This window comes from Petaurus breviceps, unplaced genomic scaffold, assembly GCF_028583685.1.
Source record: "Petaurus breviceps papuanus isolate PSGF00001 unplaced genomic scaffold, PetGlider_PUasm1.0 164, whole genome shotgun sequence".
Lineage (NCBI taxonomy): Eukaryota > Metazoa > Chordata > Mammalia > Diprotodontia > Petauridae > Petaurus > Petaurus breviceps.
This window is the reverse complement of record NW_027185735.1, coordinates 12,093,636-12,237,814: the sequence shown is the minus strand read 5'-3', so window position 1 is coordinate 12,237,814 and position 144,179 is coordinate 12,093,636. Positions and strand designations below refer to the sequence as shown.

Here is a 144,179-nt window from a genome sequence, read left to right as displayed (position 1 = left end):
CTATGTCCTCTATCACTTCTGCCCTATTTGGCACACTCTCTCCCAGAAGCTTCGTATCCTTCATAGTTCTGGGATGGAACCCAGTGATGAAACAAAAAAGAAGAGATGGGTGTAGTGCCAATGCAATATTTACAGCACCCACAATCACGATAAACACCATGACTGTAAGTATCGCAAGATGTTCAATCTCAAAATATACCAGATTCTCCAGGTAAGGAATAGAACTGAAACATTTATTTAAACACCAGAAAACCGAATCCCAAAACCAGTAAGTTGATTCCATCATAATACCAAAGATATTCAGAAGCCATAATAATGCTAAGAGCCACAACATTCTTCAGCCTTCCCACAAACCAATACAAGATCAGTATTTTACTCACAAAACCCTCTCTCTTTGCCTGAGCTCCTCTGTCCCCCACAGTCTGTCTAGCTCTGAACCAACTTCCTGTGAGCTTTGTTTCCCTTCAACAAAACTCATCCACCACAGGCTCCATGTGACTACACTCAGCCTATTAGGGGGCAGAGTTTATCTTCACAGCAGGGAAGCTTCCTGTGGGCTCTGCTGCACCCTTCAGCAAATTCCCCCCATCACAGGCTCCACGTGATTACATGCAGCCTATTAGGGGGCAGAGTTTACTTTCAAAGCAGGGGAGGTCTTCAAACTCCTCCCTAGGTCTATTAAGGGGCAGGGAAGATCTTTAAATTCCCATTCCCATCACAATGGGTTGCACAAGTAATATTATGTACTTACCAGGATTGTTGTGAAAAAAGTACTTAAGACACTTTAGACCAGAGGTTGGCAAACTACAGACTTTGGGGCCAAATCTAAAACAGTGCCTGTATTATAAAGCCCACAAGCTAGGAATGGCTTTATATATTTAAATAACAAATTTAAGAATACATAAGATGCATCTTAAGACATATTTTTTAATAATGGAAAAATTATTCTTAGCTTCTTGGCTATACAAAAAAACAAGTAGCCTATAGCTTGCTGAACCCTCATTAGACATTTCAATTATTGTTTGTTGTTTTGGGGGGGGGGTTGTTGTTGTTTTTGCTTTTTGGAGGGCAGTTGGGGTTAAGTGACTTGCCCAAAGTCACATGGCTAGTTTTTGTGTTAAGTGTCTGAGACCAGATTTGAACTCAGGTCCTCCTGACTCCAGGGCCGGTGCTCTATTCACTGCACCACCTAACCACCCCCCAATTATTGTTTTAAATATTGTTATTTTAATGATTATTGTTAAGTGTTATTTTAAGAAACTGCTCCAGACTCAAAATTAGTGGGGGGAGGATGGGAGGCATGGAAGCCAACTGAAAAGGTTGACTGATCTCAAGTTTGAGGTCAGTGAGATATCAGATTTCATAAACCAAAAGCAATGCCCAAGTATTCATAATTTCTATCCTTTGTCTTTAATCTTTTTTCCAGTTATGTCGGAAAGTTATCACTTATCAACTCATCGGCTTGACAGTTTCCATCCCACAGTCCCAAATGCATGAAAAGAAAACGTTATTTTAAATTATAATGACTAAGTGTTTCTGAGGCTCCAATATAGCATTTTTTAACACAAGTTACTGATGTAATCTCAAGGAATTTTCATCTAATTCACCCTGAAATGTTTTCCTTTGTACCCCTTAAAACAGAGGACAAGACAAGGTTTCGGTGGGTTATTCATACTTACATTTTTCTTATTCTTTTTTTGCTTTTTTTTCAGAAGGGGTAAGGCAAGGCAATTGGGGTTAAGTGACTTGCCCAAGGTCACATAGCTAGTAAATGTTAATTGTCTGAGGCCGGATTTGAACTCTGGTCCTCCTGACTCCAGTGCTGGTGCTCTATTTTCTGTGCCACCTAGCCACCCCTATTTTTCTTATTCTTAAGTGATTTTCATTTTCAGGACTAAAGATGTGGTCCCCCTACAAGTGCAAGTTGGCACTTAATCTTGTAATAGAGCTGCTTCTCAATCAATCAATCAATATTTATTAAACCTTTATTATATGCCAGGTACTGTGCTAAGCACTGGGGTTACAAAGAGAGGCAAAAGACTGCCCTAGACCTCAGGGTGCTTACAACCTAATGGGGGAGACAACATACAAATATATACAAAGCAAGGGATATACAGGATTAACGGGAAATAATTAACAGAGAGGTTGGAGAATATTTCTTATAGAAGGAGGAGCATTTTAGTTGGGACTCACAGGAAGCTAGGGAGATCAGTAGAGGAACCCAGATGGTAGAATGTTCCAGGCTTGGGGACAGCCAAAGAGAATCCCCAGAGAAGAGAGATGGAATCTTGTTCATAGAATGGCTGGGAGTCCAGTGTCCCTGGGTTAGAGAGCAAGTGTTAGGGATTAAGGTGTAAGAAGCCTGGAAAAGTGGGATGGGAATAGGTTATGATGGGCTTTGAATGCTAAACAGAGCATTTTGGAGGTGATAGAGCCACTGGAGTTTATTGAGTGGGGGTAGGGGGTTGACATGATAGAACCTGTCCTTAGGAAAATCACTTTAGTTCCTGGGACTCTAAGAGGTTAGGCGACTTAGCCAGGACCCTACAGCTAGCATGAGCCAGGAATAGGACTTATACTGAGGGCTTCCTGACTCTCAGGCTGCTATTTTTAAGAGAATACATCTTTCAAAATATCTATAAGGTTATTGCCTAATTTTATATCCTAAGTCAGAGCTCTAACCACATCACTATCCTGCCTAAAACCTTGCAGTACCTCCATATTATTTATAGGATAAAGTAAAAATTATTCAGTCTGGCATTTAAGTTCTCCGCAATCTGTGTCCAACCTATTTTTCCTATTTTATTTAATACTCAAGAAAGGAAAGAAGACAAGAAGGAAGGATTTATTAATTACTTTCCTATTATGTGCTCAATTGTTTGCAAATATTGGGGTAGTATGCTAAATACTTTATAAATATTACCTCATTTGATCCTGACAACAAACCTGGGAGATAGGTGCTATTATTATCCCTACGTCACAGATGAGGAAACCGAGGCAAACAGGTTAAGTGATTTGCCCAAGATCATACAACTATTTAGAATGTGAGACTTAAATAGAACTCAGGTCTTAGTGACTCTAGGTCTGGCCCTCTATCCATTGCACCCCCTAGATGCTTAAAACAAGCACTTATTAATTGCTCACTATGTACCAGGCACTGCACCAAGTGCTGAAGATATAAAGGCATCCCCAGGACCTTACATAGAAAGGACTCCTAATAAATTTTTGCATAACTAAATTTAGTCAAGGAACATATCTGGAGCTGGAAACTATGCTTTCAAAGACTATTTGTTCTTATTTTAATGTACTCCTCAAAAAATAAACAAACAAAAATCTTATTGGTTTTGGGGGTTTTTTGATGGAGGGTAACACTAGGAATGCCTATGACTTTAAGATGATTTCATAGAATCATAAAATTTAGAGGTGGAAAGGACCTTAAAGATAATCTAATCCAAACATCTTGATTTATAGATGGAGAAACTTGAGTCCCAAAGAGACTAAGTGATGGCCTAAGGTCACTTAGGTAATACCTAGTAAAACTGAGTTTTTATCTCCGGTCTCCTGACTCTAAATTCCTTCTACATCACATTGCCTTCCATTTCCTGAGTTTCCTCCATCTGCAATTCCATTTTTGTGTTTTAGAAGAGAAACATCTCTGCAAACAGAAAAATTTCAATAAAGCAAAAATGTTGGTCAACAAGACAGGTTACATTACCTCAAAATGGAAGATCCAGCAAGAGCTCACCAATCACAGATAGGTAATACAGTGGTTGTGTCTGGAATCAGGAAGGCCTGAGTTCAAATCCAGTCTCAGACTCTTAGTAGTTGCATGACCCTGGGCAAGTCATTTACCCTCTGTTTGCCTCAGTTTCCTCAACTATAAAATGAGGATAATTACTACCTACCTAGCAGGGTTGATGTGAGGATCAAATAAGATTACATGTATCAAATAAGATGAATGCTTGAAAGTCCTCTTTTCCACTGAATGACCATATTATTTTTAAGCATTCTTGATGAAAAAAAAAACAGAGCTGAACAGAAATTTTGACTTTCAAATACAAGAAGCAAGAGAAGCATGAGAAGGTAAACAGGAAAAAGAAATCATAAGGAACTTATCAAAGTTGAACTATTTACATTCCTACATGGAAAAATGATAATTGTAATTCACAAGACTTTTCTCAGTATGAGGATAGTTGAAGGGAAAAAAATATATATGTATACATACATATATATGTATAGGAGGGTGTATGTGTGTATAAATATATATGTGTGTGCATATGTACATACATGTATACATAGACAGAGGGCATAGGATGAGTTGAATATGAAGGGATTTATTTTTATCTAAAAAATAAAATTAAGAGATGAGAGGAATTCATTGGGAGAAGGAAAAAGGGAGAGATAGATTAGGGTAAATTATCTCATATAAAAGAGGCAAGAGAAAACTGTTACAATGGAGGGGAAGGACAGGAAGGTGAAAGAGAATGGGACAACCTTACTCTCATTGAATTTGGCTTAAGGAGGGAATAACACACACACTTAATTGGCTATCTTACCCTACAGGAAAATAGGGGGGAAAGGGATAAGAGGGGAGTTGATAGAAGGGAAGGCAGATTGAAGGAGAGGGTAGCTAAAAGCAAACACTTTTGAAAAGGGACAGGGTCAAAGGAGAAAATAGAATAAGTGGGGGGGCGGGATAGGATGGAGGGAAATATAGTTAGTTTTTCACAATATAATTACTATGGAAACGTTTTGTGTAACTACACATGTACAACCTATATTGAATTGCTTATCTTCCTTGTGGGGGTGGGTGAGGAGGGAAGAAGAGAAAAAATCTGGAACTCAAAGTTTTAAAAACAAATGTTTAAAAAAATTGTTAGTTTTTCTTTTACATGCAACTGGGAAATAAGATATACAGGCACTGGGGTATAGAAATCCATCTTGCCCTACTAGAAAGTTCAGGAGGAATGGGGGAGGATATAAGAGAGAGAAGATTGGGTGAAGGGATATTCAGTAGGCTCACTATTTTGGGGTAGGGGTAGGGGAAAGATGGGGAGAAAAATTTGTAATTCAAAATCTTATGGAAATGAATATTGAAAACTAAAAATAAATTGGAAAAAAAATTTAATTTATTATTTTGTTGTTCAGTCATTTTTAGTAATGTCCAACCCTCTGTCACCCTATTTGGGGTTTTCTTGGCAGAAATACTGGAATGGTTTGCCATTTCTTTCTCCAACTAATTTTACAGATGAGGAAACTGAGGCTGAATTATTTGGCTTACCCAAGGTCACTCAGCTAGTAAGTGTCTGAGGTGAGTCTTTCTGACTCCACTGCCTAGCTGTCATCATCAGGAGTCTTGAAGCCAGTGGGACACCAGTCTATGAATGGAACAGATCTCTTGGTCTGGATTGTGGCAATAGTGGTGTTGACATCCTTGGGTACCACAACACCTTGGTACAGCATATAGCAGTCCATGTATTTTCCATGACACTTTGCCATCTGGTTGGAGGGGTCAAAGCAAGCATTAGTGATCTCTGCTACAGAAAGCTGCTCATAATAGGCCTTTTCAGCAGAGACAATGGGTAAGCTGGTGATGAGGAGAAAGCAGATTTGGGAATAAGGTACCAGGTTGGTCTGGAATTCTGTGAAGTCTACATTAAGAGCAAAATAGAAGTGTAGGGAGGCAGCTTTTATTCTTTTTTTTTTTTTTGGAGGGGGAAGGTAGGGCAATTGGGGTTAAGTGACTTGCCCAAGATCAGACAGCTAGTTTTATGTTAAGTGTCTGAGACCGGATTTGAACTCAAGCCCTCCTGACTCCAGGGCTGGTGATCTATTCACTGCACCACCTAGCTGCCCCTATCCTTTTTATTCTTATTCTTTATTTTGAATTAGAATAGCCCCCCTGAAATGACTTTTCCACATACATACAAAGAAGAAAAGAGAAAATTACATATGAAAAAATAAATCTTTTGTATTATTTATTTTAAAGTTTTTTAAATAAATTCTATACTTTTTTTCTTTCTTTTACTAATTATTGTCTATATCTTTTTTAAATTCAGTTTATTTTTCCTGAATTTTGATGCTCCAGCATTTGGAGCATTTAAGTTTGATACTGATATTGGTTTGCTGTTTATGGTTCCTTTTCAGCATAATATCATCTACAATGTAAATTTTAATTTTTCCTTTTTCTAATAACATGACTGCAACAATCATTTTTTGGATTCATCTTATTCATAGTAAATTTTTAATTTTGTTGTGTTGTTTAATCCATTCACATTAAAGTTATGAAATGTACATTTCTATTTTCCTCCATTTGTGTGCCTAATATTGCTTTTTTTAATAGGATTTTTTTCTGCCGCTGACTCTTTGTCACCTATTTGCTATTTTAGCTTAATCTATCTCACAGAAACTCTATTCCCATAGGTTCTTTTCCCCTCATCTTTAACATCCCTTCTCCCACTTGCCACCTCTTTCCCTAGTTTTGGAGTTTTGCTTATTGATCATTTTTTATTACTTACTTTTATTTGTCTAATTCTTTCCTTCCATTTAACAAAGAATCATCAAAACTGATCAATACATCAAAACAAAATCCTGGGGGCATTAATTAGTGCAGTTAATAGAGCATTGGCCCTGGAGTCAGGAGAACCTGAGTTCAAATCCAGACTCAGATACTTAATGCACTAGATGTGTGACCTTAGGCAAGTCATTTAACCCCAATCGCCCTGCCCTCCCACCTCCAAAAAAGGTGCAAAAAAAAAATCCTAAAATATGTACAATATTCCACACCTGTTGACCCCTAATCTCTGAAAAGAATAAAAGATGTCATCTCATGTCTCTTCTTTGAGGCCATACTTGTTCATAATTTTGTAAACCTTTTTTATTATGGTTTTGTGGTGATGGCTCCTTCCATTTTCATTGTTACAGTCATTGTGCCTATTGTTTTCCTGCATTTGCTTACTTTACTTTTGAAACAATTCATTTAAGCTTTGCTATGTTTCTCTGCATTCATCATATTCATCATTTCTAACAGCACAGTAATAATCCATCACATTCATGCACCACGATTTGTTCAACCATTCCCCAATTGATACCCATCTATTGTTTCCAATTCTTTGCTGCCATAAATATCAAAAGAATTTATTTCACTTGTTTTCCTCATAAGTTCCCTACTCTTTCTGCCTGTTCTAAACTTTTATTCTTTGATTCATGGTCTCTGTTTATTGATTCCTTCTTTAATCACTGTGTTCCTCATAAAATTAAAGCTTCTAAAGTAACAAGTTTGAATTCCTTCTTCTAAACAATTTCATTCTTAAAAGTATCAATTCCTGTAAAAGGTAGTTAATATAGAAATATTGCACATGGTAATTACTTTGTGTGTCCCCAATCATGTCCCCATTCTATCTCCTGCCCTCCCTATGATGATGTCTTTCCATTTTCTATGCATCTCCAATCTGGATCCATACTATCTCACCGTTCTGGATACTAGTTGACCCAGTAGTTCTGATTTTACTTTTCCTTAGGCAGGATAAGCTTTTGCCAGTGTTATTGGTCTCCCTGAAAACCAAATCTCTGCAGGCCCTCATCTCCCATTAGAGAATATCTCTCCCCTTTGAACTGTTCATCAGTCTCTGCTTTGGACTGTTCTTTTACCACCAAATTGAGATCTCCTTTCTCCCTATTTCATTCCCTTCTTTTACAATTTTACCCACTTTTTGATATCCCTCCTTTCTGAGTTACTACAGGAGTTATTTTCCCTTTATTGTTTACCACCACTGACTTGATTAGGGTGCATCACTCCTTACTCTCTATTTTATATTTCTTAAATGTATCCTTCATTCTTTAATTTAGAACTGCAAAATTCACTTGTGGTGGTTCAGGAGAGGGTGTTCTAGGTCAGACCTGACTCAGACCATTGAAATAAAATGAGACACTTGTAGGTCATTCAGCAGTTTAAGTGGAAAAAAAAGAAAGAAAGGAGATTACTTAGCCATAGCAGGAGAAGATTATTCAACTAGACTTGGCATTGAGACCCCTAAAGTTGATTAAGTTTAGCAAAAATAAGCCACTAGCCAAGCATCTGAGACTCTCCTCAGAGCCAATCCCCATCTTCATGGATGTTTTGTACTCAAATAATGAGGAAAGGATGTCAACAAAAGGAATCTCCTGAGTCAACCAAAACTTAACAAATAATACTTCAATATCTTTTAGGGAAAAACTAGCTTAATATACAGAGAAAAGGGCTCCTACAATGGAAGTCACGATATTTTGTCCATGGTGTTTAATTTCTGTTCCTCCACTGTTATTTCTATTTTGGAAATCTTTACTTTTGGGGGCAGAGCCAAGATGGTGGTGTAGAAGCAGGAAAACTCCATATGTCCCCCCATAACCACCTTGAATGCCTATAAAAAGTGACTCTAAACAAACTTTAGGTCTACAGAACCCACAAAGTGATAGAAAGAAACAAATCTCCCACTAAAGGCAGCCTGGCAGGCCAGCAGGAACGGTCCAGCACAGCACTGTGGGAGCCGAGGCTCGCCACACATGAGCCCATGGTTTTAGCCTCAGGGAAGTCACGTGCTGGAGGGACTTTGGGAGAGTGGATCACCAGCAACTGTGGTGGTTTTTCAGAATTATCAACCGATAAATACCAAAGACAAAGTGAGAAGTCAATGTGGACTTTGGGAAAAGGAGGTCTGGGAGTGTGGTCTGGCCTCTGCCCCCAAGGTGAGAAGTGGATGAAGTGTGGCAGCCATGCAGCCACATGGCTGCTTCAGAGCTCCTGGTCTGCAGATTGTAGGGGGACCAAGCGACCATTCTGAGGGGTAATTGCTTTTGCTTTAACCTGCTTGGATATGGATTGCTATCTAGGGTAGAGGCCCTGGAGTGTGTGACAGGTGCCAGAGCAGGTGGAGGCTTCAGAGAGGGCAGCCAACTAATAGCTCTGGAAACTGAGAAAGCCCCAGTGATTTGGGACAAAGCTCTCCTCTCCAGAAGCAGAGTTCTACTGTGGCAAAAAGCTCAGAAGTCAAGAAATTGAGTGGCAACATGAGCAAGCAAAGGAAGCAAAGCAAGCACAACAATATGACTTTAGAGTCTTATTTTGGGGACAAAAAGGATCAAAGAATGAAACAGGAGGAAGACAAAGAAGTCAGAACTCCTGTACCAAAAGCTTCCAAGAAAAATTTAAATTGGTTACAAGCCATAGAGGAGCTTAAGAAAGATTATGAAAACCAAATAAGAGAAGTGGAGGAAAAATTGGGAAGAGAAATGAGAATGATGCAAGAAAATCATGAAAAAGAGTCAACAACTTGATTGAAGAAAATAATGCCTTAAAAAATAGACTAACTCAAATGGCAAAAGAGGCCCAAAAAGCCAATGAGGAGAAGAATGCCTTAAAAAGCCAAATTTGCCAGGTGGGAAAAGAATTTCAAAAGCTCATTGAAGAGAATAATTCCTTCAGAATTAGATTGGAACAAATGGAAGCTAGTGACTTTATGAGAATCAAGATACTATTAAACAGATCCAAACAAATGAAAAACTAGAAGGCAATGTGAAATATCTCATTGGAAAAAACACTGACCTGGAAAATGGAACCAGGAGAGATAATTTTAAAATTATTGGACTATCTGAAAGTGATGATCAAAAAAAGAACCTAGAAATCATCCTTCAAGAAATTCTCAAGGAAAATTGCCTTTATATTTTAGAACCAGAGGGCAAAATAAAGGTTGAAAGAATCCACCTCTTGAAAAAGATCCCAAAAAGAAAAGTCCTAGGAATATTATAGCCAGGTTCCAGAGTTCCCAGATCAAGGAGAAAATATTACAAGCAGCCAAAAAGAAACAATTTGAATATTGTGGAAACATAATCAGGATAACACAGGATCTGGCAGCTTCTACATTGAGGGATCGAAGGACTTGGAATATGATATTCCAGAGGGCAAAGGAGCTGGGATTAAAACCAAGAATCACCTACCCAGCAAAACTGAGTATCATGTTTCAGGGGAAAATATGGTCATTCAATGAAATAGAAGACTTTCAAGCATTCTTGATGAAAAAACCAGAGTTGAATAGAAAATTTGACATTCAGATACAAGAAGCAAGAGAAGCATGAGAAGATAAACAGGAAAAAGAAATCATAAGAAATTTATCAAAGTTGAACTATTTACCTTCCTACATGGAAAAATGATAATTGTAACTTATGAGACTTTTCTCAGTATGAGAGTAGTTGAAGGGAATATAAATGTGTGTGTGTGTGTGTGTGTATAGGAGGGTATGTGATCATATGGATACATATGTGTGTGTATATATGTGTACAGGTATACATAGACAGAGGGCACAGGACCAATTGAATAGGAAGGGATGATACTTAAAAGGTGAAATTGAGAGGTGAAAGAGGAATATAATAAGAGGAGATGGGGAGAGACAGAATGGGGTAAATTATCTCATATAGAAGAGGCAAGGGGAAACTGTTACAATGAAGGGGAAGAACAGGAAGGCAAAAGGGAATGGGTCAGCCTTACTCTCATTGAATTTGGCTTAGGGAGGGAATAACATACATACTAAATAGGGTATATCATCCTACAGGAGAGTAGGGGGGAAGGGGATGAGAGGGGAATTGAAGGAGGGGAGGGCAATTTGGGGAGGGAGGGAAGTTGGAAGCACACACTTTTGAAAAGGGACAGGGTCAAAGTAGAGAATATAACAAGTGGGGGGGTGGGATAGGATGGAGGGAAATATAGTCAGTCTTTCACAATATATCCATTATGGATATGTTTTGCATAGCTACACATGTACAACCTATATGGAATTGGCTACCTTCCCAGTAAGGGTGGGTGATGGAAAAGGAAGGGAAAGAATCTGGAATTCAAAGTTTTAAAATAAAATATTTAAAAATATATTATTATTATTTTTACATACAACTGGAAATAAGACATACAGGCACTGGGGTATAGAGATTCATCTTGCCCTACTGGAAAGTTGGAGGGGGGATGGGAGAGGATATAAGAGAGAGCAGATTGGGGGAGGGAGTATACAGTGGGATCACTGTTTTGGAGTGGTGGGTAGGGGAAAGATGGGGAGAAAATTTGTAACTCAAAATCTTATGTAAATGAATGATGTAAACTAAAAATAAACAAAATTTAATTGAAAAAGAAAAAGAAAATCTATACTTTCACCTTCATATATTTTTAGATACAAGACCACAATGGTTCTTCTTTTGTTGTTTCTTTTTTTCTTTTTAATATCACATGTGTCTTTCAATTTTTTTTTCTGTTTGATAGTCTATAGAAATGGGAGAATTCATTTCATTACTTGTGTTTTCCTCAATAGCTGTATTTAATTACCTTTCTTCTGTTTCTGTCGTTTGGGGTGTTTACAAATCCAATAATATGCTCACATAGTTTTGTCTCATTTTGTTTTGAAGAATGCTTCCAATGTTTCTTTTTTATTGAAGTGCATTTTTTTTTCATTCACAATAAAGTTCAGGTTTGCTGGGTACATCATTTTCAGCCTCTTGAACTTCTTTGCTTTTCAGAATATATTGTTTCATTCTCTTTTAATTGTTTCTGATGAGTGCAGGATTGTCTTATGTTACTTGAATTTCTTTTCTTTTACATCTGTGATAGTAATGGCAATTAAAGATTCTCCTGTATTGGCTTGGTTTTCAAATTGATTGTGTTAAAACCCAGAGCTTGTTAATCCCACCTGTGGGATGGGCTTGTTGATGTGAAAAGAAAGTCCTGAACTGGGAGGAGCTGGTGACATAGATTTGGAGAGACAAGAGAGAGGCAGAAGATCTTTTTGGAAGCAGCACCTCTTGGAGAGAGAGAGAGACTAAGAGAATTGCTGGTGGCTGCTTTGAATTGCCCTGGACTTTTGAGACCTGCCCCCTGAGCTGCCAAGGACTGAGGAGACATGGCTGTTTTGCTGGTACTTTGTCTGTCTGTTTTGATGTTGTTTTGCCAGATTTGTCCACTGGTGAAAGACAGTCCTGTTGTTGAAGAAGTCCTGGAACCTGGCTTTTGGCTAAGAAGCCCTGAGACTGTCCTGCAGACAGAGAGTGAATACTGTCCACTGGTGAAGGACAGGGCTGTTGTTGCAGGGGTCTGGAGACTGTCCTGCAGACAGAATGAATACTGTCCACTGGTGAAGGACAATGCTGTTGTTGCAGGGGTCTGGAGACTGTCCTGCAGACAGAGTGAATACTGTCCACTGGTGAAGGACAGTGCTGTTGTTGCAGGGGTCTGGGAACCTTTCTGTTGGTTCAGAAGCCCTGAAGAAGGATTTTCTTGTTGTATGCTTACAGAAATCCTGGGAGAGGGTTTTGCTAATGTTTTCAGGGGTTCTAGGACTGTTCTACAGACAGAGGATGAATTGATGAAGGGACTGGCAATGTATCTTGTGGCCTTGCTAAGCCTTGTCTCCCCAGGAACTAAGATTTTGCTGAGAACTTGCCTCGTGTCAAGATGAAGAAAAGACCTCCATTTGGGTATTAAGTGCTGTGTTTAAACTTGATGTAACTCTGGGGTAGATTCAATTGTGATCCAGGGGTGGGGAACTTTTGACCTTATTGTGCTCTGTGATTGACAAATGAAGGTACTTTACTTATGTTTGGAAACTAATCTCCATTTGAGAAGAGGGGTTTTGTGGTGGACCAAATGAAGGTATAGCCTAGGGGTGGAGAAGTATTTAGAACAGGGACTTTGTAATTGATTGAATGATTGGAAGGTCCTGGGGTGGGGTAGTACTTGGAGATTATTTAATCACACTTAGTAAATGCTGTATTTTGAATGATGTCATGTTTTGATCTTCTCTGTTCTTGGTTGGTCACTGAATAAAATGGAGAGCACCTATGCTGGTATTCTGAACCTTGGGAAATTGCCTTTCCTTGGCATTACATTACAACATCAAAAGTCTTTTTTTCTGGTCGTTTGCAAAATTTGTTGTTTGTTATTAGAATTGTTAAATATAGCCACTATGTGTCTTGGAATCTAAAGTACTATATGATACTTTGTTTTCTATTTCCATAAATTCTAGGTGTTTTCTTATATTATCCCCAATATTCTAGTTTTCAGGTTTTTTTATCTGTCATGCCATTCTAGGAAGTCTTTGATTCTTAAGTTGCCTCTGTACATACTCCATTCAAGATCAATGTGTTTTGCTTATATAGAGAATATGAGTTCTTTTAGCAATGTTGCTTTTTGTTTTTTTTTTCTTCCAGATTGTCCTTCATTCTGTTCTCTCTTCTCTGTCCCCAACTCCCACATGTCCTTGAATGGTGTACCCCCTTCACCACCATATGGTTCCCTTCCTGCCCTTCTCTTTTCCCACCTCCCTCCCTTCCCCAGTCAGCAGGCAAATTTGTATTAGGAAAAATTGCTTTATATAAAAGTCTGTGGAATGCTTTACTTACATAGAGTGGGAACTATCTTATTAAAAGATTTTTGTAGGCATTTAAATTTATTGGTAGTCATCTTCCATTCTTTTCAGTATCTTCCTCATTGATTTCTCTCCTTATGCTCTATGATTTTAACTGAATTTTCTTCCTCCTGAGCTCTTTGGTGGTTCTAGCCCTTTCTTTTGTCCTGATATTTTTTTCATTAATTTTCTGACTGTCCTTTAACACCCTGAGGCAGAGTGGACCTCAAAACTTTTTCAGTTTCCTCCCATATAGGGATATTAGCTTTTTAACCAGCTTTTTAATTCAGCCTCAGTCTTTGACCCAAGTGACTTCTGGGGAGACAAGATTGGTCTCAGCTGGACACGAGTCCTCTTTCCTTTAGTCTGGGTATAACCTGGTTCTTTAGCTTCTTAGCACCAGCTTTTTAGTTCTCTGGTTGAACACAGATAATACAGGTGTATTGTTGATGCTGTCCTCTTGTACTTTCCCCTCCTGCTGCTATGTGATACAGTGGAAAGAACACTGGGCCTGGAGTCAGAAAGACCTGAATTCAAATCTGGCCTCAGTTACTTAATAGCTTCATTATTCTGAACTAATCACTTATCTTTCATTTGCTTTAGCTTCCTCAACTATAAAATGGGGATAGTAGGAGCACCTATATTGCAGGATTGTTGTGAGGAATGAATGAGATATACCGTGTTTCCCCGATAATAAGACACTGTCTTATTAAATTTTTTGGACAGAAAAACACCAGAGGGCTTATTTTCAGGGGAGGGCTTATTTTAATGAACATTGACAGCAATTTTAATAAACAGGTAAATGTGAACAAAAAAATGTACCTTTATTCAATAAGCAAATCACTGGGGAAGAACAGGATGACGCGCTCACTGCTGTAGCTCTGATTGGATGCAGCTCGGAGCGCGGCGTGCTTTTCAGGGGGGGGGAACGGTGCATACAGAGGGTACCGTAATGTAGCATGTAGCGCAGGGGATCACCTTCACTACAGTAGCAATCTCAATAGAGCTTATTATCAGGGAAACAAGGTAGCAGAGTGTGTGGAACATATTCAGTGCTTAATAATTGCTTGTTTTTTTTTTCCTTTCTCCTCCATAAGTGCTGGACAGAGTTGAGATCTCCTATTACCACAGAATGGTAGAATGAGGGTGGAGGCAGAGTTTACCAGTACAGATTACAGCAGCAGAGACACAAGCTGGTGGGTTGAGTTCTGTCAGAATGAGGAGGCTGGTGGAGGAATGGGTATTGAGTAAACAGATTAAAGATTGGCATTCTTAGCTGTTAATTCATAAACCTATAGCCTTTTTCTCTTTGTTTATTTGGTGTCTTGACCTATTTAGATAACTGTAATTACTCTGTCTCCAGTGCATAATTTTTCTTTTTGAGGAATTAAAAAAAGTTTCAATGACTATTTGTGTGTGTGTCAGTATTGCCTATTGCGAGCCTCTTTACCCAATGAAATAAATAGAAGGTGGGGTGAACTTTTGAAATAAATAAGCAAAATCAAACAAACTGAGTACACACAGCTGCTGACTACAAAAACATATCACTTCCTGAGCCTTGGGACAATCACCTTTTGGTCAGTAGGTAGATAACATGTTTCATCACTGTGTGATCAATTAATCATTATTTTATTCATTAACAGGGTGTCTTCAGAGCACTAGACCTTCAGGACCCTGTGTTAGGACAGAATGCTAGATGCCAAAGAGCCCCAGGAACCTTGAATTGTCTGAACCTCATTGTAGTTATACAACCAGTTTGGGGTTTTACAAAGGAGTCTTCATACTTGTTCCATCCAGACAGAAAAGTCCTTTTCTCATCATGTTGAGAGGCTATGGTCTTCTTTTCCCAGGCTACCGATGAACTTGCACACACCCTTTTTTATTGCCTATGGGATGATGGCTGACTTTTTTGCAATTCTCAAGTGGAAGAAGTTCCTGACCGTAATTTTCATTCAATTTCTTGGCCATTATTATCTGTTGTAAACTCTAAGCTTCTGTTGGAGTAAGTATTAGGGAGCTGAGCAGCTCCTCAACCAAAGGTTATTCTTACTCATTTTGGTTTGAAAACTACCTGTTCTGTCCATTGTCCATTTAGCTATTGTAAAATAGCTTCTGTCCTTATAAATTCTAATGATTTCTTTAATAAATATTGGACAAACCTTTATCAAAGAAAATTGCTACAAAGATTTCCCCCAATTAACTATTTCCCTTCTGATTTAAACAAAAATTTCCATTTTTTTCTTCCATGTTCTTGCCTATTTATTATTTGTTGATGGATTTTCCTCCTATTCAGTTATAAAAGGTATTTCCTTCCTTGTTCTGCTAAGTTTTTTATGTGACCTTTTATACCTATTTGGAACTTATCTTTGCATGTAGCACATGGTATCAATATCAACCTACCTTCTGCTAGACTCATTTTCTTAGCAATTTTTGTTAAATAGCAAGTCATAGACCCCAATAGTTGGAATCTTTATGTTCCTATGGGAGTACAGAGATACTCCTTGGCACTTCATGGAGTATGGGTCTCAGAAACTGGGAATAAATTAGTTAGCTTTGACAGTCGTAGGACAGATTATTGTTGTGGGATGAGGTATCTCTTTGTGCTGGCCTAAAAATGGATTTTCAAATAAACATCATCAAAAATATGTAAAATACTACATTTAAAAAATCAGATTTATTCATTTATTTTCAGTTTTCAACATTTACTTTTATAATATTTTGAGTCATAAGTTTTTCCTCCTCCCTCTCCTTCCCCATCCCCAAGATGACATGTCACACGGCTAGTGTGTGTGTGTGTGTGTGTGTGTGTGTGTGTGTGTGTGTGTGTGCAAGTGTCTGAGGCTGGATCCGAACTCAGGTCCTCCTGACTCCAGGGCCAACGCTCTACTCACTGTGCCACCTAGCCGCCCCATGTTCATCATTTCTTATGAACAATACAACAGCATGGTACAGTGGAAAGAGAACTAAGAAAAAAATAATATCCACAATTAATATACAATGTTGTAAGTGAAAAGTACAGGGAAAAGTAACTGAATACTATATACATCTAATGACCAAACTTGGACCCAGAGAAAATGCCCCAACTTGGCAGAGATGGGAGATCATGGATTTGGAACATCATAAATAATTTGTCAGACCCAGTTAATGTGTTGGTTAGTTCTATTGGATTCATTTTCTCTCTTTTTTTCTTCATTTTTGTTAAAAGAGATGTCTTACCATGTAGGAAAGGGGGGAAGGAGATACTAAAAAATGATGGAAATGTAAAATCTAAAGATATTAATTAGAGGGCGGCCAGGTGGTGCAGTGAGTAAAAGCACCAGCCCCAGAGTCAGGATGACCTGGGATTTATACTTAGCGCCACACCCAGAAATATACTGGTCCTGTAACCTTGAGCAAGTTACTTAACCCCAATTGCTTTAAAAAAAAAAAAAAAAAAGATATTAATTAGAACATTTTTTTTTTGTTTGGGAGATTTTTTGGAGAGGGGAAGACAAGGCAACTGGAGTTAAGTGACTTGGCCAAGGTCACACAGCTAGTGTGTCATGTCAGAACTTGTGTTTGAACTCAGGTCCTCCTGACTCCAGGGCTGGTGCTCTATTTACTATGCCACCTAGCTACCCCATTTAGAACATTTTTAAAAAGAAACTTAAGACTACTTGTAGAGTTACATGATACGGAGGGGGAGCTACACACACACACACACACACACACCTGGAATTATAGTCCCAAGATTAAAGTCTAAATTATGTTTAGCCCTTTTTATAACAAAAATAATACATTAGAATGTCTGAGGGAAGAAGTAAATATAGTCCCAAGTTATGTACAAAAAATAGCAATGCTCAATTGGATATGTGACTGCTTCATAGAAAGTTTTTGTCACAAATTTCTAGATACTCCTTCAGAGATTTAACAGAGAGATTTCTTAAGGCTTCAGGAGTATATGTGTGTATACATATATACACATGTGTTTATACACATTTGTGTATATATGTGCACATATACATATATACCTATACACACATATGTGCCTGTGTGTGTGCATGAGTGTGCGTGTGTGTGTGCATGAGTGTGTGTGTGTGTGTGTGTGTGTGCTCTACGGCTACTTTTCCAACCCCCACCAGAACCAGTGGGACAGATTCACAAAATTTGGCTTCTTCTCCCCCTTAAGTAAATTGGGTAATCCCAATTGTTTGGGGAGACTTTTCTAATGCTATTAGCCTGAATCTCAATTACTCCAATATCATTTGTCCATTATCATCTGTAGATATCATCTAATCAGTGCTTACAACCCCAATGTAATTTTGACCAGTTGATCATCTCTTTGATATCATTGATAACCAATTGATACTAATAGCTTTGCAAACTGACATTTACTGGGAAAGAGTACCAAGTACAAAAACTTCTTCCTGAACTAGGGCACATGCTCCTCTACCACTTCAGTCCTTCGGAAGAATAAGCTCAAAATTAAAGTGGAAACTACAAAGGATTCCCCCTCTGAATTCCCTTCTGAGTACAGTATAGCCAATGAATCACTGCACTGTTGAAAAAACTGCTGCTAGGTCTATCTATTACTGGGCTGGATCAAGCAGATCACTTAGGGACTATGCTAGTCCCCTACATGGGTCAGCTGCAAGGTTGGTTCATGATTGAGTCTAGTCAAGAAGGTTGCTCCTCAGGGATGGCTCCTAGGCCTGTCTGTAGTAGCTATAAGTTTTGGTTGCTCTGACAACCTGTGAAGGCTCTCCCAACACTTCAAAGGTCACATGGTCATAACTTAGTAACACACCAATGATAGAAGAAATAGCAGTACCATGTACTCAATGGCCACTCTTCACCAAGGAAGAAATGGGACAAGTTGCTCCATTGAACTCTTTTGAATGTACACTTAGTTCTGCCTCAGCAGTTAATTAACATAAAAGGCCTTTTCTTCCCATGCAGCAAGTGGATTGAAAGCAGTCACAGAATACCTATGCATGCTCTGAATCAGGGACAAGGTCCCCACCATTATGGGTCATGATGGATTTCCAAAAGCATGCTTCCTGAAGTATCCATATGGATTCGCTCTAAGTAGAAAAGATTTCACATCCATGTTCAAAGGATTAGACCCTACTATACTTCCAGACAAACCATATTTCATTGCTCTTGGTACAGGAAGTTCCAGGATTTCCAAAATATAGGTCAATAACTCAAGCCAAACAGGATAATATAAAAGTGGGAAAACCTAGAGAACTGAAGATTGCATAATGCAATTGCTGTGAGTCATTATAAGACATGGCAGCGATTTCATTTGCATATAGATATAAGACATTAAGCAGTAATATGATTTGCATATAGATGTGCATACAGTCAGGAAAAAGGAATGCCTAAATGCAAAATTAGGTGTGAACCTTTCACATTGCCCCTAGGTAAGTAGCTCTTTCTTATTTTCTCTTAACTGATGAAGTCTGAAGTGCCTTTCCACTTAGATTCTATGATTCCATGTTTCACTAAGAAATCCATAGTCATCATTTTTTGTACTCATTGCATACATGGAACTATTTTAAGCTCTACACAAAACTTACCAAGAAGTATGCCCACTAGGATGTTATAATTCAGCAGTACTAAAAAATAATTTAAAATTTTTTAAAAAAGAATTAAAGTGATTATATATGGATGGATAAAGCAGATAGTGATCAATCGAGTCAGGAAGACTTTTGTGACCATGGACAAGTTACTTAAAATTGCCTAAGGCTTAATGAAGCTAGGTTAGAGACTATAAGTTGACATTTGCCTCTGTGAAGGGAGTTTCTACATTAGAAGTTTTTAGATAAAAAAAAGTTTTTACATATTATACTTAAATGAAAATACAAAATACATTTAAAAGAGTTTGTTTTGTTTATGGAAAGGCTTGGGTTGTTTCTGATTTAATATTTCAACATAAGAATTGGACTGATTCAATAATCTTTAACAGATTATTCTTCTCTATCTACCCAAATTTCACTTTTTCAAATTACTTTTCTCCCTCAAACCTTAATAACCAATAAGTCTTACAAACCTATCATGAACCACTAAGCAAATATAGTCTAATCAATTCAGATGTCCAAATTCAAAATGACAATTTAATTTAGTCTATGAAAGATGAGATACTGCTTTTCTAAACTTTATAGCGATTTATTCTATTTAACGAAAATGAAAAGCATTTTCCTGTAAACCCTAATGAGTTGCACACACAAAAAAAATTCTCTGTTACACAAATGTGGTTGAGGTAGACCTGAGAATTTCATATGGAGCTAGACATGCAATCTAGTTCTTTTCTGTAGGGCATGCACTCTGGTCTCTTGCTAAAGGACATGTGTGAAACATTAACTCTTGATTGGTTCCTGTGACTGGGGTCAAAGACAATTTGCAACTGAGTCAGGAAAAGTCACCTACTTGGTACACTATAGAAGAAACAAGGAGAAATGCTCTAATTTCTATTTTATACACATTGTTCTCGAACTCTGTCACATCTCTTGGACTTCCACAGAAAGGAAGAGGATTTCCCTCCCACCCTGTTCCTAAGAGTGATAGCAGCATGCAGCTCAAGCACATGACAGTGAGAACACATGCTTGCCAACTGGGCCTGAGTCCATGACTGCATTCTTTAGCCTTTGTGTTTCTTTCTTGAGCACAGGTCTTCAACCAGCAATAAGTGATCCAGAGAGATGCTGTTTTCAGTCTAGCACAGACTTGGGCTGGGCCTCATAGGACACAATAACCTATACCACTCCTTATCCTATATCCTGCTATTGTGGTTTGCCCTGGGTTCACTGCTGGTGGACATTGACCTGGAATGAGAAGTAGTCTCCTCATTTCTTGTACCTGTGGGCTCATTAAACTCCCACCCTGACACCCTGGGGATAATTTGTCTATAGCTCTCAACTAGTGTCCCTTAAAAAAAAAGACAGGAGTCATAAAAAATAGTCAGGATACAATATGAATCAGATATGGAACAGGAAGTTGATTTCTGCATGGAAACAATAATAGACATAAAAAGAAGCACAGCATAAATCAACAGAACAATAGAAATAGGGAGTAAGCTATATAAGTATACGACTGGTACAGTCTGCTGGTTTTGTAAGGCTATTAAAATGGGCATTTTCCATTTCACTTTAGCACTGGGCAATGTGCACTTACATAGCCAACCTTAGAAATCTTTCTAGTGGCCTCTGTCTAATGCAGATACTTCTACTGTCAGCCACTACCACTCTAGGGACACCAAAGCCAGTGGCACTCACAGGTCTCCCAGGATCTTCAAACCTTTCAGAACTCACAAGCACTCGCATGCTTTGAGGCTGCAACTTGGTAAACTTCCGTGACAGAAACACATTAGACAGGTGTGATGCCATTCCAGGTCCAGGCTTTGCTAGTCCAGGCATATGTTTATGGCCATATAGATCCAGGTGCAGGAATGAAGCCAGCTGTCCTGCCTCACCCATAAATTGGAAAGACGCCCAAAGCAGCCGTCACATTTCAAAGCCAAAAGGAAGAGGGTGGTTAGAGGGGTGGGATGCCCCTTTTGTATATCTGTTGATTTGGGGAAGTCTTTATCACATACCCCCTAAGTCACAAATGGCTGGATGTAGACTCTTTCCTTTCTTCCATGAATACCAGGAATGGCAAATGAGCATTCTCTTAAGGGGAACAAGCAACTACTGCACAGTCCTTGAGCCTACCTCATTAGGACAAGAACTTCTGGGTTCTTGAGTCAATGGCAGTTGCCCACTATGATACCACTTCTTGGAAGAGAACTTTGTTAGGACAGACAGTGCTGGTCTGAAGTGAAAGTGATAGAATTATTCAGCAGTGCCACAAAGTGTTTTTGCCTTTTGGGAGATTGTCATAATGATAATGGGTTATTGTTTTATATTTTCAATATTTATTAATACGTACGTGGTCATGAGTCTTCTGTGTTCTTTAGAGGTAGATAGGTGGTACAGTGAATAGTGTAGGATTTGGAGACCTGAGTTCACACCTGTTCTCAAACACTTCCTGGCTGTGTGACCCTCAGCAAGTGAGACCCTGAAGTCTCACAGACTCAGTATCTCATGGTAAAAATGAGGATAAGAAGTACACCTATTTCATAAGATTGTTGTGAGGATCAAATGAATATGTAAGTAGGTTTGCAAATCTTAAAAGTTTGTACATAAGTTCTGCCTATTATTATTACAATGAGGAAATAAAGGCCTGCTTTGACTTTCTGGAAAGGTATTTCTTAATCCCTTTTTGGGAGACCCTAGACATGAGAACAAGAAAAACCTGACACCGTTTTGAGATCATATCTTCAGAATAAATATGAGTTCCATGTAAGTGAAGATCAAAGGTCTTTTGTGTGAGGTAGCTTCCTGAACCATAGGAAACACAAATCATCAGATATCCAGGTAAGCCACGCCTCGAGCTTCCTTCTCATTCGAGTTCATCCTCCACTCAGCTGTCGAACTGATCTTATTAAAGGGAGAGGTCTAAACATGTCACATGCTACCCCCTATTCCATAAACTCCCATAGCTCCCCATTACCTCCAGGACCAAATAAGTCTCCCTTTTGGCTTTTAAGGCCTTTCATAACCTGGCCCCTTCTTGTCTTACATTTTACTCCCTCAGTAACACTGGCTTCCATAATAGACTCCATGCTTCATGCATTTTCACTGTCTGTCCCCCAATCCTGTAATTGTCTCTCTTTTCTCTGTTTCCTGGCTTCCCTGACTTCCTTCAGACCCCATTTTATACAACATCCCTTTCCCAATTCCCCTTAATGCTAGTGTGCTGTCATGGACTCTTCAGTCTAGTGACACTGGCCTCCTTGTTCTACAAACAAGAAGCTACATCTCTCTATTCCTGGCAGTTTCTATGGCGATGTCCTGCCTCCGCTCTGACTCCAGACTTCCCGGTACACTCCCTATACTCTGTCCACTATACCGCCTCCCTTCCTTTTAAGTCCCAACTAAAATCCCGCCTTCTACAGGAAGCATTCTCTAACTCCTCTTAATTCCAGTGCTTTCCCTCTTTTACTTACGTCCAACTTAGCTTACTTTGTTTGCATGTTGTCTGGGAGACATTAGATTGTAAGTTCCTCAAGAGCAGGAGTTGTCTTTTGTCTCTTTTTGAACACTCAGCACTTAGCACACTCCTGGCGTATGTAGGAGCTTAATAAATGTTTACTGAATAAGGGAATGTGTATCTCCAAGTTATCTTACACATGGCTTGTTTGTACCTATTTGTTTGAATATGGTCTTTCCCATTAGACCATGAGCTTAGTGTATGGTGAACCCCCAAAGGAGAGGTGGGGGACAACCCACAAGGTTTTCTAAGGATCAGCAAACCTACCAGAAAAAACCTGTTTTCATGTGGGATCAAGTCATAAATAGCCACTGCACTTTCAGTTTGGGCTAGATGGAGAGACCTAGTTTCATTAAAAAAAAAAAATCACTCTTTTGCAATTTGCTTATTCACCGAGGAATCCTTTGTACAAGTGGTGGTACTGAGAGGTCCCAGAACTTTACTACTTAGCTATTTCCACCACTGCTTCACTACATTTACAAAAGCACCCAAGCAACAAGTGGGTATTAATACTTTAATGTTTTAAATAGAACCAACTTTAAATAGATACAACATATACACAAATACATAAAATTTAAACAAGCATCATTTGAATCAAATCAAATACGTAGTATAACAAGTGCATCAAATTCTAAAAATCCTAACAATAAACACAATCTAAGGCCAAGGGAAAGTAAGAGGTATATTCGAAAGACAGCTCATGGGGAAAAACCAAACAGGTAGCAGGCTAATCATTTTGACTTTACTACAGAGAGACAGGAATAGCCTATGGCTTTTTTTTCTTGCAATAGCCCTGCAGGAAATCTCTCTAAGAGAGGACATAAACAAAATGGAAAATGGAGTTCAAATGGTTACAGAAAGATGAATTTTACAGCTAAAGATTCCTTCTGTCCTCCAGTTCATATCAGTGTTTGCTTTAAAATAATACCAAACAACTCAGACTTGGTTTTTGAGGCTTTAAAATTCTACTTTTTTAAAGGTTAGGTCAAAATGCTGAGTGAGAGAAACAACTGAGAAATAACTGTATGAGATTGGAAAGGGGTACAGTGGCACTAGCAGTTAAGACAAGACTGATTTGGGGTTTTTTGGTTTTTATTTTGTTTGCAATTTTTTTAGCTGCTGAAAGTCAGGTAAAAGATATTATTACTAGGGACTGTTTTCTAAAAAGTCTTTCATTTTACCTTCTAAAAAGCAAAATGGATCCGAAACAGAATAATATAGCTATGTAATGATACACTAGTTCAATATATAACTAAACACGTGCTTTTAAATTGATTCTTAGATCATGAGAACTTAATCCTTTTTCTTAGCAATGGGATATATTTGAAGAACAAATATTTAAGCTTCAGAAAGAAGATGCAAACCTATCATTTTTAAACCTGCAATCCAATAATGATTCATTGGCAATAAGAAAATCTTTTTTAGTTTGCGCCTCTTTTCCCCAGTGATATCAAATTCAAGTTTTCCATTAATAAAGGAAAACTTTCCTCCTAAGCTGAAATAACCTCCACCAACCAGTGATTCAAAGTTTGCTTGGCCCATCTTAGCCACACTGAAGACAACCTATTATTACCACATACCACTGACAGAAGCTTTCATTAGAATATTGGTCATGGATTAAAAACACATATAGTTGAATGACTCAGCTATAAGTCCTGGGTCCATGGAGTCTGTGATTCTATAGACTTGGAAAAAATGAGAAGAGTTCAAGTTTCCTGGAAATATTTATAAAAATATTTTGTGAAACTAATGATCTGTAGTTAAATAAAAGTTTTGAGTCTCCTACATGCAACATACAAGTTAAATCCTAATTAGTTTCAAAAGATAAATCAATGTAGACTATTATCTGGAGCCTCAATAACACTATATCCCTTTCTAAAAAATATTTAAAAATCAATATTACTACAATCTAAATAATGTGATATTCTCATCAAGGCACAGAGAGTTAAATGTATAAATCCCTGCATGTTGACATGAGAATATATCCGTAAACAATTCTAGGAAATAATTCCCAGCAGTTGAATAAATGAATAGTGTTTTTATAACTAATTCATAATAAAATCCAAAGTATGGATCTTTTAACAATTCATGACCAAAGGCACAACTTGGTCAAAAATAAGTAAACATAGGAAAAAATTTTTAAAATTATTATAAATGATAGGTTTAATTGACACAATAAAGTGAGCATTGCTGAATTGTCAATCAGCACAGCAATGCCACAGCATATTTGGATTTTTTTTAAGCACTTAAGAGAACTGGCACCATTTTAACTTACTATGATCGATATAATTTCCCCCAATATTCCTTCCCTGATCGCTCACATTTACTGTATCATAAGTAATCAGGCTATTGTGATCAAATAAATTCCCATTCTGAGTCCTAGTATCCTCAGTTTATATGGGTGAGTTTTATGAATTTTAAACTTTAAGGGGCAACTTTCTTTCCCATTACTGCTAAAAAGGTGGCAAGGATAAACCACAGGGCTTCTCTATTATTTTTATTTCCTACAAATAATTTTCAGGGACAGTTAATGACAAAAAAGATCTCACTACTGCAACACTTTTAAATATAATGTACAGACAATGCCACTAGCAGTACAATCTTCAGATCATATTTCATATGCCTCCAATTCAGTTCTTAATGAGTGTTAAGAATTCTTCCCGGGTCTTTGGGTCTTCCCGGAATACACCCAACATGGTGCTGGTGACCGTTTTGCTGTTCATTTTCTGTACCCCTCGCATTACCATACACATGTGTCTAAAAAACAAGACAACAAAAAACGTTTATGTGAAAAGGTAATAGTTTGTCTTTAAAATAAAGAGTATGACAAAATACAAAAGACTAGATAATGTTATTTGCGTATTTCCTTCTTGTGAAAATTCTGCCTGAAAAGGTGATTTTTAAAAACTTTATATTTATTTTGCCTATTCTAGATTTTCACAAGATAGAAAGAAAAAACTTAAATCATTATCAGGACACATTTTGTTAGAAGGGGGAAAAATATTTTTTTTTACTAAAAGTATTATAAATGATCTATGGACTAACACATACAACTTAGCAATAAAGCCAGATTTCTCAGAGAGATTTGAGTACTGACTCTGGGGTCAAAGGATCTAGGTTCAAATCCTACCCCTGAATCTTAAAATCCTTCGTGACCTTGGAAAAATCACTTATCTTTTGTAAGTCTTGCTTTCTTAATCTGTAAAATGAGATTATGGAACCAAAACTGTATGGTTCCTTCCAATTCCAAATCTATGTCTCTGAGAATTTTACTTCCAAGGCACAGGTAATGTCATATATTCTTGAATGCTTATATTATTTAATAGTGTGTTTGTGTTTTCGGAAGTGCATCATAATCACAATCAAACAGAAGTAGAAGATGGTTAAATATGAATCATTAGAGTATCTGAGGATCAGAGATAACATATATCAAGCATATTATTATTTGTTATTATGATCTAGATACATTATCCATGCTGACTGGGATATATGCTTATAGGATATTCTGAAACCATATTGGTTAAATCCTAAACTCAACTCTAACTTGTAAAGAAAATGTATAAATGGCAGCTAAAGAATGCAAAAAACAAAAAAAAAAACAGTAGTAGTGTATTTAATTTTAGATCTTAAAATAATGTGTGAGACGGAATAATATGCTCACCATGGTGTAACTAAGAGCTAGCCTCGGGAAAACACTGTCCCTTGAGAACATGGGTTATTCTCCCTTGTTACAAAGAAGTAAGCAAATCATTTGACAGTTTATGTACTTCTGCATACACTTCTAAAAACGGGATTACTTCTACCTGATCTTGGTATCACAGACAAAATTATTAGTAAGATTAAGGATTAAGGAAGATTAAGTTTTGTGCCTTTTATACATAAATACAACTATATGTGTATAAGTATTAAAAATGATATTATCAATGTGTGCTGGGCATACACTAGCTGCTCAGAAGAGGAGTCGGCATTAAATACAAAGCTGATACTGCTGTAGCCAAGGCAACAATCTTTTAGCACACTGTGACATCACAAAAGAACAGATATTAACTTACGTTGCTTCAACAACCACTCCAACTCCAGCTGGCTGCAGGGCTTCTGTGACCGCTACCGCAATTTGTTTCGTGAGTCTCTCTTGAACTGTGAACGTGATAGGGAATTCAATTTAGGGGGTGGATACGAACATTTTAGTCCTTGCTACATTTGATTCATAAATGTTCTGGGTGGGAACAATGCAGATAATTTTCTGATCTTAAACACACACCAGATATCTGTTAAAATTTATTTGTTTTGGGTGTTTTACCAAGATGCACAGCAGTTTTTTGAAGCTTTTTTTTTTTTCCATTTGTAAGTTGGAGGTAACTACACAAAAAAGTAATACTGCACTAATGAAGGTTTTGGAAGTGTCTGTTCAAAGTACATGTTGGGTTTGCATAAAGGACTTGGTACTTTTATCTACACTGGCTTTCCTCATCTTTGGAGCATTTATTTGTAAAACCTTAAATTACCTCGAGTTTGCTGAGGTAAACTTACCATGGCAAAATACAAAGTCCATGGGACTTAGTAAAGTAATTTCAGTTTAGAAACAGATTTGGAACTTCTGGAGTCATTAAAGTCAAAAGTCAGTGTCCCTCGGTTTATTTAGAGATTAGAACACTCTTCCCAGTGGCACCGATACACTTTCTTAGTCATGGTGCCATGGGGAACTTGTGGAAGCATGCCACAAACTCTTACACCCTCACTGTACCAGGGCACTGACTGCTGCGTAGCAATCTCCTTAGATCACATGCAACTAAGGCACTGTGGGCAATCAATCATTAAACGTTTATTTAAATGCTGCAGAGGTGGCAACAGCATTAAGATAACATATCATGGGTTCTGTTCCTCCATCTCTCATATGCTGGGCTACTTTGGGTATCCGAGGTTGTTTCTGCTTTCTACCCCTAAAGCGATTAGGTGAACATTCTTTCTCAGGAGTGATCTTCAGCACTCAAACCAAATGCCAACTGTAGAATTAACAGGTATCTGTATTAAGAGGCTCTAGAAACAATCTGGAGTCTTTTCTATATGGCTCACAGGTGATGGAGTTAGATTAGCCATGACAGGTTAGGACTTAATACATATCAGTCTTTTTTTTTTTCCTCTTTCTTCCCTCCTATTTTCTTTTTTTTTCTTTTCAAATGCTTTATTAACTTCTAATTTATATCATTCATTTCCGTAAGATTTTGAGTTACAAATTTTCTCCCTATTTTTCCCCCTACCCCAAATATAGCGATCCTACTGGATATCCTCTCCTCCAATCTGTTCTCTCCCATACCCCCTCTGACTTTCCAGTAAGGCATGGTGGGATACATATGTGTCTTAAAGAGACCCATGTAACCATCAAGACCAATAGGCAGACAGAACTAGAAAGGGCCACTTCCACAAGACAGTACATAAGAAGGAAAAAAATTAACTCAAGGAATGGTGCTTCAAAAGGACCTGAAATAACTGACACAATAAACAACAAATCTTTATTAAGCACCTACAATGATCAAAGCTAGAGATAAATAGTGAAAGCAAAATAATCCCTGCCATCAAGGAACTTCAATTATACTGTAGGTATAATAATAGAATCTTTGTCATAAAGTGTCTCACTAAATTACCCATGTCAACACTAAGATATCTATATAAATAAGGTTAACCAAACAGTTGAAGCAGTGTCTGTTTTTCTTCCTATTCACTTACATGCCTAGAAGTTTCCAAAAATATACTTAGACAATTATATACAAATATGCATGCATGTACATGTATTCATTTTATATGCAGATATTTCTATACATGTAGGTATGCATAAATAGAAATATATAGAGATATATGTAAACACAGGTATAGAAATATTCTTATGTAAATATATTTATAGGAATACATATATGTGCACATATTTGTATAAATATATGTATATTAATATATACATAATCTACATGTAGATGTGTATAGCTATAGCTATACATATATCTATATATGGATATGTGAATGCATATATAAACACATACATGTAGACATACATACACATATTGTATGTCTACGCACATGTTTGCATATTGTTACATACACATGCATATGTATATTATATATTTGGACATTTTCTAGATATGGAAGTAAATAGTATATGCACATATACATACATTCATGTGTATATGCTGTGTTTAGATATAGATATGCAAGAATTGAGACCATAGGCAGAAAAGAAAGACTCTTACTAGAGGGCTCAACTATAAGTCCCCCACGATCTCATCATAAATATAGGGACTCAAGAGTGTACTTAATATATTTTAGAAACATCAAGCATTATAATGCTCATACTATAGACTGAAAAATTTTTCATAACATAAACCTACTGCCTATTATTCAGTTACCCCAATGTTATTGAAAAAAGCAATTGTGAGTATATAACAAAATGACTGTCTAGTATCTTTCTCAAAGTCATTAATGAAAATTTGTGATGTAAAAATAGAAAACTCTGACATAATTCATTCAGGTAATTAGTTAATATTTCAATTCATATAAAGAAGAAAACATTTGGACAGTTTACCTTGTAATCTCCGACTATAGATTTCCACAATCCTAGAAAATAAAGATTCATTTTGATGATTCTCAAAGTTTGAATGAAAATTTGCTATTATAAGAGTTCTCTTTATATTGTAAAACTCTCTACGACACTGAACATGGAACACAGTACCATAGCAAAATGTAATCCTTAGGGTTTACAATGTCACTGAAATCATAGGTAGACTAGAGAAGGTTAGTTAAATGAATAAAATCTTATTTATTAGGGGCGGCTAGGTGGCACAGGGAATAGAGCACCGGCCCTGGAGTCAGGAGGACCTGAGTTCAAATCCAGACTCAGACACTTGACACAATTAATAGCCATGTGACTTTGGGCAAGTCACTTAACCCCAATTGCCCTCCAAAAAGAAAAAAAAAATATTATTTATTTTATCCATTAGGTACAAGTCTACTCACTTATTTCAATTTTTTTCTTTCTTTTTGGAGGGGCAATTGGGGTTAAGTGACTTGCCCAATGTCACATGGCTAGTTAAGTGTTAAGTGTCTGAGCTCACATTTGAACTCAGGTCCTCCTGACTCCAGGGCCGGTGCTCTATTCATTGTGCCACTTAGCCGCCCCTCAATTTTTTTCCAAAGAAAAGTCACTGATGGTAAAAATTAGCATCCAGTAATAAAAGCTGTGTTTAACCAAAAGTGGAAGTTTCCCAGTAAGCTCAAAAGGAAGAATCAAGCATTATAATTAATCATAATATTTAACAGTTCCAACTACAAATTAAAAACAGAGATGATCTGTTTAATAATTAATAGCAGTCCATCCTCAAGTACACCAAATAAGCCTATTAGTATAATCAGATTTGAGCCAATTATACCCCCCCTTTGATATATCTTTATAAGAAAGGTCTACACAAACACCTTTGATGTTCTATAAGCTTTATAACACTGAATTATGTCATGAATTCCTCAAAGGAACTCTGAAAATGCAAAAAAAAAAAAAAAAACCACAATGAAAGTTCTATAGAAGAAAGGTCAAGGCATGCATACATCTTCCTTCACAGTGGAGAGGTGAGAGACCAGTATGATAAAATACTGTATAGCAAATAAGAAAAAGTTTTTATGTTGGTTTTTTTCCTTAATTGTTTTTCTTTGTCCCAATCAGGATCAGGAGGACAAAACATAGAAAAGGCATCACTAAAACATTTTGAAAAAGATAAATTATCAGAGAAGAGAGATTTAGGGAAGGTTGAGGTCTTAGGTTCATGATAACATTTGAAATATCAAGGGCATATCTGGGAGTCCTTATATTACCTACTAGTAAATTATTAGCTAAAATAGCCATTCTTAATCTTTTTTTGTGTGTCACAGACTCTTTTGGTAGTCTGATGAAAAATCTATGAACACTTTTGCATAATATTTTCAAAAGCATAACAAAATCCATAGAATAGGAAAACAATGATACTAAAATAGTTGTCAAAATCTTTTTTAAAAAACAAGTTTATAGGAGCGGCTAGGTGGTACAGTGAACAGATCACCAGCCCTAAAGTCAGGAGGACCTGAGTTCAAATCTGGCCTCAGACACTTAATACTTACTAGCCATGTAACCTTGGGCAAGTCACTTAACCCCAACTGCCCTCCAAAAAATGAGAACAAACAAAACCAAGTTTATAGCCTACCAGGCTAAGAATCTCTAGCCTAAAGTCTTTAAAAATCTAAAAGGATATATCTATATTTGCTTTGAAAATACAGAAAGTGAAATATTACAAGGGTGAGTTGGAAGTTAGGAGTGAAGATTGGAGGCAACAATAAAAACTTTTTCTAAAACAAATACATACTTTTTACCTCTCTCCAAAGTTACACTGATGACATTTCAGCTAGAAAGTATCTTCAAATTACAGAAATGATAGTGTTATTCTTAAGAATAGTATGACCATTCATTAACCACTCCTCAGTTTACAAAGGTCCTTAATTCGATATATTTTGTTTTATCCTCATTTCCTTGAAGGTACACAACAAAATAAAATGATAATAATTTAGCTTAATATAACAACACTACTTTCAAATGTGTTTTCTTCGTTCTGTAAATCCTTATACATGGAAAGTTCTATCCCATAAGAATTGTTATTTCTTCTAAAAGTTGGTTAGGTGGGCAGGGCAGGTTGCACAGTGAATAGAGCACCAGCCCTGGAGTCAGGTGGACCTGAGTTCAAATCTGGATTCAGACACTTAATGTGTACTAGCCGTGTGACCTTGGGCAAGTCACTTAACTCCAATTGCCCTGCCCTCCCCCCTTCCAAAAAAAGCAAAAATATAAATAAATTAATTAAATTAAAAATAAAAGTTGGCTACAACCTACCTTTCAAGCTTTATTTACCACAACTTTCCCATATTAATGCCCTCTTCCAGCCAAATTGTTCAACTCATTCACTGCTCCCTGTCCAAAACACTTCCAGCTCTTTGCTACTTCCAAGTCTTCGTTTTCAAAATGCCCTTTTCATTTGTTGTCTTTGAAATCATCCCAGTCTAGAGCTTTCCCTCATACTAACTCTGGGAGGAGCTATTACTTATTTGGTACTTTCTTACTGCCTTTTATTTTTAATTATCATATCCATTTTCAATCAGATTGTGAACTCCTTGGGGTTGAGAACCATTTTCTAATTCTCTAAACAATCCCCTCCTGTCTCCAAAAGCCTTGCCACATAATGCTCAAACAGCAGTGAATAATGCTAAAGTGGGGCCTTACCATATTCTGAATCAAAGGAAGGGTCAGTTAAATTATACTTATGAAGACAAAAAATACGCCACCCCAAATTCACATTTACTTGGCAAAGTTTATTCATAAAGCTTTATTCACAACCACCTTTGTGGTTGGTATTGCAAATATAATTGTTCCCTTTTTACAGATAAAGTAGCTAAGATTCAATGACTGGAATGAATACACAGTTAATCCAACTGCCCCTGAACCCAGTTTTCTATTCTAGTCTAGGATTCTTTTCCACTACCACTACACTGATTCTCTATTAAAGAAGTTGAACATATTATTTCACATTTCTGTTCATCTAATAATCTCCTTCCTTCAAATCTGCAAGTACCAGGACCAGATTCATTTGGCATTAAGCACTACTTTAAAAAAAAAAATACTTTAGAAAATGCTTTCTATTACTGGGAATATAAACTGCTGTGTTGGTCAGCTTCTTATTTAATCTTTTAAAAGCTTTTCTTTGAAATCCAATCCCTCCCCTAGATAACAAAGTGGATTATCCCCTTAATCCAAAGTTAATATTATTATTTACTCCTTGATGGAACACAGAGTTTTCTAAAACTCCCTATCTAGAAATTTTCCCCAGTAGATATTCTACCTATAATTTAACAGGGTTTTTTTTTTTTTAGAGAATGCTACATTAATCAAGGGAAAGCTATAAATATTTATTGTATCCTGTTTTATGGAATCTGAAATTTATTCATAAGAACTCTTCTCAGTCAACAAGCATTTATTATTCCGTGCCTACCAGGTCCCAGGCATAAAGCAGAGACTCTTCTGCAGGGCACTGTTAAATTAGGTTGTTTTCTTTTGTTTTCAAGAGTCTTGATTTGCTAAAGAGAATGCAATTCTTGTACTGTCTAACTTCAATGTCAATATACAGAATACTATGAAACTACATTGACCTGCATGACTAAACAGGGGTCTTTTGAAGTTAAGGATGGGGAAAGGTACTGAAATGATTCTCTCTTCCTCCCTAATTCACTTTCCTCTACTTCTATAGACAAATAAAAGTAAAATAGAGGTAGCTACAGGGAATGGTCAAGAATAGTTTCCACCCCCATTCAGAAGAGCTAGAATTAAATTACATTATCTTCTTTAAAAGGACCAATCCAATTTGGATTGATTTTTAGCAACAAGGATTTACTTTCTGGTTTCTCTTTGAAATCCAATTAACCAAAAGACCCCTGTCTCCTGAATATTCTGAGTAAAAGAACACCATTCCTCTTCAGTACCCCTCTTCAAAATCTATTATTAACAAATGGAAAGGTTTTGCTGACTAAGTCTCACTGCATAGAATCTGTACTGCCCTACCTAGATGGCACAGTGGATAGGGCTCTGGGCATGGAGCCAGGAAAAACTGAGTTCAAATCCAGCATTGGACAGTTACTAGCTGGGTAACCAGACTCTCTCTCTCTCTATGTCTCCATTTCCTCAACTATAAAATGATGGCAATAACCGCACTTACAACTCAGGACTGATGTGAGAATTAAATGAGATATTTGTAAAGCACTTAGTACTAGCACTTAGGACTTAATAGATTCCTTCTGAACTCTAGCAAAGAAAGGCTGCCAATTCTGATTCTGTCACTTTTGCTTGGTGACCTCTATGACCTCTTGATGGCATATTTTTCATTTGAGAAATGGGGAAATCATGCAATTAGTCATAAGACATCTCTTTCTCACCATGCTTCTTTATTGGGTCATAAAAATAGGAAGCAGTGTTACGTGATGAATAAAAGACCTTGAAAACCTGTGCTCACATTTACCTTTTGACACTTACTGGCTGTGTGAAATCACCCAAGCCATTTAGCCTCTGGGCACGCTAAGCAATTCTCTGACTATACTTAATAAAAAAAGTACTGACCACACTGATAGAAGTTTCTTCTAAAAGAACTGGACTATATCAATGAAATTGGGCCCAGACCCTGTTATAATTCTCCTTCTTGAATTTTTCCTAAAAATATGTAATCTGTTTTATTCACTTTAATAAATATATAATAGTAAATTGAGATCTAACCCTAAATTAAAAGCTTAATGTGATTACAATTACAAAAATAATACTATTCCAATATGACTCACCAGATGGTAATCATTAAAAGGCAAAAGTCCTATAAATCCATTTCATTGATGAGCATCACTTCCAAATAGTACTTACCTAGCAAGCTTGCTGAGGCCAAGGAGTTGTTTATTAGGAAGATAACCTATATGAACCTGTTGAATAGAAAACCATTAATTAAATCAAAATATTATACTATGCAAATGACAAACCAGTTATTATGAAATATATATAAATACATGAGGACACTTAAAACTAAAATATATCTAAAAATCTAGATTACCTAGGAAGCCATGCATTTTTACAAATACCAAAAAGATTTGAGACTGGGCTGGAACAAAAAGGATGAGAAATAAATATAGGAGGATTTAGGTCTCTTATTCATCAAATATGATGATTCTATTTTTGCTTTGATAAGTTAGACTTATGGGACATTTTTCAAAGACTACTCTATATCCATAAAACTAATATTCTTATGTACATAGGAAAAATATAAGTAACAACAGTAAGTCCCTTCCATTTAAAGATTATAAATATATCCATAACAGAGTAATCTGTGACCATACAAAGCCATTCTTGCACTGAGTACTACCAGATAATGTAAATGAGAAATTTGATCCACATTTTCCCATCTTACTTGGTACAGTCACAAGATATAGTCACCATTTTAATATTATTCTTTTACAAAAAAAAAAGGAACACCTCTTTCCTAGTGAGAGGCTAGCAAAAGCACTGAGCAAACAACAAAACTGGCCACAGCATTGTAGGGGGCTTTAAAGAGGTAAGCCATGGAGTCAGTTTGGCCAGTCAAGTTAGTCAAAATATAGCTAGCTGTCAAGGAAGAATCTAATCACCTATCACCTCTGGGCAGGGAAGATGGGATTTTCTTTCATCCCTCCCTCTCTATGGGTCACAATATCTACTTTCCCAGAAAGAGAGAGACACCTTACCTAGAAGTTATAAAATCAGTTCTAAGTTTGAGGCACAATAGAGGAAGCAGAGACAGTCATCCCAGACTAGAAGCAGCTTCAAAGAGTGGGACCTCTGGGGGCAGAAAAGGGAGCTGCCTATAGACTTCAGAGCATCCTATCCCTAGCAATCAAAAATGTCACTCTTTAGAGAGGAAGAGACTGAGAGCCCAAATGAGTCATTTGCCCACCAGAAATATTTCTAGCAGGGAGAGGGTCATCAGGACTCCAAAAAGAGACAAAGAAGTGGTGAGCAGCCTTTTCCACACGTTTCCTACCACTGCAAATATGGTTCACTACCATTGTTGTCTATTAATCAATCAATAAACACTTGCTCAGTGCTTTTGATGTTCAGCATACTAGGCTTAAGCCCTGTGTCAGTCAGAATATAGAAACAGCCTCTGCTCTCAAGAAACCAACATACACATGAAAGATGCAGAGTAGATGAAAGGTGAGCTTAGAGGATAACACTAAAGTGACTAGGGGAGTAGGGAAGGATTCGTGAAAATGGGGGCACTTAAGCTGTGTCTTGAAAAAAGCCAGAGATGTCCAGAGCCAGAGGTGAGGAGGGAAAGCATTCCAGGCATGGAGAACAGTCAGTACAAAGGCAGAAAGATGAGAATTGAGTGTCATGCAAAAGAACAAGTTGGCTGATGTAGCTGGCTTGTAGTGTGCACAGAGGGCATTTAATGTGAGAAGATGGAATGGGAAAAAGGGACCTGGTTATGAGGAGCCTTAAATACCACAAAGGGGATTTTATACTTGATTTTGGAAGTAATAGGGAGCCACTGAGGTTTACTGAGTGGGGTGGGAGGTGGTGACATGGTTAGATTTCCAACCTTAGAAAATCCACTTTGACAGATGAGTGAAGTATATGCTGGGGTAGGGAAAGACTTGATTCAGGGTGACAAATGAAAAAGTAATTGTGATAGTGCAGAGGAGAAGTGATGGGAGCTTGCAATATGGTTGAGTGGAGAGAAGGGGACATATATGAGGGATATTTTGAAGATTAAAAAGATAAGATTTGGCATGGATTGGCAATGTGGGGATAGGATAGTGGTGGCCTCAACAGTAACAGGGAAGTCTGGAGGCGGGGGGAAATATGAGTTCTGTTTTGGACATGCTCAGTAAGAAATGCCAGTGGGACATCAATTTGGAACTGTCCATTTGGAGGTGTAGAATTAGAGATCAGAAGAGAGACTATGGCCAGATTTGTAGATCTGTGAATCATCTGCATAAAAATAAAAATTGATCACATGGAAACTGATGAGACTACAAAAGGTGATAGAATAGGGGGAAAAGGAACACTCACTATTATGTTATCCTGGGCAAGTCATTTTGCCTTTTCTGGGCTTTAGTTTCCTTATCTGTAAAATGAGGGAGTTAGACATCATGACTTTTAAGTCCCTTCTAGCTCTAAAACTTTGATTTTGTGATCTTATGAGAAAAGGATCCAGGACAGAATCATAGGAAAAGGAAAAGAACCAAGAGAGAGCAGTGTCATGAAAACACAGAGGAGAAAGTGACCCATATAAGAAGGTGATCAACAGTGTCAAATGTATGTGCTCACTTCTCCCTCTATGGGTATACTGTGGGTACTGTGGGTACCCCAAGTTTATGGTTTTATAGCTACTGTTTTATGGTTACTGTTCTTCCCATGCCTTCTTAGTAAACTTCTTTGCTAAGAGCTGACTGCATCTACAAGCCATTAACGGGAAGGACAACAGTGGAGGTTTGTGAGTGATTAGTTTTAGAAGTGGGCACCCAAAGGGTTCCCTATAAACTGACAGTAGTAGCCACAGTTATAGTTAAGTTTTATTTGCAGCTAACAGCTTCCATCTTCTGAACTAAGGAAACAAGATGAACCTTCAACTACTCTTCATGAATACAAGTCCTATCCCAGTTAAGTCTTCACAGGGAGGAAGTGTAGTGTACTAGTTAATGTGCTCGCCTTGGAGTCAGGAAGACTTTGGTTCTGTCTCTGCCACATACTGGCTAAATAACCCTGGGAGAACCACTAAATCTGCAAGAGCCCTAGGCATTGACATCTAAAATGCTAACAGAACATATTTAATTATGTACCTCATAAAATTAATTTTTTATGCTTGATATTAAAACAAGCCAGTTAGATCAGGATCCTTTTATTTGGTAGAAGAGAGAAAGAGGGAGAGAAATTTATAGATAAGGATAGCTAGAGAGACCAAATATCCATAAGTATAGCCCCTGACTCCAATTCTGACAACCCCCATACTTAGCATTATCCACTTAATTTAAGACTAGAACACTTTCAAAAGGTATATATATATATACATATATATATAGTGCTAGCTGCACAAGCACTTGGTATAGAATCCCAGGGACCTCTAACACAGAGGGTTCATTCAGATCGAGTAATTTGGCTAGAAAGGGCTAATCCTAGGATTCAGCTACCTTTATAGATTACTTCACTTCTCACATACCAGGTCAAAGCAGGAATCCCAGTTATTGCAATGTGGTAGAGAAATGTTCACATCTTATAACCTCTTTGTAAGAGAGAATATAATATAACCATTAAATCAGTGTGTATATCATCAGTAACCCTTCTGGTTAGATCAATGGCATGTGGCTTTGTCTATATTCTTTACAGTCTTGAACCTAACAATAATGAGTATAAAGCATAGCACTTCTCTGAATGATCCCTCTCATGGGGTTAAAGAAAATGCCAATTTGCTGTTCATGTAAAGGATAATTAGTTGACCCAAGAGCTTAACTGAGTTTAAGAGCACAGCACTTTATCCCACAGATGTGGTCACAGGAATAATGGATATATATGGTACTAGTGCTGCAAGGTACCTTAGAGACCTTGTCCTTAGTTCAACTTCCTCAATTTACAGTTGCAGAAAATAAGGACCACAGAGGTTAAATGGCTTCCTTGGTCAAGGACACACAGACAGTTATTAACAAAGATAACATTCAAAACCAGATCATGGGGCGGCTAGGTGGCACAGTGAATAGAGCACGGGCCCTGGAGTCAGGAGGACCTGAGTTCAAATCTGGCCTCAGACACTTGACACACTGGCCATGTGACTTTGGGCAAGTCACTTAACCCCAATTGCCCTCCAAAAAAAAAGGCAAAAAAAAAACAAAACCCCAGATCGTTTAATAGCCAATTAACTGCTCTCTTCACTCCGCCATTTTGCCTTCCAATATAAAGGTACTCAGAGACAGATTGGGATCCATTCGTTTAGCCAATACTTTATGGTGCAATTTAGGTCTAGTCTACTTTGATCTCTATTCGATTTCTATAGTGTTAGAAATGTACCTAGCTAAACACTCATTCTTATTATCTGTTATTCAAGCAACCAATCAGCTGATAGGTAAAAAAAATAATAATAATAAATTACTAAGAAAAACAGAAAGCACCAGAGTTGTTGTTCATCCTTTGTTTTTGAAGAAGACCAATGATATCACAATTCTGGAGTCACCGTGTGGTGTTTGGCCATGGCTGATCAGACTAAAATGAGTTTGGAAGGCACTACCACATATTGGACACAAGTGGTCCATTAGAACAGTTAGAGTGGAAGCAGGTCTGGATGTGTACAACTCACATTTCCTTTGTTCTTCTCTGATTCTGCTTTTCTCATGGAGTACAATGTGTTCTTTGATATGAGAACGCCATGCTGGATGGTCCTGTGCCAGCGCCTCCTATGTCTCACATTCAATTTTAAAGTTCTTCAGAGAATTCTCGAGAATGTCCTTATTACTACTGCTTCTTCTGACCACCATGTATGAGCACTTACTTTGTGCAAGTTATGTAAAATAGTCTTGTGGGTAAGCCTGCATTTGGCACTTGAACTATGTTGCCAGCCCACTGGATTCACACTCTTTGCAACAGAGTTTGAATGCTTGGCAGTTCAGCTCAAGAGAGGAGCTCAGTGTCCAGTACCTAATTTTGCCAGGTGAGCTTCAGGATCTTCCTGAGACAACTCAAGTGGGCAGTTCAGTCTTCTGGTATGCCACTGATAACCTGTCCGGGCTTCACAGGTATACAACAGTGCAGCCAGCACTCTGTAGAACCATATTTTCAATTTGGTATGCAGCCTGATACTTCTCTCCCACACTTTCTTTTGGAGCCTCTCAAACATTGAGTTAGCTCTGGCAACACATGCCTCAACCTCATTATCTATGTGGACAGGTCTGGGGAGTATACTGCCAAGGTAAGTGAACTTATCCACAGCATTGAAAACTTCTCCCATTATGACCAATGGTTCCACATATGGATGGTGTAGTGCTGGCTGGTGGATGATCCCTGTTTTCTTGGTGTTGCTTGCCAGGTCAAAATTAGTATAGGCAGCAGAGAATCAATCCATACTCTGTTGCATCTGGGTCTCAGAGGCTGCACTGAGTACACAATCATCTGCCAACAAAGTCATGTACCAACTCTCTCTCTAATTGGGCCTGGTCTTGGCTTGTAAGCCTTTTCAATTTAAGAATTTACCATCAGTGCAGAAGCCAATATTGATGCCATTTTTGTCCTCACTGAAGGCATATGACAACATCATAGAAAACATCATGCTAAAGAGCATGGAAGGAAGCATGCAACCCTGCTTCACCCCATTGATGACTGGGAAAGCATTACAGCATTGTCCTTCATCCAGAACCTGTGTGCATGCCGTCACAAAACTGGCATACAATGCTCACAAACTTCTCTGGACAACCCAATTTTGCCATGATCTTCCATAGGCCCTCATGACTGACAGTATCAAATGCCTTGGTCAGGTTGATAGGCATGGTATACAGACCTCTGTTCTGCTTCTGGCATTTTTCCTGGAGTTGTCAGGCAACAAACATCATGGTGACTGTTCCATGGCCCTTTCTGAAGCCACTCTGGCTCGCAGGTAGATGACAATCTTCCAGATGATTAATCAGCCAATTAAGGAGAACTGTGGCAAGGATACTGCTGTCAATGATTAGAATAGAGATCACCCTGTGGTTGTCACAGGACAGCCTATTTCCTTTTCTTTTACAGAGATGAATAATCGGGTCCATCCTTAAGCTTTGGGGAGATAACTTCCTCTTGCCATACAACATGGAAGATTTCAGTCAGCTTCTGTATAAACAATGAACTCCCTGCCCTAGAGATCTCTGCTGAGATGGAATCAGCACCAGATGCTTTGCCGCACAAGAGGAGCCTGATGGCATTCATTATCTCTTCTTCAATTGGAGGTTCAGTTAAAGAAGAAATTATTACAACCTAAGGCATAAGATCTATAGCTTCAGAATTGGTTGATGACAATCTGTTGAGGGCACTATGGAAGTGTTCTGCCCATGTCTCCAGGATAATGTTCTTGTTCTTGATTAGCGTGGCTCCATAAGCACTAAGTAGTTGAGATCCACCAGAGGTCATGGCTCATAGTCTTCATGGCATCATAGAAGCATTTGGGATTATTGTTGTCAACATAGACTTCAATCTCATCTGACTTCTCACTGAGGCAAGAATCCCACATCTAAGTTTCACTAGCACTTTGTTTTTGATCAACTTAAATGCTGCCAAGCTATCCTGCTGATAAACTCTGTGAACTTTTTGTTTTTCATTTCTCATTTAGCAGCTTCTGAATTTCCCCATAATTTTCATCGAAGCAATCCTGATGTTTATAGATGTTCTGATCCAGATGAGCAAATGCAGTGCTGTGCACCAAGTCTCTGAAAGCTGCCCACTTCTCTTCCTTTTCTTTCTTGTTCCACCATTGCTGACTCTATGCTGATTCAGCTTTCCCTCCAAGTCAGCATTTAACATTTTTTTTTTTTGCTTTTTCAGGGCGGGAGGGGAGGGGAAGGCAGGGAAATTGGGGTTAAGTGACTTGCCCATGGTCACACGGCTAGTAAGCGTTAAGTGTCTGAGGCCAAATTTGAACTCAGGTCCTCTTGACTCCAGAGCCAGTGCTCTATTCACTGTGCCACCTAGACACCCCAGCATTTAATTTTTCACTCACAGAGAAATATTCTAATTTGTTATCATTGAGTCTCCTAACAGTTGTCTTCTACTGGGGCTTCTGTTCTTACTGAATGCAAATGTTTAGCTTAGAGAAGATGAGTCTGTGATTGGTCCAGTACTCTGTACCACATATCACCTTCATCCTTCTCACATCCTGCCTGTCTCTTTTGACAATGATGTAATTAAGATGTAAGGGGTGTTCAGGGAGTACCAGTACCTCTGATGAGAGAATTTGCCAAGTCCTTTCAGGGCTCCTCATCCACCTCTGATGTCCACCTGTCACCTAACTCTCACCTGTATCTCTAAGAAGCTATACCATGCGCAGCAGCCACACCCTCGTAAAACCATCTAGGCCATGGGCCAAAATAGGTCGAGGGTAACCAACTGGCCTCAAACCTCTCTGTGAGTTAGGGGTATGTCCGTCCACCCAGGCATGTGGAGACTTCTCCCTGAGGAATGGGCAGACAAGAATAATGTTGTTCCAATGGCCATGAAGGCAGCTGAAGCAGGCACTGTGGAGCACTTAGAGTTTGGTCAGATATAGAAGACACCATGGTCATCCACTGCATCCCAGGAAATCACCAGTCATCACCATTCTTGCCACTGGACACCAATGACATTGTAAGACAGAGTGAGCCTCAAGACTGTGCAACTCTGCCTCACTTAAATCAAATCCATGCACAAGTACTTCATCCATCTTGAAGTACTGTGGAAACAGGTGAGTGATGAAGCAGCAGGTGTAGATACACTGAAAACTGTAGCCACAACCCTGCATGTAGGTGACCCAGGCCATAGAGTTGTCTTCTGGCTAAACCAAAGCAACAGAGGAATTCAGCAACCTCTTGGGGGTCTGGCCAGTTCTTTTAAGAACCGCACTGCTCACCTAATTGTGAGAAGAAGGAGCTAGAAAAGGTGTCCTAAAAAATCATCTGCTTCATCTAAACTTTGGCCTGTTTACCTCAGCAGGTGGGGATCTCACCCTGCAGTTGAAACAAAAACCAAGAAAACTTTTGCGAAGATGATTCCACTCACCACTGGTACATGGAATGCGTACACACTTATGAACAACATGAAATCTAGTAGAACTGAGAAACAAACAGCTCTTGTTGCTAGAGAACTCATTGAGTATTATATTCAGTTAGCAGCCCTGAGTGAAACAAGGCTGGCAAATGAAGACCAGCTTACTGAAGTCATAGTTAGATACATATTTTTCTGGAGTGGCCATTGTGGTGAAGAACACTGTGAAGCAGGTGTTGGTTTTACAATCAGATCCAGTCTAGCCAGCAAGATTTCATGCCTCCCAAAAGAAGTGAATGATAGGCTCATGACAATGCAATCACCATTTGCAGGAAAGCATCAAGCTATCAGTGCATATGCCCCTACCATGATGAATTCTGATGAGGTAAAAAAAAAAAATTGCATTAAGACTTGGAGAGTCTCATCATCAATGTGGCAAAGGAGGACAAGCTTATAATTCTGAGAGACTTTAATGTCAGAGTAGGCACAGGCTATCAGACATGGCAGGGAGTCCTTGGGAGGAATGGAGTCAGAAACAGAAATAGCAATGGCCACTTATTACTGAAGACTTGTGCATCCCATGACTTCTCATCACCAATGCTGTCTTCTTCCTACCTAATCACAATAAAACATCATGGATGCATCCTTGAAATACCAGTGTGATGGGGGCCTAATCACCTAACATGGAGATACCCATCCAAATCTTGTCCTTTCTACCTTTGTAACTTATGATATGTGACCCCTTCTTTCCATCCCAATAGTCACTGCCCTAGTAAAGTCTCTCATTACCTGACTTTTATAATAGCCTTCTAATTGGTCTCCCTGACTCAAATTCCCCACTCCAATCCATCTTTTATGGATTTTCCTAAAGTACAGGTCTGACCATCTCTGCTTGCCTAATAATAATCACCTATGGCTTCCTATCATGTGCAAATCAAATATAAAAATCCTCTGGCATTTAAGACTTCACAACCTGGACCTTTCCTAATTTTCTAGTGTTCTTACACTTGACTTCCCTCTATGCACTTCATAGTCTAATGTTAGTCTATTTGCTTGTCCTTACACTTAATACTCCATCTCATCTCTGTAGCTGTGCATTGGAAATACTCCATGCTTGAAATGTTCTCCTTCCTCACCTGGCTCCTGATATCTCTGCCTTTTTTCTGGACTCAGCTCAAATCCCACCTAGTGTAAGAGATCTTTCCTTATCCCACACATAGCTAGTGTCTTCCCTCTGAGGTTACCTTCTATTTATACTGTATGTCTATATCTTCTAGGTACCTAGTTGTTTTCAAGTTATCTTCTAAATTAGAATATCAATTCTTTTAGGGTGCTTCCTTAACTTTCTTGGAGAATTTTTTTTAAATTTTATATCCCGAGTATTTAGCAATAACCCTAGCACATAGCAGACACTGAATGCTTGTTGACTGACTTATTGACAAACAATGAAAACAATATCCTCAAGGAGCTTATATTATACTGGGCGGGGGGGGGAATTTGTAGACAAAACTCCAATTCATTTTTCCACTTATTTGATTTTATGAGACATATTCCTTTGTTAAATGAATGCTAAATCATTGTTGATTATTTCATAGATTCATTTTAATGAGAAGTGGTTGAAAAGAGATATATTTAGGCTTGATTTCAAGAAAAACTTCCTAAATATTAGAGCTATCCACTCCCGCAGGGGTGGTGGTCTCCTCATCTTGAAGATTTTCAAGGAGAGTCTGGATAACCACTTGTATGAGTTGGACAAATGGTCCCCACAAACTCTCAAATTCTGTAGTTTGGTAATGCAATATTATCTATATGATTATTTCAAACATCATATCTTAGCTATATGATATATTAACTGCACAAAATCAGTATACACATAATAGTGAAATGTAGATAAAATTTAAATTAAGCAATATAGTATAGCGGAAAGTACACTGAGCCGAGTCAAGAGATGGGCTCAGATACTGACTCTGCCATGAACTTCCTGTATGATCTCAAACAAGTTCTTCAGTTTCCTTGTCTGTATAAGGAAGAGGACAGAATAAGTGATCTTTCATGTCCCTTTCAATTCAAAAAATTCTATAATCATAATAATTCTATAACAAAATAATAACAATTTTCATTTCTCAAGTTAAACATATTTGGGATATGGAATTCAAAGAAGGCTTTATGTCTCAACTGATCACTGAAGTTGCATTAGATTCAGTTATGTTTGTATTAGATCAGAACATCGTACCTGTTTCCTTATGAGAAATCATAACATAAATGTGTTGTGAACAATTCTAGCTATAATATGAAATTCTAGTTATAAATATGAAAATCTGTTTCAAGTCTGATGCTGTGTGTGAAGTTAACATTTCTCTCACCATTGACCATGGAGTGCAGTATTAAATATTCACCTGGATCACTCATTGCTTGAAAGAGAATTAGAATAAAGATCAGAGATTCACAGTCACTGCAGTCACCTTGATTAAAATCCCAATGTAGCTTTTTCAAATCTTTATTGTAACCCACAACATGGCAAGACGCTCTGATTTAATACCAAATGTCTGCCCTGGAGGGTTTTTTACTATTCCATGAAGTGCTTTTAAATAAAATGCCAGAAACTATTAGATTCATCAGTTGATAAAGGAAAAAGACGTAGGTTTACTTCTAAATGTCATATGTGTGTGTGCGCACACTGGATACACACACACACACACACTCGAGTGCACACACACACAAAGAACTTTTATTCTACAAAAAGAGACTTGAATTTTTAAAAATCGATTAAAAAATTACTAACTCCAGAGGTAAAAAAAGATAATAAAAGCACAGTCTCCTTTGAGTAAGAATCAACATTACCTTTCCAACAAATGGCACTAAGTGATGTTCACACATTGAAAACATGTCTATGTCCTTTACAATCACCATCTCATCATGGTCTTCATCAAATATAGCGTCATTCAGGATATCTGAAATTAAATGTTTGTTTTAGTAATATACCTTCCAACTTTGCAAAAAGAAAACTGGTAGCAAAACATTGACAACTTCAGTTTTTCATATTTTAATCTGCATTGTTATGACAGAGACAGAGGCTTATTATTAACCCCTCCAAGCACCTGTTTATCTAAGGACATTTAAGGATGTTATGTCATTCTTCAGACCTTCATTCTAACCAAGAGTCAAATTTTCCCTTGAACACAGTAATACCTTGTTTCAAAGGACTCTGCTGAAAACTGGGTTGGACTATCTCTATCCAGAAGTCCAGACACATTGCCAAGATGCCTGGTCCCTAGTTAGAGAAGCCATTTCAGAGATGGGTAGGAGTACAGTGGAACCAGTTCTACCCAGTTTGCAAACTAGTCATTAAATTATCAGTGTGAGCATTTACATTTCAGAATATAAGTAATTGCTATAAATCAAGGCTTGATCTGGTGTTTTGTTGATTGTATAGACTTGAGAAAATGTAAATAATGTACATATTCCCTTTCCCATCCCAGTTGTTAAATGTTTACCAGCATATGCTTTTCTTCCTCTATAAACATTACTTGAGCTCATCAGGAGCTCTGTAGAAGGCTTCAATCCCTGAAATTAAGTTATTACCAGACTGGATGACTGTGTGATGAAGATGATGATGATGATGATGAGCATTTATATAGCACTTCAAGGTTAACAAAGGGCTTTACATTCATTATCTCATTTGAGGTAGAGTAGAAGATGGGAGTACTTATCCTCTTGCAGAAAAGAAAGGATATTTGATGAGTCACCAGGAATATGATCCTCTTAAGTCAAGTTCCCCAATGGCACTGAATAAGAATTTAAGTCTAGATTATCATCCCTAAAGCCACATTTAAATATGTGGTAGAAATTCGTTAGAATGATTGTCAGGATAATTAAAGTTGAAGGGTTAGACTTCTTACTAAAAACTAGAAAGGGAAAACTGAATAAAACTTTCCTTTCAAATTTCCTTTTCTATGGAATTAGTTTTTCCATTCTAAGCACTCTACCATAATCATTTCTCATTTTTTTTGAGGCTAGAGAGAAACAGTCTCCCTGTGCTCCAAAACATATTCTGGGTTTTGTCATTTTTAAGATAATCATGGCCAAATAAAAATTTCAATCATATTTGAGAATGTCCTGGTTATGGAAATAAAAGAACAATTTCTTAAAATTAAGAATAAGGAGAAAAGGTGCTGTCAAATGGAATAAAGGCTACAAAAAGTTTTAATTTTATCTTCTCAGGACCAGAACATCTCCTTCAGTTCAGGCAGCAATTCCAGTCTTTTAATTAGGAAGAAGTCTCAGCAAGTAACATAAACAATGGGCATTACTGATACACTCTGCATGGGAAATATTCAGATAATCAATCAACCATACCATTTACTATGTGCCTACTCTATGCCAGGCATTGCCCTAAAAGCTGAGGACACAAAGACATAAAATAAACAGTCACTACTCTCAAGAAACTTACATCATATCAGGAAGGACTATACGCACAGAAACATATATACACACATACTATGTGTATATATACATATGTACACACATTATATATACACATACATATGCATGCATGTATACATAAATATATGTATATACACATGTGTGTATATGAGATATACTTATCTCCAAAAATAAACAAAAGGGGCACTGGGAAAAGACACTAGGGAGATGGCATAAGGCTTCATGTAAAAACTGGTACTTGAGCAGACTTTTGAAGGAAACAAGTAATTCTAAGATGTGGAGGTGAAGAGGAAATTCATTTCAGGTTTAGAAGACATTCCATACAAAGATGGGAGGTGAAATGTTGAGTATGAAGAACAGCCAGAAATTCATTTGTTTGAACCAAAGAGTAAATGAAGGAGCATAATCTATAAGACAGGTGGGAAGGGAGATTGGTGCCAGGTTGTGAAAGGCTTTAAATGTTAAACACAAAAAGTTTCTATTTGATCCTGTAGGCAATGGGGAGTCACTGGAGTTTACTGAGCAGGGTCATAATATGACCTGCATTCTAGGAAAATGTCTTTGTGGAGGCTGGATTGGAGGGGGGAAAGACTTGAAGAAGGGAGACCAATTAGGTCTCCCCTAATTGGAGGCTATTGAAATAGCCTAAGGTTAGTGTGATGAAGGCCTGAATTAGAGTGGTGGCTATGTGAGTAGAAAGAAGGGGAAATTTTTATGTGAGAGATGCTGTAGAGGTAGAAATTGGAAGATTTAGCACCTGATTGGATACATATGGAGACCGTGGGTGAGAAGTCAAAGATAATACCAAAGTTGCAAAACCTGGGTAATTGGTAGGATGCAGATAATTACCCTCAACAGAAATAGTTTCCTGTTTCTCAGAAGGAGGGTAGTTTTCTGGGGAAACACAATGAACTTTATTTTGGAAATGCTGAATTTGAGATGCCTATGGAACAACACGTTTGAAATATCCAACAGACAGTTGGTAATGTGGGACTGGAGTTCAGGAGAGAAAACAGGGTTAAATGTGTAAATCTGAGAATCACCAGAAAAGAGATGATATTTAAGCTCATGGGAATGGATGGGGTCACTAAGTAAGAGAATTCGTTACTCACAATATATCAAAGCCACTTGTATAGAACACAGCAATGATCTGGCAACCAGCTCAATATTAACTGTGTCCCAATTTTTTCATTAAGATGCCTAATTAGCTTTATTTATTCAAGTTATTATTCTTCTTCAGTGAAGTTTTTCCACACTGTATTTACTTATATTTTACTCTAACATGTATATATCTGAAAGCTCCTATCTGTAACTAATAAAAACAAAACAAGATCACAGATTGTTTTAATTTCCTGCCTGCTATCAGCATTGAGTAGGTAACCCTGGAAACCAGGATTTGAGACATCATTTCTTATTATTGATTATAACCAACAAAGGCCACAGAGAAGTCATCCAGAGCACTCTCTAAGTTAAGGGTTTGTTCAAAATAACCTAAATACGTCAGCTCCAGGCTGTATAGTTTTAATTGTCATTTGCTGTCATTTTATTGTCATTCTGAAGGATGAAAACAACCAAAAATCCATAATATATTTTGCTCTCTCTTTTAGGTGCTTCATTTTTAAAGTCTCCTTTTGAAAATATAGTACAAATCAAGGGGTCCATAAGGACCTTGAACTATAAAGTTGTAATCATCAAAATTCATTTGGTAATGGTTAGAAAAAATTAACAGGAAAGGAAATCAGTGCAGTAGTCTAGGTAAGCAAGAAAGAAGAACAATAGAAAACAGCAATTCAGTATTTTATAAAGACAGTCATATAAATTACCAAGAGAAATACTCTTTTTTAATGAGAATTACTCTAAAAACTAGAAGGCAGTCTTGCAGAAATTAGGTTTAAAATAACATCTTACTTGTTATACCATAATAAGTTCAAGTGTATATACCACATATGTCCTGAATACAAAGGATCATACCATTAAAAAATAAATAAATAAAAGTGAGATTGGGTACCTTTCACAAGTGTTGGCCTTCCTAATCTTGACTCTATACTCAACCACTTCAAAATTTTAATTGTCCTTTATTCATGAATCCCTTGCCCAACCCCAACTCTGGATTATTCACATCATCTATCTCCTCTGCTCCCACTGACAAAGTGCACAATGGTGCTAGAGGAAGTCAGGCAACCATGACACCTGGATCAAATACAAATTTTACATCTAATCTCAACTGGTCCCTCAGTGCATCAAGACAAATTTTTCTTGCTCCCTCTTACCAAACTGATTTTCTATGGTTGTTCCTAATCTTCCTTAGTCTCTTCTCAGGACTCACCCACAACCCTCCTCTCTACAGAGAGGACCTTTTCAACAGAGGACCTCATACTGAGAAAAATAGAATTCATTCCCTATGAGTGCCCTTTTCTCCCCATCTCTACATCTCCAAAGCCCTTGACTGATGATCCTATAATCTTTCTACCTTTAGTCTAGTTTCTTTTTTTTATGATAAGTGGGCTTTAATATAAACAAGTGCTGGAATTAATCAACGTCAATTTCAAGAAGTTTCTTCTCAGAATCTGGGGAGGTGCTTGGATCTATATTATATTCTTTTTGCTTTTTTTTTTTTGGAAGGCAATTGGGGTTAAGTGACTTGCCCAAGGTCACACAGCTAGTAAGTGTGTCAAGTGTCTGGGGCCAGATTTGAACTCAGGTCCTCCTAACTCCAGGGCCAGTGCTCTATTCACTACGCCACCTAGATGCCCCAATCTATATTCTTTTCAAGTAGACTGAGCCCCTCCATGGCTATCATCCTGTCCTTCCACTGGTCCATTCTGTTCCACATATTCATCATCTTAACTTTATTAAGACCAACTCCTACACATGTTGATTCCATACCCTCCCAACTTTTTCAACAGATTACCCCCACAATCATCCCTTCTCTTTCTCTAATCTTTAAATTCTCTCTTCCTACTGTCTCCTTCCCTATCTTACAAAGTACCCAGGTCTCTTTCATCCTTAAAAACTTTCACTTGACCCTACCGTCTTCTCAAGCTTTTTGCCTATAGTTCTCTTCTCCTTCCAAGCCACTCATGCAGAAAAAGCTGTCTGCTCTTATTGCCTCCACTCTCACTCTTGGAAGTTATCAATGATCTCTTTGTTGTCAAATCCAATAACCTAATTTTAATCTTCATCGGTCTTGAGCTGTGTAACATATGACAATGTTGTCTAATCTCGTCTCTTAAATATTTTGTCTTCTCTGTGATTTCATAACACTGCTCTCCCTTGGTTCATTTCCAAGCCATCTTATTGACTGCTCCTCAGTCTCCTTTGCTGTAACATCACCCATGTCTCACCTCTTCACTGTGGGTGTGCCCCAAGACTCTGTCCTGGGCCCTTTTTTTCTCTATACTTTCTGTTTTGGTGACCTCAGCAATTTCCATGGATTCAATTATCAGTTCTATGTAAATACTTCACAGATCTCTATATCAAATTTTTTTCCTAAGCCTCAATCCCATATCACTAGTAGATTAAGCATTTTGAATTTGATGTCTCATTTGCATCTCAAACTCAATATTTCTAGAGCAACTGCCCCCCCCCCCAAACCTAGCCTTCTTCCTAACTTAGGTATCTTTTTTTTTTTTTTAAAGCAATTGGGGTTAAGTAACTTGCCCAAGGTTACACGGCCAGTTATTTTGTGTGGGTGTTAAATATCTGAGGCCGGAACTGATCCTGGGTCCTCCTGACTCCAGGGCCAGCACTCTTACTGCGCCACCCAGCCGCCCTCTAACTTAGTTATTTCTGATATGGTCATGGCCAGTCTTCTAGGTACCCAGTTTCACAACTTTGGAATCAACTTCAACTCTTCTCTCTCCTTACCCCACATTACTCATTTGGTAATAGTTAAAAAAAAGGAAAGAAAATGGGTGGTAAGCAAAAAACAAGAACAATGCAAAACAATAATTCAGTATTTTACAAAGACAATCACATAAATTACCAAACTACTCTTTTATAATGAAAATAACTTCAAAAACTAGAAGACAGTCTTGTAGAAATTAGGTTTAAAAAAACATCTTACTTGTTATACCATAATAAATTCAACTGTATACCATATATGTCCTGAATACAAAGAATCATACCATAAAAAAAAAGAGATGGTTAGCTTTCACAATTATTGGCCTTCCTAATCTTGACTCTATATCAACTAGTTCAAAATTTTAATTGTCTTATACTCATGAATCCCTTGCCCAAACCCCAACTCTGGATTATTCACATAAACTTCTACAAGATCTCTCCCATCTAGTCCTTCTTTCACACATCTTCCCCTTCTCCCCACTCACATAGCCACCATCCTAGTTCAAGCATTTATTACCACTGGCCTTAGATTACTGACTTTACTGGTCCTTGACTTAAATCTTTTCTCCACTCCATCCTCCACTTAGTTACAAAAATGGCCATGTCATCCTGTTGATCAACAAATGCCAATCACTCTCCATAATCTTTAGTATCAAATACAAACTCTTCTGTTTCACATTTCAATCCCCTTACAATCTAACATGACCCACATTTCCAGGATTATTACACACTTTATAGCTCAGCCAAATTGGTTGTCTTGTTATTCCTGACTAGTGAAATTCCTTCTCATATATACAGTGACTACAGTTTAAATGAAGTCATTAAAAGCAAGCAGAATTTTGAATAATGGAAAAACTAATAAAGGTCCTACAGAGCAGCTGATAAAAATTTCCCTTTCCTTCATGGCAGAGCCCTGGAGAATAGTAAAACAGAATATTACACACATCATCAAATATAATCAATAAAATGGAAATTTATGGTTATTTTTTTTTCTTTTTAACAAAGGAGTTTTCAGTCTGTAGATGAGTGGGAAATATCTATGAGGTAAAAAGACAAAAGGAGCCAATAAATTTTTTTAAAGAAAATATAGTACAACAGGACATTCTAGTGTTCCACTAATGGCCCATCTGCAGTAATGGAATATAAACATTCTATTAAGCATACATACTATTCTGGGCTGAAAAAGAAAAACAGTACATGGTATTTATCTTCCTTTAAAAAACTCGAATGTTAAAGGATAACATATATAGACATTAATGTAAAAAAGGAAAGAGTATTGAACAAGTACTCTGAGAAGAAATTAGGTGAATGGAACCAAATATATGTTTCAATGGGAGAAGAAAGAAGAAAGAACTCTCAAAAGATACTAACTGTTTTGGGTATGTGATTGCAGGAATAATATTGCTGCTCAATGCTAATTTCCAAAATAGAGACCCAAGAGGAAGCTAATCACCTGCCTTTGTGTGTCATCTCCTTCAGAGGTCAGTAGATAGACTGACAGCTAAAAGAGAACACAGAGCACACAACATTATGTTGCTGCCTTATGATGCAAACTGGTTTCAAAACAGCTCTGCTCACAAGTATATGGACTATAATAATCATTCACAGGTTATCTGTTTCAATGACTCATCGAACAGATTACTGAAATCCTCTTTGAGCACCTGACTTCAGACACTGCTTCTAGGTGTCAACTTCAGTTCAGTGTCTGTCATGGAGCTACTCATACATACATCACAAAGTTCCTCTTATCATTGTAATTTAATGATGTGAGATATTTAAATCACTCCAATTTCTTGGAAAATACTTTACAACACACAAGCCCATCACTCCCTTTTTGAGTATGCTCTAAGATAATTTTAACACTGATGCATTTCCTGGTAACAGACTTTTTCCTGCAGGCTTCATCTATGCAATCATAGAACCAGAGAATTTGACAACTGGGAGGGACCATAGAGGCCATCAAAACACACTCATTCCAAAACGGAATCTCTACTCACATACCCACCCCATAACATAAGGGACAAATGATATAGACCAGCTTCTGATTAAAAACTTTCAAGGAGGAAGAACTCACCACCTCACTTTCAGACTACTAACTGTTTGGAAGTGTCTTATGACATTCACCCTAAATTTGTCTATTTGCCACTTTGGTTTGCTCTCAGAGGCCACATGACAGTCCTTCAAATACTGAAACAGGACTACCATTCTCTCTTCTTATCCCTCTTCTTATCTCCATACTAAATATACCCAATTCCTTCCATCAGACTTCATTATCAAAGCCCTTCACCATCCTGATTGCCTTTCTTTGGACATTCAATAATGTATTAATGTTTTTCTTAACCATGCTACTTAATTCCAGAAGAGATCTGACAAAGCAAAGTATATAGTGAGACTAATGAGGCCCCTGTCTGTCAGTAAGTCAGTTAATAATTAGGGCAAGTATGTAGTACAGTGGGCCTGGAGTCTGGAAAACCTGTGTTCAAATTTAGCCTCAGACATTTATTAACTATGTGATCCTGGACAAGCCATTTAAATCTCTTTTTACCTCAGTTGCCTCATTTGTAAAATGGGATAATGATAGCACCTATCTTCCTGGGCAGTTGTAGGGATCAAATTAGATAATAATTGTAAAGGGTTTAGTCTGGCACATATTGAATGATATATAAATGTTATCTATTATTATTAAGAAGAATGTTTTAATTTATGGAATAAAGCAAGCATTTCTGTAACATAGTAAAATAAAATGATGATTGTACATGAAACTGCAAATCTATGAACAACTTGCTATTTCTTTCAAATATACAACAAAATTATCCATATCTGGGAAAAGTTGTAAAAAAAAATGGGGGAAGGGAGCCAAAACTTAGCCTGAGTACTACTTTCTAAATGAGGCCTTTCCTAATGCCTCCCAACCCACCCAATTGTTTGTTCCTTCTTCCCTTCTCCCAAATTGCTTTTTAAATTTATGATTTATATATTTTGTACTGACTTATACATGTTGTTTCTCCAACAAGGGCTATTTTGTTATTGTCTTTATATGCCAATCACCTAGCATAATGACTGGCACATTAATAAATATTTGTTGGGATAGCTAGGTGGCTCAGTGGATAAACTAAAAGGCCTAGAGTCAGGAAAACTCATCTTCCAAGTTCAAATCTGGCTTCAGACAGCTACTAGCTGTGTGACCCTGGGCAAGTCACTTAATCCTGTTTGCTTCAATATGTAAAATGAGTTGGAAAAGGAAATAGCAAACCACTCCTATATCTTTGCCAAGAAAACCCCAATTGGGGTCAAGAAGAATAAGTCATGACTAAAACACAATAACAAACAACGAAAATTGTTGTTGGCTTCTTGCACCCTGCTGGATGAGAGGGCAGGTGGGAAAGACAGTACTGACTGTAACCAAGAAGTCTCCTGTGCCCCTACCCAATTGTCACTCCCTTGGTCCCAACCCCTTGGACTTGGCTATCCCTGCCCCAATAGGGAACCCTGATGTCCAAATCACAATACCAGCTGTCAGGTCATACGCTCCCCCATCCTCAAAGATTCAGGAATCTCGAAATTATCAAGTCCCCTTACTTACCCTCCTGTTAGCTGTACATAAAACACTTAACAGCTCTAACCACATGTTGGGAAAAGATTGCTGGATCTGTGTTGAACCCCAGCCTCCTTACTATGTAGGGGTGGCACTATATGCCTCAGTCACCCCTACTTCCAACACAGAGAATTGTGAGTGGGTGTAATAAGAATGTAAATTTTAAAGATCTTCCCTGCCCCTAGGCTAATGTGCACCTGAAGCCTGGGGTGGGGGAAAGCTTGTTTTTCAGTAGATACTTCTTGATTGGCCAGTGAGTCAACAAGGTTGTTACATTCTCTGAGCCAGGAGAAGGCTATATAAGCCCTGATGTGTAGCTTTGTTTTGGGACTCACTTTGAGAAGTGTTCTGTGATTTGATCTGAATTCTGGGAAGCCGTTGTTGAGAGTCCCCCAGCTTTGAAAAACCCAGAATGTGGAAACCCAGATGTTGACTGGGTATGGATGTAATGGTTGGACAGTTTGGAAAGCTGTCTACTTGATGTTTCTGTCTTGATAATTATGCCTGTATACTTTGAGGTTCAGGGTGCTGACCTTTTTCCCCTGAACAAGGTAAACGATATATGTCTGACTGATTAAAGTAAGCTTGTTAACCCATTTTGAGTTGCTTTCCTTTATCAAAGCAGATCCAAGAACCTGTATGGGCAGCAAACCCTGAGGACGTGCTTGGGGTGCTTGCTGCTACAGTGGGACCACCCAAGGCTCACCCTCAGGGATGTACAGGGAACAGGTTTCTGCCTCATATCATCCAGCACTCCTTTATCCAACTCTCAGTATAGCTCAATTTGTGGATAAATCCACAAGATTCAGGCCTCTAGCTCAGACTTCTACCCCGCCCCTCTAGGAGCCTGGTGGCCATGCCACAATGGCTTTACCCAAGTGTGTCTCTGCTACAGTGTTCCTCAGAAAACAATAACACACTGAGGGCCCCCTGTGCATCCTAGGGGCCATAATTCCCCAGGTCACCCTTCTCCCAGATGAACAAGGTTGGCATTACTTTTCCCCAGAAAGGCAACTGAGCCACCACTGAAGGCGGGCTGTATCACTCTTCATTCCCATATCAGTGGGCTTGGGCCTTGTGGGTTCTGCAGCGATCGGGATGGCAGCCTTGATTAAGGGGGAGGCCAACTATCGGGCCTTAAGTACACAGGTAAATATCAACCTCTCCCACATGGAGCAGTCCATCTCAGCCCTGGAAAGACAGGTGGACTCTCTGGCAGAGGTGGTTCTCCAGAACCACCGAGGCCTTGACCTTCTTTTTCTTAAATAAGGTGGCCTGTGTGCAGCCAATGGTGAGGCTTGTTGCTTCTCTGCAAACAATTCTGTAGTGGTGCAGGAGAGTCTGAAGTTGGTACGCCAGAATATTGCTAACAGACAAAGGGAGCTGGAAAAGTCTGAGAATTGGTATCAGTCCCTGTTCTGGACAATCCCCTGGCTCACTACATTGGTATCAGCCTTGGTTGGTCCTTTCCTCTTCCACATAGCCCTGATTGTAGGACCCTGTCTCATTAATCGATTTCTACAATTTGTCAAGTCCCGTGTCAACTCTGTTAAAATGTTAATTGTCTGGGGCGGCCAGGTAGCACAGCAAGTAAGAGCACCGGCTCCAGTGTTGAGAAGACCTGGAGATCGAATCCCGGGCTCAGACACTTAGCACCCACCCAGAAACACCTGGCCGTGTAACCTTGAGCAAGTTACTTAACCCCAATTGCTTAAGGGCAGCCAGGTGGCTCATCGAGTAAGAGCACCGGTTCCAGTGTCGGGATGACCTGGAGCAAATCCGGGCTCAGATACTCAGCACCACACCCAGAAATAATAACTGGCCGTGTAACCTTGAGCAAGTTACTTAACCCCAATTGCTTAAAAAAAAAAATGTTAATTGTCAGGGACCCAGGCTACCATCCTTTAGGAACAGAATTGGATAACCTGGATGATGTGGCCCCAGCCATGTCAAAGGTTTGACATACCTACAAAGAAAAGTAGGGAATGTTGAACACAACTCCACCTTCCCTTCCCCTAATGGATCTGTGAGCAGGAATTTCAGCACAACTCTACCCTTCCCTCCCCTAATTGATCCATGGGTGGGAGTTTCAGCCTAAGGTAAAATCCCTGCTACATTCTTCCCTGTCCCCTGCTCCCCACCCCCACCCCTGCCAGTGTTCTCCATCTCCACCCGTTCTGGGTTCCCTGTCCCTCAGCCTATGAAAAAACTTCTCGAGGGGGAGGGAAAATTCAAATATACACTGACCAATCACTGATTGTAGTTTCAGTTTACATAACCTGACTATTGTAATCTCTTTAAAAACCAGCATATTGCTCATGCCAACTCACTGTCTGATCTGGGTATGTGACCCCGAAGTCCTGAGGTAATAAAATCCACTTCCAAATTTAATCTCTGGGATCTTCTGTCTTGCTCCTTTATGCCCTACATTAAGGAGCCTCAGTATCTGTGACACTTGCACTGGACAAGCAGGCCAGAGTCATCTGACACAGAGTGAGTCTGTGCTAGATCATTGTCAGGTGCTGTCACACCTCATGGAGGCAAGATGGGGTCTTCTATACAGAAAGGTTGTGGGAGGATTTTAAGGATGGTCTAGGGGAGGAGTTTGGGGAGGAGGAGGAGTCATTGAGGTCAGACTCTAGTAGTGAGTGATTAAGGGTGGGAAGTAGCTAGAGGTTACCTGGAGACAATGGAGGGTTTGGGAGGATCAAGAGTGAGAGCTAGCTGGACAAAGGAGGGCTAGACTAGTAGAGGTTTGGGCCCAGCTATAATGAAAGGCTTATGGCCTCAGGCAAATGCCTCATCAAATGGGAAGATTCAATCACAGTTCAAGGGGGTTCCCAGAGCCTGTACCTCATCACATAGGGTTTTTCTGGAGTGGTTTGCCATTTCCTTCTCCACTGGATTAAGGCAAATAGGTTAAATGCCTTCTCCAGGGTTACAAAGCTAGTCAGTGTCTGAGGTCACATTTGAACTCCAGTCTTCCTGACTCCAGGCCTGGCATTCTATGGACTGAGTTGTCTAGCTGCCTCTTACACACATATGTATATGTATATGTATATATTACTATGAAATAACATGAGCTATCATGTGGAAGACATGATAACTGACACAGAATCAGGGTTAGTTCTATAAACAGAGAGAACTTCATAAAGACATGTTTTTAAGAAGGACCACGGAGACTCTGGTCCAAGCACAGCCTATGGAAGCACACTAAGATGCCTACTTCCCTGCTCCCTATTTTAAAAATACTAAGAAAAGATTTTTCTCCACATTGTAGTCTGAAGCCTTTGGACTAATATTGTAAGAGGGGACATTATGATATCTTGTTTTGCTCCCAGAGATGTTATTGGGAGATAATTAACACTCCCAAGCTGTGTGGGAAGCTCACTTATTTTACTAAGACTATGGCCATCCTGGCATCAGGGGCAACTAGAAATGTGAGGGTGTGACCTCTAGGGTGACACCCAGGTCACTAGTATCCTCACTACCACACCAATGTAATCTGCATAAGGAGAGAATGTAGGGAAATAAAGTGAGGAATTTAAATTAACCCTAACGCTAACAGGAAGGACAGAATAGTACCGGTATAACCTCACTCCAGTATCAGTGTGGGTGTTCCTAGTGAGCACCACACCCATTTTCCTTGAGGGAAATGTAATAAAGGTCTTCCTCTGTCCACTCTGTTTCTGAGTTCTTTCAGTGAGAAGGGGTTTGTCCTGTTAAGGGACATTATCATGTGGATCTTCCTAAGGGTGCCTAGGGAAGCAGTGCACAGCACAAGCTTGTCCAGTTTAACTCCCTGACCCTGCAGGGGAAGTCTTGTGATTCTCACAACCCAGTTTCTCACAATGTGAATAAGAAAACTGTTTCAATCTTTAAGTATCAGTTTGCTACACTGAAATCTCCCTCCTCCCCCCACCTTCTTATATCAAAGGCCTAACAGGTTTCTAACCCACCCCCAAGCCCAATAGTCTGAGGAGCTCAGGAAGGCTTTCTCAATTTAAGTGATTAGGATGATTAGACTAAGAAGGAAGTCTGAATATTTCAGTTAATTGAAGTATGAATTCACCTTTGACCAGGCAGAAAGGAAAATCCTTGGAGGAAACAGTAGAAAGAGGGATTGAATGAATTTTTTTTTTTTTGCTTTTTGGAGAGAGTATGACTTGCCCTAGGTCACAAGGCTATTAAGTTTTAAGTGTCTGAGGTCATATTTGAACTCAGGTCCTCCTGACTCCAGGGCCAGTGCTCTGTTCACTGCACCACCTAGCAGCCCTGGGATTGAATGATTTTAAGAAAATTATTCCCTTGGTTTGCATAGTGACATTTTAAGTTACTTTTGAATTGAGAATCCTTCCTTAATGCTCTGCAATTTTGTCTATTATTTAAGAATATTATAAATTAAAATTATAAATATTATTAATAACTCTAAAATGGCTTGTTAGATTTTCAAAAGTATTGGTGATGGGGTGCTTGGGAGCTATATCTATAAAATCAATTTGTAATACCAATTTGTAACATCAGTCTGTGAAACCAATTTGTAAAATCATACACCCCCCCCTCCCCCCAGCCTCAGAGCATTAACTCTACCCAGCAACAACTCATAAATTGTTTATCTCAGCTTGGAACAATAACAAGCTACACCTATGAATCCTTCACAAAAGTATCTATAAACATTCCAGCTTAGGCAACTATTATCTCCCCCTTGTATAGTGTCCCACTGCCCCCCATGAATCCTTCAATACCCTATCTCTTGGTTAACTCCTTAGTAATTATCTGAGTCTCCGTTAGCCTTTGTTTCCAGACATCAATCTTGTCAAACATGACACTGATAGGTGGCAGACTGGGCACTTCTCTGACAGTCCTTGACCGCTAGCTGACTTAGTGATGTTTGAAGCCTAAAACCACACCTCCAGGAAGCCCCCCACCTTGGGCTATTTCCCAGTGAATTGTGGGCAATACACCTTCGAAGTTGATGTTAAAAGTGCATGTTCCTTTAAACACTGGCCCCACCTTAACTCCTCCCTAATCCTACCCTCTTCTCACCTGGTCAGCATAATTGACATCTAATGAATAGCCTTAACTCCTTAAAAGTTATGCCTGTGTCTTCTTTAAGCTTGCAGGTTCCCTAAGAACTTTTGCCTGATCTACAGCCTAATAATAAATTGGCAGGTCCCCTAAAGACCCCTTGCCCTCTGTAACGCCTACAATAAACTTTTACAACTCTGACACCAAGTTGGCTTGAGCTGAATTCTTTCCAGACTGAATCAAAGGCTTTCTGGTCTTAGATAAAGATCAGAGTTCCTGCTGAACCTATTGTCATCCCTCATCATTAGGATTTGGGAAATTTTTGTTGTACCCCTCTGGAAGCAAGAAATGTTTAGAACTAGCTTACTTTAATTAGTAAAAATTACTTCTGGAAGGTTTATGCCTAAAACCCAGAATACAGGGTTTTTTCTTCAATAATCCAACGAGTATTCATCTATGAATACACTACCATTCAGCGCAGCCCATTCTATTTTCAGACAGTTCTAATTTAAGGGAAATTTTTTCTTCCACTGGAACTAAACTTCACTCTGTAACTTCTACAAAGGCCCTAGGTTCAACAATCTGAAATTGAGTAGAACAAGTCAGTCAGTCAGCTCGAGAACCAACCCTGGACTCGGGACAATTTGGCTTCAGGTCCTCACTCTGACACACAGTGAATCTGGTCAAATATCTTAACCTCTCAGGACTCAAACTATAATGCAGAAGAGCTGCCAAACTTCATGAGAGGAGGATGTTTCCTCTTCAATTCCCTACACCAAAAAAATCACAAATTTGAGTATTGCTCCCCCCATCTCAAAATGTGCTAGGTCCTATGCAAGGCACTGAGGATGCAATGAAAGCCCCTGAACTCAAAGGAGTTTATATTCTAGGGGTAAAATAATTTGTATACATGGGAGTAAATAAAAATGTATGTAAATCAAATATGAAGCAATGGGGTCTGATGTATAAATCTAACAAGGGAATCGGCACTCCTCTTTGCCCCAGGAATGCTCCTCCTTGCCCCAGGACCACCACCCAGATCTAAGCATGGACAAAGCAAGAGAATTCTGCCTCAGCAGCAGCAGAGACCCCTGCAATCCCCGTGTAGGCTGAAAGCTCCAGAAGCAGCCACTGATGCTGCTGCAGCTGTTCCTGAAGCTGCCCTGGGGCTGGGGCCAAGCATTGCTCTCTCATCCAGGTGAGACAGACCTTTCCTACTAACCTTCTAAATTGTCTTTGGCATTTGTGATTTCAGAAGCCTGGTAAGCACCACAGTTGCCAGTGATTCAGTCCCCTGAGGCTTGCTCCGGCCCTGTCAGTGCTGGCAAGGTCCTCAATGGACCGCTCTTCTCTCAGAGTAGTGCAACAGACCTTTCCTGTTGACCTTCCAGGTTGTCTTGGGCTGGAAATTTGTTTCACTGTCATTTTGTGGGTTCTGTTGCTCTAGAATTTGTATGGTCATTTTTTACAGGTATTTGGAGGGGTTTGGGGGAGATCTCAAGCAAGTCCCTGCTTTTACTTTGACATCTTGGCTCCACCACCCCCAACCACCTCGACCATAATAATAGCTACTGGAAGTGATTTGTCTAGATGCTAAGTTACACACCTAAGTGATGAGGAAGACTTTCTGGAAGGATCATCTCTTTAACTCAGTACAGGCTGACCTCCATTCCTGGAATGTAGTCTTTCCTCATTTTCACTTCTTAAGAACCCTAACGCCCTTAAACCAAGGTTTAAGCTCAGGTACAACCACCTACCTAAGGCCTTTCCTGATCCCAGTTCACTCAGAAATTCATACATAGGACCACAATAGGTCCCTTAATGGCTATATTTGGGGCCCTCCTGGCTTAGCGTGAAGGTCAATGGTAACTCTTCTCTTTGGAACAGCAGCCCTGAGGGTCTTCCCCTCACAGCTTGATTTTTTTTTTTCTAATTAAAGGGACCATACTTGGACTCACTTCTTAAAGAGGCCTATTCCCTGAATGGGCTTTACCTCACTCTAAGTGAGTACATGAAAGGCTTTAGCCTAAAAGGGCCAGGGCCACCCACTGCATCCTGGGTCATCTCTAGTCATCCTGATGACTATCTGGTCATTGAATCCAGATGAATCTGGAGGAGATAGTGAATCTGGTGACTTTGCACATCCCTCCCTCACTCAAATCAAAGTCAACTGCTAGTCATGTCATCATTTCCCTGATGCCATGGTTCTCTTTGAAAATGAAAATGAAGGACAAACACAACAACAACAATGAAATGACAACAATAATAGACAAGTTTTGTAAGAAAATGGTAGAAATTTGTAAGTATATCACTCTGTGTTGCAAAAATTTAGCACTTATTAAATGCCTCAAACATGACCAGATGGCCAGAATCACACAGCACTAATGTGACACATACAGGTTCTAACCTTCCTACTATCACAACAAGGCTACCTCAGGGTTTTAAGGGTACCACCGAAAGTTTAGGAGATTCTTTCTTAATATTATCACTCACAATATTCCATCTAGTGTATTTCTCCCAAATCCACACCACTGAATCTCTTTTCAGTAACATTTAGCCAATGATTCACCAATATCAACTAAATATCAATTAACCAATTAAAAGCAATTAGCTTTTACAAAGGGATGTTTTCTGAGAATATATAGCAAAAGTGGGACCAAAACCTCCAAAACCACCTCAGTCTCTAGAGAATGGCTTCAAATTTAAAGTAACTGATGCTAACATTCCCTCCACCAAGTTCCTTTTCAGTGAACTTGGTCAATAGACAAGTGACTCCCTTTTTGCAAGAATGGTTGTTTTGGCTTCTGGGTCAATACACTGCTGTGCTGAGTCAGGCAGGCTGCTTCTTAGAGCCCTAAGCCTGGCTGTTCCTGCTACTACTGTAGCAGACTCTGCTGTGGACACCAGTTGCTGGACCTCTGATGATTCTTCTGACTTTGTAAGCAAGGTCCTGATCTCATTCATTTCAACTCCTTCATCTAAGACCAGGAAAGAATAGATAAAACAAGGGCAGAAGAAAGTGTTCATGGACACACGGCAGAGAAGGCAGTTAAAATTACCTCTTTCCCTGTTCAGTGGCTGATGTGTGGGATAAGAAACCCCATTCAAAATTTAATGATGAACACAGACATTTCTCAGGATAAAAACAGGAAAATTTTATTCTTCCCCTGGGAGAAGAGGGCTATCCTCTCCATGACGGATCAGGGAGAAGAGGAGTGTTACAAAAGACATAACAAGAATTTATACCCTAATGCAGTCAAGCCCTCTCCTCCTGGCTGTCCCTTCTCCCATTGGCTGGGAGGGGGGCTCAAGTCTCAGTGCAAAAATCTTCTCCAATGGCAAATAAGAAGGAATCCTGCCACTATCCCGCAGTGGCTGGGAGGTGGGCTTACAAAGAACAAGGAAATAGGGGATAGCCAATTGAAATGTACCTATCCTTATTTGGCAAACACCAAAGTGAAGAAGGGAGGGGCTAAGAGCTTAATGATGATTGACAGCAAGGGAAAGGGGGAATGACCTGAGGCAAGGGAAGGGGAGGGGAAAAGGTCATCAGCAAGGTTGGAGGTTCAAAACTCCTAAAGGGCCTAATGCAGTAGTAAAGAAGTGGGAGAGAAGAAGGGAGAAAGTTTTCAAGTTTTCACTCCTCACTGACAAACAGCATTTCTTCCTACTCACTCAAAAGGCGGAGAGAGATTTCACTTATCTGTGATTTTTTTTAACATGTAGCCAGTTCTGCCTCAACATCCAAGTAAAAGACTTTTAGTCACACTCAGCCACCAGCAGCCAAAAAATACAAGCATATGCCCTAAAATGGAGAAGGGTCATAACCCTTCCATTACAGCCCAGAAGCAACACCTCCACACCAATTAGTAGCAAGCAGAACACTTCATGAGGTGGACTTCCATTATATTAACTAAAATCAAATTCTCGGAACATAAATACGGCCCTCAAAATGCTCTTAAGAATTCAACAAGTAGACTGAATTTTTGCCCACAATTTTCCAAACATAATATTTTACCCATAAAAATTTAAGAATAATATTTTAATAGATGTTACCATACCAACTACTCACAATGTGTAAATCACATGGAATTAAAAGACCTTAAAATATAGAAACCTAGTGTAAGAAATAAAAATCATGTGAGAACCAGATGAAATATGGGTTTGTGTGTGTGTGTGTATCTGTGTTATTGTGTCCTATACTGCTACTAGAATCAACTTGAAGATGCAGTCAGTATGCCCACAGAAAATGAGCTTTCCTTGCAACACTTATTAAATTGCAAACGTCAATCCCTTATCCATTACTGTCTATAAAAAAAAAAAAACAATAAGAACATAGTGTCTTTTCCTAGGTCAGTTTCTAATAGAATTCTAGCAAATGTATGATGAGTAAACAGAATGAGAGTAAAATAGTTGACATTCATATAGCACTTTAAGGCTTGCAGGATCTAGCATATTATTATCTTTTTCCTTGTTCCTTTGAAGATGCCCAAGCTATTATCTTCACTGTACAGATGAGGAAACTGAGGTTCACAAAGTTTAAATAATTTGTTCATATTCATGGATTAGAGGCAGAATTTGAACCCAGTTCATTCTTTTTTTTTTTTTTTAGCAATCGGGGTTAAGTAACTTGCTCAAGGTTACACTGCCAGTCATTTCTGGGTGTGGTGCTGAGTGTCTGAGCCCAGGATTCGATCTCCAGGTCATCCCAACATTGGAGCCGGTGCTCTTACTCGCTGAGCCACCTGGCTGCCCCAACTCAGTTCATTCTTGACTCTACAGGTTCTACTTTGGCAGGTTATTCCTCAAAAAGAGGTTTTCTGTGTGGAGTTAAATGACTGAGCAGAGATAGTTTTCAGTCTACAGTGATTCATACACAAAGGGCACTATCTGACATTCTTTTAAAGGAGGGACTCATATCACTCTCCTCTCCAGGTCTAGGAGAAATTGGCATCACCTCTATTTCTTTTCAATGTTTCTAAAGCAACCCCAAGAAATTTTTTAACTTTTAAAAATTGATTTCCTTTGTTTCATATAAATCAATCAACAAGCAGGTATCATATACCCACTACATTCCAGGCATTGTACTTGGCACTGGACAATACTGGTCATGGTAATTACGCAGTGTTCACTTTTATTGTATTATTCTTTCTATGTATGCTATTGTAGTCATTGTATAAATATATATATAAACATATATGTGTGTGTGTGTGTGTGTGTGTGTGTGTGTATATATACTTTATATGTTCTCAGATGCAGACTGGCTCTATCTCCATTCAAGATGACCCTGAGGAGTTGAAGTATTTCTTCTCTACTATGAATGGCTGGCACCCAAGCAGCAGGATCCTACCATTATTAACAGGCCAGTGAATAATAGCACTAATTCCATTTAACCAACTGACAATATCAATTAGTTTTTACAAAGGAATATTTATTTCAAAGATACAGCAAGAGCAAAAATTTGGCAAACATTTACCCCAATACCTCTGGAACATAATTTTCACTATACCACTTTGGGCTGAGGGAAATGGGTTAAAAAATTAACTCTAGGGGCAGTTAGATGGTACAGTGAATAGAACAGTGGCTCTGGAGTCGGTGAGACCTGAGTACAAATCCAGCCTCAGACACTTGACACACTTACTAGCTGTGTGACCTTGGGAAAGTCATTTAACCCCAATTGCCCTGTCTTCCTCCCTCCAAAAAAAAACCCAACTCTGTTCCCTACACAATATCAGTCCCACCAAGTCCTTGTCCAAAAGTATACTTCTACTACATCATTCCTAATCTCAGGCTCTGGGAACCCCCTTGAGCTTTCCTTGAATCTTTGAGGTACAGGCTCCGGGAACCTCCCTTGAACTCTGATTCAACCATCCCATTTGATGAGGCATTTGCATGAGGCCATAAGCCTTACATTGTGGCTGGGCCCAGACCTCTGTTACTAGCCTAGCCCTCCACTGTCCATCTACTTTCCACCTTTGAGCCTATCAAAATATCAATCCACCCTTGAACTGGCCTAGCCCACCGTCTTCAGGGAGCCTCCAGCAACTTCCCACCCTTAATCATTCATTTACTTCATTAACTCCTACTGAAGACCCTCCCCAAACTCCTCCTCTAGACAACCCCTAGATTCCTCCCACAACCTTCTGTATATAAGACCCCCATCTCACACTATGTGGTGTGAGAGGGCCAAAGAATTTTCTAGAACAGACTTACTCTGTGTCCAATACAAGCGAACTTTTAATAAACTTTGCTTTTCTTTGGCTGAGAGAAGACTTGAGTTGAATTCATTTGGCAGGACCCAGCCATGTTGGTATTTTGGGGTCTTGGGCATCCCTACCCTTAACCTCTTCACTAGCACTGTATTAGATTTCAGCCTTCCTTAAGTCTCCCCATTTTATGATGTTGATCTTTGGTTATTTTTGCAAATTTGCAGATGTGAGAAGAAAAAAAACCTTAAAACAATTTTGACTTGGATTTCAAAGAGTATGTGATTGGTTAATAGCTTGCATTTCTCCTTTTGAGAGCTGTCTGTTCAAATTGCCTCAGGTAATTTTAATAAACCTAATAGCCCAACTGCCCAAAACTAAGTTGGACAGGACAAGTCAGGAAACAAACAGAGGTTGTCCTGGAACTCCAAGACTTGCCTAACAGGAGGAGCTGGTAGAAGTGGAAGATAAAGTGTCATGTGTCAGAGGACAAAGGAGGCAATCACCAATGATTCACCATATACCTACATAGTATCAGAAATGGGTGAGATTTCCATAGCTTGCCTCAAGAACTGTCAAGTGGGTTTGGGGCTGCACAGAGTATAAAACAAGGCTTAAGAATAATTGAAGCAAGGCCTCCTTCCCAATTAATAAGTGGTCAAAGGATATGAACAGATAGCTTTAAATCAAAGAAATCCAAGCAATCAACAAGCATATAAAATTATGACAAATCACTAATAATTAGAAAAACACAATTGAAATAAACTCTGAGGTACCACCTCACATTTGGCAAAATTTGCCCCCCCCCACCAAAAAAAAAGAAAAATACCAAATATTGGAGGGGTTGCAAAAAATAGGAATGCTGCTGGACCTATAAACTGGTACACCCATTCTGGAAAGTAAATTTGCAACTATGCCTAAAAAGATGTATGAAACTATGCTTTCGCTTTTACCCTGTAATACCACTCATAGGCCTACACTCAAGGAATCAAAGAAAAAGGAAAAGGATCCATAGGTGGTACATTATAGTCTTAAAATCAAGAATACATGATTTCAAACCCTATCTCAGTTATTTAAGTGACCATTAAATCATTTAACTTCTGTCTACCTTGGTTTCCTCATCTTTAAAATGAAGATAATATAAGCACCTACTTATAAGGTTGTTTTGAGAGTCCAAAGAAATAATATACATAAAGTACTCTGCAATATATATATAATATTATAGTTTATATGTAGTACATATACTTTATATACTAAACTATATATAATACACTATATAAACTAGCTATTATGTATACAAGATGTTTATGTAGTGTCAAAGAAATGGAAATTAAGGGGGTGCCATCAGTTGGGGCATGGCTGAACACTTTCCACAATGACCCACACAGGCTCCATCACGTACACTATTTTGACTAATGGAGCCTTGTCCACAGGGACATGTGCTGGTTATGTGTGATGTGTCCACTATGGTTGAAGAATATCTGTTTTATACCATTATGTTAGACTTTTGGGGACTAGTCAGCTGAACTAGCTGCTACAAGTGAATGCTACCTTTCTCGGCCTATAGATTGTTTACTAGTACATGTCATAAGCATAATTTGTTTAGGTTGTAATGACCTGTTCATGAGAAATATGTACACATCTGTGCCACACCACCCATTATCCCTGAACAAGTACAGTTTCACATACCTGTGAAAGTAATGGTGTAACCAAAGAGATCACGGAGATAACCAAATCAAAGTAAGACAAAGTCAATGCTTCCATTTTCAATATTGGATTCCCACTAACTAGCACCTTCTTTTATTAAGGTAGGGAAAGATTTTTTTTAACCAAAAAGAAAGTTATTTTTATCCTCAAACAAGCCAATGATTTGTGCTTTCGTTGTATTATCCATTATCAATGGCTTTTAGAGGAAACAGACAGGTCCTATATGCCAGAGACTCTCTAATCTGTTCTAATCCCTGCTTTTCTACACATGTCTGGTACAATCCACTATTTTGATTATTTCTGAAGGACAAAATTAAAACCATATATTACCCAAAAGAGAGGGGAATGATGAAAGAAAATACCTTCTAGAAGTCCTAAGAGACACATTAACTAAATTTAATTTTTCAAGGGGCAGAATTTATGGCTCTTTTAGCACCAATTTAGATGTTGACCCTGAAAATAAAACTTACTAAACAGATGAGGATAACTAGGTTGGGGTCATGAAAGTTCTAAATAAAGAAAATATCAATTTGACAAACTGGCCATTTGCTATTAGTATCATTTGAGACAAATTAGTCCTGTGGCAAAGGTCATCCCACATTCATTTATACCATATAAAATTTCTAGGCAATAAGTACTATGGCACCATTTGTAATTCTATTTAACAGATAAGGCCCAGAATTCTGAGTCATTAGTGATTATGATCATGACATCTATATCATGTTAAAGGATTCAGGATGCAAGAAAAGTCCATAACCATCTTATTTCTTCTAGGACTTCTTGTTATTTTGTTGGGGGTTTTTTTGGTTGCTGCCACCAGGCAATGATGCTGCTCATTGAAGGTAGCATCTGTTAAGTATATTTCAAGAACAGAGAAATGAACACAATAGGAATATACTATTCAATATATCCATTCGTGCTTTTTGTTTTTCTATATTTATCCAAATACACTTACTTCTGACAGATTTTCGATCTCATCATTGTGAGTACTCTCTGTAATGAGGCATCTTTGTCTCCTTGTCCTGTGGGACTCATCCATATCTTCCCATAAATCCTCCATAAAACATTTATCTGAAGAACTGAGGGCAATTCTCTAGCTCAAGACATTACATGAATACCAAAGGAACATAACGGTTCTGTACTGGTTATCTCTGTTTCTTGAAGAAAACTCACCCACCTTCTTTCCTGTAATACATCTTTCCAATGATATCTTATCTGTCACTTTTCCCTGCACAGTTCATTGGTAATACATCATAGTCCTTAATGTGGCCTTTAATTCTTCAGAGACTATGAAATTGCTTGAATGCATACTTAAGACATTTTCCACCATCATGGAGAATATCCAGCACAGACTCCAAATGGAAGAGGTTATCATCAGAATATTTACCCCACAAAATAAATTGGTTTCTCAGTGAAAAAATTAGATCAAGCCTTCAAAACACTTCAAGTGCCTTGTCATTAACTTCTAGTTACCCCTTCCTTCTCCTATCCATTCATTACTCAGATTTAAAAGTAATGTTCCTAAAACACAGTTCTGACTGTCACTCCTTTACTCATAAAAAATCTTCTGTGGCTCCCTATTGTCTCTAGGATAAAATGTGTTCTCCTCAGCCTGAGGTAATATTCTCCTCAACAGTTTGACTCCTTCATACTTTTCCAGTCATATTTCCTATTTATTTCCTTTATGTATTCACTTTACATTCTAGCCAAACTGGTCTGCAAGTCATTCCCCAAACTCAATATGCCATCTCCTATCTCCATGTCTTTGTACAAGCTCTCCTCGATATATAAAATGGATTCTCTCATTATCTCCGAATTTTAGAATCCCTGAGCTTCCTTCAGGGCTCAGCTGAGGCTCACATGTTACATTAAGCCTTTCCTGATCTTCTCTCCCCTGCCCCTAGTGGTCAGTACCCTGTTCCCCCCACCCCCACCTCCCTCCCCCCCCCACCCCCCGCCCCGCCGCACCCCCAAGTAAAATGTAAGCTCTTTGAGAGTAGGAATTGTTCCCTTTTTACTTCTGCATCCACAATGCCTTTCACATAGAGGGCGTTTATAAATGTTTGTTGGATTGAATAAAATACCTTTTCTTACAATCTTGTCTATGTTTAGAATGCCCTCCTCTGCCACCAGTTCTGCCCCATTATTCTTCCTCCTCTTTAAAGTCCATCTCAAATGTCACTTCCCCCAAGTGATGCTCTCAAATATAAAATCAGCTTTTCCTTCCTGAACCTTGCAAAATGCTATGCTTGCACCTTTCTTAAGCACTTAAACATTATTAAACACATATGCCTAGGGAAATAGCTGGGCCAGTCTTGTAGTAAGAATTATAGTCGATTAATAAATAGCTGAAGTGATGGGAAATTTAAAAATGCAGAGGAAAGCCTCTAGTAACATTGAATGGGTCATGTATTGGGAATTTAGAGAAGGACATGTGAGAGAATCACACAGTGTGATAAAAAGAAGAAAATAATGAGTAGGAAAGATACATGCTATGAGAGAAGGGAGAGAAAAAAGGAAAGCAGGAAAGCAGACTTCAGAGAGAAGTAATTTTAAGAGCTAAAAAGGTAGAAATAAAAATCAAGAAATTATTGGTATAAGTATTATAACCTCACTATAAAATATTTTATAATGACTGTTTTCTGAACCATGTATCAGGAATACCATATGACCAAAATATTCCTTTTACAGAGCCTAGATATTTACAAGTGGCATTGTTCTGGAAAATCTGGAACCTAAATAGGGCCTCAAAGGACTGGAAAGATCTGGATAAGTAAAGAATACAAGGGAAAGGCACAAAGGAACAAAGCAAAGAGGTGACTTGTCTGACAGAAGAAAGTCATTGGGGAACAGGAAACAAGACTACAGATATGTGGAACAAATGATGGTGGGCAAAGCCAGGCATAAGCATTTGATTTAATCGACTGATCAGCAGAGTTTAGTTATAGAACTCCACTGTTCAAGAACCTCTGTATTGCTTTAAGAAGACAGCCTGGATGAAGATGAAGAAGCACAAAAAGACTTATATGAACCTTTGGCTCAAATGAGAAAGTGAAATAATGAGAACCCAGAAAACAAACAGCACAATGACTATAACAAGTGCAAAGAATATAAATAAATAAAGCTGAATGCTGTGGTTGTAATGACCATTTTTAGAAGATAAAAGAAAATGGAGTTCCTGCACTTCTTTGTAGCAGTAAGTGTTGTGGGGGTGGGGGTGGGGGAGGAGGATAGTTGTGGAACACTGTACTTACTGAATTACTTTTTCTTCTGGGTGGAGGGGATGGAGAGAGTGAGAGAAAGGGAGGGAGAGAGGGAGGGAGGAGAGGAAAAGAGTGGAGGGAAGAGGGAGAAGGAGACAGAGAAGAAGAGGGAGAGAGGGAGAAGGAGACAGAGAAATGTGAAAACAAAAGATCCCACAACAAAAAATGTGTTTAAACATCAGTCTGGTTGTGCCATAGGACAGATTAGAGTGAGAGAGACCAAAGTTAAGATCAGCTGAGAGGTTCTTGAAGTAATCCTGGGATGAGATGATGAGAGCCTATGTTAGTAGGATGAAAGAATTAGAACTGGAAAATGAATCTAAAATGTATTTCAAAAGAATAAATGATAGGATTTGGTAAGGGATGGAAATAAGAATGCCATCTTCACTACTGGTACTACTATTGGTATGCTGCAAAGTACTGCTATTTACCTAACATTAATTGGTTTTTAGAAGGGAAAGTTGGCACATGGCTAACATCTATTTTGATGTTTTATATATATATATATCAATATACTATATATTTTGATAATTTTTCCTATAATCAAGATAAAGAATTTTCACTTTCAGAGTGAATAGACTCAAATCCTATTAAACCTTTAGACTAAAGAGGTATAGTCACAGTGAGTTCTAAGCTATCCTTTAACTGAAGGGAGGCAGAAGAGGAAAATAAAAGTAATATTCATATATTTTAAAACCAGATAAAAGTACTTTAAACTAAAATTCAAAAGTTTTGGTCATCATATCAACTAGCAAAATCTATTGAGACCCAACTCTTACAGGATATAGATAGACAGACAGACGGACAGACAGACAGATAGGTATCTATAGATAGATATCTATCTAGATATAGATATACATAGATATAGCTGTCTCCTCTTTACATATAGATAGAAAAAAGCAGCTAGCTGGTTTAGTGGATACAACCTGGAATCAGTAAAAACCTGAGTTCAAATCCTGCCTCAGACACTTACTAGCTATGTGATCCTGGGCAAGTCACTCAACCCTGTTTGCCTAATCCCCTGGATAAGGAAATGGCTAATAATTTTTGTATCTACAGTATCTTTGCCAAGAGAAGCCCATATCTGGTCACAAAAAGACACAACTGAACAATAGATAGATCTCTATATGTCTATACATAGAGATCTATCTATCTAGATTATATATACACACACACACACACACACACACCACTACAGTAGTATCCTGGAGTCATCTCAAACTGGCACCAGAAAGCCAAAGGTTAATTTTTCAGTGTGTGAATATTTACACCTCAAAAATCAGCAAATGTACAAATCATTTATTGTTCTGTCAGTTGTCTAGACTTAAGAAATTTGATAGAAAATTGCTAATAATATAGATTAAACTTTTACATTTGTAAGTGTACACTTGTACATTTTTTCTAGAGTTGTTATGAAATATTTACCAGCATGTCCTTCCCTAAGTCCATCTTTAAGAGATTGATATCTACGATACATACATGAAAACAACCACCCACATCTACTTGTATAGGACTGTGAAAGTTTACAAAGCATTTTCCCCACAACATCCCTGTGCAATAAGTCTGAGTAATCTGAAAACTTTCATTTTTAAAAACAGAATGTATTGAAGGGATTTTTCATATCATGGTACCAAATAGAAGCAGATTATTCCTGGAAGAAATAGTACCTACTGCACTAGACTACAAATATAATCTTTAAGTAGGGAAAGTAGCTATGGGCTAAAATTTTATAAGTATGTGTGTCTCTAGATATAGATATAAAGATGCACATACATGTGTCACACTGAATCACAATATATTAATAAGAATTTCTTTCCTAGGACAAAATTCTGAAAAAACCTGTTGCTATAGAAACTATTTTTGCAGCTTTAGTCTTTCAAGGGAAAGCAGGGTACCTCTGGCAACCACAAGATACATTGGGCCTTGTGTGGATTTGCTCTGCCTGATGAGGTTTATTGATATAAGAATGGGCTGGGTTTTGTGGGGATATTTTTAGGTGAAGGGGATATAGAGTTGGAAGGGAAAGGGAAACTAGTAGTAGCGATACCAAGAAAAAGAAAGAAAAGAACATCAGTGAAAACATTTTTAAAGTCTACTAAAGAGAATAGAAAGTTCAGGAAGAAGCACAGATGAGCAGATAGCTTCAGAATCAAGATATTGAATTTGTTACATGTTTTATTAAAAGCACACGTTACATAATATAGATTCATGATTTCATACACAATCTTCTATTCTTTGTATGTGGAAATGTTCATTGTTGATGTTTGTCAAGTTTATACATATGTACACATATGCATAACACATACATATCAACACACACATACTATATATGTACATATTTTTTTCTTTACATTTTGAAGAGACATTGTGCTTGCTAAGACCTAGAGTATCAGCAATCATCTAATAATCCAAGTCCCTCACTTTGCAGATCAGGAAAGTAACTGGAAAGAAAAGAACAGAGATAATGACTTGACTTTTCTCATACAATGAGAAACTGGCAAAGCTAGATTTCCCCATCCAACACATATGTTTCTTCCACTACCATACTGACCCTGTGTTAGTCAAGGTATTAGGAGAAGGATTCTCAAAAAAAAAAAAAAAAAGGACTAAATCTTAAAACCCAAACCCCCATTTATTAAATATCTACTATATGCAACTCACAAGGCAGAAACTGTGAGGAAATAAAAGGAATTGTACCTGACATTCAAATGACTTGAATTTCTGGTTAAATTATCTAGCTTTTAGATATGCAAAATCCTTTAAGTTTTGGGTTCAATCTGTATTACAAGAGTAAATTGAGTTTTAATCAAGGTTCATCCAAGAAAATTCACTTATCAAAGAAAATTATTGTTAACGTTAACAGAGTTGGCTACAGTGTAACATCATACTCTGAAAGAGAATATATATATATATATATGTGTATGTGTATATATATGTACATATATTTAAAACACTGGACTATGACATACTAATAAGAAACCTTTTCTTTCCTGTGACAAAATCCTGAAAATACCTGTTGCTATAGAAACCCTTTGTGCATGCATTTGTGTTTCAAGGGAAAGAAGAATATCTTCCAAGAGCTGCATTTGTTTATATTTAAAAATCAGCATGGAGGAAATTAAAGTTACTACATATGTAGTGAAGTGTCTGATCCCCCTCCAAATTAAGTTATATGCCCCTCTCCTTTGGAGAGGGCAGTACTGAAGACTTCAAGGGAGAAACAACTTAAACCCTCTCTGAGAATTCTGGGACTCAGGAGTTTTTGCTTATCTTCGTAGCCAAGGAATGATCAAGAAGCTTGGACTGAATTGCTCAAGATTATGCAGATAGCTCGGAGGATAGTGGGATGGAAAAAGCAGAGTCTACCAAAGAAGCAGCAGCATCTGGGAACAGAACGAGGAGAGGGTCTTGAACTGCACAGGCAATGATAGCTCTCCAACGAGCAGAGAGAAAATAACACTTGGATCTGGGGCCACCACCTCTGGACACAAGCAAGCCCATAGACTGATGGGACAGGGGATGGTTAATAAGATCTCCAACCGTAACTCTAGTAAAGAGGAGAGGACAGGGAGCATGGTACACAGACACTGAGGCAACAAGTCTTCACTCCTACCCCAAAGTGCTAGACCCAAAAACTTATCAGCTCTTACCAATATGGTAGCTTTTTGTCAAAATTCAAGAGTAATCAAAGGTATTCACCATACTATGAAAAGCAAAATGTCCCCTGGAGTCTATGTCTGTAGGAACATGTTCTTTGGATCTATTGTTTAATCTCAACTAGGTACTCATTAAAGAAGCAAGCTAATCCTTCTATTCCTTCCTAATTCATTCTCTTCCATTTCCTGAAGCAGTTGTTTCTTCAAGCCTCCTATATCACTCACCCACACCTCTCACAACTGAGAACTCCACCCCCCCCAAGTAGTTTGTATAAAATGAAGCTATCTTAGAAGCAAAGGGAGAGATTCTGAGGTTCTGAATTTAGAAGGTTAGAGAGAACATGGCATTTCCAGCACACCTTTGAGAAGTTAAAGAGAGGAAGAAGCTAGAGGAGATATGGTAAGTCATTGGTTCTACATCTCAGAATGGAGGACACAGGCTGAGGGAATTCCCAAGACAAAGTCTTTCCCCAATTTATACTCCCAAAGACTGTCAATACAAAAACAATATAATATAATCTGCTGATTCATTGCCCAAACGTTGTCCATAAACTAAATTCTGATTCAGTCACAAAGAAGCCAGGCATTAAGTAGAGATAGATGTAAATTTAAGGTTAGGCAGAGAGTTCAACCTCTGCCTAGATATTAGGAAATTTCCTCTCTGGAGGTTTTGTGAAATTGTGACTCAATTCAGAGCTTTTCATCTAAAATAAACCCTCTAAAGTCAAAGAGGAAGGAATCAGGGAACGTTGCTCCTTGACCCATTTTCCAAATCAGTTGTTTATGCTTTTTCAGTCATTTGATTTATTCCCTATTTATCCTCGTTTATATATAATTATTTGCATGTTTCTCTCCATCTAGATTGTGAGCTCTTCAAGGAGAGGGGTATCTTTTGGCTTTTTGTGTGTCTCCAGCACTTAGCACAGTACCTGGTACATAGTAGGTGCTTAATAAATGCTTATTGATGTATTTTGTTCTAGTATTTCTTACTGTCTAATTAAATTGTTGATTTCTGTTAAGATCAATATAATTTTCAGGAAGTCTATTACTTGGGTAAGATTTTGTACTTTGTATATTATGCTATTCTCCTTTCAATTCTTTCCTCTAATATTCTCATAATTTTTCAAGTCTTGCTTCATTTATTTCATTCAGGAATTATGATAGAGGTTCTAATCAAGGTGTATTTTTGTCTAAAGATTTTCTCGTCAACCATGTAATAAGATTACTCTCCCTTTCTGGGTTCATATATTGGGTGCCCTTGAATCCGCAATATTTCTCTGTGCCCTTGTGAAAGGAAAAGTGGCCCTTGTTTGGCCCTGACTTTTATTATTTGGGGTCCTGCTGCTGTTTCTTCCCAGATCTGAGCACTGTGCTCTTCAAAGGCCTCAGGAGCAGCTCAGGCCAGCAAGTCTGTACAGAGTGATGTGATCCAGAGGCCAACCTGACTGTTTCCTTCCTGGTCTAAGCTCCACAAATTCCAGATCACCAGCTGTTTGACAGATAACACACAGAAGGCAATGGAGGTTTCAGACTCTAGCCTCTAACAGGTTCACCCTTGATCAGCCAGGCAGATACCTTCAGAGGAGTTCATAATCAGCTATATTCTAGTCTAGTCTTCTCAGAAAGGTTGCTGATATTGGAGAACCAGCTCCTACAGCATTCCCCAATCCCTTCTCGCAGGGGCTGCCGAGAAAGGGGGGCAATTACCCCTACATCTTCCTAGGTTTATGATCATGATAATACTTTAAAATATTATCTCATTTGATCATCACAACAAACCTAGGAAGTAGGTGCTATTATTTTCTCTGTTTTATGAATGAAGAAACTGAGGCAAAAGTTAGGTGAATTGCCCAGGATCCCACTACTAATTTGTATCTGAGAGAGGATTTTAATTTAGGTCTTCCTAACTTCAAGTCTAACACTCTATCCATAGGTTCCCAAAGTAGGTGATATTGTCCCCTGAGGGGTGCTAGAACGATCCAAAGGGGCACTAGAACCCTGGGGTGAAATGGAAGGCATGGAATAAATATAAGGGGACAGTGGTAGCTTAAGGAAAGAAGAGAAGAAAATTTTGAAAAACCATTAGTACATATTTCATCTGTTCTGTAACAGAGTTAAAGTCGTAGTGATTATATTAAGTTTTCAAATAAGCACACAAAATGCAAGTTATAATCAATCAGTGGTCAAGTCTGCTGACAAATCTAAACAAGTAAATATTGGCAGGTGAGCTGTTGCTCATTGTCAGAAAGTCCAGCATGCTTCGGTAGGAGTATGTGCTTCTAACAATGTGTTTACAATATGCAACTATACAGTTATGTGGTGCAATATTGTGTCAGCAAAATTTCAATGCAGGAAAAAAACCACAAATTTACAATAAATTATTATTATTATTTTTAATTTTTGGAGGGGGGGAATGCAAGGCAATTGCGGTTAAGTGATCTGCCCAAGGTCACACAGCTAGTAAGTGTCAAGTGTCTGAGGTCAGATTTGAACTTCGGTGCTCCTAACTCCAGGGCCAGTGCTCTATTCACTGTGCCATGTAGCTGCCCCTAGATGCATCATTAAAAAAAAAAATTTATATTTTTTTGAAATGATGTAAATTTTTTTAAAAAGATTAAAGAAAGTAGATTTCCAGGGGAATGCTGAGTAATTTTTTTTTTTAATTAAAGGTAGCAGTAGGCCAAATAAGTTTGGGTACCTATGTTCTATCCATTGTGCCAACCAATTGCTTTAAGATGTAGATTCTAGGTTTGCCTGACCTACCTCTGATCCATGTTCTAGCAGACTTCTATGCATTGTGTTCTAGATGTTCTAGAAAATGAAGAGATGGCTGGCCTGGGGGATCTCCTTCAATGGAGGCTCTGGGAGGACTCCTCCACCCCTCAATCTAAGAAGCAGAGGGTACTGAAGAGGTATGAGCTCCAGGGATGAAGTGACCTTCCAGGATGAAAAGGTTCATGAGGGATGATGATATTCAGAGGCCTGGGGGTTAGGTTGTGCTTTCATTCACTCAGCCATCTTAAGGTCTGGTATAATTATTTTTAAGGCTATTAAAAGATCTCTGTCTGCAATGAGATTTGTGACAATGCATAGACAGTAGGCTTGTGTCACTGCGGTGTAGACACTACTGTTAACTTATTGGTTTTTAGAATTTTTATACCTTAAAAGGGTTAGTCACTTTCCTTATAAACCCAGGAATTAACTGAAGCAACTCAGTTCCCCTAAATAACTGGAACACAGCCTGTCCCAAACAAAACTTGTCCTCTTTCTCCCCACCTGCCACTTTTTCTAACCATCCTGTGTATTGAGGGCTGGCTGAGACAGGTACATGCATTCCTCTGTGCATTACCCATAGTTTCCCCACTTTGGCTCTTCACTCACTGACCAGTACCCACTTGCTTTATAGGGCAACAAACAAAGAAGGCATCTTGCCAACATTAAGCTCACGGTTAACTTTAGGGTCTGGTGTTACCCAAGTTCACTACATCAGCGTCACACTCATTTCATCACTCATGTGTGTATATGTATATTATATACATACATATATACATGTGTGCAATGCATATATATGTATGCACACACCTGTTCAAATAAATGAACAAATAAAAATCCCTTCCAGAGCTAGCTCTATGATCCTCACCATTCACATAGCTACCACACTGTTTCAGGCCTTCGTCATCTCTCATCTGGACAGTTACAAGAACCTCCAGATAGGTCTCCCTAATTCCCATCTCTCCCCTTTCTAATCTACCCTCACACATTCCCAAATTGCTATTGTTAAAGGCAGGGTCTGACCCTGCTCCACTGGTTCCCTGATGTCTCCAGGAAAAAAATAGAAACATGTTTGCCATTTAAAGGTCTACAGAATTCAGCTCTATCCTTCCTTTCTGGGCTTGTTGTAAATTTGTCTCTTTTGTGTACTCTAATTTCCATAGGTATCTAGGCTTGTAAGCTGTATGCCAGTATACACATTTTATCACCTCTCTCTGTGTTTTCCTTGAACTATCCACCACTCCTGTCAGGGATGCGTTCCCTGCTCAGACCTCCCCCCTCAAAATCTCTTTCTTTAAAGCTCAACTCAGTTCAAGTACTGATATTCCACAAGAAACTGATCCTGAGCCCCCTAGTTCTTAGTGCTGTCCCAGGGGAAATGAGTTTTTATATATTTCACTTTTCATTTCCTATGTAGACATTTCTCCCCAAAGGATGAGAAGGAACAGTTTCATTTTGACATTTGTAGGCCTAGTATCTAGGACAGTGACTAACACACTGTATGAACTTAATTAACGCTGTTTGAAATGTAAATAGGAAGGACAATAACCACAAAAACCTGAAATGTGTATAATTATAATGATTTAATTTGGTCCAGAAGAAGAAAGAAGAAAATGTTCCTCTTCCTTTGCAAAAGCAAGGGACTATGGGTATGAAAATTAGCATATATTTTCAGACTCGGTTTATATGTTGGTAAGTTTTGCTGATATGATTTTTTTTCTTTCTTATTTTCTGTTACAGGCTCTCTGGATAAAGGAGGTAGAAAGGGATATATATGGAAATAACTGCTATGAGAAACAAAATGGCAAGTCACTATAAAATGAGAGGGTTAGACCCAATGGCCTCTAAGGTCTTTTACATATTTAAAGCTATGATTCTATAATACCAACAAAAAATCAAAATAAATGGTTGTTGAACTGAAGAGTTTTCAGCAAAATGGGAGGTGAGCAAGTTAAGTAGGTTGTCTCCCCAGTACAACCCATCATTGTAGCGGAGGTACAACAAATCACACTTTTCAATCTTTTCTTTTCTTTTTAAAACAAACGTATATTTGGAATACCAGAAGAAGTTAGATGCCACATGTTATAGTGAAGGCTCAAAACCTCTGTTAAACAATAATATTTGAGGAGCATACTTTTTAAACCTTGCTGATAAGGTACAAAAGCCTTTGCTTTTGGAGTTTTTTTGTGGGGGTTTTTTTTCCCCTGGAAAGAAGATATACAAGAAATATCCCAAATTGTCATTTATCATACTAACATGCTACGATTAATAGATTAAAGGGAAACTGACTGTAGAGTTTAAAGATTGTAGATTTCATGCCTAGAGCTGAGATAATTAATACAGCTAAATGTCATATATTATAAAGAAAAGAATTTTTTAAGGAAATGTTCAGTTAACAAGTGAAAATTAATAAAGACAAAAACAAATTTATACAGCTCCTATGTGCTAAGGATAAGGATGAGCTTAAATATTTAGAAAAAATTTAAAACTAAAAATTAACATTCACTATGATACAAATAATCTCAGGGGCATACAAAAATTATTTAAAATTATAAAGGTTACAGTTTCCATTTAGAATATGGGTAAAGATTAAGAATTCATAAAATAGTTCTTGGTTATAGATTTTCAAACTTTAAAGAGGTAAAAAAACATGAAAACAAATAGATTTCAAAAAGTAACAAGAATGGCTTTTTCTCCATCTCTTAAGAAGGCAAGTAAAAAAGAAAAGAAATGCTGGAAAGTAATTTGGGAACTATGCCCAAAAAAGTGACTAAACTATGCATGCCCTCTAGCACAGCAATAATAATAAGCCTAAATCCCCAACGAGAACAAAGAAAAAAAGACCATGTATCTATCCTTCCATATACATACATACATATATGCATATATACATACATACCTGTATGTATATCAGTTTTCTGTGGTGGCAAAGATTTAGAAAATGAGGAGGTCCCCATCAATTGTAGAAAGGCAGAACAAATTATCATATATGAATGTGATGGAATACAATTGTGATATAAGAAATAATGGGGACTGTTTTAAAGAAACCTGGGCCTTAAATGCAAAGTGAAGTAAATAGAAGAAGGAAAACAATTTATACAATAATAATTTCAAGATAAAATCTTTCAAATACTTAAGAACTTTGAACAACACAATGACCAACCATGATTTCAAAGGGCCTGTAAATGAGGCATGTTGCTCACTTCCTGATCAAGAGATAATGGCTTCATGGTCTAAAATGGCACATACGAATGTTTTAGGCTTGGCCAAAGTGTCAATTTGTTTTGCTTAACTATTCCTATTTATTACAAGGGTTTTGTATTTTTTTTTCCTTTTTCAATTGGTGGGAGATGCGGGATGGGGAGTAGAATTTTGTTAATTAAAAAAAGAAAACTAATATTTAAAATTTGGAAAAAGAAAAAGATAAGAAGGCTGACCCAAAGTCAAGAAGGCTCAAAAGTATTGTATCTACAACCTTATTCTGGCCAAGGAATTGATTTGATAATCTCAGTTTAAAAAAACAAACAAACAAACCCAGATGGTTCCTGGCCTGGTACTATCTCAAAACAATTTATTTGATCAGTGGTGAGAAAAATGGAGCTAACTGGAAGATGCACATTCACTGCAAAAAGCCTTCAACTACAATCCAGCATCCTTCCTGGGGCAATTCTTATCTCATTGACTCTCTAGGACCGGAGCAATTGAGAAGTTTTCCCAAAGAAAGGAGCTGGGGCTAGCTACTTTTTGCTGAAACCCATACCATCAAAGACATTTCCTACACAGAAATTCATCATTGCTACCTCTACCAAGACTGACCTCTCTAATGTAAAAATGCCAAAGAATCTCACTGATAACTTACTTCAAGGAGAGGCTGGGTAAACCTAGACAAAAAGGAGAACTCTTCTACGAAGAAAGATAGAAATATGAATTCACTATAAAGTCACCCAAGGTCAATCAAAAGAGCAAATCCACAGATCTTGTCCCAAAAGCAAGGAAGTTTCTCAGCTCCATGAAGCAGGGGATTATCAGCTAGCCAAGAAAAGGATTATTACCTGATGTCCACTTGTTATCTACCATCCCTTGTAAATGATAAGTTAAGAGTTAACACCTCTTGTCCTTAATCGGAATGAGGATAGTAGAAGAGCCTGCTTCTATCCTATCTACTGTTTGCCATTTTGAGAATGTTTCCTGATGGGCCACAGATAGAGGAAACAACTTCCTTTCTTGATTCAAGAACACAGACCCTGATGGGAAAGCTAGATCTCTGATCGCTTAATTAGAGTTAAATTTCTTTCAGTATGGATAGAAATTAAGAATTGTATCACCTCTAAGAAGGAGGGGCTGAGAGAGAGAACATGATAGCACAGGCCATAGTTTGACAGGAAGTACTAGGCAGAACTGATGGAGTTTGAGCCTTTGATATTCCCTCCTGTTGTTCTCTTGCCTGGGAGTACAGAACCTGTTTTTGCAGCCTCCCTCATACCTCCTCAAGACAGGTCCACATCGACACAGTCCAAAAATGTCAAACTAGGCCTAAGAGGGGGGAAGCCAATGCCATCCTTTTTATAGGAATGGTTTTCTGCCTTACATTACTAAGATTATTAATAATTTTATTTTTCTTACACAGTACTCATTATTGATAGAGTTGTATGTCATTGAACTAAAGAATACTCTAATGTTCCATGATCCATGTGCTCAGTAGTTCAAATTACGTTAGATAGGTACATCCATTATCAAGATACAGCCTATGTCCTAAAAGTCTCCATTAAATACTCACCTCTATAGCATAACCCTGTAGTTAATCTGTGGATGTACAAGACCAAGAACAAAACATCCCAGGAGCCCAGGCACTCCAAAAGGTTTAGACATACAACAGACCTAATCACTGGTGAGTGCTGGTAGTTGCCTCCCAGTCCCGAGCCTCGTTAACTAATGTTATGGCTAACATATGGCTTCCCCTATGAGGTAAAAGTCTCTTTCTCCAGTGGAATTTATCCTTACAAATTGGTGTTTTTCAAATGAATTTCAAGTAATATTTATTAAAATATTTTGAGTAACAAAAAGTAATTAGATGATAATGACCTTTTCAATACTTTCACATACCCCTGATTATGATTATTTGGATTTCTATTAGTAATCTCCCTGTACCAATCATCCCTAGCACCTAGACTCATGCTACCCTTTAAAACAGTTGAGAATAAATGCCACGGATAATAAATGAATATACTAATTAGGGTAGTGGTAATCAATGGCTTTTATTCCACTGATGGTAGCTGCTCAAATTATAGACTTTTTATACTGCAGTGATATACTAGAGAATTAATTTGTTTTGCATAACCTGATGCCTCAAATTTATGGAATTTTTAGGATAGAATTATACTATGGATTCTGGTGAATCTGACTGTTAGAATCTGATTATGTAGGCCAGATATTCTAAATAAAAATAACACCCCCCCCTGAAAATTTTCACTTTCCACCTCTGAAAAGTCATGGGATTCTTAGAACTAGGGATCATATCAACAGGGATCAGATGTCAACAAATTACAACCTACATTCCAAATTCAACCTACCATGTATTTCTGTGCATTTTGATTATTCCAATTATATAGATCACAAATCATCCAGAGCTCCCCATTCTGTGCAACTTTTGTCCATGTCCTCCCATGAACCCTCCATGGGGGGAGGGTCCATCCAATATTGGGGGAGGGGGGTCTTTATGTCTCTTGACCCTGCAGTCAATAATAATACTTAGACTGTTCACTGGCCATCTCCCTTGTTAAAAGATTATGCCTCCTTCTTTTTCAGGGATATGCCCCTTTAATGGTATCTTTGCATGACTTCTTGTGTACAATTCCTCTTTTATGACAATATATCTCTCCACTGGTCTTTGAGTGACCTGAAATATTGATCCTGCTGTTATAATCATAGTATTACTTCCTTTAAAGCAGTAATATTGGTGTAAAAAAAAGGATGGGTCTTTGTTTTATGTATAAATTTATAAAGTCACTAATATTGACTGACTTTTTTCCAGTTATTAGGAATCTACACAGCATCTTCCATTCTCAACATTAGTAGGTAATAGCTTTGTAAGCACTTCAGCCAATTCTGTTAGTTAGAAATGGAACAGATGCCATTTAGGTGCTGAAGATTTTAGTATACTATGCTTGAATATTTCAAAGATCTATGGTTTCATCTGTGTAGGTATCCTGTCCATTTGTATTAATCATGATTGCTTTTCTTACCAGACAGTACTCCAGACTTTCTCTACCATGCTCCAGCTATTCACTCTGAAGCTCACTCTAATTCCAGAATTCAGAGACTAGAAGTACCCTCCTCTGTCCCTGTGGCATCTCCCTTTGATTAGATGCTTCTCTCAGAAACTCCATTTAAGAAGGGTGCCCAGGATAGCTTTGTCTTCATTTCTCAACAGACTTCTCTACATGCCACCAAACTAGGCACTTCATCTCCCCTACTTTTCAGTTTTCTTCTACCTGCTCTCTTCTCCATTAGAATGTAAGCTTCTGAACGGAAAGAGCTTTCTCTTGGCTTGCACTTACATTCCCAACACTTGACCCAGTGCCCAGAAATTAGTAAGTACTTCATAAATGCTAGGCTAGGCAGCATGATGCAATAAATGGTGAAATGGCCTTGGGAATCAGGAAGACCTAGGTTGACATTCTGCCTCTAAAATGCATACTAGCTATGTGGCCCCAATGAAGAAAGCACTTAACCTTTCGGTTCCTCTAGGCAACTCTCTAGGTACTCCAATATCACTGGAGGGAATCTGATCACCTAAATTAGAAAGATTCCTTTTCTCCATACAAACCCTTTGTATATGATGAAACTAGAGAGAAGATGACTCAAAAAAAGACACCAAAAAAATAGGCTAGTAAAAATCTCCATGTCACTGATCCTGTGATAGTGTCATGGGTGAAGCCTGCTTCTATGCAACCTTCCAGTAAATTATGAACAGAAAACAGTAACAGCTTCCAAGAACTTCTGAACATTGGTGCACCAAGTACTTATAAAATGGTGGAGGGAGAAAAAGAAGAAGAAATTTTTTTCTGCTATACTCAGCCCTAGTTAAGCTGACCAATCAATAGCCATGATGATAAGATGCAGAACTACTCCAGCAATGGCTGTCTTCAGGGTTTCACATATACATCTAGGTTCTAACAGTTTTGGAAAAATTTCTCTTTAAGCAATGAAATACTAACTCAAGGGATTGTGTAACTGAATGTTGTAAACTAAAAGTAAATAAATAAATTTTTTAAAAAAAGAATATAAGTAATGAAATACTTGTCAGAAGTTTCTTTTGGGTAATTATCTAATTCAGTACTTCAAATTATTAGGATTTGGGAGTAAATAAAACCTTATTTTTCTTCCCAAAAAGGGCATTTTTTTAAACCTAACCAGCTCAAAGATTAGCAAGAAATTTGATGCTGAAAGTAAGGTAAGCTGCATTCATTTTAAGTGATATAGTAGAAAGGGTTTAACACTACTGAATAGTCTTGAAATCTATGGTTTCAATTATAAATATGTTAAGAAGTGGAATTGTAAAGAGAACTGGTTTAATAACTACACACTTGCAAGTGAAAGCTAAATTGAGACTAGCACTGTTGGCATATTTATTTTCTTACAAGTTGATATTGTAAGTTAGAATAGGGAGGCCCACATCCCCTATGCAAATGAAATCATGGGTCAAAACCAAAAATATACTTCATACAAATTATACAGCAAGAGAGTTCACAGTCAGGTTTAAAAGTTGAAGTGTTGATGAAAGTCCTGAAGACACTTTTTCTTTATTATTCCCCAATTCTAGCAAAAAGTCCTGTGTAACAAGAGCACATTTCATAAGCAGTTTCCTGACATCTCACATATATAGAGGAAACCATAACTACCGTGTTTCCCCGATAATAAGACACTGTCTTATTATTTTTTTTGGAAAGAAAAACACCAGAGGGCTTATTTTCAGGGGAGGGCTTATGTTGTCCTGCCTCAGCTCTCCTCCGTGGCACTGCTCTCAATGGCGCCAGCAAGCAAATCACTGGGGAAGAACAGGATGACGCACTCACTGCTGCAGCTCTGATTGGATGCAGCTCGGAGCACAGCGTGCGTTTCATGGGGGGGGGGCGGGGGGGGGAAGGTGCATAAAGCGGGTACCCCAATGTAGCGTCTAGCACAGGGAATCACCTTCACTACAGTAGCAATCTCAATAGGGCTTATTTTCGGGGGAGGGCTTATTTTAGAGGAATCTTACACAGTAAGGGGAGGGCTTATTTTCGGGATAGGTCTTATTGTCGGGGAAACACAGTACTGTAGAATAAACCTAATATCCAGGATTTACAGCTTTTAACCATTACAGTACTTCACCTGCCAATTGGCATCCAATGAGCAGGTCGCAAATTGCCATTGCCTAAGGTTCTCTAAATAAAAGAAGGACATAACCAAGAGTCTTCTTTATTTTAAGATAAGAACTTACAAATGGATCATAAGGATGCATATAAAATTAATTAAGAACTAGAAAATTTTGGAATTAAAATACTCTATAACTGTACAGAAACATAGGCTGTTTTCAGACCTTGGCTAGTAGGTTCCTCATAATAAGACTTCAGCTTCCTGTGACACACCCATGCAGTTTTTGAACCTATCATTCCTTCCCCGGAGGACCTGATCAAACTCTGGGCTTTGAAGCCTAACTGTAATAACAGAGTGTTGACATATTCCAATACTGAGGCTGGGTTGAAATTTTTACTTTGGTGTGTGAGTCAGAATTTCTGTGAAGCTTAAGTTTTGTTCAGCAAATGTTACACAAGGATTTTGGAGAGCAGGTGATAAATGATATCCTTTATATACTTGGGGTAACAAAAATTTAAGTAGTTTATTGAGGATTTTTTACCTACCTTGTAAGAAAAGATTTTCCCTTTCATACGGAAGAGAAGGGGGAGGTGATAAAATATTTAGGAAAGCATCAATAAACAATAAAGAAAATCAGGCTGCCCACCCCCACCCTACCTCCAACAAATCATTTTCCAAACTCAGGATAAAATCCTCTGTTTGGTTTTACAAGATCTTCATGACTTGGCCCCTTCCTACCTTTCCAGTCTTCTTCAATTTCCATGTCCTCTGCAATCCAATAATACTGACCTCCTTGATATCCTTCACACAAAACACTCTATCTCCTAACCCTGAGTATTTTTGCATGCTGTTCCCCATACCTAGAATTCTCTCTCTCCTCATCTCTCACCTTTTGACCTTCTGGTTTCCTTCAAAGCTCATTTAAAATCCCACCTTTTGCCTCTCCTGGACCCCCTGAGTGCCAGCACTCTGTGATTATCTCCAGTTTAGCCTGCAATTTCCTGTTTAGACAGAATTGTTGCTTTTAGACTGTAAATTCTGATGACAGGGGCTTTTTATGCCTTTCTTTGTACCCCTAGAGCTTCCACAGTACATGGCAATTGTTAACTGTTTTTGACTTGGCTTGACTCAGAATATTGTTAACACATGGCTTATTGACTTGGAAATGTATATATTGGAATACTATGTCTGATAGTTTAATGATAGACTCAAGGAAACCTAAAGTTATCCCATACCTTCATTTCAATTCTTGAAAAATCTTTCTAACAAGATGCCAAATCTTTCCTCAGAAAGATGAGTTCTCATTATTTGTATAAGAGAAGTCAAGAGCAGGAGAAAGAAAATATGAATATGGCACAGTGGAAAAAGTCCAGGACTTTAAGTCAAAAGAACTAAGTTTTGGGGCAGCTAGGTGGCACAGTGAGTAAAGCGCCAGCCCCGGAGGCAGGAGGACCAGAGTTCGGTTCAGGCCTCAGACACTTAACACCCGCACACACACACAAAAAAAACTAGCCGTGTAACCTTGGGCAAGTTACTTAACCCCAATTGCCCTCCAAAAAGCAAAAAAAAAAAAGAAGAAGAAGAAGAAGAAGAACTAAATTCCCAGCTCTGAAAGTTAGTAAACATATAACTTTGGGAAAAATCACTTTTTGTGTCTTAGCTTCAGTTTTTACATCTGTAAAACAAGGGAGCTGGGTTCATTTATCTCTAAGGTTCCTTTTTGCCCTAAAACCATACATAGGTTGTTAGATTCACTAGACTTGTGATTTCATCACCATAGGGAACTCTCAGTAAGGAAAAGTTCTTCTACCAATTCAGATGGCATCTGCTCTGCAATTTATCGTCTTAGGGAACAGGAGTCTGCAGTCCTGAGAGTCACCCAGAATCAGTCAGGTTTATGCGAGAGGAAGAACTTGAAACCAAGTCTGCAATAGCTTTCCATTCTCCTGCTCCCTCTGTACATACATTTACTTATATGAAATCGACTGTGATAGACTGATGAATCTAAATGATTAAATTAAATTTATATCTAAAAATAAAAACTCACAGATCGTTGATAGCAACTTGTTTTGATACATTTATTTCTTTCACTTTAATGAAAAATGGATTGGTGGGAAAGGGGGAAATGCTATAATCAACCAGTCAACTCCCTTAGAAAACTATAATGTATTAAAATGTAAAATGACTTTGGATGGAAACAGACATATTTTGTCTTTTATATAACAATAAATACCTATGATTTCAGAAAAATGTTTTGACTTTTCCTTCTACAAGATACAACAATATTTTGGGGATTCTTTATAAAAATAAGTGACTTACATGTACTATTTTGAATTGTTATAGAGGCAATTTGTAAAAATTAATATGAAGTTATCCCAAATACAAAAGTGTATTCTTTAAAATAATATTTTCCCCAATTACATGTAAAGATAATTTTTAGCATTCTTTTTTTTTAATTTTGAATTCCTATGGCCATAGGGCAAACTGAACATATCCTTTGATCCAGCAGTACCACTATAGATCTGTATCCCAAAGAGGTCATAGAAAAGAAAAAAGGACTTAAATGTGCAAAAATCTTTACAGCAGCTCTTTGTGATGGCCAAGAATTGGAATTGAGGGGATGCCCATCAATTGGGGAATTAAATGAGTTGTGGTATAGGAATGTAATAGAATACTATTGTGCTATAAGAAAGGATGAATGGACAGATTTCAGAAAAACCTAAGACTTATATGAACTGATGCAAAGTGAAATGAGCAGAACTGGGAGAACATCATACACAATAACAGCAACATTGTATGATGGCCAACCATGAATGATTTAGCAATACAATGATCCAAGACATTTCCAAAGGACTCATGCTGGAAAATGCCATCCACATTGAGAGGAAGAACTGATGGAGTCTGAATGTAGATTGAAGCGTACTATTTTCACTTTATTTTTTCTTTAATTTTAATTTTTAAAAATAAATGTTTAAAATCGTCTTTATATGTAATTAGAAAGAACAAAATACTATTTAAAAAACAAAAAATTTTGCATTCCAAATGTTCTCCCCTCCTTTACCTCCCCCCTCCCTTAAATAGCAAGCAATTTAATGTAGGTTATACAGATATAGTCATGCAAAACACAATTCCATTATTAGTCAAGTTGTACAAGAAGACACTGACCAAAAGATAGATATCCTTTAAAATAATCTGATCCAATTACAAACTTTAAGTTAATTTAACTATCAGTCAAATAAAGTTTCAGTTCTTCTGAACTACTAAACTCAGAAGTATAGCTAATTGATTTTCTATTAAACTATGCATTTCTCAGTCACTCACTGTAGTCAACTCAAAGAACACATGATCTAAAGCAGAGAGGTCAAACACCCAGACCACAATATGCAGCCCATAACACTCTCAAGTGGTGAGCTAACCAAATTAAAATGTAATTGGGAAATATTTTTTAAAATACAATGAAATATAATATTACACTTCAAATGTAAATCAACATGCAACTCTTGTATGGCCCACATTTCTATTTGAGTTTGACACCACTGATCAAAAAGGAGAGCAAAAGTGGCCCTAATTACCCACAATGACTTAGTCAAATAAACAATGGCCCAAGAATAAATATGATCCTTCCTACTAGTTCCACTGTCACAAGCAGACAAGAATATTCTTAGATTAAGCTATGCCGAAAACTCTGTGAAAAGTAAATGACAAAGGTCAGAAGAAGAGGAATTCATTCTGGAATTGACATAAGTAGAAATGAACATAAAACATTCTAACTGAAGAGAATACATAAAAAAACTGAGAATCTTGGAAAAGTGAAGAAGTTATATATTGAAAGATATGATCACTATAATATATGAAAGGCTAGTGTCATGATGAAAATTTTAAAGAAGTAAACAGAGAGCCTGGATATTGGTTTCAAAGTCTAGAAAGGAGCTTTAAAAAACGTTAATAGCAGTTCAATTCTTTTTAAATAAATCTTTTAAAGTCCATTTCAGCTACCACATCGTCCATGAATTCTTTCCTCTTTCAGCTACCACACTGTCTATGAAGTCTTTTCTGAAATACTTTCCTCCCCCTTATAAGTATATTTATAATAATAATAGCTAGGATTTACATGGCATTTTAACATTTGCAAAGTGTTTTTTTACATATATTATTTCATTTGATCCTCACAAAAACCCTAGGAGGTAGATGCTATTATTATCTCCGTTTTAGAGATGAAGAAATTGAGGTTTAGGTTATGTGATTGCCCAGGGTCACACATCCAGTAAATAGGTTTTTCTGACTCTTAAGTCCACTGTTCTATTCACAGAACTACCTAACCTATGCAACTATATATACAATGTAAATGGATCTCAGAAGAAAGGCACTAATGGGGAAGAAGGGTTCTTTATTTGTCTCTCTACAGAAATAGGACTAAACAAAAGCTTGAGTTGTACCAATTTTAAAGAGTAGGAGGAAAAAGCCAACTAGAGAGCCGTCTGAGACCCATTCAAATGAGAAATTCATGAAGTACCTACCACATGCTTCCTACAAGCACCAGTGTGATTGGCACTGTGGAATAAAAACATAAATAATACATAGTCCTTTCCCTAGAAAAGAGTAAAACCAAGTAGGCATTTAGAAGGATAGAATAAGTACCCAAATAAATACAACAAAGATCTAACAAGTGCCTTGTAGACACTGGAGTCCAGAGACAGTGGGAGGCATCAAAGAGAAGGTAGAAATCATATATGGTGGGGTAAATAAATGTAGTAGGTATAAACACTGGAGTTGGAGTTTGACCTGGATTTGAATTTGGACTCTAGGTTATCTTGGATGAGTCATTTAACATCTCTGGGCATGAGTTTCCTCATCTGTAAAGTGAAAGGACTGAACTAGAGGACATAAATATTCCTTCTAGTTCTCAGTCCTATGATTTTATAATTAAAAAAGAAACAGGGGTGTTTAGTATTGCACAAACTGAGAGAAGAGAGTATAAAAAAAATGAAAAATTGGTCAACAATAAAAAATGTTTCTGGGAGATCCAAGGGAATGAGAATTGAGAACAAGGCCACAAGATATAGAAGTTAGGAAATCATTATGACCCTAGAAGTTTCAGCACAGTTAGAAGAATCAAAGCCAGTTGCTTTAAGGGGAACATAGTAGAGGTTTCCAGCATGGACTCTTTAAGAAATTTAGCAGTGAAAGGGAAGAATTATGAGAAAAATGTCCCAATGGATAGAAAGAGGAGGCTTTAAAAAAAAATATATATATATATATTTTTTTTATATTAGAGCTGATCATGCTGAATGAAGGTTGGGGGGATAGTACAGATGCAAAACAGAACAAAGAAGCAAAGATTTAAAGTAGAGGGGAAGAGATGAAATTAATTACACGGGTAAAGTAATTAGTTTTAGGAAAGAACAAGGGAACCTCTTCTTCTGGGATCGAGCAAAAGAGTAGAGATATCGCCTTGGCTTTGATGTGTGGGCAAAAAAAGAGCTGAGGCTGACAGCCGATGGCCTTGATTTTCTCAGTGAACCTGGAAGAAAGGTCATCTCTGTGTGTTTGGGGGATGGCTAGTGAGGTATATGAGGAAAGTACAAATGTCTGGAACAGTCTGGGTGAGGGGTGCAACAAGGAATGGATTGGTGTCAACAGTTTAAAGTTGAGGAAGCACCTGGTGTAAAAAGCAGGTATTTGAATTAAGGGTAAAGCTAGTTTAATCCACAAACATCTCGTGGTCTATGAAAGCATGAACTAATTCTCTTAGGTCTAATAGTAATCAATCTACCAAATCAGAATAATAAAAACTAAGTATCACCAATCTGGTATTAAAAGTAGTACCTATATCCAAGTTAACTGTGATGAGATGTTTTGGGGTTTCCCTGCCAGTGGTAAAATTAGAATGGATAGATATGTGGTTTATTAGGTCTTACGCTCCATTTAAGATTAAAAATCTGCCACAGTGTTGCGGAAAGGATGTGAGATCTACAATTCTGGGACCTGGCTACAAATCCAAGGTTGGTTTTATATTCCTTATGTAACTTTATTGGGGGGAGGGTGGCAAAGGTGGGGGACTGATCCAAACACGGTTAAGTGACTTGACAAGGGTTACACACAACTTGTAAATGTTTACGGCCACATTTGAACTCAGGTCTTCTGAACTCCAGGGACAGTGGCTCTATACACTGTGCCATTTAACTGCCACTTCCCTGAGGGGCTTTAGACCAGACATTCAACTGACTTCAGTTTTCTGATCAGCAAAATGAAGATTAGATAAACTATAAAGTCCCTTTCAGCACAAGACATACAATACCAAATTCTTCTAAGTTCTCATGTAGCCTAACATGTATCTTAAAACCATTCCCTTCTTATTTTTTCTGATACCCTTCTGACTAAGATAGGGCAACAAAGTGGTGGAACAGTCAGAAAGATTCATCTTCCTGAGTTCAAATCAAAACTCAGATACTTATTAGCTGTGTGATCCTGGGCAAGTCACCTAACCCTGTTTGCCTCAGCTTCTTCATCTGTACAATGAGGTAAAGAAGGAAAAGGCAAACCACTCCAATATTTTTGCCAAGAAAACCTCAAATGCTGTCAATAAAAGCTGGACACAACTAAAACGACTGAACAACAAAATATGACTAAGGTGAATGCTTATACTTAGAAAACTAATTAACTGCCCCTGAGGAGATGTTTTGATTTGACTCTAGATCAGGTACGTAAAATTAAAATTCAACAAATATTTATTGGATGTTTGAGCAGGTCCATGACACTGTTAGGTGCTGACATGATAAATTACTATACTGGCACTGAGTTACATCACTCTCCTGTGAGTATGCGTTTACAAGTCCCCCAAAGTCTAATCAACCAGCACTAATTTCTTCCTTCTTCCAGCACCAAATCTAACTAATTTTATCACTGTCTAGTTCACATCTCTTTATCTTTTCTAGAAAAAGAGGTATATGCATTGACGCTGGTTTTGTGATTTCACTGATACACAGAATTCTCAGATAAGGAAACTCTCTACCAATACAGGTCAGCAGTTTTTCTATTAACTTACAGTCGTAGAAAAGTTTGGCAAACTATGGTCTATGGGGCAAATCTGCTCCCACCTGCTTCTGTACAACCAAAGAACTAATAACACTGTAAAGAATCAGGCCTTGGAGGGTGGCTAGGTGGCTAGGTTGGCAGTGAATAGAGCACCAACCCTAGAGTAAGGAGGACCTGAGTTCAAATCCTTTGGGCAAGTCATTTAACTCCAAGAAAGAAAGAAACAGGTTTTGGGGTGAATTTGGCCTTGAGTCATAATCTGCTGACTCTTAGAAAGTTGCCTAGAACACTGCAAGTTTATGTGACTTAATTAAAATCATACAACCTGTATATGTCAGAGGCACAAGATAGGATGAGATAATTTATTTTTTTTTAATTTTTTAAAAATGCATTTACTTTTAGTTTACAACATGCAGTTCCACAAGTTTTTGGGCTCCCTTTTCTATCCCCTCCCCCTCCACTGGCAGCATGCAATCCAATATAGGTTCTACATACACCTTCACATTAAACATCAGTCAAGCTATAAAGAAGAATTATAACCAATGAAATTAAATGAGATGGTTATCATGATTTCCTAAAGTCTAAGTAAATTCTATCCATAACATTCTCCTGATCTACTAGTTTAGTAAACCCTGTCAAAAAAAAAAAGTCTAGTATGAACTGTTCTTAGTGAAGACTTTCTCATACTTTGTAATTGCTACTCTCTTTGCTAGATATGTTCAATGTCTCTTTAATGATCCATTCAGAATTTTCCCAATAATCAAAGTCAAGCTCGCTAGGCAAACTATAGTTTGCAGACTCTGCTCTCTTCCTTTAAAAAATTAGGATGATTTTTTTTTTTGCCCTTAGAGACCTCTCCTGTTTTATAAAATCTTTCAAATTTTACTGTATTGGTAATCTCATTTGCCAATTTTTTTAGTACTCAAGGATGCAATTTATCTGGACTACGTTTCTTGAATTCATCAAGGGCAACTAACTACATGTTTATTTATCTTTGGTACCAACCACTTCTCACACACTTTTGTTCTGTCATTTCAAGTACAGAGATCATCCTCTTTGGCAAAGCAAACAGGAACAAAATAAAAACTGACCAACTATGGCTTCTCTTGGAGGGCTGTTATCGTTCCATCCATCTCAAGCACCAGTCCAATCACTTCTCTGATTTTTCTCTTTCCCCCAATATTGCTCTACAAACTCCTTTTTGGCTTCTAGTTTATATCAATAGCATCAATTCGTTCTGAACTTTATCACTCCTGACATCAATTTTGTGAGACATGTCATGCTTTATCTTCTATATCTATACATATATATTTTTAAAACTTATATGGTTGATGATTTATCACAGCGTTTAATTGGTCTGTTCAGACAATACTCATTTTTTCTATTCATTTTAATTGCTTTCCTTTGTGCTTCTAGAATTTCATTTTTGAGAGTTTCTCATCTTTCCTGGGCTTGTATCAACAATAGAATTTAGTTTATAGAATTCTACCTATCCTTGTTCTGAATTCTTAAAATCTGCTTTCCTCAAATCCAGAAGGCATGTCAGGCTACACTCAGTTTTCCTTCTTCTCTATCACAAACTGTAAAAGGTAGTGATCCCTCCCTCATAAAGTTCCCATCATTTTCCACCCCAAAATTCAATTTCTTCCTATTAATTAGAATCAAAACTGGTAGAGAACTTCCACCTTCTTAGTCCTCTACCTTTTGAAAGATAAAATTATTGTTATGCTATCCCTCCCAGCTTAAAATCTGCAAATTTTATGAACATGCCACTTATGCCCTTATCTGAGTCACTGATAAAAACAGTAAACAACACAAGACAAGGTCATCCAGTGGAACAGGTTAGGTCCAAAACACATAGAAGCAAACAAACAGTAGTATAGTGTTCAATAACCCCAACACTCCACCTACTGGGATAAGGATTCACAAGTTGACAAAAACTGTCAGAAAAATGGGAAAGCAATATGAAAGAAATCATATATAGACCAACATCCCAAACTGTATAACAAGATAATCTTCAAATGGATACATCTTAGCCATAAAATGTCATATCGTAAACAAAGTAAGGAAGGAATTACTTTTCAGATCTATGAATAAATGAGGAGCTCATAACCACACAAAGGGTTAGAGAAGATCTTGGAAGATAAAAGACAATTTTGACTGTATAAGACTTAAAAGGTTTCACACCAAAAAAAAAATGTAGTTAAAATTAAAAGGGAAAAAGAGATCACAGAAGTGGGAGAAAGACCCATATGTACAAAAATATTTATAGCTGCTCTTTTTGTGGTAGCAAAGAATTGAAAATTAAGGGGGTGCCCATCAATTAAGGAATGGCTGAACAAGTTGTGGTACATGCATGTTATGTGTTTTTTATTATTGTGCTATAAGAAACGAGGAGCAAATGGACTTCATATTTACCTAGAGAGGCTTATACGAACTGATGCTGAGTGAGAAGAATAGAACCAGGAGAATTTTGTACACAATTACAGACACAACGTATGTGTGATGACCAACTTTGATAGACTGAATTCTTCTCGGCAACGCAGTGATATAAGTCAATGCCAAAAGACTCATGATGGAGAGAGATTTCTACATCCAGAGAAAGAACTGAGTTAGAATCCAGATTGAAGCAAACTACCTGATATTTTTCTTTTTCTTATTTGGTTTTATTTCCTCTTTACCATTTTTCATTCCATCTGATACAATCCGTTTTTATAACCTGACTAATGTCTAATGTGAGAGTATTTACAGATCCTATACTTGACTGTATGCCGCTATGGGGGTGGGGAGGGAAGGAAGGGGAACAGAATTTGAATCTCAAGGAATTGTGGAATTGAATATTGTAAACTAAAAGTAAACAAACAAATTAATAAAAAAATTAAAATTAAAAAATTAAAAGGGAAACGTAACTGGAAAAAAATCTTTGTAGTAAGTTTCTCTGATAAAGGTATCAAGTATAAGATATATAAGGAACTGATTCAATTTTATAAAAATAGAACCACTCCTCAATAAAGAAATGGTAAAAAAAAAATTATGATAGGAAAAATGCTCCAAATCATCAATCATTAGAGAAATGCAAATAAAACATCTGTTTTCCCTCTATCCATTATATCAGCAAAAATGACAATTGTTGGATAGACTGCAGAAAAACAGCCATACTAACACACTGTTGGTGAAGCTGTGTATAGGTCCTGACACTCTGGTAAACAATTTTGAACTACAAATCAATGAATTGTGTCACCAAATTTGACCCAGTAATACCACTACAAAGGCTATACTCCCACAGAGGTGAAAGAAATTTTTAAAAAGGCCCATATGTCCAAGATTATTTACAGCAGCTCTTTTTTATAGTAGCAAAGAACATATCTGTTGGAAAATGGACAAATTATGCTACACTGATGTAAAGAAATATCACTGCACCATAAGAAATAATTAAATAGATGGTTTCAGAGAAACCTAGGAAGACCTCTATGAACTGATGCAGAAAGAAGTGAGGAGAACAATGATTTATATAACATTAATTTTGAAAGGCATAAGAACTCTGATCATTTCAATGATTATGATTCTGGAAGAGTGATGATAAAATAACCTATCCACCTCTTGACTCAAGATGCAGAATATGACATTCATTTTCAGACACTACCAACATGAAAATTTGTTTCACTTGACTATGTACAGTTTGTTCCAGGGCTTGTTTTTTCTTTTTATTTTGTCCAATGGGAAAGGAGGGTCAGGCAGTGGAATGGAAGGGTAAGGAGAGAAAGAGTAACAAAAACAAAGAAAGAAAGAAAGAAAATTGGGCCAGTGAGGCACTTGCTTTTTTTTCAAATGCAGAAAACAAAAGGAAGGCCGGAAAGAAGTATACACAAGCAAGAGTTTTGAAAACTACAGGTTGAATTTATTATTTACTTTAAAATAAATAAAAGAAAAGCAAGTTGTACATAATAGAGTTAGGTGGTGTGGTGGATAGAGCATGCACCTAGAGTCCAGAAGACTTGAGTTCAAATGTGATCTCAGACACTTACTAGTTTTAGGACCCTGGGCAAGTCACTTAACTCTGTTTGCCTCAATTTCCTCATCTGTCAAAAAAGAGATGGAGAAGAAAATGACAAACCACTCCAGTATCCTTGCCAAGAAAATCCTAAATGGAGTTATGGAGAGTAGGACACGATAGACACCAATGACAAAAACTGTTTCTATTTCTCCTCCCACCATCTTCATGGAAATGTTTCTTCGGTCCCTGGATATCCTCATGTAAATATAAAGTGCTAACCCACAACACCTACACACACCTTTATCCTTATCCTGCTTTGATTGAGGTACACGGATGCCAGAGCCATAATCCAAGTCATGTGAAGAAGGAAACAATCCCTACTTTATGGAGTTACATTCAGCTGCTATTCTTCCTTCATTGTAGTTACTCTCCACATTCTCTAGTTTAGAGGATGTACATAGCCCAATTTCTCCGTTTCCCATCCTAGTAACAAGGTGGGAAGATTTCTGGAGGCAAAGGACTAGTTCAATCCCACTTCTGATACTCAGTGCCTAAGTAAAGCTGAACAGTCACTTAAGGCCTCAGCTTTTATAACTGTAAAAAATATATTAGCCTCTGGGGTCCCTTGTAGCTCTACATCAATGATCTCATGATCCTTTTTGATTAGATTTACGAAAGACCCAAAAAATGCATTCTTTTTATTTTTTAATTTAATTTTTTAATGAATAAAAAAACTTTTTTCTTCTTCCCACTTCCTTGCCTCCATTTAAAAATAAAAGAGAAAATGCCCCTAAATATGTCTCATTCTGCATCCTCGAGTACACCTCTTTCAGGAAGCAGGTGGCATGATTCATAATTGGACCTCTGGAATTATGATCAGCCATTTTATTGATCAGAGCTCTTAAGTCTTTCAAGGTTTTTTTTGTCTTTATAATGTTATTGTAGCAATTTTCTGCTCACTCATTCTGTATCAGTACTTCACATAAGTCTTCCTGGATTTTTCTGAAATCATACCTTTCATTAGTTCCTATGTTACAATATTCCTTTACATTATGCTCCATATCCATTACATCCATACCATAATTTATTCAGCATTCCCCAATTGATGGGTACCTCCTTAGTTTCCATTTCTTTGCTACCACAAAAATAAATGCTACAAATATTTTTTTTGTATATATAGATCCTTTTCCTCTTTCTCTGACCACTCTGGAGTATTGGGTCAATCACTTTGGCCTTATTGGGTCAAAGGGTATGCACAGTTTAACAGATTTGGTGTTATAGTTCCAAATTGCCTTCCACAATGGTTGGACCAACTCATAACTCCATTAACAGTGCAATGATGTGCCTGTTTTTCCAAGGCCCCCCTCCCACATTGATAATTTTACTTTTTTGTCACCTTCGTCAATTTGATGGGTACAAAGTAGAACCTCTGAACTGCTTTAATTTACCAGCCAATGCATTCTTTTTCTTGCAATTGGGGTTAAGTGACTTGCCCAAGGTCACACACCTAGTGTGTCAAGTGTCTGAGGTTATATTTGAACTCAAGTCTTCCTGACTCCAGGGCCCGTGCTCTATCAGTCAATGCATTCTTTTTTTTTTTTTTTAAGCAACTGGGGTTAAGTAACTTGCTCAAGGTTACATGGCTAGTTATTCCCGGGTGTGGTGCTAAGTATCTGAGCCCGGATTCGATCCCCAGGTCATCCCGACACTGGGGCCAGCACTCCTACTCGCTGAGCCACCTGGCCATTCCTAGTCAATGCATTCTTAACAGCGGGCAGGTGTACTCCATCCTATTCACAAGTCTGTCATCTCTATATTTTAAGTCATATTCCGGAAATCAAAATCCAGCTACCACTTTCTGCAAAGATACTTGTGGGTTTTTTTTTCTCTTTTACATCCCTTATTACTACATAAGCAGTAGTGGCGGGGGGAAAATCACACATGTCCTGTGGTCTTTAGTTTATTAGTGGAGATTTCATAAATCTTTTCCGGGGCTTTTAAAGTTCCTTTTGGCAGCATTGTTTCCACCCCCATCATGAAAAAGAAGTGAGTAGTAATCAACTACTTTTGATATCATGAAATGTTCTCTCTTCCATATAGGATAAATCCCCCATAAAGTCAAAAGATCTTTAGCACTTTAAAAAGCACTGCTGCTAACAGGTAACAACAGCTACCTCAGTAACGCTGAATAGGGAATCACCAATAACTTCTACTCTTTGCTGCTTCCGCTAATCCTTACTGGATGAGATCTCACCTGCTAGCCTTAGGAGCTCTACCCATATCATCTCTTAGAGGACAAGCTGATGCTTCCTCAGACCACTCAGTTCCCTCTTCTTCAGGAAGGGCCTCAAATTTATTTGTCTGTGTTTGGTTTTTAGCTCCAAGTGTATGCTCATCCTCTTTCCTCCCTTCCTCTGTGATAGTCTTCCACTCTCCTCCCCTTGATTAGCATCAAGTTTCTCCACCATGTCATCTTTTTTTTCTCCCACTGAAAGACTGAAACGGAACAGACTAGCCACAAGGTATTCAAAGAAAGCCACTTTCATTCATGAAATTACACACACACACATGCACATATTTAATTAGTGTATGGAATTTGCAGGTAAGGAAATTCTACCAATGGAAATCAGTAACTCCTGGACAATTTAAAGTCTTAGAGAATTATCTTTAGTGACATAAAGCTAAATGATTTGCCTAAGGTAACAAAGCAAGCAGTGTCAGAGACTGGAATCCTGGTATTCCTTACTCTAAAGTTACCTCTCAATTTACTATGTATGATATTTCCCCCTTTTCAATTTAAATAATTGAGATTCCCTGTGAATACAGACTACATTGAGCTACAATTGTCACAAACTATTCATCCTTGCATCTCAGCATTTTGCAGCTCCCAATTTTCCTTTGGGGAAGGAGTGGAAGAAGAGGCAATCAAGCAGTAAATTAGGGCAAGGAAAGTATGCTTGAAACAGAACCAGAATTTGCAGTTTCTTCAGGAAACAGCAGTATTTCCGGTTTGGGTCTAGCATTTCCTTTTAGGTGTCAAGAACCTATGTAAATCAGTAGAATGTTGTAATTTCCTAAAGTCCTTTCTGGATGAACTCCATCAATATTGCTTCAGTTAAAAGAAATAGCAAATGGGGCAGAGAAGGTACCCGGAGAATCAACAACAAAGAAAGGGAGAAGACAAGTAGATAAGACTTGTTAGACCACATCAAGTCTCACAGACTTTCTTATTTTTTTTTTCTTTTTGGAGGGCAATCGGGGTTAAGTGACTTGCCCAAGGTCACACGGCTAGTTTTTGTGCTAAGTGTCTGAGGCCGAATTTGAACTCAGGTCCTCTGACTCCAAGGCCGGTGCTCTACTCACTGCACCACCTAGCCACCCCAAGTCTAACAGACTTTCAAAAGTCTCCTATGCAAAAATCAGCAGCCCTGAAATCTGCTCTAACAGTTTTCTTTTTACACATACAAAAAAATTTTACACATACAAAAAAATTGTCTCCTTTTTTTCCTGCCGATTATGATTGTTCTCCAGCAATGTGCACAGGAAACGGTAAGAAGTAGCTAACAGCTCTTTTTAAACATTATTTACGTCATATAAGTCTCCAACACTGTCCCTTGAAACCTCTACTTAACAATAAATAATAAGCTTATTGACCACCTGCCAGGAGAAGTCATTTGATTATTTGTAGTGATCTTAAAAGATCTCATCGGTTTGTGTATATTCACACATCCTCATGTCACTAGCCCAGACTCCTAGCTAAGATGGGGAAAACCAGGGTTTCTGTGTCTTCGTAAAAGAAAGGGGTGAAGGAAGGTTAGCTGGGGAGTTACGAAACCCTCAGACATTTGATTTTTAATTGAAAATCTAGTAAAATTTCTGGGTTTCAATAGGCTTAATCAGCATTTGCAAGTATGTAGACTCAATAAATGGTGCAACCAGGTTACAGCAAAGTTACCTGCTCCCTGGCTGCCAAGATAGCTAATAGCTCCTGGCGGGGAGCCAGTGTTGCTCTATCCAATAGGAAACTGAATTGGATGCTCTTTTCAACAAGTGCCATTAATACTTGAGAAATATCCTTTTCTTTTCTTTTTTTGAAATATCCTAAAAAAAAAAAAGTAAAAGAGGGCAACAGGCCATGGGACAAGATTGGGAACTGAATGAAGTGAGGACCCCCACACATCTCAACCTGAACCAAAGATCCCCCAAGTCCAACAGGGTCCCTGGAATTACTCTAAGTAAAGGACAAAAGGACATGATTTAAGGTAATAGAATGTTGGTGTTGGAAAGCAGTTACATTCCCCTCAATTTACAGAGAATGAAATTGAAGCTCAGGGAGGTTAAAGTGTCCTAGGTCACGCTGCTGGGAGAAATCGGATTAGAAACCCTCTGATTCTAAATTCAGTCTTTTCCCATTGCTCTACACTTCCTCCCTCCACCAAAACACAGGACTCACTTCAGAGAGCCCCTCCCGGGAGTTTCCCCCGGTTTTCAGTAGGTAACCAGCCCGGCAGACAATCGAGAACCTAGAGAAACGGGACTCACTGGGCGAGTTTTGGCCCAGCCAAGGCAAGATGTGTCTGCGTAGAAGAAGGAAAGTAACTCAGTAAACTTTGCGGTGCCCCAACTGGGAGATGTTTACCTGTCGATTCGCCCAGGGTATGACTAAGTCAGATTGGCAGAATCGCACTGACCTGCAATGGTCTCCTGGTAGCCCTTAGTGAAGAACTGCATGGCCGTTGCCGCCCTCCAGGGGGTCTTGACCAGCCCCTGCCGCTCCGGGTCCTCGCCCAGTGAGCGCAGAATGGTGGAGTAAGCGCCCGCCAGGCTGGGCAGGTTCAGCTCGTTATCCTCCACGCTACGAGTCCGCTCCGTCTTCCAAAAGTCCACCTGCTGGACGCTCTTTTCCTCCTGGCCCCGGGGCTTTTCCTCTGGCTCATTCCGCTCTGGCCGGGGCTGCTCCTTCGCAGCATACCCGTTGCACTGGGCACCGCGCCGTTTCTCCGCCGGCGTACGAGCATTACCTGCCTTCTCCATCTGCCTGGAGGGCAGGAGAGGGGCAGGAGCCCGCAGCGGCCGTCGTTCCGCTCTAGGGGAAGTTGGGACGCCTTCCATTGCCAGCTACTGGGAGCGCTGCCACCGAACTTGCCTGGGGGATTTTCCGCACGCTTAGGGTTCCCAGGCTTTGAATGCTTGCCCTGGGGTGAGTGAGAGCCCGTGTGTTTGTGTGTGCGCCCGAGGAGTGTTCCTTATCTGTCACAGCCAGCTTGCTACGTCCAACCCCTTTATAGAGTCCGAGGAGGGCATGGTTCCCATTAGCTAGAGCTCGCCCGTGCGTCATCGTCTTCTAGCCCGGCCTCCACCCACTCCTCTGAGCCCACGGTTGGGAGCGGGGTGAGGCGCAAAGCGAAAGGGGCTTCCCCACTGTGGGTGTTTGGTAAAAGACTAAGTGCCGGTGACCAGCGCATTTGTTTGCTGTCTTTGGCATGAACCACCAGGAAGAACTGGATTTAGTTCTTACAGGAGGCCGGAGGGATGAAGTAAATAGGATTAGAAAGCAGTCTAAGAGCCACAGTCAGAGATGAGAGAATGGGCAGTTCATTAGCTTGACCTTTCCCCCTTTTCTGTCAAGGTAGTTGACAGGGGGAAGACAGGGCAATGTCAGAATTGCAGCACTTCCCCGCACCGCCATCCCCCACCCCCCCTCCAAAGAAGTGAAAATTTGGGTGACCTTTTCTTCAGGCAGCGGGTCCTGTTAAGAGAGTTAGCAACATGACCAACTCCAACTCTGGTAAGGAGAATAAATACCCTACAAATTAAAGCCTTAGGTTGTCCATCGATCAAGCACGTCAAATGTTAGAGCATATTTATTAGCCATCAGCAAGGAATGCTGTCAACATCTTCTCAAAGCACCCACCTACTGGCCCGCAACAGTTGGGCTGCCCTGCAAGAAAAGCAGTTCATATTAGCCCTTTGATTTCAAACAAACAAACAAACAAAAGTTTTCTGGCAGAGTTGATTTCTAGAAGTTTCAGAGAGGATTAATGTAAAACTATGAAAGATTGATCAAATAAACTTTGCCCAAATTGATAACTGCTTTGATTATATTCTCAGCTGCCAAAAGATGTTTTCTTCACTTTCAGTATAGTTATAGAAGGGGTTAAAGGTCTTTTTTTTATTTGCGTCAGATTAATAAAATCTTGTGATTTTCTTCAGAGTTCTAAATAGTTTACAATCATTCATTTGTGCCATATTAATTCATTCTTCCTGTATTATATAGCCTAACCTAAGCATCAGAGTAAAATTCAGGCCTATTTTATCCTATCCTGATAGAATACTATATTGAGGGGCACAGTGAGTAAAGTGCCGGCCCCAGAGTCAGGAGGACCCGAGTTCAGTTCCAGCCTCAAAAACTAGCCATGTAACCTTGGGCAGTTACTCAACCCCAATTGCCCTCCAAAAGGCAAATAATAATAATAATAACATATTGACTCTGTAACAATGGAACATTACTGTCACTAATAATTTACTTTGTACTGTGTGCATAGTAGTTTACTTAAGCATTAGTACAGCACATTCTCTGGTTCTTTAGAAGCCATTGGGGATGGGGCGGCTCAGCGAGTAAGAGCACTGGTTCCAGTGTTGGGACGACCTGGAGATCGAATCCTGGGCTCAGACACTCAGCACCACACCCAGAAATAACTGGCCGTGTAACCTTGAGCAAGTTACTTTAACCCCAATTGTTTAAAAAAAAAAAAAGAAGCCATTGGGGTGGATATTAATTAAGTTATTCACTTAAAAATGTTTTAGTAGGGGGGTGGCCAGATGGCTCAGTGAATAAAGCACTGGCCCTGGACTCAGGAGGACCTGAGTTCAATTCCAGCCTCAGACACTTAACACAAAACTAGTCATGTGACCTTGGGCAAGTCACTTAACCCCAAGTGCCTTACTTTCCCCCCTCCAAAAAGCAAAAAAAAGTATATATTTTAGTTCCTCATACCAAGTGTTATGAACAATGAGGTACCTAAATCCATATAACAAATTATTTCTCACAATAGTTAGAAAGAAAGGTAATCATAACTCGAGATATTCCTTGGATTAACCTGGATTCAGGCAGAATGCACAAAGTTCAAAAGGGATAGCTTCACATTTTTTTTTTTTAAGTAATTGGGGTTAAGTAACTTGCTCAAGGTTACACTGCCAGTTATTTTGTGTGGGTGCCAAGTATCTGAGGCCAGAACTGATCCTAGGTCTCTCGACACCAGGGCCTTACTGCTCTTACTGCTCCTCCTGGCCACCCCAATAGCTTTGCATTTAACTAATAGAAAAGAAGACAGCAACATACTTTAGAGGACTAGAGATTTATGCAGAGAAGTTTCTAAGTATAGCTTTAAAAATAGCACCCATACTATTCTTCAAAAATTTTATAAACATTTTCCAGGATTCACTAAAAGAATATTTTTGAAAGTGAGCTTTTAACCCTTGAAATCTTAAGGCTTCCCCTTCCTCTCCCCCACTGATGTCATCATATTTCAGAGACAGTATTTGTGGTCACATTATTTATACAATTAGCTGTCTGGCTAGTACTGCAAAAGTATGTATATCTATTTTGTTTGTATATGGGATGGTAGATAGAGAGCTGGTTTCACAGCCAGGAAGACCTGTCCTCTAGTGCTATCTCTGAAATATAATGGCTGTGTTACCCAATACAAGTTACTTGATCTCTTGGAACCATCTAGATAACTCTCTAAAGCTTTAGGTTGCAGAGAAGGTACCTACCTTGACTGGTATATATGGGGTGTTCCCCACTGGAAAATTCTTTTGTTGTTGTTGTTGTTTTGTTTTGGGATTTTTTTTTTTTTTTTGCTTTTTTTGGAAGGGGGAAGGCAGGGCAATTGGGGTTAAGTAATTTGCCCAAGGTCATATGGTTAGTAAGTGTTAAGTGTCTGAGGCCGGATTTGAACTCAGGTCCTCCTGACTCCAGGGCTGGTACTCTATTCACTACACCACCTAGCCACCCCTGGAAAATTGTTTACACCAGTGGAAGCACAGATCCAGTTTCAACCCCAGTCCTAAACCTCACATACACACATGCACATATATACATGTCATATTTATGTACTCCACATATAACATAAATCAGGAATACTACAGCTATTTATTTCTTCTGCACAAAAAAAAATGCTAAAAATATAAGAGACTCACAATCATGCATTTTTAAAAAGACTTAAGCAAACTTTAGTAACTTTTAACTATTGTTATACTCTCCTGGGAGACTAAGGTTTAATTGCCAGACTACTGAATTGGCACTTAATTTTTTGTTTGGATATGGATTGTCTCCCTCAAGCTTCTCCAGTCATATATGTGTGTGTGTGTGTGTGTATGTCTATATATATGTGTGTATATATATGTATATATATATATATATATTAACTTCTAAAGCCCCAATTTCTTAATTTTTCCTTTTGAGTTTTCTCTCCTCTCCACATTTTTACCTATAACTTTCCCCCACCATTTTTGAAAGGCATTATAGTATAGTGAAGATTGAGTTGACTTTGGAATTAAGAAGACTGGGTTCCAGGCTTACACATACCAGACTGTGTGAACCTGAGAAAGTCCCTTAAGTCCCTGAGAGTGTCCTAGGCAACTCTCTAAGATTTAAGTCAATCAACAAACATTTATTAAGTGTCTACTATGTTCTAGGCATCATGCTAAATGCTGGGGATACAAAGAAAAGGAAAAGATAGTCCCTGCCCACAAGGATCTTAAAGTTTAGTGTTGAGAGTTGAAGGAGTGTATAGCCTAAGTTGAAGAGCCGGTGCTAATCTTCGTTGGTAGACTTTCCTCATAAACAGTTCCCATGCCAATGAAATCATAAGTATTTTATATATATAATATATATGTGTGTGTATACATAATGTATATATATGCACATATATATAAATATAACTAATACATTATAAAATACAATATATATTGATAGATACGTAGAGCAGTGGTTGGTAAAATGCATATAGTAGCAGGTCAGCACTAGTACTCTTCCAAGCAACTCTCTCTGGCTTCCCTTACTCCTCATGGTTTTTCCTGGAAAGTCACACTTGCTCCAACCTCTTAAATGACTCCAGTTCTAAAATAGCTTGAGGGGTGGCCAGGTAGCACAGTGAGTAAGAGCACCAGCCCCAGAGTCGGGATGACCTGGGATCAAATCCGGGCTCAGACACTTAGCACCCAACCAGAAACACCTGGCTGTGTAACCTTGAGCAAGTTACTTAACCCCAATTGCTTTAAAAAAATAAAATAGCTTAAAATTTTGTAGACAACTCCTGGAACATGACCAGGCTTCTCTACCCATCCAAATCCTTCTTATACAACATCATTCCAGTTCCAAGTACTTTTTTTTTTGGAAGGGGGAAGGCAGGGCAATTGGGGTTAAGTGACTTACCCAAGGTCACACAGCTAGTAAGTGTGTTAAGTGTCTGAGGTAAAATTTGAACTCAGATCCTCCTGACTCCAGGGTTGGTGCTCTCTTCACTGCACCACCTAGCTGCCATATTTTTTCCTCAAAATTTTGTTTTAGACTCAAACACCAAAACACAAATAGAGAATAGAAAAAAAGAAACAAAAGCATATCATGAACTTAAAAATTGGAACTTAAATACAAAGTTAGAAAGAAATAAAAGCATGTCATGTGCATAGCAGAACATGAGGGGATTCAAAATATGAAACATAAATTTTCATTTCCAGAAAGCCTATATGATAAATAATACTCATTGTGTTGAGAATTGTCAATCTTTGTTTCCTTGTGAGTTTTCTTTTGTTCTCTGTTGTGCACTTTTTTACTTTGTCCTTTTTTTCCCTCCCCCCTAAATTCCCCCAGAAGTCCACAATAAAGTTTAGATATGTTTTTCTATAGCTATAGATATATACATACACATATACATATATACATACATATATAGACATATACATTCCCAAACCTATTTTACTCCTGATCTTTGTTTTTATGTATATGCATATTTCTTGTTCCCTATCCCTCCTACCTTCTCTCCTTTATTTTTACCCACTACCTTGCCCTCCTATGACTTGCCTACCCCACTCTAATGATCCCTTCCCTATCCTCCCATTCCCATAAATCTAAACACCCTTTTATACCCTTATTTACCTATTCTCTCGCCCTCCCCTCTTAAGATCCCTCCCTTGTCCTCTTCCCCATCCCTATGCCCCTACCATTTTATTTCTTCTGAATTTAGAAGACTAATATACTCTTTTAAATATATATGTATTATTCTAGCTCTCTTCTCCCATCTAATTCCTATGTATTAATTCTTCCTTTTGTACCTCATTTGTATAAAATAATTATTCTTTTTAGCTGTTCTTAAATGGTTTTACTTTTTATATTCCTATCATGCCCAGTCTTTCTTATGAACTACCCAATTATTAATAAGAATCTTAGACATAAAGTTTATATTTTACCTATATAAAAAGTAGAGAGCCTGTCCTTATGGATTCCTTATAATCCGTCTTTGTTATGTACCTTATATTCATATTGGTTCTTATATGTTGAATCATCTGTTAAGTTCAGGATTTTTTTAACAAAGTTTTGAAAATCTGAGAGTTTATCAAATATCCATTTTTTTTCATCCAAGATGATAGCTTTGCAAAGTATATTTTCGTCCAGAGCCCCAGTTCTTCTGCTGTTTGATATGATATGCGGTCCTTTCATGTTTCTGCTGCTAGATCTTGTGTAATTCTAATTGTGGCACCATCATATTTAAATTGTTTTAATCTTGATGCTTTTAATAGTTTTTCCTTGAGCTGGGGATTTTGGAATTTGACTATGATATTCCTATGAGCTTTCCTCATAGGATCTCTTTTAAATGGTGATAGATGAATTTTTTTCTATTTCTACTTTTTTTTTTTTTGCTTTTTGGAGGGCAGTTGGGGTTAAGTGACTTGTCCAAAGTCACACAGCTAGTGTGTCAAGCTTCTGAGGTCAAATTTGAACTCAGGTCCTCCTGACTCCAGGGCCAGTGCTCTATTCACTGCGCCACCTAGCCGCCCCTCTAATTCTACTTTTTTTTTTTTAACAGTTTAAAGCCTATGATTGAGATTGATTGATGAGGCATCTTCTCACTTTATAATAAAGTCAGCACTTAGTTGGCCTCAATTCTCTTTGGCACTCCCAGTGGTATAAAAGCCAAACACTGAGATACAATACTCAACATTCATGCATTTAATTTTTCCAACTTCAAGCATTGTCATGATTTTATTAATAATCTCATTTTTACTTTTATGTTGGCACCCAGGCACATTCCCAACTATGTGCAATAGAAAAAAAATGAGATGCCCGATGTGTGCAAGTTTATGGAGCATGTGGTCTCCTACAAGGTATTTCACTGGTTTTGTTCACCCTACTATTGTAAAAAGTTCTCCTTGCATTCAAAGGGGTAGAGGTGATGTGGAGACCCCGCCAGTTTTGGCATCTTCAGACAACAGTGATTAAAGTCCCAACAACCTCTCCCTTTATTTTCAGAAGGCAGCCAAGGTAGAGAGATTTATAACAATATAGTATTATCTGGAATGAATGTTATTGTTTTTTAATTGAGATATTATCACAAAAGGTTACAGAATTCTAGAAGATTACTAAAGAGAACAAATGTTTTGCATGTTGCCAATTTTATTTTGTGTGATGCATTTTACAGATTATTTCATGGTTACTATGTTAGGAAAAGTACATATTATCAGAATTACTGTTTTGTTATAAAGAATTATATGCAGAAAAAGTGTATTTTCAGCAATCTCTAGCAAAAGATTACAGTTTTTGGTGGTTATGGTAATCTAACCCCCTATTTCAAATAGGTTCAATGTATCAGCATTCGAGTTTTTCACTTTCACACCGTTTTCTAGCAATGTTATTCCCAAAAAACTTGAGGACTGACTGTATTAATCATCTTGAGCTACCTATACTTCAGTTATAGTCAATGTTCATTATCATCTTAGGTGCATACTGTATATGTGTCTGTCATTTCTCCACATACAAGTTGGCTTTGTCCTTACCAGAAATTTTGATTGCCCAACTTTAAAGAGATGGGAAATCCCTATCCTTTACTTAAGCAGAGATCAGAATTTTGAAACTCAGAACAAACCAGTCTATAGAATGAGAGAAATCAAGGAGTATAAACAATTCATGCAGTTGCTTTCCTTAGGAGTTAAATTCTCCTACAATTTCTGAGAATAAGTCTGGTGCCAACGGGTGGGTGGTCTTTTGATTAATTATTTATGATAGTGATTTGACTTCTGATATAGTAATTAAACCTCCCCACTCTGAGGGAGTTCTATAAGCACTGTGAAAAATAGAACCCATTATATTTTCATAATCAGGTTGATCCTGCAAGCTATATGATATAGTCATATAACTTTCATTTTATTCCAAAAAAGGTCTTATTATTTTATATTGCTTTTCTCAAAACATTTTCTATGTGAGAATATGTATGAATTTATAAAACAGAGAGATGGTATATACATTTTTAAATGATTCATTAAATACATGCTTTAAAATAAAATTTGAAAAGTAAAAAAGAATTTGCTATATTTAAATAAAATTTACTTAAGAGAGACTAAAGCAGGGAAACAATGTTATTGGTCACTTTGAACTTAAATCAGAAATGAAGATAAAGCATTTTTGAAGTCATTTTAAAAGATCAATTGAAAAATAAAATCTAATTTGTAACACTAGCTTTAATTTTGCAGGAACAGATCTCTTGCATAAAATAGGTTCTACTGCATTCTAAATATTACAAGTTAGGATTGGAGGATTAAAAAATCCAAGAATTCTATATAGAACATACACTTGACTTCTGGTCAGTGGAAAACCATAATATTGATTACATCAGAAAATGCATTTAAAAAAATATTTATTGCGTCTCTAAGCATGGGTACTATTATTCGAAGAACTTTAGAACTGGAAGAGAACTCAGAAGCCATCTAACCTAATCTGAACAAGAACTTCTACAAAATAACTGATAATTGAATTTATATTGAATATAAATGATAATAAGGTCATTGAAGACCTTAAATTGAGGGACAAAATAGGAGTGAGTTGGGATGGAGAGCCTATCACCCTCCAAAGCAGCCCCACTGCTTTTTGGAAATTCTAATTGTTAGGAAGTTTTTCCTCATATCAAGCCTAAATTTGCCTCTTTGCAGCTTCACCCATGGGTTTGGACCCATGGTTCTTCCTTCAGGGGTGAAACAGAACAAGTATTAATTCTTTCGCCTTAAATTTGAAGATTGCTATCATGTTCAGGATACCTGAAATCTTCACTTCTTCACGCTAAACATCCCAAATCCTTCCCTCTATTTTCTTTTTGTTTTGTTTTTTGGAGGGGGGAAGGCAGTGCAATTGGGGTTAAGTGACTTGCCCAAGGTCACACAGCTATTGAGTATCACATCTCTGAGGTCAAATTTGAACTCAGGTCCTCCTGACTCCAGGATTGGTGCTCTCTATTCACTGTTTCACCTAGCTGCTCCCTTCCCCCTATTTTCTTATAGGATATTTTAAAATCATTAATTAGATAAATTAACTAATAAATTAATTAATCATTTGGTTTAGATTCCTATGACCACCAAAAACTGTAATCTTTCAGTAAAGATTGCTAAAAATAATTGTCAGCATATAATTTTTAAAACGTTTATTAAGCTTTTTAATTTAACTTTTTTTTTTTTAATTACTCTCTCCTGGTCACGCACTTTGGGTTGCAATCCTGCTCACCAAACTATCATCACTCTCATTCTCACTATTTTATTTCTGGTAGCACTTTTTTTTTGTTGCTATGTTACATCATCAATTCTTATCCCGTTGTGAATGTGATCCACTTGAAAGCAGGGTTTGTCTGGCTTTTCTATTGATTATTCCCAGAGCATAACTCAGTGCTTTGAACACAGTAAGCACTTAATCACTGCTTTTTAATTCATTCACATCAAGCTTACAAGCCACTAAAACACTCAGGTGTTTTTCACAAGACACAGCTGTCTAGCTGCATCTCTGATAAATGTGTTTTTTGGTTTTTGTGCTTTGATAGCATTTCATTAATAACCCAAATACAAAGTCTAATAGTTTAGGGAAGTACTGCTGTTAGCATCAGAGATAAATGCAAAGAGATATGAAAAATAATGCAGAATTTTGCATCTGTTGCTCTTAATATCAACTTCTCTGTCACAGATCAAACACTTTCCCTGTTTTCTGTGATCTGTTACACTGAAATCTTCCATTCAGGTCTCTGATTCACTTATCACTCATGTCTGTGTGTGACCATTTTAAATTAAAATTGAGTTACACCTAATAAAATCTTATTGTTCAGCCAGCCTGTTCCTACAGCCTGCTTTCTGGCCATTTAGAATAAATGACACATGGATGAATACAATTCTGTCAATCTAACAAATATACTTAGAGTATTTTTGCAACCTATGAAAAAGGAAATTTTAAATGCTAATAGTTTTTATTAGACTGACCTTTTTGGTACCAGTGCCACCACCACTAAAACATGACATGATTCTTTAAGTGGTCCAATCAGAGAAAAAAAAGAAAATAGTTAGGAACAGTGAGTCTTTGGTCTGTTTTCGTAGGGATATTAGTGATTTTATAATTCCCACAAAACCCCATAAAAAGATATTCAATTTGTATCATGTGGCATAGCTTTGCCTAAAGAGTCCTTTACTTAGAGCATAGGGTAAGAAACAAAAACAAAATGATGATCTAGCCACCAGTGTGCTGAAAATCCTCTTCATAACCTTGTTTTCATTTCAGATTTTTCTCTACATACATTTTATTTACTATATAAGTCATGCTTAGCAACATATTTTCCCTTTTTCTTTCATCCTGCAATCCTGGTTTTCCTTTATGTCTCTTAACATATCAGAATCAATATGAAGTATGAAATATTAAAAAAAAATGAGAATGGAAGTCATTGTAGAATAACGCCTCTGTTCAGTACATGCATGATGCCTAGCATATGGTGGGTGCTTTAAAAAATATTTACTAAGGTTGGGGGAGGGACAGGGGAGGAGCCAAGATGTGTAGAAGCAGGAAGACTCCATGCACTCCCCCCATAACCACCTCAAATACCTATAAAAATTGACTCTAAAACTTTAGGGCTACAGAACCCACAAAGTGACAGAGAGAAACAAACCTTCCACTGAAGACAGCCCGGCAGACTGGCAGGAAGGGTTGATCTCAGCACACTGGGAGCAGAGCCTAGTCCCGCATGAGTCTGTGGCTTTAGCCCCAGGGCAGCCTGACCAGCCTTGGCTAGAAGGATGTCAGGAGAGTGGATCACCAGCAGCTGTGGTGGTTTCCAGAATTATCAACCCATAAATGCCAAAGACAAAGTGAAATGTCAGTGGACTTTGGGAACAGGGGGTCCAGGAGTGCTGTCAGGCCTCCGCCCCCAGGGTGAGAAGCAGCTGAGGTGCAGCAGCCGCTGCCAGGTGGCTGCTTCAGAGTTCCTGGCCTGCAGATTGTAGGGGGACCAAGCAACCAGTCTGAGGGATAATCACTCTTGCTTAAACCTGCTTGGATCTGGATTACTATCTAGGGTGGAGGTCCTGGGGCACATGACTAGTGTGCCAGGGCCAATGGAGGCTTCTGAGAGGGCACCCAACTAATAGTTCCAGCAGCTGAGAAAACCCCAGCAATTTGGGACAAAGCTCCCCTCTCTGGTAGCAGAGTTCTACTGTAACAAAAAGCTCAAAAGTCAAGTAATTGAGTGGCAACATGAGCAAGCAAAGGAAGCAAAGCAAGCAGAGAAATCCAATTTTGGACTCTTTTGGGGGGGACAAAAAAGGATCAAAGCATGGAACAGGAGTAAGACAACTAAGTGAGAACTCCTGCACCAAAAGCTTCCAAGAAAAATACGAGCTGGTTACAGGCCATAGAGGACCTTAAGAAGGATTTTGAAAACCAAATAAGAGAAGTGGAGGAAAAATTGGGAAGAGAAATGAGAATGATGCAAGAAAATCATGAAAAGAGAGTCAACAACCTGACTGAATAACATAACACCTTAAAAAAATAGACTAACTCAAATGGCAAAAGAGGCTCAAAAAGCCGAGGATAAAAATGCCTTAAAAAGCCAAATTTGCCAGATGGAAAAAGAATCTCAAAAGTTCACTGAGGGGGTGGCCAGGTGGCTCAGCAAGTAAGAGCACCGGCTCCAGTGTCGGGATGACCTGGGGATCAAATATGGGGGCAGATACTTAGCACCACACCCAAAAATAACTGGCCGTGTAACCTTGAGCAAGTTACTTAACCCTGATTGCTTTAAAAAACAAAAAAGTTCACTGAAGAGAATAATTCCTTCAGAATTGGATTGGAGCAAATGGAAGCTATTGACTTTTTTTTTTTTTTTTTGCTTTTTGGAGGGCAATTGGGATTAGGTGACTTGCTGTAGCAGCAAGCACCCCAGCGTCCCTAGGGTGGCTGCCAACACAGGTTCTTGGATCTGCTTTGATAAAGGAAAGCAACTCAAAATGGGTTAACAAGCTTACTTTAATCAGTCAAATATGTATCGTTTACCTAGTTCAGGGGGAAAAGGTCAGCACCCCGAACTTCAGAATATACAGACAGAATTATCAATACAGAGAAACAGATCAAGTAGACAGTTTCCAAACTGTCCAACCATCTCATCCATACCAAATCAACATCTGGGGTTTTCAAAGCCGGGGGACTCTCAACAACGGCTTCCCAGAGTTTCATCTGATCAAATCACAGAACACTTCTCAAAGTGAGCCCCAAAACAAACCTACACATCAGGGCTTATATAGCCTTCTCCTGGCTCAGAGAATGTAACAACCTTATTGACCCACTGGCCAATCAAAAAGTATCTACTGAAAAACAAGCCTCCCACCCCAGGCTCCAGGGGCACTTTAGCCTAGGGGCAGGGAAGATCTTAAAAATTTACATTCCCATTACACTTGCCCAAAGTCACACAACTAGTAATTGTGTCAAGTGTCTGAGACTGGATTTGAACTCAGGTCCTCCTGAATCCAGGGCCGGTGCTCTATTCACTGAGCCACCAAGCCACCCTGAAGCTAGTGACTTTATGAGAAATCAAGATAATATTAAACTATTAAATTAATAGTTTAATTAAACTATTAAAAGAATGAAAAAATAGAAGGCAATGTGAAATATCTCACTGGAAAAAAACCCTGACCTGGAAAATAGATCCAGGAAAGATAATTTAAAAATTACTGGACTACCTGAAAGCCATGATCAAAAAAAGAAACTAGAAATCATCCTTCAAGAAATTCTAAAGGTAAATTGCCCTGATATTTTAGAACCAGAGGACAAAATAGAGGTTGAAAGAATCCACCTCTTGCAAAAGATCCCAAAAAGAAAACTCCTAGGAATAAAAATATTTACTAACATTTTGACAGTAACGTGATTCAAGATATACATTCATAGAATCCTAGGTTTAAAGCTAGAAAAGGCACCAAGTGTTATCTCATTCAAACCCTTTTTTACTGATGAGGAATCTGAAACCCAGAAAGGTTAAATCATTCTAGATCATTCTAAATTATCTAGGAGGTAAAAGAGCTAGTATTCAAATTACGGTCCTCTCACACCAAGCATTATTCCTTCTTGCCCAAATGCCCCAACTCAGTCTCATCCTACAATGTTAGAATTGAATATGGACTGGATACACAATTATACAAAATCCATGACTGACTTCTAGCCTGTGCAAACTTGATCATTACCAACATCCCAAAGAAGTCCACAAGCTACTACATTTTTCTATAGCAAGAAAGGACAGGGACAAAAAGTCTGCCCACTCACTGTGCAGGGGTACCAAAGCCATCCTCAAGGGTTACCTCCTCTATGTCAGCCCCAGAAAAGGTGCCTTGGTAGTGATGGGGGGGTAAAACGGGATACCAAAAGGTTCAGCAGATAGTCTGAACTTATCCAAGACCAGAAAACCTGCAATATCGTCTGGAAAGAATTCAAGGTCTCAGGCTTAATTGGAGTGAGAGTTATAGAAGTTTATTGTTACACTTCCATGAGAAGCAGGCAAGAGTCCTTTAGGGGACCTGCGAGTGAGAGGGGTACATGCTTTTACTTTTAAAGGGTAGGGCTGCCATTGTCAGGGCTGGCCTGACGTGAGGGGCTTCAATGCATAGACAAAGGTCAGAGCTGACCAAGAGGAGCTTGTGAATAGATAGTTTAGATAAGATTTGGGCCAGGCCGGAGGAGACATGAGGGATTAAGTAAGAACAAAGGAGTCCCAAGGTGTTGCCTAGGCCTAGTGTGGATAGGGGGAAGGGGCAGAGTCGGAGGTTGGGAAAGTAATTTTACAGATAACAATTTTACAATACAAATTGCAGTTACAATTTCACAGACTGGTTTCACAAATTGGTTCCACAAATTGACCTAGACCCCAGGTACCCCATCAGTAGTCAGCATTATCTCATTTTTGCCTTCATATTGCCAACACCTAGCACAGTGACTTGTATATAATTGGTGCTTAATAAATGTTTATTGATTGACTAGTTTTCCAAAACCTATCCTACAAGAGAAAACTTTAACACTATTCATGAGAAACCATTTTTGTTTTAACAATTCTTTTCATTTTGCAGTCAGGGACAAAGATAAAAAAAGTTGGGGTTTGTTTTTTTTTTTAAATCATTGCACAAGATGGTCATTTTAGCTATTTAGACAAGATCAGTTTTCTATCTGGTTTGAAGGCAAAGTTTTATTATTCTCTGCAACTGGGAGTCATCATGAGAACACCCTGATCTTCAGGACTGGGGCACGTCCCATGGGGTCAGACATGTACCCTAGTCTGCTTCTGTGGGGACATGTGCTCTAGGGCCTTGCCTGAGGACATGACCCTTGTTGAAATAACACAGAAACTCCCAATTCCTCACCTTGTGGGGAGGGGCAGTATTAAAGCTTATTGTCCACAGAGACCTGGGGCTATAAAAGTAACTGCTGAGTAACAATTGAGCTTCTATTTTCTGCAACTCTTCTAAAGCATACTCTCCCGCGGCTAGGGTGGGATGGTGGGTGTTTATCTCTCCTACCAACCCCCAGAGCACTTAGCAACAGGAATATGTGCTTGCCTAGATGGGCCTAAGTCCTTTTTTGCCTTCTGCTTTCTGTTTACTTTCCTGGGCAGAGTCCAGCAACAGGTGATCCTGAGAGAAATGGGCTTCTCCAATCCTGATGTAACCTCATGAGTTTGTGAGGTTGAGAGTTTCTGAGGTAGGGATTCCAGGCAGAGAGCACTTTCTTGGAGGAGGAGAAGCGCCACTTCCAGGAAGATACTGCAGCTTGGAGGAATAAGTCAAAGGTATCCCCTGGCTGGCCAGGGAGTTTGGATCTTACCAGTTGTTCAGACGGTCAGGTCTGAAGTTAAAATGAAATGTCCATTAAAAGCAGTCCCAAAAAGTTGTTTTTGTTTTTGTGAAGCCTGTAAGTCATCATAAGTTGTTATTGTATCTTTCTGTGTTTGTTAAGGTGCGCTGAAGAGTCTTGTATTTGAAGCACTTTCAGTGGTGCAGAAAATAAATTACAGTCATGATACTCATATTGTCTATTCGATTTTGGCCACTTTTGATAGAGACCCTAGACAAGTGTCATGCAGAAGCTTTTGTTTTAGAGATTTCCCTAGAGTTTGGGAGGGGCAAGTAAGAGAAGAGATGTCTGATCCCCTTCTTTGGGGTTAGCTTCTGTAGAAATCTGGAGTTAGATCTCCTTGTGGGAGGGGAGCTCCATGTAATGGATTAGAGTATCTCTAAGCTCCGTCTAAGCTTGCCCTACTGAGTACATCATGCCAGGGGAAATCATTCAGTCAATAAGCACCGTCTCTGTGCTAGGAAATATCCTAAATGCAAGGGATATAAAGTCATGCATGTGAAACCATCCCTGCCCTAAAGCAGGTTACATTCTCTTGAGGAAGACAACTCTGTGTGTGTGTGTGCATACATATATCCTGGTATCTTTATGTATGTGTGTTTACATACATGCATACATAAAATAAACTTATATAAAATAAATAAAAATTAATGCAGGAGGGTAGCACTAGTAGCAGTTTGGAGACACCAGGAAAGGCCTCATGTAGAAAGCTTCAAAGGAACTAGATATCATAGGAGGTAGAAGTAAGGGAATAGTACATTCCATGCATGAGGACAGCCTTAGCAAAGGCACCAAGATAATGTGTTTAAGGAAGAGCAAAAAGAAGCTGATTTGACCGAAAGGTAATATATATGTAATATATAATAAAAAAAAACTGTTGTAGTCAAGTCATAAAGGACTTTAAAATGCTAATCAGAGGGATTTGTGTCTGATCTTAGAAATATTAGGGAGCCACAGGAGTTTATTAATCAGGGAGTGATGTGATCAGATCTGTGCTTTAGGAATTTTGTTTTGACAACTGAGTAACTGAGTAAGGTAAGACAGAGAGACTTCAGCTGGGGAAACCAGTAAGGAAGAGGTGATAAAGGACTGAATTAAGGTGGGTGTTAAGTGAGTATAGAGAAGGGGTTAAATTCAGAACATGTTTCAGTGGTAGCATCAAGACTTGGCAACTGATTGGACATGGAAGGTGGGGAAGAAATGACTGAGTTGAAGATGACTGAAATTCTGAATCTATATGATGGATATAGATAGATGTAGAATACTGGTGCCTTGGACAAAAATGGGAAAATTTGGAATAGGAGCAGATTTGAGTTTAAAGATGGGTTCTGTTACAAACATGTTAAGTTTGAGATGCCTTAGGACAACTAGTTCAAAATGTTCAGTAGGCATTTAGTTGATATGAGAGGAGCTCAGGAGAAATTCCAGGACTGGAAATATAAGTAGGAAACACTTCAGGAAAAGTAGGAAGTTATCTGGTAAAAGCCAGAGAATTTTATATTTGATCCTAGGCATACTAGGGAACCAATGGAATTGACTGAAGTGGGGTTGGGGGGGGGAGGATTTTACATGATCAGATCTGCCAAGCCCAGTGAAGCACCCACCAAACGCCCTTTTCTTTAACAGGCAGTAAGTGAACCAGAAACAGTGAGAAAATATCTGCACATGCTCTGAAGAGGAAATTTTGGCCATTCTATTCCATATCATCACAAACTTTCAAAAGGAGGCTCAGTAATCACACATGAGTTGTCTGTTCATGTACTCAAGATTGGGCCCTCATTCTCTGTTACATCTTTATAAACAAATCTAATGCATTTTGCAAGGACTAAATTTTTTTAACTGGAATGAGGGAGGAAAGATGTAATGAGTCAGACTGAAGGGAAACTTGTACTTCCCAGCATGTTTTGCCACTAATATACCCTACCACATCAGAAACTACATTTCCTATGGGGTCCAAAGTCCAAGAGGTTGAACCTGGTGTCAGGGGACCAAGATTTCAAGTTCCTATGGGATGCTGTGCTTGCAACTAGGGCATATCATAATACCGTAGTTAATGAGAAGAAGAGAAACAAGAAGAATGGAACTATGCAGGGGATTGGTGTCAAGTCCTTTTTCTGGAGCTGACTAAAATCAGAATCAAGGACAGATCAAATGAGCCAACTAATGACTAAATTACAAGGATCAGAGTCCAGAGAGCTGCCAAAATGTTATGCTGTTGTAGCAGGTGACACATGTTCTCCCTGGGCCATGGGTTCTGAGGGACAGACTAGAATACATGGTATAGTCAGAAATTAAAGATCCAAGCATAGCCCCCTGTGATTAGGATTATATGACATAGAGAGCTGAAATGTGGCCATAGTGCGTTTTTCATTAAAGACACATAGATGAAATTCCACTGATTGGCTAAATTTGCCAAGTCCTGCCTTTGTTGACCACGAGGGCTGCTATTGCTACACATCAGGGCATGTCCCACTGGGGAAATGAGGGGTTTAAAGAGTTGTACTTACATATCTTTGTTGTTTCAGCATATAGCCTCACTGTCATTTTGTAGTAAAAGAATTTTGTCTTGATTTTTTTTTTTTGCCATCTGTTTCATTGACTCAATCTCACCAAATCCCAACCCTGCACTTGGGACCAATGTGCATATGGCTTGAAAGATTTCTCATTGCCATCAGGATTTGGTGATGATGCATTAGTGGTTTGTCAAAGGGATTAATGGCAATGGCAAAGAACAGCAGAATAGAGTACTCTGATTACTGGGGTATCATGACATAGGCCTTTATTATTCAATAGGGTGATTTTCAGGCAGCTAGGTGGTGCAGTGGATAGAGTGCCAGGCCTGGAAGACATCTTCATGAATTCAAACCTGGCCTCAGACTTAATAACTGTGTGACCCTGGACAAGTCACTTAACCCTGCTTGCCTCAGTTTCCTCATCTGTAAAATGAGCTGGATAAGGAAATGGCAAACCTCTCCAGCATCTTTGAAAAGAAATTCACAAAGAGTCAGAAACAACTGAACAACTAAAAGAGCTATTTTACCCAATTGTAAATGAGAAACTGGATGAAGTAGAACTTTCTTTTGGAACCATGCTAGGATTGTTTCTAATATTTGCATTAATTTTCTTTCTGTTCCACTAAATGTCTTGACTGATTTGTATGGTTGTGATTTGTCTAGATTTCTGTGAACACAGTGATGACTGAGGGCACGAACAACATGGGAAACACAAGAAAACTCCCTTCCCAAACATGTTTTGGAAGAGCTGTATCAGGATTCCCATGCCAAGACCACATCTTTTTTTTTTTACTCCTCTCTTTTTACTATTAAGAGAAACCCTGTTTTCCAGAGATAAGGCTCCATATGTGCCCTGAGCTAGGTATAACAACAGTCCTTTTCACTCACCCTCTGGATGAATTCTGCTACAGCAAAATCCCAGAACTGTTTCACACCTGCACCAGGTGGTCCCTGAGCTCAGACAGACACCTGCAGGAACCATGTTCCAGTCATGAAGCCCTGCTATGAATCAAACTCCTCTCGTTGTTGCTGTAACCTCTCATGGTCACAGCTACAGCTCACTGTGTAGATGCTGCCATATGTATCAAGGTTTGGCCTCACTAAAGCCTTTTCAAAGAGGCCCCAATATGTGTGTCCAGTTTCCCTACTACAGTGGAATAAAGCTTTTTGCTTATAACCACTGTTAGCTCTTTGTTTTTATTTTAATTTTATTTTAGAGTTAACTGTGGTTGTAATAACTTGTGTGAGCTCTTTGGTGCTTTTAGAGTTAACACTAGTTGCATAACCTATGTTACTCTTTGATCAGTGTTTTCAGAGTTGACAGAAAGCACTGTCCAGCTCAGGGGATGATATTGTGGTTGTTCAGTTGTGTCTGACTCTCCATGACCCCATTTTGTTTTTTTTTGGCAGAAATACTGGAGTAGTTTACCATTTCCTTCTCCAGTTCATTTAACAGAAGAGGAAACTGAGGCAAATAGGATTAAGTGGCTTGCTCAGGGTCACACAGCCAAGTGTCTGAGGCTGGATCTGAACTCATAAACTCATGAAGATGAGTCTTCCTGATTTGAAGCCCAGTTCTCTATCCACTGTGTCACCTAGCTTCATGGGATGATACTTAAAAGATAAACTCATTCTGCCAAGCTAAATCTAGAGCCATTCTCAGCATCTTTACCAATCCATAAAGGTTTTCTTTGAAAAATTCTGCTCTTAATATATAGTGAAGCTTTACTTGCCCCTAAGAGAGACAGCTAATAGAGAACTGGTTTCAAAGTTGGTTTCAAATCCTGACTCATACATATTGGCTGGGTGACCTCTTAGCAAATCATTTACGTACTAAACATCCCTAGGAACCTCTCTAAAACTATACCATAAATTATAGACTAATTGATAATCTCCACTGGTAGAACAACTTTCCTTGCTAAGAGCTCCACATATGAAAGCAGAATTCTGGACCAGCAGATAATTATGCCTTGCTTTCCTCTTGCTTCAAAATCTTCATGTCCCATCACCTTTTTAATATGTAACAAGAGAGGGTGTCTCATCATTGACAACTAAATGGTTGTGATGTTCCATCTGTCTGCTCACGTACTTTGTGTCACCATTACCCTGAAATCAATATTGCTATTTGTACACTGGATACAGTATCCTGGCAACACACATCTTGAACCAATTTAGGTGAATTTCCTTTGTCATTTACAACCAATTGGTTCCAACATCAAGTGGCTCTTTGAAGAATCTGGTAGACATTAGTATTTTGTGTGCTTTGGGAAATTAAATGTTACATTTATGCAGCATACTTCACTTATGGTTTTGAGGTTCCAAAAGAACAGGTATCCACCGAGGTGCTCATGAATGTGTATTAAGCTAGTGAATATATTTTTGTGGGATTCAGACAGTGCTCAGGATAACATGTTTTGTGGTTTTCTGGGCTGAAGCTGAAGAAAATGTCTGGGGAAAATGTCTGCATATATCTCATGAAACAGTGAAAAGGAGTAAAAAAGTTAGCACTACCACTTAAGGCAAATAAAAGTAATGTACTAACCTTCTTTTTAACTTTAGACTCAACCTAGTTTACAATCCCATTCATGGAGACTATTTCTATCTTAAAGGATAGCGTAAGTGAAATTCAAATGATGTGGAATAAATGGAAAAAAATATTTTGACCATATCATGTGATGCTAATTCTAATTAATAGTATGTTTGTCAATATAGCAAGAAATGACTGGTCTTGGGCAAAACCTGAGTAGCTAAGGCCCTTGGAGATACAGGGAGAGAAAACAAGACAAAGTTGATTTCTGTAACTCTGTTGATTCATACTACTGCCTCCGTGCCTTTAGGCTATATCTCTCTGGCTCCATCACCACACAGATCTCTAAGCTCATCTGCAGACACTGTGCAGATGACCTGCTAAGGGCAGGAAATATACTTTTCCTTAATTCTAAAATGTCAAAATCTTTTTTCCAAATAAAATTTCATTATAGATCTGGCATTTGGAATTCAGCTATTTTAAAAGGTTTATTGGGGTGGGTAGGTGGAACAGTGAATAGAGCACCAGCCCTGGAGTCAGGAGGACCTGAGTTCAAATCCTGTCTCAGACACTTAACACAAAAAAAGACCTTGGGCAAGTCACTTAACACCAATTGCCCTACCTTCCCCCCTCCGAAAAGCAAAAAAAAAAAAAGGTTTATTATAAGTAAATATCTTTTTAGCTATTTTTTCAAAGAAGCTGAAATATTTCTCAAATGTTGAAAGAGAAAATTACATTTCCTTGCAGCTTAATCTATCAAAAATATATCCATAGCTACTTTAGCACAAGACCCAAGGACTAGTAAGTTTTAAGCAACTAACTCTCCAAAAATATGCAACACATTTTAAAGTTTAATCTGTATTATTAACATTTTCCACCACTTTTTTTTTTAAAGCAATTGGGGTTAAGTAACTTGCCCAAGATTACCTGGCCAGTTTTTTTGTGTGGGTGTTAAGTATCTGAGGCCAGAACCTATCCCAGGTTCTCCCGACTCCAGGGCCAGGCTCTTACTCACTGTGCCACCTAGCTGCCCCATCCATCACTTTTTAAGTGTAGAAAAACAACAAAACAGTAACTCCTGTCCTAATTTGTGGCCTATATACACAGATAAATATATATACAGCATCCTTTCTCACCAAATGAATAATGGGATACTCAACACATCTGATTATTGTAATTGTGACTCGGACTTTTTAAAGATCAAAAAAAATTAGAATGCTCAGTTTGCTCAAAATGCTCATATGGCTCTGTGATCTCATCAACTTGGGAGCTCCTTCAATCATGCAGATTGCAATTCATCCATACCTGTGCAGCTCTTGCCCATGTCTTCCCAAAGCTAATCACAAGGGCTTTATCCAGTGCTTTCTCCCACCATCAAGAGGGTGTGCTTGTACTCATGTACTTGACCTTGCCGTGTGACCAGCCCAGCTTCTCTTTTTATCATATGGCTTCTTGATAATGTCCTTTACTCTTGTTCTTTGGAGCTCCTTCTTAGATAAATGTTAGCGTCTGTTCACACCCACGAAGTGCCTTTTCACTGCTTTCTGTGGGATACTCATTTTTAGCTCTTCATAAGCAATCAGTGGGCAGCTAGACGGTGAACAGATTAGAGCACTGGGCCTGAACTCAGGGAGACCTGAGTTCAAACCTGGACTTAGACACTCACTAGCAGTGTGAACCTAGGCAAGTTACTTAACCCTGTTTGCCTCAGCTTCCTCATCTGTAAAATGGGTTGGAAAAGGAAATGGTAAACCACTCCAGTATCTTTGCCAAGAAAATCCCACATGGAGTCATGAATAGTCCGACATGACAGAAGACAACTGAAGAACAAAGCAGTCACGTTCTGTCTTGTTGCCATTGGCAACACCAATAAAATGTTGTTAAAAAGATAGGTCTTTGCTTCCATGTGAAGCTTGAGGTCAATAAAAGACTTTGTAATTTCCTAAAAGTAATCCAGCCCTCTCTCTAGGATCAGCTCATTGTACTATCTGCCCCAGATATATAAACTGTTGGACAAGTCTATTGGGTGTCCATCCAAATGTATTTTGAAATTTAGGCAATAGATATTTTTCATCTACTTGATCTTCGCAGTGTGAATGGATCAGCCAAACTCCTTTGAGTAATTTCAGATCTCTTCCTCTGCAGTCTTCTGGGGCTGGTGCAGTATAATGTCTACCTTAGTTTCTGAAGGATCACCCACAAGGATTCTCCTTTGTATACATTGACAGACATGATTGAAATACCAGAAATTTTTGCTTAATTGTTTTTCTTTGGCACAAGGGAGGGTTCTTTCTTGAAGGGAGTGGTAAATAACCACGAGATAAATACAAACACAAAACACAATGATACTTTTGAAAGAAAAAATTAAAGGAAGATAAACGAGAAAACTGTGATGATTCTTCAAGTTGAGGAGATTCTATCATTACCCTTTGTTTTGATGGAATCCTAAGAAAGCTGCCCCCAGCCCCAATATTCTAACATCCTTATAGGCCCCACTGAACAGCAGGCCCATTGCCCCTACCTAGCCACTCACCCCACACACACATATTCAATATCCTAACCTCTTCGTATATGCCTCCCTGCTCACTAGAACAACAGGTGTGTCCATGAACTTGTATTTTTCACAGAAACAGCAAATGTGTCCATGTGATGGGACCCCAGACACTGCCTCCAGTTACCCACTGTCCCCAGAGCCATTCCTGATATTTCCCACAGAAATAGCAGTTGTGTCCATGCACTCAATCACAACCACATCCATCTAGTTTCAGACAGAACCACACACTCAGCCAATCAGAAAACAGCATCACCAGCATGCCCAAGCAGGTTGCAGACCCCAAAACAATAGAAGGGACTTTCCCTAAGTAGGCACCTGTGAAGTAATGGTAAAAAACTGACCTAGAGCTAACTTATGACATAGAGAGGCTTATCATTATCATATAAACATACCCCCCAAAATGGTTTTTTCTGTGCATTCTGCATGCACAATTCCACTGTGGCTGGGACCCTTCCCCTATTACCTAATCCTTTAACAAACCCCTCCTGCCTCCTTAATATTCATAATTTCTGTTATGCAATTGCATCTTTACCCTATTAAAAGCCATCTTGCTTTCTCTGAAGTTGCTCTCGGAACTTAGCCCACCTCCTAAGAGGCGTCAGTCTCAATAAATGCCTGTGCTTGGATCAGAGGTGGTCTGACCTGAATTCTTTGAGATGATTCATCATGAAACCAAAACCCCAACAGGTTCTGGTGTCCCTGGATGGACAGAAACAGTTTTTTGGTGTCCCTGGGTGGGCAGAGTTGAAATCATAATAGTTTGGTTATTTTTCATTTGAAAAATTCAGAGCTGGTGCTATATGTGAAACTGGATGGCTACAAATTCTGCAAAAAGTATTGGCACCACACACACACACACAACCCAAAACTAGAAAACACCAATAAAAAAAGAAGAAATGAGTAACTTTTCCTGTTTGTTTTTCTGCATTTTGTTTTAGGATGAAAACTGCTGCTGTACATCTGTCACTACTAATCACCCAAAAATTGGGGAGAAATTAACTGCAATATTATGAACATTTGATAGACTGATGAACCAAAGCTGATGGAAAAAAAAAACAACCTGGTAAAAATCTGATTCCTTGTGCTGTTACAATACAAAAGTATTATGCTAGATGCTGTTTTAATTAGCTGTTCTAATAATATTTCATTTGAAAAACATGAAGGCTATCAAAAGCTTAGCCAGCTAGATGGCTCACTGGATAGTATGCTGGGCCTGTAGTCAGGAAGACCTAAGTTCAAATTTGGCCTCAGACACTAATTGTGTGACCCTGGGCAAGTTACTTAGCTTCTGCCTTAATCCGCTGGAGAAGGAAATGGCAAAGCACTCCAGTATCTTTACCAAGAAAACCCCATGGACAGTATAGTCATGAAGAATTAGAACTAAACCACAACAACAAATTGAAAGCCCCTAACTTACTGAACCATGATATAGTGAGAGATAACATAATAAAATTCACGTAGAGGAACAAAAAGTCAAGAATCTCAAGGGGAAATAACTTCAAAGATCCAAGGATACCTAAAACCTACCAGGCTCTTAGTGTATACATATCCAGGTGGTAGAAATTAGTGCAGGAACCCCGGTGTCCTAGGTCAATACCAAGCAAAACTCATCACCCACCCAAATGCACAGCAAGGGGAAAAGCTGCCCCTAATTAGTTTTGGATCAATACCTCACCCCATATACGATCCAAATGTATTCATAACCTAGATATAAAAGGTCATACCATAAAAAATTTATAGAAGCAGGGAGATACTATCACAATTATGATCTTAACCCAACAAGAGATAGACAGGATTACAGATGGCTAAAATCAACAATTTTGATTACATAGAATTGAAAAAATTTTAATCAAACAAAATCAATGCAATAAAAATTAGAAGGGAAACAGTTAACTAGGAAAAAAAATCTTTGCAGCAAACTTCTCTGATAAAGTTCTGGTACCCAAGTTGTATAGGGAATTGATACAAATGAGTCATTCCCCCCAAAAATAAATGATAAAATAATAAAAGATAAATGGACAGGTAGTTCTTAAAAGAAATGCAAACTGTCAACATCAATTCTATATGAAAAAAATTCTCCAAATAATTAATAGAAAGAGAAATGCAAATTAAAACAACTCTAATGTCCTACCTCACAACCACTGGATTAGCAAAAGAGGAAAAAAAGGAAAATGGCAACTGTTGGAAGACTTTCACACTAATGCACATTTGTAGCTATGAACTTGTCTAACCATTCTGGAAAGTAATTGGAATTATACCTAAAAAGTTACCAATGATGAACAATGATCATATCAGTAAAAATAAAAGCTTGAGCACCGGCCCCAGAGTCAGGAGGACCCAAATTCAGTTCCAGCCTCAGACACAACACCCACACAAAAAAACTAGCTGTGTAACCTTGGGCAAATTACTTAACCCCAATTGCCCTCCAAAAGGCAAAAAATAAAAAAAATAAAAGCTTGGAACTGGTGTGTGGTGTGGGCAAGAGAGAGGGGGCTGAATAAGACTAGATTGCTACAAAGTGGGATAAGCCTTATTTGTGTTTTTTGAGATAGAAGGGGTAGGGGAATGGCTAGTTGCTAATGAAGAGAATAAGATTAGATTTTTTTAAATCGTTCTTTTTTTGTGCTTTTTGGAGGGGGGAAAGTAGGGCAACTGGGGTTAAGTGACTTGCCCAAGGTCATACAGCTAGTGTTGTTTCTGATGTCAAATTTGAACTCAGGTCCTCTTGACTCCAGGGCTCTATTTATTGCGCCACCTAGCTGACCCAAGATTAGAATTTTAAAAATGAAACAGGTACCTTTTGCTGATAAAATGGGAAAAAAATAATATAACAGGAATAATGCAGGAAAAATCAAACCTAGCAACTGTTGTCTTACACATTAATGGACTGAATTAACCAACCAAAATGAAGCAAATTATGAAATGGATTCAGTCATGAACAACAACAAAATTCATGTGGCTGAGAGTAAAAAGAAAAGCAAACCACTCTAATCACCTTTTTACCTGCTGTGATTATATAGCCTTCAGTGATTCTGCTTAGAAAAGCACCACTGAGGGGCAGCTAGGTGGAGCAGTGAATAGAGCACCGGCCCTGGAGTCAGGAGGACCTGAGTTCAAATCCGACCTCAGACACTCAACATTTACTAGTCATGTGACCTTGGGCAAATCACAACCCCAACTGCCCCTCCAAAAACCAAAAAGAAAAAAAGCACTGCTGGCTCTTTTTGTGGTGGCCAAGAATTAGAAATTGAGGTGATGCCCATCAATTGGGGAATGGCTGAAAGTTGTGGTATATGACTGTACCGGAATGTCCATGAGAAAGGACTTCAGAAAAACCTGAGATTTATATGAACTGATGCTGAGTGAAGGGAGCCAGAAACTGTGCACAGTAACACAACATTGTGTGACTTTGATAGACTTACCTCTTCTCAGCAATGCAAGGATCTAAGACAATTCCGAAAGACTCATGATAGAAAATGCTATCCACATCCAAAGAAAGAACTATGGAGTCTGAAAGCAGATTGAAGCATACTATTTGCTTTTTTTTTGTTCCTTCTTATGGTTCCTTCCATTGGTTTTAATTCTTCTTCACTATGACTAATGTGAAAATGTTCAATATGAATGTATATGTAGAGCCTATATCAGATTGCATGCCATCTTGGGGACAGAAGGGACAATATGGAAGTGAACACTGAAAACTAAAAATAAATAAAATTTTTTTTTAAAGAAAAGAACTTGGGGAAAAAAAAGTAAAAAAAGAAAAAGCACTTCTGTTACTGCAGAGGTATCAAACTCATAGTCCACAGGTGCAAACTCCTGAATGAGGCCAGAACCAGATAAAAATGTCATTGGAAAACGTTTTAAGAAAATAAATACACTACCACGTGGGTAATGTGAATCTGTGGTTTTCTAAGTCAATAGATGGCCTATAGGAATTAATTTTCATTTGAATTTGACACCACCAATGTAGAGGATTAGGAAGCAGAGAGCCAGGCTTTAGATTCTGCCTTTGTCACTGACTACTTACGAAACCTCAGGCAACAAAATCAACATCTCTGGGCCTCAGTTTCCTCATCTGTAAAATGAGAAGCTTATACTAAATCACTTATATGACCCCTTAAAGTTCTAAATCTATAATCCTATATAAATTTAGTTCATACTTATTCAACTATTCTCAGCCTTATCACAGTGTATGGCACACAGAAAGAACTTAATGTTGATTGACCAGGAGAATCTATAATCAAGCTGCCCTAAAGAAAATTATGCTCTGGACTGTAGTGCTATCAAAGCATTATCAGTAAAAAATTTTCTCCCCACATCTGTTTAATGTTCAAAAGTCTAAGAAAAAGAGAATTAAGGCAGTAAAAATAAATTTAACTTCTAGTAAATTTTAGTCATGAAAATGTTAAGAGAATACTAAGTTAATCATAGAAATACTATTTTATTATTTTAAACGAGCTATAAAAACAAACCATAAAAAGTTAGACATTAAGAAATTTCTTAAAGTGAAGACAATTGACAAAGACTTATATTAAAACATCCATCTTCATAACAATGTCTCTTTGAAAATGGTCAGATAAGTCCTGGACAAATGAAGAGAGCCATTTTAATGTCAACATATTTTGAAAGAGGACTTAGTAGGTTAAATGTCAAATCTGTATTGATCTGTAATATCTGTTATTTGTGATTAGAATAAACATAGTTTGCTAGAGGCTAATTCTGAGACATTTAGACTTTAATAATAACTTTAAAAGGCAGAAAAAATAAGTTAGAACTAATTTCTAGTTGGTAAAGATTGGTTTATTCTATTTATCTTAGTGAATGCCAATAGTCATAAATGGTCCTAAATGGCTCTCCACCTTTGGACAAAGTAAACAGTAAGTAGGAACTTTTTTTTTACAAATGAAATAAAAAGTACAGATAGAATCACAGTATGTTAAAAGGATAGGGCTTACTAGTCACTGTCTGCAAACACTTAAACACATGTAGCTTAGCTAAAACATAATCAAAGCTGTTAATGAAAAAAAAAAACAGTTTTTTAAGGCCAGTTTATTTTTTATGTTAGTCTTTCTTAAATGCAAAAGCTGATAGTTTCTGGTTGGTAGAGATATCTAGGTGTTTTTGTTTTTTTGACAAATTCAGATTCTCCTTTAGATTTCCTTGTTCTCTCTGTTTTGTATTATCACTGCTGGGCTCTTTTCGCTTTTTGGTTTCAGCTTCTTTTGTAGCTCCTTTGGCCTTGTTGGCCCATGCCTTAAAAAACAATGGAAAAAAAAAGGTTAAATGAAAACTAATGCTATTTAAAAGCATGACTGGATATTTGTGGTTTGTAGTATAGTAGCTAGAACTGACCATCTGTGTTAGTAGAAGTAGTTTCTAAAGGGGGAATAATTTACACTAATGAAATCAGACCTTAGAACAAAACACACACACACACACACACACACACACGCGCGCGCGCTCGCATACAAGTGCTTGCACTTGCATATGTAAAGTAAAACTTTTTTTTTTAAAGCAATTGGGGTTAAGTAACTTGCTCAAGGTTACACGGCCACTTATTTCTGGGTGTGGTGCTAAGTATCTGAGCCCAGATTCGATCCCCAGGTCATCCTGACACTGGGGTTGGTGCCCTTACTTGCTGAGCCACTTGGCCGCCCCTGTAAAGTAAAACTTTAAAAAGTTCATGGAGGTTCATTTCTTGTCCTTCTATAGAATTAAATTCCCAAATACCTAATGAATTTTTTAAAACAGGTATTTACCTTTCAAGATTTTTCTACAGTTTTTCTTACCTTCCTTTCTTCATCTGACAACATTCTGAATCTATTCATTCCCTCTTTTATTATATCTGGTTCCTCTGATAAATCAGGATGATCAGTCAAAATATCATTTCTGTTTTCTTCTAGCCACATCTGGAATCCAGTCTTTGGCCTAAAAGAGTTACAGCTATTTCAACTGCTACTCATACTTAGAAAATTATTTTCATACTTGAAGTTTCATGGTACCTTTACTTTTTCATAATTGAAGGGTGTTTTCCACCCCTGGTCATTTTTCAAATTGGTAATTAACCATTAATTCCATACAATCTGTATATGATCCAAAATTATCTGGGCTAACAGTCCAGAAAAAATTACTTAAAATTATCTTGGTACTACAATTTATTTTAAATAAAAAAAACATAACTTTATATAATGAAGTTAAAAAGGAAAAAAGGTTAAGTAGGTAACTTTTCACTTTCTCAGCAACATCTATAAATTAAACATGCATTAGTGTTAAATTCAGAAAGGACTAAACCTTAGGTAAGGCCAATTATCTTTTCTGATTATAATGTTCCCAAGTCCTTCTTGCTAACACTTTGTTTAAAAAAAAAATTTAAGAAAGAAAGAAATCTTGTTAATTTCTTGCCTTCATGTACTTAAATAAAATCTAGATTTCATTTCTTTAACCACTTAAAATAAATCTAAGGGAATAACATGACCACATGGCCTTTTCTCTTTTGATGACTATTTCAGTCCAATCATTTTTTCATTATCACTATTACTATTCTATGTTTAATTTTAAAAACATAAATTTAATATACATCAACCAAAACCCCCCACAAAGAACAAAGTCTTATATAAAAACATTAGCATTTAATAAAGCAAATCTGAACAAACCAAAGGAAAACCAAAGAAAGACAAACAATTTGCTCTATCTCTTTCTGAGTTGGGCTCAGGTTTTGCAACCTTTTGTTAAAAAAAAAAAAGCAACCAAAAAAACATAGGAGTAATTAATGTGTATACACTATTCTGGTTCTGTTTACTTCATATATGTCTTCCTATATTTCCTTGTATTCTTCATATTTTTCTCATTATTTTACAGCAACATAGGATTTCATTATATTTATACCATAATTCACTCAGCCACTTTCTATGTATGAGAACATACTGGCTATTTCAAAGTTTTTATTATACCCAATGAAATGACTATTAATATTTTTGTAGATTACTGCTTTTTTAAGATTTTAAGATGAATTCCTATCAACTGAATTGCTGAGTTAAAGGTCTATGGTTTTTACTGTATGTTTTGCATTATTGCTTCCTGAAAACTTTGTACTGTTGTACAGTACCACCTCCAATGTAACTGTGTGCCTATTTTTCCTTAGCACTAAATAACAATGAAGTGTAGGGGAAGAGAAAGGGAATAAGCACTTCTATAGTACCTGCTACGTGCTTGGCACTGTGCTAAGAACTTTACAAATATTATATTATGTGATAATAGTATATTGGTTCATAGGAGTTTTTTCTACATTTTATATTTTAGCAGATATGTTATAGTTTAAGATTGCCTAAATTAACATAAATCTGATACGTGTGTCTTTTCACATTCTCAAGAACATTAAGGCAACAGTTTGTATTTCCTTCAAAAATTGTCTTTTGCACCACCAACAAGTAACTATTACCCTAATAGATAAATTGGCAATTCTTAAGGTTATGGTTGTAGAGCATTTTATTATCTGCATTGGTAGAGGGAGTTTTTTCATTAAAAGTTCCCTATACCCATGAAATTCCAGATCTAGCTAAAACAAAAACAGCCCCAAACCATGTATATATCAGGTCCTTGGAGCTTCTGGAATGTTGAATCATTATGATATTTGTGCAAATATTTTCCTAATATGTCTCTCTCTCTTTTTTTGTTTTTGCTTTTTGGAGGAGGGAAAGTAGGCAATTGGGGTTAAGTGACTTGCCCAAGGTCACACGGCTAGTTTTGTGTTAAGTGTCTGGTGCTGGATTTGAACTCAGGTCCTCCTAACTCTAGGGCCGGTGCTCTATTCAGTGTGCCACCTAGCCGCCCCCAATATGTCTTTTAATTGTAGAAGTACTGTTCTGTGCTATGTAGATCATTTTAATTTTGTAAAATTAAACCCAAGTGAATATCTTCCCATAATTTCTTTCATCTGTTTGGTTCCTCCTTTCCATACTTGAGACAAATACAGTATTACTTCTTCCTCTTTTAAAAAAATGAATTTTAGGGGTGGCTAGGTGGTGCAGTGAATAGCGCACTGGCCCTGGAGTCAGGAGGACCTGGGTTCGGATCCAGCCTCAGACACTTAACACAAAAATTAGAGTGTGACCTTGGGCAAGTCACTTAGCCCCAACTGCCTTCCAAAAAGCAAAAAAAAAAAAAAAGATTTTTAAAATATTTGATTACTTGATCTAGTTAAAAGTTTGTCATAGTAGAGTACAATGTATGGTTCCAAACTCATTTTTTTTTTTTGGTCATAAAGCTACTCAGGCTTTAAGTCTGGGTTATATATTTAAAAAACAAAACAACAATGACAAAACCCCCTAAGTTCTTACGTATCTTGATCTTTATTCCTAAATTCTTCATTACATTTTATTGCCTTATTTTATCCCACACTAGCCAGTTTTTTTTTGTAATTATTTGTTTTAAAATGTATTTTGAAATCCAGAATTATCTCTTTATACCACTGAATCTTCTCTCTATTCACTCACTCACACACACACACACACACACACACACACATGTTTAGGGCTATTTAGTTCTGTAATGGCTTTATTATCTTTTTATTACGCTTATAAAATCTGACAATGATACATTAAAATCTACTATTACTGATTTTTTTCCCAGGTGTTTTCTGGCAAGGCTAAGGTGGTGGTGTCTTTTTTGATAAATATGTGAGGAACATGTCTCATAATTAATATGAATATACATATACACATATAAGTGGACCTGTGATCTCATCATTGCAAGTAGTTCATAATGTAGAAACAGACTCTACAGCAGCAAATTAACAGTTAATCTATAACTTTGTCAATATTTGTATCTTTAATAGTCATTTAAAGCTGCCAGGGACACAATATGGCATAGTGAAGAATGAGCAGGCCTGAGAGCCAGAAAGACCTGGGTTCAGGTACTACTCTGACACATACTAGCTGTGGGTTCCTAGTTTAGTGACTTAATTCTCAGTGCTCCAGCCAACTAGATTCCCTCCTTAAAATGCTAAGTTGTATAGTAGATGCCCACCTACATTGGTAAAAGGAGTTTCTTCACTTGGGGGATCTCTTTACAGTGAAATCATTTCAATCTGAATTTATATAAATATTTCTGGATTAACTGTGTCTTTTGCAAATAATCTGCTGTTGGATTTTCTTTCCTAATTCAGTCTGTAATTTTTTTCTCCTTACAGGGCAAGTCTGGTGTTAGTTACTAGGTTTGTCATTTTTTCCAATCATTCTATACAACGGGAATATGATATTCTTAAGAATGGGTATTAACCCATACTTAATGAAATGACTGTAGTCAAAATTCCTTAGTCTTACGTGAATAAGTATGGAGACTAGCCTTTTAAATTTGAAATTTTCTGACCTGATCTTTCACCCTCTTAATTTTCTGGTCTTAAAAAATTTGCAACATCTTTCTAGCAACTTGTAGAATTTATTCCTTATTACTTAGTGTTGGAGTTTAATTAAAATGTCTAGGAGAGTTGTATTTTGGATTCTTTCTTGAAAGGGTTCTAAAGATTTTATTTGTATAATATTACTTCTTTTTGTTAATTCTGGGAAGTTTATTGTGATTACTTACTGTACCATATATAGTTGATATTCTTTTGGTTTTCTAAATTTTCTAGGATGTCAGTAATTATGAAGTTGCTGTCTATCACTCCATGTCTACACCTAGAACTATGTTTTCCAATTGTTTGGATAATTCAGCGATTTTCTAAGTTTGTTTTTCCAACTGATCTGTTTTGACAGCAATTTTGTCTTCTGCTTTATTATGTTGTTAGTTGCTTCTGTGGATTTTTTGAGGTTTCCTATTTTATTCTATATTCATCATTCTAATAATTATGTCATCTCAATCTTTTTATTAAACATGTTTGAATCCTTGCTCCTATGATTGTTTTTATTTTTTTCAAGATCTTTTATTCTTGCGATTTTCTCCTAAGTGTCAATTCTTACTTTTTAAAAATAAAATGTCATTTTTCCATTTACAGATGTATCTTGGAATATCCTGTATTGTTTCTTTTTTCCATATGTATTACTTTTAATAAGTTAACTGTTTAATAGTTTGCAGTTTTATTGGTGCTTTAAAAAAACTTTGCTAATTTTTACTTCAAGTCATTTTTCTCCTCTTGTGCTCTTTTTAAGAAATTTTTTTTCTTTGGTATTTTTCTTTGATGTTTTGCACTTTAACAATAATATCTGTATTTGTACTTTGTTAAAGCAGAGGCAGTAAACATTTTATTAGGCATAGATTTAATTATACTTGCCATATATGATAGGATTAATACTCTGTTAGAAATTACTTGGGCACATAGAGAGATGAAAGAACAAGTTTAGATAGAGAAAATGATGGCACAATTGCAATGAGAATTAACAGCTCCTAAAAGTTTACTGTCTACTGCTTAACCTAATGTACTAAGGAGTTTTATAAATTATAGATAAAAAATCATTCTTGAACAAGTTACTTAACTTCTCTGAGATTGTTTTATCATCTGTAAAATGAAAGGGGATAGACTAATAGATAAGTGTAAATAGTTTGGATTTTATGGGTTTGTTGGGAGTTTTGTTCTTTGCCTAGTCATATTTGCTGAGATCCAGTTAATATAAAAGATACATAATTCCAGAGTTAAATTTTGATTTTTTTTCAAAGTGCAGTCAAACCTTTATGAATAGAAACCTTAACAGAAAAGTAAAATCAGTTTGATACCCTTCTCCATCTGAAAGATAAAATATAATTTTACCCATGTCACTTTAAATTACATAGTTTAAATAAATTGTATATACTAAAGCTTAAAAAAACTATAATGAACTATACTGAGAAGGCAATAAAATATTATGTAATTTGACCTTTCATTTTCAATATTTTGAGCAGACATAGCAGGACTTTCAGATAATGAATTTTCAGGATTTTCTTTCTCTTCCACTATTTTATCTGTTTGAGAGGTACAGGCCTGAAAAAAATTTGTTGCTGGTACCTATAAAAGAAATACAGAAATCGTCACATCTCATAAAAGGTTAATAATTTTACATATCACAAGTATTTATGAAAATAGCATTTAAACTACGTTAAGATCACACTCAAATAATTCTCACTTTCTGGTAGGTCCCTGATTCCTAGAACTGAGTCCCCTCATACTAGTAAGACTACCCCCAGGCATTCCAGCCTTGCTTGCCCAGGGTACAAACAGGAGATTTTTGGCTCTCAATTCCTCTCTTCCTAGATTTTTAATAAGGTTCTTATGTGTTAGAAAAGTAAACTGATGAAACAATCATAAATCCTCAAGATATACAAATGTGGTCTAGTTTTGAATATGTACAATACAAGACTCTCTCCCTAAGATGATTAACAACACTTTCTTACTGTACTCTTGTTATAATTTCACTCTACAGCTATATATTCCATTGTTAAATAGTTTGGTATTTTCCTATTTTTTTTCTTCATGACCAAAGGACAAAAGAGATCATAAAGACAAAAATAACAATTCTGATTATATAAAATGAGAAAGTTTTGTGTTTTTTTTAACACAAACAAAACCAATACAGTTGGATTAAAAAAGAGAAGTTGTCAGGAGGGAAGGAAGAGGATAGGAATCTAAATCAAACACCTAATAAAAGTCTGATTATAATATTCTAGTCAAAGACATTTTGAATTTCTAAAAGACTAATCTAAAAAAACTATTTCTAAAAGACTAATAATGAAGAATATAACCCATCTTCTGACAGAGAAATACAGGACTCAAGATACACTAATTGAGACACATTTTGGGACATGCCCAACTTGGGAGTTTGTTTTGCTTTTCCATGCACACTTGTTACTGGAGTTTCTCCCCCCCCATTTTTTAGGGGGGAAAGGGGTGAGAGTAGCCAAAGGGAGAAGGGGAAAAAAAGGTTATCAATTGAAAAATATTAAAAGATAGAAAAAAAAGACTCAATTTAAATCCCAGTTTCAGCAGGATAACTGGGGGTGGGGCAGTGTGTACCTCCTGCCCCCCCCCCCCAAGCTGCTAATGCTTTCTTCCCTGGGATTACCTTCTTCCTACTGTATATAACTCGTATTTACCTTGTTGTTTATATCTTCTCTCTTTCATTACAATGTAAGTTCCTTGAGGACAAAAGCTAGTTTTGCCTACCTTTATTTCCTCAATACTTAGCACAGTGTTTGGTATACAGTAAGTGCTTAATAAATATCACTGACTGACGGATGGGCATTGCTGGACTCAGTTGATGTGTTAATGTCTCTCAACCACTATAATTTGTACACATAAATATGTACATATATACATATACATGTGTGCATAAACACATACATACATATATATGAACTTCTCTTTGCTATAAGGGATGGTTCTTTGGGTGGTGGTAGGATATACTGGGATATATTTAAAGAAAATTGATGTAAAAACAAAAGATAACAGTAAAAATTGTTTTTTAAAAACTTTAAATTTTTTAAAATATGAAAGAATTTTCCAAATTACTAAGAGGAGAAATAAAAACTAAAAATTTCCCCTCATCTCTATCAAACTGTCAAAGATGATAAAAGAAAAAAAAAGTTAATGCTAGAGAATCTATATAGCAAGTCAGATCCACTAAATAAACTCTCAGTGGAACTGTCAGTTGGTCCAGTTGTTCTGCAAAGTAATTTAGAATTACATAAGAAAAGCTATTATATTACATGAGAAATTGTAATAACATTATCTTCTTTGCAGAGCTTGGAGACAATGGGTAGAGAACAATGTAAGATTTGGCCAATGTGTTAGTTTTGCAGACATGGAGAAAAGAGGCAAGAGGAAGGGAGGGAAAAGGAGGAGAGGGAAAACAAGTGACAAATGTGAGGAATTCAAAGAAAATTTTAACCAAGAGACCAGTATACATGGCTACATACACACAGAGACCACTAAACATGTCAGAAGTAAAATAAAATGAAGTAACTCCTTATGATTCCATAGGTCTGATATTGAAATATACATTTTTCTCCTTGGTAGGGAGGTGGTAGACTATAGATATATAATTTGCATATGCTACCAAATGCTGTCCTTTGTGTCAGGTCATTTTAATTATTTTTCTTTGCTCCAAGTGAGAGTTCTACGAGATCAGGATTATTGGGAAGTGAATGGGGGTTTAAAGAACAAAAGGCATCAATAAAAATGTTTCAAAGGAGCTAGAATTTTAAAAACAAACAAAATACAGATTCCTTATGAATTTCAGTGCTTTTGTCCCATTCTGTGCTCTCTAGCATGTTCTGGGTAATAAAAAGGTCCACCAAGTGAGCTTTTCTCTGGTTGCTCTTTTTATCAGTGGCAAGAGTCATGAGGTGCTCTAGAATTTTCTGCTCCAGGGCAGTAATTTACTTTTTCTTCTGTAGTACTACTATATACTGGTACTTGCATTCTAGCTGGTCCTCAGGGCACAAACAACTGAGACTTCTTGAAAGCAGATAGACCTGACAATAGCATAAACCTTCATTTTGCTATCAAACAAATAAACAAAAATCCCTGATGTTCTGTCACATTTCTAAGTGTGCCTATTAGTATGAAGGTGATTATTAAGTAGAAATGTTCAGCTCTTTCCAAGGCTCAGCTTACTTCCTTTCCCGTAGATTTTATACAAAAAGATAATATGTTGCTGGGCCCATAATTAAAACAAAACCTTCTAGTTTTGGTTAAATCTGCCAGAGTGTGCACTCTAATCATATAGACTTCAAAAGTCCAGGATTTTCTCCACATTATGATGAAGTATTGGAGCTGGACATCAGTGGAGGGTGCTGGAATCACTAACCAAATTTAAAGTAAGTCCAAAAGATAAGATGTTGCTGTTCACAAATAAAAAATGGCAATGGAAATAATACCTGCTTAGACTTTGGTTTTGGAATCAGAGGCTTTAAAACTGGCGATTTTTCTTTATTTGCAGTTCGATTTGGCACAGTAGATTTCTTGGAAAATTTCCTCATATTATCTAAAATATTACTTGATGTTGAATTTACTGAAATAGTTGATTCTTTTGAACTGGCTGATACCTAAACAAGACACATTGTTAAAATTTCACATAAAAAACAAACCTCTTTTCCTTTCAAATTTCAATGAAAATCTTTTAGCAAATCCTACCTTTAGAAATAAAAGTGATGAATATAGTCGGCAAAGTGTAAATTAAAAAATGTGTTCACTTGTAAACACTTGGCCAACTGGCCAAATCACTACATATGAAGCATTACTTAGGGCTACTGAAAATTGTTACTATTGACTATGCCAAAGATTAGCAAATTTAAAAAATTCCTGCCAAAGAGAACTAGTTTTTTTTCTCTTTTTCTTACAACCATTTAGTCATTAAAAACTGACTTTGATATGCAATATAAACAAAACAAAATCCTGTAGAAAGCCAAATCTGCAATACCTGACTGGCTCAAAAGTACTTTCAAAAGGATTTTCTTTTGTTTATTTTGCTTATAAATAAATCAGAAACAGTTTGGCATTTAGGTTCCAAATAGTCCTCTTTAAAAGTGAAATGATATACTACAGTCAGTTTTTAATGACCCTCCCCCAAACAGTTCTTTAATTTTGAGCATGTCTGGCCATTTCTTCCAAACATTATTAAATTACAGAAAATAGATCACTTGAAAAATTCTTACCTTAAAGGGATTCACTCGTCCTTGGTTGCCAGATGTGACTGTACCATTTATAATAATAAAGAGAAATTCAATTATATGTCTCATTTACAATTAAATATTTTATCTAAAATTATAAATATATATATTTCCTTTATTTTCAAAGAATGTATAAAAGCTTACATAATTTCACAAAGCTATAATTTTAACAAAAGATTTATGGTAAGTCTAAGATGATTTTACAGAGGAGCAGCAAAGTTTTCTAGAGACTATGGGAAGCATGTCTTTAGCTTTCCTGCCTAAAGTAGGGCGACTGACCATTTGGAATTTCTTCAGATAACAAATGAATCCTACTTAAACCTCTGCAGACTCAAAGGACTATTTCATATTTAGAAGAAAAGAACAAGGAAGAAACTCTCCTTGGCTTCCTTATCAAATAGAAATTGACAGGAACTAACTCTAGGTATAAAAAAAGGGCTAGAAGTTGTAGAAGAATAGTTCAATGAAGGAGAGAGATGCTAAGAAAGACAAGACCAAGACACATTCACATTTTCATTAAGAGCAGGGTTAGATTTAGGGCTTGTAAATTTCCCCTTTTATTTCCTATTTTAACTCCTATGTTCCCTTGTGGATAACAGAAAGAATGGAAAAAATAATTAAGGGCTCTGTATACTTATTTCAGAGGCACTAGGATAGGAAGAAATTAGAAATCTATATCTCTATTCAAAGGGATCTGGGAAAAATGAGACTAGGTAAAATGAAAAATGGTGAGTAGGATACTAAGGACAGCAGGGGAGTAAGTCCTGGACTCAAAAGTAGAAGAAAGCAGGGCATGAGTACTTAGTCTAGGTTTATACTAGAAAGAAGTTCCATACATTCTCTCCTTTCCCCCTCTGCCTCAGGAAAAACTTAAAATTGTTTCTTACCTGATTTGATAGCTGGCCCATCAGCTGAATTTACATTTTTACAAAATGGATTCTGTCCTTTGGAGCAATTAAAATGAAAAAGCATTGTTTAAATTTTAACATTAAGCTCCACTACCAACAAAAGTACTCAGTAAAGAGCTGATCCTCTTCTCTCATCTGAGAAATTAGCTTTCCTTTCTCAGAATCAGGATAACATTTAGGTCTATTTTTTTTAAAGCTTATATCACATTCTATTGTTCACTTGAGTTATTTTATTATATATGTGTGTTGTTTCCCCCTAGGAGACTGTAAGTTCTGTTAAGGCAGATTGATGACTTAACTCATTTGGATCATAGGCCTTTTAGATGAGATAGGGCATTTGAGATCTTTAGTTCTCACTTTTCTTTCTTTTGTGGAAAGGCAGCAGGCATTAGTGCCTTAGTAAAAGATTACTGAATGAATAAAAGTGGAGGTAAAGGGCGTTCTTTTCAAATGCAACATTTCTCTAATCTGATACCCATAAGCTACAGCTCACTAGACTTACCAGAAGAAAGCAATTACTACTATGGAAATTAACTATTATGGAAAATTATTATTATGCCTTCACCCTATTCAAAATATAGTCTTCTCTTTTGTTTATTCCTGCTTTTCTACTGCCAAAAAATTCCTATTGTGCTGTATAGAACATAACTTCCTCATAGAATACTGTGGACATGCAACATGAATGTCAAGAGAGAAAAATAAATATTTGTCTTACTGTCCCCAAATGTATCTTACTATTCTTATGCAGATCTGTTTTTTCTTCTATTTCATCAGCTTCTTCACTATTCTCAGGATTATTTTCTTCAACTTTATGATTTACGACCCTAGGTTGGCTCCATTCTGTAGTGCTACTGTGATTAAAAGGGAATAACAGTATTCATTAAAAACATCAATATAACATTCAGAAAAAATTAACATCACCAAAAATTTAGTTTTACCTAGTGTTCAGCTTATTTCTGAAATCTTCCTCTTCCTCATTTAAGGATGCTGCCAACTCTGCTGCCTTCTCTACAGCCAACTCACTAAGCCTTTGGGCTAATATTAATCTCCTTGAGCGAGAAGCATACTTAATGGCTAAATTCACAGCATTTTGAGTCATTAGTTCAGCAATTTCCACACAACGAAACTCTCGATCCAGTTTACAAGAAAGCTGAACCAAAGAGAAAAAAACACAGACATCTTAGCCTTTGATCAGACAATGAAAGTGAAGTTTCTACAAATAATGAGACATGAACACACCAAAAAGAAATAAATTTTACAAAAAGGACATCCAGGAGGAATCAATACTTGAGTACCCAAGCCAGTCATGCTCACTCCTTCATCCTTCTTCAGCTCCATTTCTGACTCTCCACTATCTCCTCAAGTGGGTGGCTTCTCCCTTTCCTCCTATTTTTCTGCTTCTTTTAAGTGTTGTCTTCCTCTGTTAGAGTGAAATATCTTTGAGGGCAGAAACTCTTTTCTTTTCACATATATTTGTATTCCCAGTGCTTAGCATAGTATCTAGCACATACTAAATGCATAGAATTATTAATTTCTTATAGCAAGAATGAAAATCAATATCAAATCAGAAAAAAAATGAGAAGATATGGCACAGAATTGAGGCACAGAATAATCTGACATGTTTAAATGAGCTACTGACATTGAAAAAAGGGAAATGGATAAAAGAACGAAAGTATCAAAGGATAAAATAATGCCAAATACTGTCATTTCTAAGGACTTTTAAAAAAGTTTTTGGTCTGACTTGCCAATAATAGCAATTATATGTCTAATTCTTCCTGACTTTAAGGCTATTTCTCTATCTTGATCTACTATTTCACTCTAAATAAGGAAGATTAGTTGACAGAAAGCAAAAAAATCATTCCAAGGTAAAGGATCAAACTGGAAAAAGAAAAATGAATAGATGAAAAATGGAAAAGATTTAGAAAAATTCTATAATTAACTTTCCAAAAATGACAGAGGACCTTTGGATTCTAAATCCTAGTCCCTGGTGTACTTATGTGAGAAAACAGATAGGGCCTTAAAAAAAGAAAAAGTAGAAAAAAAGATAGGGAGAGCAACTAGATCAAGTACATGCATGGAGCAGTTACATGCTGAAAGTAACAACTGAGAGAGAATTTTCAAGGTGGCTGAAAGGAGGAAACTGAAACCCTTGAGAAAATTCAAGAGTTCATTATTACCTTCTTACCCTCCCCCCAAAACTGAATGTGAGACTATAAACTATTGCCTCATATGCCTATTTTTCTACCTCTAAATATGCTTATGAAAATAATCTACATATATATGCAGGGGTACTCCTTGAAGAATGTATGAATAGGGGGTGATGCAGGCTTTTAAAAACAATATTCTGTAACAACCACCTTTACCATCACACATAGAACACCACTGTGGTTACGTGTTGACTACAAAAAAGTATTTGATTTGGTAGAGCAAAATTTTACTTTAAGCTGGGCTTTCCTCCAAAAAAGTATCTCTGATAGAGATGTCAAAATTATACAATATTCCCTAAATAACAGGTAATTTTCTATGATTTAATTCTGATTATTAATATCGAGGGAGACATAAAACCAGGACATGTAATCTTGACAAAGGTATTTGCCATTGTCTATAGGGAAGAGGAAGAATTCCTTATAGAACTGAGGTCTTTACCCCAGGGCACATGAACTTATAAAAAATATATTTTGACAATTGTATTTCAATATTACAGGTTTCCTTTGTAATGGTATATATAGCTAGCTGTCCTGTGATGGGACATCTTCCTAAAAATCATCATGTCAAGCAAAATCTCAAAATACAAGCCACAGAGCTTATGAGGAAAATGGGGATGGGGTAGTAGCCTCAAACTTGGTTCCAGGGGAAGCCATAGAAGCCAAGACATAAGAAACTCCTACCACAGGCTCTGGGTCACCAACAATATCAGTCACTGCTCCATGAGGGGAATAGGTGAAGATATCCCTTATGACTAGGACTAGCCCCTTCTAAGAGGTGCCCAGCAGTACTCCCCACCCCCAATAGCAATGAGTCCATTTCCAGAAGCAGTATTCAGTGACCATCTTTGGCTGGGCTTTTCCCTGGGCAGGTACTTAGGGATGGTATGGGTCAAAGGAATTAAGTTATCCATTCATCTATTTTGGGGTAGGAGTGCCACATTAGGAATTTCACTGTCTGCCCTTTCCTTCCATGCCTGCCTCTCCAGGCTCCCATTTCTTGCTTTCCTGGGTGTTAAGCTCTGTTTTCCAACTCCCAGCTCTCATAGCATCTAGGTGGAGAAAGATGACCACCACAGTGCTTTTTCCCAGTTGGAGCCTGATATCTGCTCTTCCTATAGGCTTTACTGCATGCTGATGGTTTCCCCTCAACACATCTGTAGTAGTCACATACCTCCCATACATATCCCATCACCATGGTACAGTGTTATACTCAGAGTATTCCCTAATATATCAATACAACAGAGCAAATTTGTGTTTTCTAAACAAGAACTATATCAGAACTGACTGCATTTTATTTCATACCTACACAAGGAAGAGCAAAAACAGAGAAAGAAAACTAAAGACCAATTTTTCTAATGATTGAAGCAAATTTTAAAATAAAATACTAGCAAGAAGATTACTAGAATATATCTTGATAGAAATGATTATTAAATAACTAATTGTTAATATTGGGGAGACACAGGATTTATCCCCCTCTGAAACCTTATTCTCTACTAGGTCAAACCAGCATCTGAAGTACATTGCTAATGAGATTGGATTAACTTTCTCTTCAATTTTATTCAGACCCCACCCAGGTGGGGAAGCCTAGTATTCTACTAAGGTTTATGGGGATATATTCTTTGATTAGACTGCCCAAGGTTGAGGGTTATTTGCAGATAAATAACATGATCAAAGTCACCCAATCCCTCATTAGAATAGGTTCACCTCTCATTATAATATTCATTATTCTCATTACTTCTTAACCAGAATGGATTACTACCCTCAGGAACACTACCTCTTCCAAGGGCATTGAGTGGGTTCCATGAAGGATTTTTGGCATTTGAGAGAGTCACTGCCCCTTTTTACCAATTATTGTTAGCATGATTAATAAAGTAATTAATAACCCAGAATTTATGCCTTTCAATTTTTTATATGTCATATTCACAAGGATCATACAACACTATGACTAGGTGGGGTTTATACTAGGAATGTATGGGGGGGGTTCAATATTAAGACAACTATCAGCATAACTGACTCATATCAATAATAAAAACTACAAAAAATGAGATGATTATCAATAGATGCAGAAAAAGGTTTTGATAAAATGCAGCACCCATTCCTATTAAAAATAATGAAAAACATAGGAATAAATGAAATTTTCATTAAAATGATAAGTAGTATCTATCTAAAACCATCAGGAAGCATTATCTGGAATTGGGACAAGCTAGAAGCCTTCCCAATAAGACTGGGATAAAGCAAGGATGTCAATTATCACCACTATTATTGAGTATTGTACTACAAATGCTAGCTATAACAATAAAACAAGAAAAAGAAATGAGGAAAGAAAACTATCATTCTTTGCAGATGATATGCTGGTTTACTTAGAGAACCCTACACAATCAATTAAAAAAATAGTTGAAACAATTAACAACTTTAGCAGATTTGCAGAATATAAAATAAGCCATAAATCATCAGCATTTTGTATATTACTAACAAAATTGAGCAGAAAGATATAGAAAGAGAAGTTCCATTTAAAATAACTGCAGACAATATAAAATACTTGGGAGTCTACCTACCAAGACAAAACCAGGAACACAATTAAAAACCACTTTTCATACAAATAAAAACAGATTAGAATAATTGGAAATTAGAAGAATAAGGAAAAGATAAACTTTTAGATCTATAGATAGGGGAAGAGTTTATGACCAAACAAGTAACTGAGAGGATCACAGAGATAAACAATTTTGAGTATATAAAATGGAAAAGTTTTTTGAAAAAAAAAAAAGCGAATACAGATAAAATTAGAAATGAAACAGTTAGCTGGGGGTAAATTTTTATCGCAAATTTCTCTGAGAAGAGTCTCATATCCAAAAATATTGTGAATAGACTCAAATTTATTTTTGAAAAAGCCATTCCCCAAAAGATAAACTAATCAAAGAATATGAATGTGCAGTTATCTAAGGACAACTATCAATAAACTATAAATAAACATAAACTATCAAAACATATAAACTATCAGTAAACATATAAAAGATGTTCCAAATCACTATTAGACAAAGGCATATAAAAAGAACTTGAGGTTCCACCTCACAATGGTAAAGATGGCAAAAAAAGCAAAATGACATATAATGGAGAGGCTGAAGGAAAACAGGTATATTAAAAGCTATTGGTGATGCTGAGAAATGGTCTAGCCATTCTGGAAATCAACTGGGAGCCATGACCAAAAGCCACTTAACTATGCATACCTTCTAACACTAGTATACCTAAGCCACAAAGAATTCAAAGAGAAGAAACAGGATTTATATGTACAAAAATATTTAGAAGGGCAGTTAGGTGGTGCAGTGAATAGAGGACCAGTCCTGGAGTCAGGAGGACCTGAGTTCAAATCTGGCCTCAGACACTTAACACTTACTAGCTGTGTGACCTTGGACAAATCACTTAACCCCAATTGCCTAGCCTTCCCCCCACCAAAAAAAAAAAATAGAGAGCAGTTCTTTTTGTAGTGACAAAGACCTGGAAACAAAGAGGGAGACCATCAACTAGAGGATGACTAAACACATTGGGATATGGTACCAAAATGGTTATTGCAATATAATGGGATATTATTGTTACATAAGAAATCACAAAAGGCACGGTATCAGACAAATCTGGGAAGGCTTGAATGGTTTGCTATGGAGTACAATGAAAAACAAAACTACAGGAGAAGAGTTTATGCAATAAAAATAAAAACAACTTAGAAAT

The 144,179-nt window shown here is 37.7% G+C and overlaps 2 protein-coding genes across 4 annotated transcripts in view; both read right to left on the bottom strand.

Moving 5' to 3' along the window:
* Nucleotides 1-22,990: 22,990 nt before the first annotated feature.
* Nucleotides 22,991-101,061, bottom strand: GCH1 (GTP cyclohydrolase 1). The gene is given in 8 exon segments (XM_069082334.1): nucleotides 22,991-25,247; nucleotides 26,543-26,627; nucleotides 29,062-29,093; nucleotides 33,949-34,004; nucleotides 44,650-44,759; nucleotides 100,400-100,828; nucleotides 100,831-100,923; nucleotides 100,926-101,061. Coding segments are annotated over 8 exon segments (1,053 nt in total). The 5' UTR covers nucleotides 101,047-101,061; the 3' UTR covers nucleotides 22,991-25,120.
* Nucleotides 101,062-127,132: 26,071 nt separating this feature from the next.
* Nucleotides 127,133-144,179, bottom strand: part of WDHD1 (WD repeat and HMG-box DNA binding protein 1) — an 82,697-nt gene continuing 65,650 nt past the window's right edge. For 2 of the 3 annotated variants that reach the window (XM_069082330.1, XM_069082331.1), the window contains exons 19-26: nucleotides 139,191-139,402; nucleotides 138,988-139,103; nucleotides 138,232-138,288; nucleotides 137,330-137,367; nucleotides 136,553-136,720; nucleotides 133,555-133,682; nucleotides 128,497-128,635; nucleotides 127,133-127,960 (exon numbers count right to left, since the gene is read on the bottom strand). In XM_069082330.1, coding sequence (XP_068938431.1) covers nucleotides 127,769-127,960; nucleotides 128,497-128,635; nucleotides 133,555-133,682; nucleotides 136,553-136,720; nucleotides 137,330-137,367; nucleotides 138,232-138,288; nucleotides 138,988-139,103; nucleotides 139,191-139,402 — 1,050 coding nt within the window. In that variant the 3' untranslated portion in view covers nucleotides 127,133-127,768. The remainder of the gene's footprint in view (nucleotides 127,961-128,496; nucleotides 128,636-133,554; nucleotides 133,683-136,552; nucleotides 136,721-137,329; nucleotides 137,368-138,231; nucleotides 138,289-138,987; nucleotides 139,104-139,190; nucleotides 139,403-144,179) is intronic. The other variant, XM_069082332.1, reaches the window with a different exon arrangement.